The following is a 121,896-nucleotide window of genomic DNA, read 5'->3' as shown; positions in this document are numbered from 1 at the left end:
TCTGTGGGAAATCCTTGTAAAATATGATAAAAGATTTTAAGCAGAATATCATGGCCTGAGCCCATAGCCCAGAGCTAGTACTAATTTCAAAAAGTGTTTTGGGGTAACTGGTTCAAATCCCATAAAAGCTATTGAGGAAAAAACATATTTTCTGTGGAGAAAAAATTATAATATTTTTGGTGTAAAAACATTTGGAAACACAGTAAGCTTTTAAGTATAATTTCAGGGCACGAGCCCCATAGTCCAGAGTTAATACAAAATGTCTTAAATAATAGCATAAAACAGCTTAAAAAAAACAACTATATATATATATATTTTTTTGTTTTTTGTTTTTTAAATAGTAATATTGGCGAAAGTAGTTCGGGATCATTGAAAAAATTGCTTCAACATAAAAAAAAATCATTATTTTATTGTACAAAATTATGAAAAATATCTTTTAAAAAATCATATGAATTGTATTAAAATAATATATTTCTTTGATTTAGTAAATAATTTCGCCACAAGCTATTTTTATCTGCCACTCTTTTCGGTCAAATTAAGTAGAGTCATTTGTTGACGGTCCCTAAATCTGACCGGATAGTTATGAGCGTTTGACTATGAAACCTGAATTACTGTAAAATACTGATCAAAGCCCACATTGAACTTTTTCACGACTGACGGAGGGATTAAAAACATATCAAGATGCTTTCCAAAATAAGTTAAAAGGGTGTTAAATATTTTTTGACTGTTCAGGGAAACGCGAGTTGAGCAAGGGCGTCCCCTAGTGTTGATTTTGATAACTTTGCGTCCAAGGATGTTGCCCTGATGCCATGTTTGGCTAAATACGGCTATGTGCGAATTGCCCTTAAAGCAAAAAAAAAAAGTAATGTATTTGTTGCAACATTGAAACTACTCTGATGAACCCGTCCTGTGCAGTTTACAAGGATGCACCGATATATTGTTTTTAGGGTCATATCCTGAAAGTCACCGTGCTCTGCATAAGGGAGATTTTTATTCTGAAATTTTGCGGTCTATGGTTTATACATCACTGCAAACTTTATGTCAGGTGAGGAATATATTACAGAATCCATGTCCGAGACGATCGCTGAAATGCGAGCAAAAAATAATAATTTCTCTCCCTTGTCCAACAAATCTCCGCAAGACCCCCACAATCAAAACAAATCGACCACGCGTGCCTTTTCCCGCAGCAACTACGTCACGTAAGCCCTCCCCTTCCTACCAAGTAAACAGAGCAGGAATACGTCGATGTCAGCCGCCATATGGGCTCTGGAGAGTGAAAATACGCGTTGTGATCTGCACTGAGAGGTTATTTGAGGGCTTGTGCTGCGTTTTTTTGTGCGTATTCGGGCGACTTGGGGACAACCGTCCAGCTCAGACTCGAGTCATGTAGGGAGAGGCGGAAGTGAAGTCACTTGACAGACCGTCCATGTTATTATTGTTATTTTGGTAGCTCTGCGATGAGAAACGGGCTGCGGGGCTGTGGGACTTCGAGACAACGACGTACCGCAGCCTGCCCCGGTCCAGCGCCACGTCCGAACCGGAGAGAGGAGCCTCGCTGACGGCTGGGGGGAGGGTGCGAGAGGACCCAGCTCCAGCTCGGCTCCTAATATTCTCCGACCTGAGCAAAAAACGCAAACGACAAAAGCGACAAAACAAAATCGGTTCGTCAAACAGAAAGCTCGGCTGGTGCCTCCTCTCGTGCGGTTCGTTGCAGGGACGGTCCGCCGCAGACATGAACGGTATCACCAAGAGCCGCTTCGAGGTATGCTACGGGGAGTGGACCACCAGAACTGTGTGTGTCTGCCTTGTATGTGGTGTTGGTGGTCGTGGTGGACTTGTCAAATGATCTGTGTATGTCTCCAGCTGCATGGTGGCCAAATCGTGTCGTGCTGCTCCCAATTCCACATGCTGTTGTCAGTCGTGTCATTTTGTTGTTCAAGGGTAATCCAAAATCCGGTTATTGTCCTGCCGCACCAGTAGACAGCGACAACATGGAGCACAGGACTGCGGGACAGGAGGGCTGTGGCTGAGGGCTGCTGCCAATGTATTGGAGTTGAGGTTACAAGCTTGCAAGAACTGAGACACTCGTATTGTTACAAGTGGGCTATCTGAAATAAATAGTCATTATGGGGTCAGCAGATGACAACCCAGTCTTTACCACTGAATGACAAGAAACAGGACCAGAGGCAATCATGTCCCAGCTATGAATTCCTTGTTTGTGTTTTAGGAATAGCTGATATAATCTACCTGAATGCTATTATCGAGCTTCCTCCCACACCCTTCCCATCACACCATGACATTCTGGAGATCATTTGCTTGGTAAATAAACACACGCACTGCAATGGTAGTAAGGTGTTTCCTCAAAGCACATTCAGCTTCAGTTGACTTTATTATACAGTCACTATTACAAGGTGGTTGTTCTCAGTTATCTCACGCCCCATCCTGCATGATCTGAGAGAATTCCTCTCAATTAACATCCACACATATTTGACATTCTTTGCCTTGACTTGATGGCTCCTGACTCCAGCCTCAGCCTGAGTGAGTGAGTGAGGGAATGACAACCCAAGGTGATAGAGGTGCTGTTGTGTGTTGCCATATCAATGGATTGCCCAACATTAGTCAAAGCTTCTTAGAAACTAGTGCATAGTTGAAAACATTGGTATGATTATGTATTATTAGACTCAGACAGAAGTGGAGTGAGGAGACTAGGGCAGAGTAATTGAAGAGATGAATTTTAAACTATTCGCTGCAAACCAAAATATTCAAAATATGTAAATTACCCTTTTAAGGAAAAACACTATAGCCGGTTTATTTGCATTTTACTTCATCACAATGTTAAGGAATAGGCCTCTTCAAAGGAACTCCCTACTTGGGAATGCTGCTCTGCTGGCACTGGGTTCAGGCTGATGCAGATCAGATAGATAGTTTACTCTCACAATGCTTAAGTTCATCGAGCATTACTGTGTGTACAGTATAATAATAACGAGATAGTGGCTCAATGCCCCATTGTAATGCTGTTGAAGGATTCATCACCTTTCATCTCATCAGCCATTTGTTCAAGATAGCTTCACATCTTTACCTAATGTAAACTAATCATGGTGATCAACTACTGTCTTCCTGTTTTGGTTCATTCAATTATGATTTATCTGATGAGGTCAAAGGTGGAAGATGTGCTGCTGTGGTGCTATGGTTTAAGTCCAAATTTAGTTCAAAACACTTTTGGCCTGAACAATAACAGCTTTGTGGACACATCATCTGAAGCACATGCACTGTTCAGCTGTTATTGGGGCCAATTTTCATTTAATTCAGTCAATACAAGAAGCTAAATTTACACCAAAAGTCACATGGCAACAGCAGGCATTGTTGCATTGCATACATTCTGTGTGTTAGTTTAGAAGCATTTGTTGAAGTCGAACTAATGGTAAAAGGCTTGTCTAAATGACTGAAGTCAGTGTGGACAATGATACATTTGGCTGGGCCTGTGTGAGAAGACCCCAAAGTACTATTTTAGCATTTAATCAATTTAGGTCATATTTACTGTGGCTCGCTCTTTTCTTGTGTGACTTCAGCTTCTTTTGTAAAAGCCTTGACCCCTATGCAAGTACTCATTTTGTAATTTTACGCATTGCAATTTCGATTTTCCTTTTTTTTGTTGGCCTGGGTCTTCCTTCTGACCACATGTAGCACTTAGTGTTTAAAATGTTTCTGTTTAAAGAGCATCATGACACAGTATATTTTTATATCAACCTTGGTCCTCTGCTGCTTTCCTCTCACTCCAGCGTGTCTTTATATACTAGTGTTTGTGTTTAAAACAGCGGGGAGCTCCCTCATTAGATACAGCTTCTGACTCTTTGAGGATACAAGAGCATCACTGTCGGATGTGTGCAGCGCCAAAGAGCATGTGGGTGTTTTCCGTGATTTAAATTCACGGCTGATCGCGGCCCACCTGATCTGGAATGTTCCCTCTCTGTTCTGATGCGGATCACCTGCCAGCATCAGTGAGTCCTTCTCAGCAGATGGCCAGACGTCCACAGAGTAGACTAATTGAGATAAGCATGCCAGCAAGCTGACCAGGCTGACAGAATTATAATCTCGTAAAGAGGGACCATGCTAGTTTGCATAGCTTAAAGCATGTAATAGCCTTTTTTTTTAGCCTCCACAAGGTTCACTGACACAAGCAAATGGTTGAATATGAAAGACTGTGTTCCTTAAGCTCCTGTAAGCCCAGGGATAAATGGATGTTTCTAATTATAGCCTGTATGTTTAGGTATAATTTGTCTTGTCAATTTATGCTAGCATCATTGTACAGATTGGGTTTCAGTGCACATGTTTTTAAGTATATTACAAAATAGATACTTGTATCACAAGTACAGTAACTAAACGTAACATATTGGTTACATTTCCCCAGGTCCGTCTATGCCCAAACAAAGTGATCAAAGAAAACCATACAGGAGTAATGTGTATGCTGTTTATATAATGTGCAATTCTATAAAGCATGTCTAGGTTTCTTTTTGTTCTGGCGTAGACCTTGTTTGGGACACTCCTCTCATGTTGTTATTGCGATAATAGTTTTTGACTAACTTGACTTTATCTGCTTTATTTCCTCCCCTTTTTTCCTGACAGGTGTTCTCAAACAGCGATGAAGCCCCCATTAACAAGAAGCTCCCCAAAGAGCTTCTTCTTAGGTGAGATTAATCACACTGAACTTGTTTACACACACGCACCAGAGTTTATACAACACTCGACACTGGCTTTGGTCAGGGTTATCCTTTAGCGGAAGCGGCCTTGACTGTTAGTTTCGCCTTATACTTGTCCAGCGTGACAGCTTTGGTATGATGCATGTCTTGGGCCTTGATTAGATGTTTTTGAACGTTTGACCCAGAGACCAACATTATGTCGCAAAGCAGCTATGGATGACCCATAAATCGGACACATGCGGTCATGCGTGGACTGGAGCCATTTCTCACGTCGATACAATTTTGTAATTTCACATTCAGGATGGGCCTACACCTGCAGTGCACCTACCATATCTAGGCGAACTGCTTATTTTTGTCATACATGCATGTTTTTTTGTGAACAACACCCCAGGGCCTTTGCAAAGCGTATGTCTGTGTATGTGCAGGCTATAAATAGCCTAGTCTTAGCTGGTGGGGAATTCTGCAGTGTTGTGCTCATGCCTGCTCCAGCTGTGCTCCATGGAGAGTACCAGTGCGCCCATTTTCACCAGCACAGTCGCACTCCGTGGAAAAACATGTGTTCGAAAGCGATCACGTACTCAAATGTGTGACCTAGTAGCATGTATGTCGCACCACTTACTGTAAAAGAGAACTTGTAAACCGTGGAAAGTGGGTTAACTACATGTTCATAGTACTTACTGAATTAGCTGACTTAGATTATCACTGTGCAGAATTTTCCTGTAGATTTAGGGCTCATATTGATTTTGTATTCAAATGTATTTCTTAACAAACCTCCCCAAAATGTTCCAAACTATTCCAAGCTGTGCCAACGATTGAGATTGACCATAGATTTATTCACGATTCCATTAAAATCCAGTTAATTGCGCAGTCCTAGATAGATATATGCAACCGTTGTTTGCTTGCGTCTCTTAACTGTTTTATTGGGACAGGTCGTGCTTCTTGCATCGCCCACATGTTATTTTTGCTTTACTGTGCAGTTGGGCTACACCGTTGTAAACCTCTGTTACATTTAGGCCAGTGCAGCAAAACACCGTGCAACAATACTACAGAGCGAGCGAGTGGAAGTGAGACATTACAAATCAAATCATTCATCAAGGAATACAATGTTTGATTAATTATGGAATAGAGCTGATTTGAATCTGTCATTAGTTAGTTGTAATTAGTTTTAGTTTTTTGCTAAGGTTTAGATTTTCTCTGCTGATCAGTTTCTAGTATAGTCTTTGCTCAGACCACAGTTTCAGTCTGTATTTTTTTGGATGGCTGTATGTTATACCTCATTATTTACACAATGGTATGACATTAATTTGTGGCGACGGGTAGTTTTTTTCAGAGGAATTTGTACTTGACTTCGAGTACTGAGTGTACTTTTGAGCGTAGGGAAATACTGTTTCTTGAGTACTCGTCCCTCTCGCAGAAACCCGTTTGATTGTCAAGCTTCCCAGTGCAGAAGTGAGGTTCAGAGCCCAAAAGCTCTGACTCAGCACTCGCTCCAAAACAACCAAATTCATGTCTGACTGGAGTTACCATAGCAACCAGTGCTAGACTCCGCAAAGGCCCGACTCCTAATCTGGCCATGCTTCAAGTGCCAGGTTTACATTTAGTTAACAAATAGGACTGTGATCCTGCTGCCGTCTTTGTACCTCGACAAACAAACATAGGTCTGCTTAATAGAGCTCACTTCAGCTGAACCAGAGACATGTGGTTTACATTGTTGGACTCCAACACTTTTTTTTAAATGTTGCTTTGGTTTATAACAAACATCTGGTTTAAGAAAGTAGTGTTTTTGCTCAGGTTGATGAGTGGTTCTCCACCATTTTCACTTGAAGCGGCCAAGGTGCATTTTCCACACAAACCTAAGCCAATAAATAATTCATCCCAAACATTTATCAACAAAAAAGTGGAAAACTGCAGCAGTGTTAAACGTGTTACCGTTTGTTCAAAATGTGCATGATGTGTGAAAAGCTTTGAAGTGCATTATGCCTAAATTATGATATAATGTTCCTCACATCCTCAGAACAGACAATCTGTGCACCCACACACTGTTTTCTTGTACTTCCTGTGGGTAAAGAACCCACCGACTGGAGAGAAAGTTATTCTAGATTTTTTTTGGCCAACTGTTTACTTAAGGTCTTAAGATCTTAAGATCTTTCCGTTAACAAAACAAGTTTACTTGACATTATCATTAGACCACTTTTACATAAAATGGAAATATTACCTTATTTTTGATTACAGCAGATGTTCAATCGATGTATCTATACTCGGGACTCATTGACCAGTTAATAGAACCAGATCAATCACTGTGTTGCATTTCACGCTCTGGGCTTTTCCTGTTTTGTTCAATTGTATTGTCCAGTACACACCAGAACGAGTGGGTTTGTATCGTTTTGCCTCCTTGACACGAGGCACTTGTATCTATACAGTGAGGACATGTCCCGACATGCCCCGACCAGGCCTATAAAAACAGCCTTTGTCTCTTTCTATATGAAGGGAACAATGGCCGGCTCCTGTTTCCTACAGTTAAAAGGACGTTAGACCCCGGTGACACCATCGCACTTCACGGAGTACAATAAATGATCAAGCCGATGCTTCACAACATTATCACGCACAGTGCTCAAATGAACACATTTTACAATTTGTGATAAAGCAGGTATGAAACATTGGCTAAAATCAGGATTATGTTATTACTAATCAAAGTCTGATAGCTGAACATACACCCAGACTAACCCCAAACCAGGACAAACCAGGACTGAACCATGACCGTATCTAGTGGCTAAGTGTAGCTATTGTCTGGATCTATCTGCCTGGCTGACTATCCACTCCTGTTTTTTGTATCTGCTTATAAGCAGGACCCATCTTTGTAAAGAATAGGAAAAGTGTGCCCTTGCACCACTAGAAGACGCTTCTCTATGTAACTGATTGGTTTGCACCCGCACCTGAAAATCATAGTTACAGTGGGAGGAAATGCTGAGTACACTGTTTGTAATTTCTTACATTTCTGCCTAAATTGCTCTAATTTTGATTGAAATTACAACAATGAGTTTCTGCTTAAACTAATACCATCACCACCACCATACAAATACATTTTATCATATATTTATTGCCCATAACATGTAAACATTCACAGGACAGCGTGGAATAAGTGAGTACACCCTTAGATTCAATAGCTGATTGACCCTTCTTTGGCAGCAATAACTTCATCAAGATGTTTCTTGTAGCAATGGCTTCCTCCGTGGCCGTGTTTTACGTATTGTAGTTGTGTCAACAAAGATGTTAGCATGCACCAGTGATTTCTGTAAGTCTTTAACTAACACTCTATGGTTCTTTTTAAACAGTGTCAAACTGTCTCCATTTATAGACAATTTTTCAAGCCATGGATTTCTGAACATCAAGATTTTTAGAGATGGTTTTGTATCCTTATCCAGCTTTATACAAATCAACAATTCTTGATCGTAGGTTTTCAGAGAGCTCTTTTGAGTGAGGCAGGATGAACATCAGACAATGCTTCTCAAAAAGAGACAATTCTTAACTAGTGTGTGTTTTTCAATGGCAAGGGCAGCTTTAAACCACACTTCAGTGATTGAAATTCAGGTTGGCTCACACCTGACTAATTAGCTCTTGGGGCATCCTTAGCCACGAGGTGTACTCACTTATTCCACGCTGTCCTGTGAATGTTTACATATTATGGACAATAAAAATCTGATCAAATGTAAATGTTTGGGTGGTATTAATTTAAGCAGACACTGTTTACTCATTCTTGTGATTTTAATAAATATCAGACCACATTTTATGAGCAATTTAGGCAGAAATATAAGAAATTCCAAACTCACTTTTATCTCCCACTGTATAGTATGGAACTGTTAGTTACTCATGAGGAACAACATTGACCCAAAAGGAATAGCTTTAACTGTTGTGCTTGGGAATTGAGAAGTTATGTTCGAAGGTTAAAGTTATGGTTTGGCATTTTATTGTATATATTATGTGCCAGGCTCTAACTGTCTGTGGCCTTGCTTGTCGGAGTGCCAGAGATTACTCATTGGCAGATTAATGGATTGAGCTGACCCAGTAGCCTGGTGCATGCGGGCTTTTCAAACACTAGCCGTCTGTGGGGCTCTCCCTCTCTTAGCAAACACAGGGAATTGTTCTTCATAGCAACGACAACATCAACGTCTAAAGCTATAACATGACAACTCACTGTATGCTTCTTCTTTAATACAATCAAAACTCATGCAATCCTTTCTCTCCCTACAGAATATTCTCCTATCTTGATGTGGTCACACTATGTAGGTGTGCCCAAGTATCTAAGGTAAGCACTCTGGGCAACCACCAATCTACTTAATTCCTTCTGACTAATAATAATCCAAATAATATTAAGTCAAATGTTTAGAAACCTCCTCAACATACTGCCACATGCTGGTCAACTGCTGTGCTTTAGTGCACTCCAGCTGAAAGCCATTTATGAATGAGCTTTCTGTGACAAAGGCTTGGCACGTGAACTATGGACGCAGAACTGTAGAGGCCAAACTTTTACCGCTACATGGATTCCTGCGCCATAGTTATTTCACTCTAGCCTAATTTATTAGTGTGTGTTTTTGCATTGCATCTAAAGTCTAAAGCGGCGGCCACCTAAAAGTGTGTGCAGGTCATGTGTTTGCAGATAAGGAAGTCTTTGACACGCTCTCACTTTTTATGATAAGCGTTCCTCCATCTCTGCCTGACCTACTTGTGTCTCTCTGTCCACAACCCTCTCAGGCGTGGAACGTGCTGGCCCTGGACGGCAGCAACTGGCAGAAGATCGACCTGTTCAACTTTCAGACTGACATCGAGGTGAGGGGCAGAGGTGTGGAGAGGTGGGAGGCCAGATGAGGGAATGACCACTGGGTGTGTTACAATGTGCAGTGCTTGTTGAGTAGCATTATCTGGCCCGCGGCTTAGTGCTGGGTCAGTAGGCTTTGGTGCCGACTGTGATGTCACAGCTGATCCTCTGTCCTGTGGCCTAAGTCTTGTCTCTTATTCTTCAAGAAACTAAAGGGAATGTAGATGACTGTTGTGTCAAGAAACTGAAATTAATCTACATTTTTGCAATAATGGTTCCTGCCACATGTACAGTAAATGTAGGGATGTAGTTTGCTGAAGTTGGAAAAGTTTGGTTTTGAATCTCGGGTGACATTTAATCAGTGCTGTGCGAAAAAAAGGATATTAAATTGATGTCAATCCTCTCAACGCCTTCTGTATTATCTACTGATGCATCTCTCTCAGGGCCGGGTGGTGGAGAACATTTCGAAAAGATGTGGAGGCTTCCTGAGGCAGCTCAGCCTCAGGGGCTGCCTAAGCGTGGGAGACGCCTCAATGAAGTGAGATTCTCATTGCCTCTCAGCTAATGATTGGGTTTAACTGTGGCTTAATGGTTTCTATTGACATTTTTCTGTTTTTACAGGACATTTGCACAGAACTGTAGAAATATAGAAGTGTTGAATTTGAACGGCTGCACTAAGATCACGGACAGCACCTGCCTCAGCCTCAGCAAGTTCTGCGCCCGACTCAAACAATTAGATCTAACGTCCTGTGTGTCCATCAGTAACCACTCCCTCAAAGCCCTCAGGTAGCACACCCGCACTAACTTCAAGTCTAATGTCATATTGTGTCATCCATATATTTGAAAGGCTAAAGATGTGATATTCCTCCAGTGATGGCTGCAGATTGTTGGAGATGTTGAACTTGTCTTGGTGTGATCAAATCACACGCGACGGCATCGAGGCCCTGGCCAGAGGCTGCAGTGACTTAAAAGCACTGTTCCTCAGGGGCTGCACACAGGTGACACAGTGGCTTCTGTTTCTTCAAATGCTCTCAAAAATAGTTTATATTTTATGGTTGTCGTTTTATTGTTATTCAGAATTTTACTGTGTGTCTTCATTTGTGAAATCATCAGAAAATGAGTTTTCTTCCTCTGTCCTCTCTCAGCTGGATGATGGCGCATTGAAGCACCTTCAGAAACACTGCCCAAAACTCACCACCATTAACTTGCAGTCTTGCACAGTAAGATAAGCCTTGGAATAATAAAGGTTGGATCTGTTTGTATCTGTTTTTAAATGATTGTTTTTTCTTGCAGCAAATCACTGATGACGGCCTGGTCAGTCTTTGCAGGGGTTGCCCCAAACTGCAGATTCTGTGTGTGTCCGGCTGCAGTAACATCACTGACGCCTCTTTAACTGCACTGGGACTAAACTGTCCAAGACTTAAGTAAGAATCGTTTAAGCTTCTCCGTTTGTATTGTTTGAACTTGTGCCTCCGTACATGGCTTAATAAATGATGAGAGCATGTTATTGTGTCGTCAAACTGTATCAAATTTTCAGTTATTCTAATGTTAAAGTACTTAATCACACACACATTTTCAGATGCTGTAGTGAGTCGTGGCTCTGCAGTTAACTGAGTTTTTCCGTGATTCTTTCCTGTTTTCTATTGTTTTGGCTGATGTGTTGCATAATGTTCCACCTGTTTGACACAAATATTGCAGATTTTGCCTGTTACATGATGTGTACTCCTGTCTCTGTTTGTCTTTAGGATACTAGAAGCTGCACGATGCTCCCATGTTACGGATGCTGGGTTTACTGTTCTAGCAAGAGTGAGTTTGCTCTCTCAAATCCTCTAGTTGTTTCATTACAATGTCTGCATATAATAATGTGTTGCTTACAGAACTGTCATGAGCTTGAAAAAATGGACTTGGAGGAATGTATTTTGGTAAGACCTTTTTATTACTAATGCAATAAAAATGAAGGTGAACTTAACCTTTTGAGTCAATGTGCGTAACAAGCCAAAACAAAACAAATTTCAGACCAAAAACTGACTAAAACACTTTTTCAAGGCTGACATCACAGTGATGAAGTGTTATTTTCCACAGGTGACAGATAACACCTTGGTTCAACTGTCTATCCACTGCCCTCGCCTGCAAGCATTGGTATTAAAAGCTAAACCGTGTCATTGTGAGTGCTCGCTGTACTTCCTGTCGACTGATGTGTCCATTGCTGTGTCCAAAACAGTCGCTCTCCCACTGCGAGCTGATCACAGATGACGGGATCAGAGCTCTGAGCAGCAGCACCTGTGGCCAAGAGCGCCTCACTGTGGTGGAGCTCGACAACTGCCCTCTCATCACTGACGTCACGCTGGAGCACCTCAAGAGCTGCCATCGTCTGGAGCGCATCGAGCTGTACGACTGTCAGCAGGTCACACGGGCTGGCATCAAACGCATCCGGGTGAGTCTCAATGTAGCAAGTCATTACTTAAATCCAATCTAAAAGTTAGTATGGTGTTTGTCCATTTAAAATAAAGAGGGATAGGTAAATATGCTGCTGCATCTGAATACACTATTGAAAACACAGTGCTATGACAGTTTCTGATGCTCAATCCTAATGTGGGAAATGTGGTCTTCCATCAGTTAGACCTAATTTTTTTTTTTTTTTTTTTTCATTTCACAGGCCCACCTTCCTGAGATCAAAGTGCACGCCTACTTTGCCCCCGTGACCCCACCTCCCTCTGTGCATGGGGGCGGACAGCGCCTGTGCCGCTGCTGTATCATCCTCTGACAGTGGAGGGCCAGGGGGGGCCACCTCTGTCTGCAGGTCCTGCTGCTCTGAAATCAGGGGAAGGGGCTGGGATTTATGTTTGGGGCTGGGGGAGGGCTGGACCCACTCTCTTCTCCTGATCAGTGGATTGACTGGTTGCTTCTGATTTGCTGATCAGTTGATCCTGCCCCTCCTCTCTCTTTGTCATCAACAATCAGCGCCGCAGCACCCCAAGATTTTTGTTTTGGACAGATCACAGATGGATGGACTTCCTCTGCATTCTCTCATTCTCAAAAACAGACTTCCTCCATTTTTCCATTTTGCTCTTAACACTCCAGAGACACAGTGGACGTGTCTCATCTGACTAACATGAGGGCGACTGGAAATGCATCATGTTCAAATACAAAAATATGAAAACTCTGAGGACTATCATCTCAACTAATCACTCAACACTCTGTGGTTTATCCTGTGAAATATTCTACCTTGATCAGTATACAGCCATCATGTTGGACAAGGACTGCTGCGACATGCATACAACCCCCTTGGATTACTGAAAAAAACTGAAACCTCTGAGAGAGGGATACAGGAAATGCTTAAGTGGACATGCAGCATATGTGCATCTAAAAATACCTATGTTGAGATTTTGTTATGTTTGTACAGAGAATGTTTTGCAATTATAAGAAAAAAATGACACTTTTGGCAACCCACTCGTGAGAAAGAGTGGGGAAAAAGATTTAGTTTTATTTTACAATTTCTTTTCAGTGCTTATTGTACTTGTTGATGCCTGTCTATCCAGATGGAAAGATGTGTGTCTTTCTTTTGGAACTAGAAGAGAAAACTGTTGCTATGGACAAAGTGGACCTATGATTCGGGCTTGATGTCAGAAAGCATTATGTTGAGTTTCTTTGCTACTGGGATAGATTGGGCTCTCTGTACTGCGTGGGTATGTCGGCTTGTCGTAGGCCCTTATCAATCCTGTCAGTAGCCTGTGCACTAGCTCCTACTTGACTACTTAAGCATTTGTTTACAACCTGGGATTAGATCAGCACCACAAAACATGTTTACAAGAGTAGGTCTCCAGTCTCCCTACTTTCTCTGAGGTGATCTTAGTTCAGTGTGATCAATCTGCTGCCTGTATCTGGTTATCTATCAGGGCATATTTGGGATTTTGGTGCAACTTTAAATCAATTTGAATTCGGCTTCAGCTGAGACGTTTGAGGTTGTGTGGAAAGACACCTCTACATCGTGACAATCACCTAACTTGAACTATTTATCTGTGAATTAGATGAAATTAATGTAACATAGATAAATAGATTTACATTGAATATTTTTCCAACTCTCCAGCTTAAAATTTGGAAGTACGATTTGGGGAAATTGAAGTCAGAAATGTTACATGGAGAGGGAAATAGCGTAGATTGCTGCAACAATTCAAAACACACATTTAATGACCTTTATAATTGTGGAGAGTTTTTTTTTACCTGTATGGAGTAGGTCAGGCAGCCTTCAGTATTGGTTCATCAGAGACTGGCGAGTGCTGTGTAGTGTCAGCTTGGAGAGATGCACAGGGCTCTGGAAAGGAATTATAAAACTGTAAACATCAAACTAACACAAAACAGGGCAGAGAAGTAGTTCACCTGCTGTGATACTAATGTCCCCTCTCTGACAGTTGTTTTAACAGTTTTATGATTGAAAAAATAAATAAACAAATACATGGAAAAAAATAAACAAAGAAATAAATTTAAAAAAGAAATGGTGACCTGCATGTTTTGTGACATTGATTTAAAAAAAAAAATGACTGAAAACAATGATTACTTATATTTGCAGTCTTGTTGGATTTTCCAATAAATGAAGATTGCAATACAGCATGTACATATCTATGAGAGACTCTAAAAAGAGATTTGCAGGAAACGCATAAAGTGCAAATTTCAAATTCATCAATCGCTTTAGACTGGTTAAAGCAACCATTTAATCAATCTGTTAAAGGGTTGCTATGTAATTTTACTCTTATTTGCTTCTAATATGAGTTTAAGTGATTATATGGTAATACTAACAGACCCTGTCGCTGCTTACATCATCAGTGACATCAGCTGGAGTCAAGAGAAATGAGATTAAGCTAAAACTAGCGATTATATGTAAAACTACAACTAAAAAAGGTGGTCAGGTTGTGGCTTAAGGTGCAAGAAGAAGAGGAATGACATTTGAAACGATAAAATAAGGTTTATCTGATATTTCCAACAACAGTTAGACATTTGTTTATCGTTACTATGACAACAGCTACAATGGAAAACTAGCCTCCAGCTAAACCCGGAAGCGACTTTTTTTTTTCCTAGGATGGGAAAGGCCACATTTGAGAACAAACCTAGTTTAAACTGATCCAAACTAACCATAGACCTAAACCTGACCCTAACCTTAAAAACACTAAAATCAATGGAAAAAGCTCTTTCCCATCCTAAGAAAAAAAAAAAATTAGCAGCCCGGAATGTTTACAGACAATTAAAGGGTCTATAAATCCATTGTGATTTTTTGACTGTTCAAGGACTCAAGCACAGGGCGATTAGAGCATTTAGCTCCACTGGGTGGCAGTATAGACCTACTAACATGACAGACACACCCAGCAGTTTAATAAATGAAGACTGTTTTTCTCACAATATACTAAAAAAAGACAACAAATATCGATTAATCGAGACATGTTTTGATTATACAGTTTCCAACTACACTAAGGACAAATACATGTTTATTTGAGATTTCCGTCAGGCACCATGTTGGACAGCTGTGCGGCTTCAAGGACCCAGACTTGATCGTTGATCGGCTGCGCCTCTCGGCAAACTGCAGTCCCGGCAGGTTCACTTCACATCACAGGAATTGGCGCTTAAATACGGATTATATAAAATCTTACAATTGTGGCACTGGAGCTCTGTACTTTGCTGGAAGTTTTTTTGCAACTTTACCCTTCGGACACAGTGTCCGCGGACCTCAGCTTGTGGACATGAACAGACCGGTGAAGCGGTGCTGGGCCTGCGGAGCTGAGCGGTAGCGTTAGCTCTGAGCTAGCTCTTGTTTGGGTCGCCGCACTAATGAGCTACGTGCTGCTTTGCTAGCATAACAAATAGATCAGACTGGCACGTCGCTTTGTCGTGGGCTTGTGTGGAAAGTCCTGAACACAACCGTTCTTCTGTGGAAGTTTGTTTCAGTTTTATTTCATTGTCTTCAACGACTTTGGAAAAGCTAAAATCACACTGTTGTGTCTAAAGTTTGATCCACTATGCTGAAGGATGATTTGTGAACAACAAAATTACCCCAGAAGAGATACATGTTGATTATCACACCTAAGATCCTTGTTGCCTCATCCCATAGTCAGTCTGTTTGTTTACGCGACTGCACAGCTCAGTTCAAGCCCTGACCCCAGCTCCGCTATCCTCAGTCTGCGGCCAGGTCCCGGGGCGGGCCTCTCGGCACCGAGTGCCCAATGGAGGAAAATGACAACATGGACTATTTCTACCAGCAGGTCGTACAAAAAGACGTTTCCCGCAGGTTACAGGTCGGCCAGGAGCTTATTGATTACTTGAGCGACCCTCAGCGCTCTCCAGACGTGGAGCAGGACAAACCCCGCTTAGACAAGACAATAGATGAGCTAACGGGATGGATCAACTCCAGCAATTTCAAGGTGAGCCTGTAATTTCAGCATAGACCGTTTGATCTGACTCCAGTGTTCAAAGCAGTGACACATGAATAATGCACTTTAAGTCTGTGACATTGTTTTATTAGAAATTGCTTTCAGGCCATTTATATTGTTGCCATGGTAGATTTGTAGATCTCAGGCTGTGGCTCAATGTGGTTTTTGTGATGTTAACATTGCCAGGACTGGGCATGTGCTGAGGAGACTCTATTGTCAGAACAGTGCCCTGATTGGAGGGGGAGGGGTCTGCAGACTCCTTGTTATGACATGGGCCTTTTCTCCATCCTTCCCCCCATTTTTCCATCTGTCTGCTTTACCAGTCACTTCTCACATTTAACCTGCACATGTGTGGTAAGCATATATTAGGAATACTGGATAAGAAACATTTTCTTCACAATCCAGGCTGAGATAGGCGTATTATCAGTGCAAGCCAGAGGTTTTCAACAGGCTAATCAAATAAGAGTGGCAGCTCTTGTGTCTCAGTTTACCCTGCCAAAGAGGAAGGAGCTGTTAGCTGCAATGTGCTGAGTCAGCTCCCAAAGATGAATAGACGACTGAACCAGGAGAGACGATGATGATGCATTGAGGGATGAAGGGGAATGCAGCAGAAGATTCAACCACAAAGACTTGGAATATCGTTGTATAATGAACAGTGTACAATATATCGCAAAAACATATGTAATATTAGGTCTAGCAAGAAGCCCCACTATATCGCAAAAGGTCTGATTGAAAACGACACATTATTTTTGAAACTCTCGGAAGGCTTGGATCTTATAAATGTGCAACTGTTTAGTTTTGGTGATAAGTTGCTGAAAGTATTTTGGCGTATGCAGGAAACTTGGTGGTGGCACATAGCTTTTGAAGATGGACAAGTCAGATAATTGTTTAAGGCCTGGTATCAAAGAGAGAGTTCACAGTTTGGTTTGACTCATTATTATACTTACAATATCTGCTCAGGCTTTAATTGAAGTCAGGAATACATGACCCAACACAAATGAGCCCGGATTGGGGAATCAAACCGAAGAAGATCTTATGTGTTCAAGTGTAGATGTTAAAGAGACGTGCACACAGCAAATGGTTTTAATTTATTGTTCAGTTTTTTAGCACACTGTTCAAATTATATGGTCACATGTGGGGGGTTTGTGACGACTACTGGGAAGCCTCTCAAGGGACATTTCTGTGCACTGTGCGAAAGAAAAGGAGCGATGTTGCCACCATATGTCACCACTAATTTAGCACCAAAACTAGGCTGAGGCTTTCATTCATTTAAGACCCCAAATATCTTCTATACTATACAGTTCTTAACAAACAAAAGATTTAGACTTTGTTTTCAAAGCTATTGTTGAACAGTTACTGAAATGTCCTACCAGTTGCTTTTTCGAGTTTCCTCTTCAGATGGAAAGTACCGCTCTGAAAAAGGGGATCTGCAAACTCTGTCAATGTTTTGTGAATAATTTCCAGAAGACCCAGATGTTTTCTTTTACAATAGCATTTAACACCTGTGATTAGTGTTTAAGCTGATAATGACACTCATTTCTAGCTCTCACAATCCCTTCCCTTCCCTTCCCTGCATATCCCAATTGTTCAAGCAAGGTTTGTTTACATCATACTCTGTGGAGGCGACGACAAAAAGTCAGGTACCTCAGCTCTAAGTCGATCTTTATAGTAAGATAAGTTCTTTCACCAGTAGTTTTTACAGCTGCGTAAAGCGGTTTCTTGTCATTGATGAATTCATTTAGCATATTTTTGAAACAACACAATATTTTCTTGTAGCTGACAGATATATCGCTCAGTGTGCACCTCCTCTCCACAGAGTCTGAAGGAGCCCGTCCATGACTTGGCAGATTCAATATAGCAAAGCCGTGGCAAAGATGGAGTGAATGTAGCAGCGCTGTATGAAAGATGCTTCTGCTGTGTGGGTTTGTCGTTTACCTCATTGCACTGAACTGCAGGAACATAAAGTTCAAATCATTTAAATGTGGTCGGTCAGACTCGGATCATAAAAGTAAAAATGTTTGAAATGTTGATCTTAATTCTCTTTATGATTCCCAAATGTTATTACATGGAGCTCTAGTGCTGATGTTTTTTTCCATAACATCCTGTTGGCCTGTTTGAAATCCAGTGTAAAGCCTGAACGTGGCCTATTAGTGAACTAAGCCATCTTAAGTTGTAACCTGGGTGCTCACAAAGAGCCATTCATGCTGCTAGATGTTCATATTTTTTCTAGCAACTTGCTCTATAAGCTACCAAACGACCTTTAGACTCTACCTTCTGTATTGTTTTTAATTCAATCCAATGCTGTTACTTTTTAATGAAAGGTATTGCATATTTTGCCCCCCGTCTCTCTCTCTGATGATGACATATGGTTATGGAACATAGCTTGTTGGGGTGCTGGTTGGTACAGGAGGGGGGATGGGAGGCTCGTTTCCTTGGTTTCGTCTTTATCCCGCTGTTTTCCATCTTTACTCCAAAATTAGGTCATGAAAGAGTCATCTCAGTGAACCCAGCTTGTTTTCTCTTCAGGTGATTTTCTAACGATGTCGTTGGCTGCTTCCTATTTCAGCTTTTTGCCTGCATATCGGCCTTTTGTGTTTGATGTCACCTGGCCCGGTTCCCCTTTGTCCAAACAAGGAAAAGAACCGAGTAGTCGTTTATAGATATGGGAAAGTAATTTTTGAATGTGGTTTTGCCTGCTGCTTTGACCACGTCTTTGCCAAGACAAGCATTCCAGTGGCACAGCACAGCGTGGGATGTGATTCTAATCAGGAACAGTGGAAAAGTCGGCTTTACTGTTGAGAGAGAAAAAACATGGCTCGCTTCATAGACTCAGGTCACGAGCCAAATGGTATTTACTACAGCAAATCCCAGTGATGACAGGCTGCCGAGTCTGGAATCACACCAGTGATGCTTACACAAACACAATCAAACAACAATGTGCCAAATGAAATGGCAATTTCAGCATGCCCATTGTTTACACAACGTTCAAATCATTCAAAACCCTTTGATTATTTAATGACACTCCTGACAGTTTTCACATGTCTTACATTAACTGTTTTGTTTTTAGGTGGCGCTGCTGGGGATAGATATCTGTGGTGCGTTCGTGGATCGATTGGGAGAGCGGTTCAAAGGATACTTGGGCACAGGTGAGAAATAACAGCATCTGTTTTGTTGCTCAATGACCGATGTTTGTTAAAATCATCAGCTATGTAAATCTATTTTTGAAAATCTTTATAAAAGCAGGCCCATTTGTAATAATTTGAACGGCTCGCACTTGTGCTGTGCTTTACAAGCTCATCCCACTTCTCAAAGAGCTGTAGCCATCATTCATTCACCCCATACTCAGTGGAGGTAAGCCACTATTCAAGCCACAGCTGGCAACTGCATCTCACTCATTATAAGGCGGGCGAAGTGTCTTGCCTAAGGACACAATGACAGTCTGCTCCAGTGGTAGCCGTCCTTCACAGTACTCTACCATCACAGTACTGTCAGCTACTGCCGACTGCTACTTCTATGGGTAGTAGTAACTCCTTTAAACTCGGCAATGCTTCTCCTGACTCTAACTTCCTCTTCCTTTGTGTCCTTGTCCGTAATTCCTCGTACAGTATTCCATATTTTGGTCTATTTTAGGCTCTTTAAATGTCGGCCATACTTCTGCTCAGTGCATTACACCCAAACCACACCTAGCTCTCTATGATCTCATAAACAGATCCTGTATCACATTGGTCTTTGTGTGCCTTGGTCCCAGCAGCTGTCTTTGTCAGCCAGACTGGCTCCTGTCACCAACAACAAACTTCCTCTTCTCAGGAGCGCAGCTTTCGGAAGTGGCTTATCATGACACACAGTGCAAAGTACAGTCAGTCACCTCACAGATACATTTTTCAGCCTTGGGCCGCCTGCTGTCTGGACCCATGTCTGTCCTTAAGGGCTGCACACTGAAGAGCAATCGAATTGAAATGTGGTCACAATTGGTAAATCACCAGTGTGCTCAGTCTGAAAACAACAGAATATTGTGAGCGTTCCTTGCTGTATGGAGTGTTTCAAGTTGATGGTGAAAACATGTCCGTAATGTGCTGCTGGCATTTTAAATCTCCGTCCTCTCCGCGTCTGACTTTCCCCTCTGTTTTCCTGCGCTCTCCGGTTTCTCCACTCTGCGGCCCTCCTCTACAGCTCTCTGAGGGGATGAAGATGAGGTCATTGAAACTGAGATTTGTATTGATCCACTGCCTCTGCTCTTTCCACTGCACTTTGTGTTGAATTTGTGCTCATGTTGACAATCTGAGCTACGTTACTTCAAGTGATTTGTGTGTCATTCCAGGAAAACTGTATAGTCTTAGCAACTGTTAAATGTGTGTAGGACCGGCTGTATTATTGGGTCTACCTTTGTAAATCATCTTATGTATGCCGACGATCTTGTTGTATTGAGTCCAAGCAGTGCTGGTACGCAGGAACTTTTAAATGTGTTTTTATGGTGTGGCTCATGACGTCAAATATAATGCAGTAAAGACACGCACATCCACCGGTCCTAAGCCAGTGTGCTGGATCAAAAAGTAACAATGTAAAAATAGCAAAAAAGCCGCACAACTGAATGCTCCCCAGCTGTGCGGATTTTTTGCTATTTTTACATCAAAGATAACGCAGGGATGAGTGTCATGATGATTTGCAGAACAAGAGATGATAAGGATTTGAATTTTCTTTCATTTAAATTCAAATAATCTGCACATTTTACCACTGATGATTTGGCAGATGATGATGACGTGCTCCGGCAGTGCTGCTTGATGTATGTGCAGGCGAACATGCTCGTGCGTGAGAAAAGACGCTGTTTTATGCCTATTGTTCACCGTTATATACGGCACACCTGTGGTCAAACTATAGACATCTGAGCATACGGAAACTTAACGTGGCAAACAAAAGACCGTGATGGGAGAGTTCCAGCATCTTATTTGTTTCTGCTGGGATCCGAACTTGTCATGCCGTTTTGAGAAACGTAATGTACAGATTTATTTGTTGGCTCAACAACTGTGAGAATATGATGATTATTATTATCATTATGAGCTTGACCAACATCAAAGTCAGTCAAGAACTGTGGCGTCACAGGTACAGTTGTCTGCTCTAAACCTTTGTGTGTGTTGTTGTTTTGTTTTAAATAAAGGTTGATGATGATGATGAATAATGAAAGGACAGAATGTTTAAACACAGACCCATAGTTTAGATGTGGCCGTTCTCGCTAATCTTCCATTTTTCTCAGAGTTGACATGAACCAGATCACATGATGTTTTTACTTAGGACTCCGTCATTCGCAGGAGTCAATGATTTTTCTTTTACTCTTCTGAAAGTTATCTAATACACGGCTGCACAATTATGGAACAAAAATATCTTGACTGATTTTTCTGACAAGCGATTAGATCTGCTATTTTAAACTAAAATAACAGTTGCTTTTGTACGTGTTAGGTCCTAGAAGGATGTAGAAAAGATTTACTTCCACGTTGGCCTTGTTTTGGATCTTTGACTCATTTTGTTTGTTTACTCAATCTGAGGGAAAATTTTGCATTTCTATTGTTATCTCAATATTAAAGACAGTCATTGAGTTATTTCGGAGATCCATTGTATACTCGTATCTACTTTTACCGTGTTTAAATGTTAAATATCCATATTCACATGCAGTACAGCACATACAGCAGCATGATGCAGCCGTGTGGCACAATGGCCCCCCTGTCATTTCTCTGTTTGAGGGTATTGTCTTTGTTGCCATGGAAACCAGCTGTTTTGCTAGCATCACGCGCGCACACGCACTGTACAGGAAAAGGGCAGATGACATCACCGCGTTACTCCCTCAGTGATGTTGCAGACAGTGTAGGAATTTGGGTTGGAGTTTGTTTGTCCGTGTGTGCCTTCATTTACTACAGTGTTTTCAGTTTGAATACGCTCCATGTGAAATAGTTTAAGCATGAAATAAACTAAACTAACAAGTAAGCGCTACACCAGGACACCAGGGCTGTGCAATAAATGGATTTAAGTTAACTCTCTCTCAACTATGGCAAGGTGATGTAGCCAGAAATTTAAATAAATCTTTCTCTCTAACGATTGCAATTTTAATGGAAATATGAAGTAACAGTGGGGCTGCCTGTCGTCTGTGCCTGCAGGGTTTCCACGGGGCATTAAAAAGCATTAAAAGTCATTAAGTTGGATTCAAAGTGGCATTAAATTTAAACTTATTGGAAAATTATGACATTTTTCAACAACAATAGGCAGATGCCGATATACCAGTTCGATATTTTTGGCCCAAAATCTATTAAAAACATAAATATTTGACCACTCCAGCAGTGGCCGATATTATTGTATTACTTTACGTGATTCAGTCATGGTTTTGTCCCTGCTTTGATGTGTTGCCATTAGCATTAGCATGCTGCTGTTAGCATTAGCATGCTGCTGTTAGCATTAGCATGCTGTTTCTAGCCGCGGCATTTTGCACGGCAAAAAAATATACCATTGTGGAGGTTAAAACTAAGCTCAGCAATTGGGTCCTCCAGGTTCTGTGCTTCAAAATGACACGCAGTCCATATTCCCTGAGGTTTAGTTGGTGAAACTTGTGCTTAAAGGAACAAGCCACCGTTTTTGCATACTGAGATATGTTCTAACCTGAGCTTAGACGAGATCTTTAGGACCCGTCGGGTCTTCACGCGTGCCCTCAGTCATGTAAACACAGCACAGACGCCGTTAGCATTCAGCCTCTCCTCCTCTCCTCTATAGCTCCAAAGGAGGTGAAGATAGAAGCTACCAAGCTCATCTAAATATGGTTACGTGAACTGTTACACTATAAAGTATAATTACACAAAATTAAACAATGTGGATTTTCTAAGCGGAAAAATAGGGGAACTATATTGTAAGGCGTAATAATACCAGGAGTACTTCGACATCCGCGCAGTAAAGATATTGCTGCGCGGATGTCGAACTACCCTCCAATGTTTCTCTGTTCCCACGAGGTCTGGGAAGTTGTGGGAGGACTCGTTTTAAAACCCTGACTTTGCTTTTTCAATGCAAAGGGGAAGTCTCTATCACTTTCGGTCCTGGAGGTATTGTCTTTTATCGGCGCTAGATTATCCTTTATTGTAAAATCCCCAAATATCGGATGATACATCGGTCAACCTCTAATCAAAAATACCTAAAGGATGGTCCAAAACATGTTCGGTTGCAGTTTTGGCTAAAATTGGCCCCGGTTTTGTTATAAAGTTGCCTGTTTTGGTGACATATTAAGAAATAAAATATGCGCTTGTTTATTTCTGACAGTTTTTCATTATGTTTGAGGGAGAAAAAACAGTTAACACACAATTCCTTATGTAATTTATTGCTGAGCCCTAATCCACTAGTCAATGTCAGTTTGCAGTGGGGCCTTGGTCTACAGCCAGACCTGTGGAGGAGTCAAATTTAACTTTTTTTCTGTGTTAAAGAGCACAAGGATAAGGTTTTTAAGCTGAGGTTTATTTAAGAGTTTGTCCTGTCTGTGCTCATACTCGTACGTAAGGTTCATTTATTATGAACAAAAATACAGTGATCCAGCTTTTGTGTTTGGATGACGGAGCAGTTGAGTGTTTAAGTGGACGTGATACGAGAGCGATTCATGATCTTGACATAATTTTAGTTACGGTCCATTTCTCATTTGTCCTCACTTTATCCTCTAGCCTTGGCAAAACACCAATTTCAAGGTCCAATTGCTATTCATGTAAAAAGATAAACTTCCCTAGTCAAACCGTCACTGTATTTGATCACATTTATGTTTGTTATATTTCTCCTCCCTCGATATTGTGTCTGTCCATCACATGACCCGTTCGTTCTGTGGCCTTGTTTTGTAGTGGTGCCAGCTCTCGTGGACCGACTGGGTGATGGGAAGGACCAGGTCAGGGAGAACAGCCAGGCGCTCATCCTCCACAGTATGGAGCAGGCTGCCTCCCCCATGGTAAGGCTCTGATCATAAACTACAGTCACAGCGTCCTGCCCTTGAATACATCTTGTGGATTATGAATCACAGTCTCTCTTGTCTTGAGAGATAAAGCGAGTTAAGAGAAAGTGAACTCAAATGTTAAACGCTGCTGTTTTTACTCAGATAGACACTCTGTATGTGTAAAAGCTAATGTGTTTTGAGCCCCCTCCTCTGGACACTTTTGGAGCTGCCTTAGCTTTTTCTCAATTCTGCTTCAGAGACGGCTTTACCCAGTCTTTCCTCTCCATATATTCAGTCCCTACTTGACCGCAGTACTTTTGTCGTATTATCAAACTGCCCCTTTTCGTGTGTGCTCATTAACCATTGTGTCTTTCTTGTCCACAGTATGTTTGGGAAAGGCTGGTCCCTGGTTTCAAACACAAGAACTTCCGCAGTCGAGAAGGAATCTGCCTTTGTCTCAGTGCCACACTCTCCACGTGAGCAGCTTCCCTTTTTACTCATGTTTACTTCCTGTGTTATATTTTAATTCAGCAAAGTAAATTAATAAATCATTCCCTAACATTATAGCACAAACAAACGTTCATATAGTGCTGTATTATCGTGGCAAGTTGGTGAACGTGTTCTTTGTCGCTGGTTTAAGAATCACAGTCTTCAGGATTAATCCTCTTAAGTGTTAGTCTGACTATAAAGACGTATACGTGCAACAAGTCGGGCCACGGCCAATGCCATGTGATTACACGGCCTTGCTCCTATGTTACTTTCAACAAAGGCTTAACATTTAATCTTGCTCAAGTAATCTTATCCCCTTCAAAATGACACAATGCTGGGTCTTTTAAATAGTTCCATTAAAGTATAGATGTTTTATTTTGTCATAATTCACCACCATTTCAATCAAGGAAGTCATTGTAGTTTGTAGGTCTATGACTATTTATGGCACATTGTTATTCAACATGTTTTTGCTAGTGAAAAGTGACACAGTTCTAGTGAATGTCAAGCTTCCTCATAGCACACCATGTTTAAAGAAGTCAGGTTTCTAAATGGTTGTCCTACTGTATTAACCACTAGCTTTGTTCCTTCTAGACATGGTTCTCATGCGCTGAGCGTCAGTAAACTCGTCCCTCATCTCTGTTCTTTGACTGGAGACCAAAACCCGCAGGTGAGTGTTGTGTATAAGGAGCAGCTGTTTGATATTTAAATGTTTATATCCTGTCCACACTCCCTCCAACCCAAGCTGACAGCAGAGATGCTTCCTGTTGCTTAAAGTTAGACACTGATCTTTACCCTTTACGAGACAGTCCACTAGCACGGCGTACATATTCAGGAAGTAACTGCAACATAACACTGCTACACGGATTCATTCACAAATATCGACATGTTCTGTACCCACATGTACTGCAAAAGACGGCTGAGGTGACGCTGTAATCTGGGTGTGGAAGATTCCTTTCTGGGAGAAATTCGCGGCTAAAGACGACAGAAATATCCACGCGCATTCGCAGACAATACAAAACTTCAGCGCCTGTTTTATCAAAATGGTTTTCATTCCACTCTTATAAATAATATTCACTTTCCAATCTTGGACTTAACAATATTTTAGGGTTTTTTTTTTTTTTTTTTGAGGATTTTTTTGATATTCAATTTATTAATCTAAACTAAACAAGGTCCAAAATCCCCCCCAAACCCATGTGACTAATATAAAACCATACATTTAGACCTGGCCTATCCACTATTGAGATTTCACTGCTGAAAATATAGGAAATTCTTATCTGTTATATGAAAACATAAAATGACAAAACATATTTTATTTTTGTTTATGTGTTTGGGTCTTTTTATGATCAATTCATTGCCTCAATGAATCTTTGGGTAACATTGTGGCCTTAATGTACAATACATTAAGGCCACAGCCATATTCCACTGATGAAATTATGCCCAATGAGCTGATTGCTGATTTAATGCACTGTCATATAATGTTATTGTATGAACTACAGCATGGCAGGTCCAAGATAATTTCCCCATAGGACAATAAAGTTTATCCTTATCCTTATATCAGTCATCTACAGCAAAAGTTTTAAATTGTTTGTTGTAATATTAAAGCTGGGTTCCTGATTTTTTGTTGAAAAGTAAATATATTTTTAGCACCACAGAGTCTGTCGTAATCGCAGCAACAAACAGACCTTGTCTTCACCTAAATGTATATTGAGCGATGGAAGATAAAAGTAGAATCTAAATGAGTGCACTTTATTTTGGTCTCCCCTGCTTCACTTTGCCACCACTAAAAGCTGTACACGGGCATGAAATGTGCATATGATTAATTTGCCTGGACAGGTTTGAACAGGAGAAATCAGGTGCCACAGCTTTAATTTAATTTTTTCTCCTTTTCAGCTGCAGTGTCTCGCCTTCAAACATAAATCAATGAAAATTTCACCCATCTCATCTTAAAATCATTGTTAATCATCTTGCATTTCCAATTTCCTTCAAATATTTCAGTTTTCACTCACACTTTTTCACTCATTCTTTTTCAGCTTGTAATTGTTTATAAAGGGAGTGCGCTAGAAAAGCTATGATGAATAATAACGCCTATAACGACACATTTTTCACAGATTCCCCACTGTTTGGTAGCGCAGGCATCACAGTAGTTTAGGATGCTACCAGCGGATGCAACATTATGTGCCCCATGTGACCCCATCTCATGTAATTCAGTCTTTTTTTCCCTCGTCGATGCTTTTATGTTTAGGCTCTGTTCACTTTGCAGTTCGACATATTGATGGCGTCTGCTCCTGTGCTGTTATTAGCTGGTGATGGGCCCCATAAAGTCCCTCACAAAGCTTTATTGCTGAATCATAGGCACTGCACGCGTCAATCCATTAACCCACACAGCTTTAGTTTCAAATATTCAACTAAAGAGAGGGAGAGCGGTTTGGTTTAACCTCCTGTGGAGTTGCATCCCGAAGCTGAAATCTGCTCCTGCCGTCTACCCAATGATTATCTGCCCACACGACATCTTGGCCAATCAACACAGTCACTAGTCCCACCCACACTCAGCTGCACAAAATCCCCTTAACATCGCCTCACTGTCCAATCACAGCACTCCTCTCCAAAAAAAACAAAAAAACATCCCTTTTGCAATCGTGACTTATGTGAATTTGCATTTCCATTAAAGGCCACTCTTCTTGGAAAATTGGTCTAAACTCTTCAGTGTAAAATGACAGTCGAGTGCTGGGCATTGTTTAAGTAATGATTTGTTTTTGTAGGTTCGTGAGGCCTCCGTAACAGCATTGGTGGATGTCTATCGTCACATCGGGGAAAGGGTCCGAGCCGACCTGGGAAAGAGGGGGCTGCCTGTTGCGCGGTAAGTCCATGTCATGACTTAAACGCTGATACTTCTTCCTGCCTCTCTCTGTGTCCTCATCCAAATCTGGGATGGGTGATGTGCACAGTCCCTTGCCGCTGGCGCTCAGTCTGTCCCAAGCCACACCATGCACCACTCTGCCCTTGACACGCACAGAGGAACTTTTATTCGGAGCACAATGCGGGGGTGAGGGAGGCGCAGAAGGCAGAGAGGGGGTACAATGGCGTGGTCTAGTCCGAAAAAAAAGAAGAAAGTGTGTTTGTCTTTGCTGGTCATGTGACAAAGCCCCTTCGTTTGGTTTGTCCATGTGTTTTGGTTTGGTGCGGGTTAGCACTCTTACCTCACAAACAGAAGGCCTTGGGTTTAGACTCTGGTACCTTTCTGTTAAAGGAATAGGTCACCGTTTTTAGATACAGAGATATGTTCTTACCTTTAGCTTAGACGAGTTGATATGTAGCTGTCTGGTCTTTACGCTTGTCCTCAGTCATGTAAACAGAGCACAGACGGCGTTAGCATTTAGCCTCGCCTCTTCTCATCTATGGATCCAAACGGAGAAAAACGACAAAGAGTTTGATCACTTCTTACTTCACCTCCATTTGGATCCATAGATGAGAAGAGGAGAGGCTAAATGCTAACGCCGTTTGTGCTCTCTTTACGTGACTGAGACCAGACAGCTTTATATCAGCTCGTCTAAGCTCAGGTAAGAACATATCTCAGTATTTAAAAACGGTGGCCTATTCCTTTAAGAGTTTGGAGGTTCTCTCCATGAGCTCTGGTTTCTTTCATCCTAACAACAAACATAACAATCAGATAATCCACCATCAGTGCTCAGTCCTGAAATAATCCATAAACAAAGCTGAAGATCTGAAATTGGGTCCCGTCGTCCACTGCTTGTTACTGGTTGCTCCAGAGGCTGTGGCGAGTCAAGTGCAAAGGTTAAGTCTTCCTTCGAGGACAATGAAAGATACCTCAATCTTAGTCCCTGGTCGTCCTGGTTACTTGCCTGGGTTAGCGGTTATTTTGAGCGCACACTTGCCGCCTTTATTGCTCTGTGTCTGCTGTGAGATCCCAGCCATGAAGTTGCTGAGTGCTCAGTGTCTGTGAATGCTGCTGAGGCTGTCATGTATTGCTCATAGTATGAAGCATCTGTCAGTCTTCTCTGTAAACGCACCGTCAGTGTGTGGAGGATTTATCAAGGCTGTGGGTCTGCATAAAGTTAGAACTTACATTTTTAAAAGGCCTTGCTGGAAAAAGGCAATTGTTCATTTGTTAAGCAAGTAAGAATATGTCAGGTTTTAATTACATTGCCATCATGGGACACGAGGGACAGTACTGGGTTAAGGAATAAATGTTGTTTTTTGGTGGCGTTACAATCCAAATGTTTGACAGCCATGTAGGGCAAACAAAGGTGCACATCAGTATTAAAGATACACATGGTCATATATTCCCCCCCCCCCCACAGTATGACGCACTTGCAATGATCTTAAACACACACATTTTTACTCCTCTAAACCAGTGATACTGGGTTGCCGACAGGACCCACCATAGCCTAGGATAACAAGCCGTAATACAAATAAGAATTGAATTTCTTACACATCAGCAGCAACCTCCCTCTCTTGGTACAGCTGAGTTTTTTGCCTTTTGCTGCCATATTGTTTCACTGCTTTCACTGCTTTTGTACGTGTTTTTGTGGGGTTCAGATGCTTTTTTTTTACTCCAAAGAATGGTCCTGAAGAAAGCAGCTTTTTAAAAGAAACAATTAGCGTTTGACCTAAAGACATTTGAGCCCTTCAAATTTGACCTACAGCCCCCACACCTCCAGCATCAGAAAGAGACAGGAGAGAGGAAACAAAATGACACGGTGGCGCAGCGGTTAGTGCTCGTGCCTCACAGCTCGATGGTCCTGGGTTTGATTCCCACCTGGACGGGGCCTTTCTGTGTGGAGTCTGCATGTTGTCCCCGTGTCTGCGTAGGTTAGTGGTAGGTTATAAAAAACATGTGCAATAGGTTAATCCTCCAGCCAGGTGTTTCTGACCACCAGCCTGGCTCCACATCATGGAGATGGGTCCGAGCGCCGGCCCATGCTGGCAGCTCACTGCTCTTACAGGTCGACCCATGCGACACTGAGGATGGGTCAAATGCAGAGAACTCATTTCTGTACAGAGATTAATACAGTATCAGATTTAGATTTAGATTTAAGACTCACAGCTAAGCCACACATGCCTTCTGTCCCTACTATTGTTCTGGCTAATGGACGTCCACTGGAGAATAAATTAGATTAACTGCTGGTGAAGATGGTGAAAGTTGTTGCGGAGTGGAGGGAGCTGCGCAGGAGGAAGGAGGAGGTGGAGCTGACCAGTGCAGGACACCACCCTCTGAAACACAGACAAACACAGGAGTTGCTGCACCGTTTCATTGGATCAGAAGGAGTGGGGCATGGTTTCAACCTCTCTTAAATGCCCCAGTTGTATGTTGCCCCGCACTGACTGCCTGGTCTGGTAAACTTCAGCCAAATAAACAGACTGTAATTCTGTTCATTAGGATCATACATGTTAGTAGTAGTATGTTAGATGTAAATGTAAAACCATAGAAAGTGTGTTTTGCAGCTCGTTGTGCTGGGTCGATATACAATCTGCTCCTCTGGATCACGTATCACTTCTGGGACCAACATTACATGGACTTGGACAAACGCTTCTTTATGATGTGTTTATTGGAGATGTGTTAATTGGTATCCTGTTGATCCTCATTACCTTTAGTAGTCATTGTCTTTTTTAACACCAAAGAACCCATTGGCCCCCGACAGACTAAAAGGATGTGGGCTAAATCTCTTGGCACTTGTCCAAGAGGTTAGAGGAATCACAGTTAACTTACATACTTGTGTTTACGAACACTGACATGGAGGATTACACACCCAGGACATTTACTCTTTTAGTGGCTCAACTAGGCTTAACCCCATCTCCAAATCCTCACACATTTCTGAATGAAACAAAACAAAACAATACAAAATACAATCAAATATGTGCTTAAAGATTTGAAGAGATCTTATATGCACCGGTCAATGTAGTGCAGTGTCAAGTACATGAACAGGAATGAACATAGGTTCCTATCCAGACAGGTGTGGGGTTAATATGTGAAGGAAATGCTTTGAAAGGAGACCATGCTTTCAGTTGTCTGCCGGGCCCCTCCCCCTCAGTGTCTGTGTATGGAGCGGAGGTTATGTAAAGGGTAACTCAATCTCCCGGCCCGTCATACTAACTGGCCTACTTGTCAGGCTCTCACACACAAACAAAAAAAAAGAGGCTTCCCGAGATTTACCTTGTGGTATCGCCCTGTAGTGTTCTCAGGGTTCTCTGTGTGCTCTGCAAACGCTCCATGTGTGACAGGAGGTGGTGCTTTGTCGCATGCTCTTCTGTTTGGCTTGGCCCCCCCACACCCCTCCCTCGCCCGGTGCTCCCTCCCCTTCAGATCCACTGCACCATGTTGGATACAAAGAGCCGTGGACCGAGCACTGTCACTGCCATGGGAGCTCATGCAACGCTACACGGCAACGCAGCGCCCTATTAATAAGTCCTCTGGGAAATACAGCGGCTAATGAGAGCTGGAGACTGAAGAGGAGCTTATTTCTGGACATATCGCATGACGAAGAAAATGCTGAAGAAACACTGGGAACCATGTGGAAAAGCCGTGCGCCTGAGCAGTCCGCCACAACGCTAATCAACACTTATCTGGAGCTGCTAAGCTGTCTGTTTTTGGGGCTGGCACCGTGACACTTGAGGCTGGCACACACAGACACGGCGGTGTGTATTACTCCTCACGTTTGCACATGGAGAAATATAAGATAAGGCTTTATTGATCTCGCAGTGGAGAGATGTTATGGTGGCGGTGTTTTTGTTATTGCTGTGTTACCTGATTGAAGATTTTACATACAGTATAGTTTTTTATGCTGTTGTGTTTTTCATGGGAGAAGTTGCACAATTTATCATTATTAAACAAAAATGCTGCTATTTTTATGGTCGCAAATGTCAGATCAGCTGCTATTATTCAGTTAGGTCTTGATATAACACCTGCTCTCCCTGTAGTTTGTAGACCTCTGCAAACATGCTCTGAAGTGCATGTCATTCTTGTGTTAAGTTTAGGTCATATTTCAGTCTTTTCCCACATGTTAATGCTCTCGGACCTGTATTAAATGATCATACTTGTCAGAAAGATCATGATTCGATGTTTTTCTGTTTCCCTTATTCATGCGTGTCATATGCGCCGTGCCTCTTTTTTTATTACGTAGCATTTTATCGCTACAACTTGCATGACCTGAATGACCAATGGGGATTTTAGACCGCGCTTGTGTCGTCGTTGGGCAGAGGTGATTTTGGGCAGTGTGATTGTGTTGCTGAGCAGGATGCCAGGACTGAGATCTCATGCCCTCAAAGCCTCCTGACTTTGACTGGCACGACGGACACACCCACTGACCAGAGCGGCGCACACACACACACACACACACTCATACACACACACAGACACATGGACAGCTGAGAGTTACCACTTTCCCTGAGAAGTCACAACAGCTCCTCGACAGAAGCTGATGCTCTGTTTATGCCGCCATGCTGAAGTATTGTCACTCCTAATGTCCTTTGCGCCAGTGAAAGCCTGACATGTTGTAACCTTTGTGTTGTTCTTTGCAGGTTGCAGACAATATTTGCCCGGTTTGATGAAGCCTTGAATTCAGGCAACATGGCTCTCAGCCCCAGTCACGGTCAGTGCTACATCAACTTCTAAATAATTATTTGAATTATATGTGTTTTTTATGTTATTTTTGTGAAGCTTTGGTGACTCAGAGTATATGAAAAAGATGGTAGAACTGCAAACTTATTTCATGCGTTGATGCTACATTGGATAGTGTTTACAGGTTGTGTGTTGTGAGTTTGTTGCTATGAAGTTCTCTCTGAGGCAGCACTGGAATAAAAGGAGTGTCTTTGAACTTGGATCTCCCCCAGGTGTAGTTTCACACTGCTGCATGTATCAGATTTTTTTGGCTTTCATTTGTTGTTGGTTTACTTTGAACTTGTACCTTTTGTACACACGCCTGGGAGTGAAAGTTCAGACACCTTTTACAAATTCAACGCCTTGAGTTTCTTCAGTGATGACTTCATGACCTCTACCAGCTTCTTTATTTACCTGAGGGCAATGTGGCCATATGTCCCTTGGCCTCATACCTGAAGTGAAAGTGACAGCAGATACTCAACGCCCAGTTAACCATGGCTCATTGCCTTTGTTTGGCCTTTGCTCCCTGTAACGTACTTACTCCCAGCTCCTTCACTTTGTCAGGAAATCTAGAAAGCTTTATTAACTGATACTGTACGGTCGCAATTGGCAAATTAAACGTCTGGTTTCACAATATTCTCTGCAGAGAACTAAATATCTCATCGCCAACGGGTCTTATTATGTATAAAACCTGCTAACCCGGTACCTTAGACCTCTACAGACATGTTCTGAAATGCATGTAATTCTTGTGTTGTTAAGACATTTTCTTTTCTAATTGTGCCGAATGTGCGAATGATCTTTGATGACACAATTGCAATTAGTATTTTTTCTTGTTTGCTTCAGGCCTGTGAGCCTTATTTGTCATATCTGAATCCGATGTATTAGCTCAATAAAGCGGCCTTTTACTCAGTCCCCTGTGGCTTATATTTTCTGCAAAGCCACAACCTCTGCAGATCAGTTTAGATATAGATCCTGTCTGTCCTTGGCCCGCATCCTTTTGGTTGGTCCTTGGTGTTTGCAGTGGTGAGGCAGCTGTTGCTGTGACGAGAGGAGGGAGAGGAGTTGGGAATAGCTTGTTGGAGGAAGCAGAGTCACAGCGCTGTGCCTGTCTCTGCCCTGCCCTGATTCACCATGACAGAGACAGACATTGAACAAACAAGAAAAGCAGCGGTGAAGACAAAGGAGCGCCATGAGCACTGACACAGATGAGAGACGGGAAATGTTTGTGCGTAACTACGGTATTAGGGGAGGATGCCCTTGGGAAGTGTAGTTAATCTCATCTGGCTGTGGATGCTGGCACTCAGACAAACGCTTGTCAACATATGGTTCAAAATCAGCTTAAACTTTCACCCCAAATGCCCTGGCTCAGACCCAGGCTGAGTGGCACGTGTAAACTGGGGCAGCATGGCCTGTCCCAATGATGCTTGGACAGTAAGTTGTGGGCAATCTGGCATGATCAGTTTAATTCTACATGTTTATTTAATCATTTCACACTACTTTTCTAATGATGAATGTAATATATATCGTTTTTAAAAACAGATGCACAAGAAGAGATTTTCATAGGAGCGGCTTTAAACCGAATGTTTCTGGGACAGGGAGAGTGAGACACGAGCTTTAGGGCCAGATTCTCAAATTGAAGACGGCTGCTCCAATTTCAGCCCGGCTTAGAGAAAATGTAGCTTCTTAAAAGGGAAACGTGCAGGTATTATTTCAAGTCCTTTCCAGCTGCTGGACTTGTAAGGATAACCCATAATATTACAATTCCTGCTGCGCCAAGGCCACGAGCCTGGCCTGTAAACGGGGTCACGGTTTCCTTAGCAGAGCTGAAGATGCACTCAGGCAGAACGAGCATGTCAGCGGGTCGCTGATGAGTGTGTTTGTGTGTCAACATCGAGCTACAGGAAACAAGGAAACTGTGCCCGATGTGGCAAGTGGCTCAGGGCTTCTCCATCTCATTGTATTTAAATGATCAAAGTCAAGGGTTTGTGTCACTGCTGAAAGTGGTTGCTCGCATCCATTTCTACTGGATACTGTATGTCCATGAGTTCAACCAGTTCATTCTTGTTTGACTTTGTTAGTTTCGTTATTTGTTTTCATTGTAGGTCAGATTGATGTGGGTCAAAGCTTGGACACTTGGCCCAAAAAAAAATGCTGCACCAAATCCCTTAAGACAAGTTATTGACCCTTCAGACTGTGGCTTGCCCTGCTCTTAAACGGTATCAGGGATTTGATCTTTATCCAAGTGATGCAGTGCTGCCATCATGTGGTTACAGTAATGTCCTTCTGTCCCTGGTAAACAAATTTGCTCTAATTGATGTACAAGCGTTCACGGGGTAGACTTTGTACAGATGTTTCTTTTTTGCGCAGAATCCATCATGCACGTTTTAGCATCAATCCCTCCATCTGAAGTATTTTACAAACCATACAGCATCGAGACCAGTTGCGTGTATTTCTCCTTTCTTACATACTGGAATCTAAAGACTGTGTTTCCATAGCAACACCATCTCCACACACACATCGTTGTCCGAGCGTCCCAATTTCTGACAGCGTGTCAGTCCGGTGCCTCTCATTTAGCTTTGCGCCCCATATCATCTTTTCGTCAGCGGCGTTTTCTAAGGCCACTCATTTGCTGCTCGCCTTGTGGTTGCCCGCGGTGATCTGTGTGTTATTGGTCTGCTCCGGTTGCCATGGAAACAACATGTGTGCTCCGCGTGTCTCTCTCTCTTTCTCCCCTGGGGTCTGACTAGACAAAAGCACGAGATGCTAATGATGCTAACAATTATGCTAATCTGTGTTTTGACTGAAAGGTAGTAAGCAATACACCGTTTTATTGTCCAGTCTTTTGTAACAAGGTTAGGCACATTCTTATGAAAGTCAAATGATCCAGGGCACTCTTGTAAAGGAGATTTTTTTTCTGGTTCAATAAAGGTTTGAATGAATAAAATGATGGGACTTTCTCCTTAACAAATGCTGTAGCCTAGTCAGAGCCCTCGTACCTTCAATGAGTCTGAAATTCCTTCAAATTCCCAAAAATGTTTTCAGCGTCAGAATTGTTTTATTGCCATTGTCATGATGAGGTTCACAACAAGGATTTTTTTGCAGTTCAATCGTGCAACATGAAACATAAAACGTATAACACATAACTTAGATAAAGGAGAACTTAAAAAACTGTAAGCTATAAGACTATAGAGACATGCATAAGACGATTACATTTAAACTATTAAGACAACAGCAATTTGACATTGAACAACAGCGTGAGTTTAATCACAGATGTGCAGATGCATTAAAGGACCTATATCATTTTGGCTTTTAGCCATGTTGTAATGCTATTCCCTTATCAAAAACACTCCCACAGTGGTTTTTGGCTTCATTCACACAGTTCTCAGTAATCCTCCTGAATCCTGCTCTCTTTTTTATGTTTTTTATGTCATAGTGTCAGGAAGAGCCCGACGTCTGTAATGTAATGCCCTACGGCCTGATTTTAATTTATAAAACAGCTTTTTCTTTATTTCTGTTGTAAGAAAGAAAGAAAAAAAAAAAAAGCCCGTTGTGTCCGCACTGTCCCTGCGGGAAAACAAACGCACCCCCTGAGCTTCTGAACCGATGTCATGTTTGCCCTGAAAGCTGTAAAGGAGCTCATTCTAACCTACTCTGGACACGCCTGTTCTTTTTTCTTACCTAACGATAATGTCACAGAGAAAAGCATGTTTGGCTGCAAAAGGTATAGGACTTTATTCAACCTTTCTAAAGAAGAGGCCACTCGCCAGAAGTTGGAATTTCTTTCCGGGATTCAGTGACTATCAGCCCCAATATTGTTTGTCCGTGACTGTCTCTTGGTGGATGTTTGGTGATAGTGCTCCATAGTGGTAGAGGTACAATATATCATATAAATGCCTATAGTTGGGATGGATAAAATAGTATGATACAGATGCTTTAAGTGTTTGGATGCATGTTTTATTTGATTTGTGGTGGATCAGTGTTCATTGTTTAAAAACTATATAGTGACATCATCAAAGCCTGTGGAGAAAAGTCTTTCCATTTGCTTTGAAAGCTTGCTTTAAGGATTATAATGCATGAGATGAACATAGCAGCCCTCCATGGTAAACAAATGGACGGCGAGTGAGTGGGAGGGTCAGGGGAGAGAGGTGTGGTTTCCTCCTCCACACGATCATAACAGCCAGTCAATGGGCCTTCCTCTGTTTTCCAATGAGATAAGACGGTGCAGAAGCAGGTTAGAGGCGATGACTACTATACAAAGAATCCCGTTAATATTCCCCGGGTGTCCGTGTTGTGTTCCTTTTCTCTCTCTGCACATTCACATTCATAGTGCTGCTGCTGCCTCCGCACTGGCTGCACTCTATGATGTCACCCGCGCTCTGATTGGCCGTGAGGCGGCTGAGAGCAGGAGCAGAGATGCTGGCCGAGCGAGAGGAGAGGGATGCAGGAGAGAGAGAAAATGCCGGCACTTCTTGTACGGGCGGAGGGGTATTCAGGCCGCGAAGACGGAGCCCCACTGTGAAGATGCAGTGACGTGGTTGTGCGCATCTTGTTTGGGGGTACAGCTTTGGGGGGGAAAAGGGGGATTGCCTCGTTACCACGCCCTCCCAGAAGCATGAGACGCCTTATCTGCCAGCGCATCTGTGACTGTGAGTGCAGGGATGGACGGGTGTGTTGTCGATATCTCTGTTATTCCCCTGAACATGTGTTATCTCTTTTGTTTAGCTTTCCACTTGTTGTCGTCTGTGCATTAGCTGGATGCTGTTTTGCAATAACGGCAGACCCTGTGGTGTTTACGCTGCACATGTTGAATTGTTTTTGCTTTGTGTGTGGAAAAGTAAATTGATGGGAGTCAAGGTGTTGGGTGGTGGCTTTGGCGCATTTCAGCACTGGTTGTCAGAGCGACAGCAGTATATATATATATATATATGCCTTTCTCCGCTTTGCAGAAATGTAGAAATTGTATTGCTACATCTAGCACGGTAATACCTTTTTGTCTCACTTCCACAATGTCTCTTTGAGGTGGCATTACTGCTTCACCAGCATCTTTTTTATGAGTTTGCTTTTAGAAAGGTACACGTTTGCTAGTTCATAGAATAAATGTCCGGCCAGTGTGTCAGTCACCAGTTGTCGGAGTGAACGTAGTGATCATTACGTTGTTTTTTTTTCGCTTTAAAATGTGATGTGGTGTGTGAGTGTGTAATTAGTATTGATTTAACCTTTCCTGACCAAGCTCTTTGAAGGCTACATCCTCCAGGTTGTAACTCTTCTGTTATATGGCCTTCCGCTCATCCCTTTCAGCTGGCTACATGTAAAGATCCGAAGTCGTATTGCTTACTCTGTCACTTTTATAAAGCCTCTCTTGTTTTCTTTCAGATCGTAGTTTTGACGATGATGACAGTGTGGACGGGAGTCGCTCGTCGTCGGCTGCCTTCAAAGTCCCAAAAGTTCCCAAGAAGCCAGCGGAGTCCTCAGCTGCACGCAGACCCAGTGCGACCGGTGGCAAGCTAGGTACATTATTATTTCTGCAACTTGTTTAACAAATAGCAACCATTCTTTGTGTCCTTCCCAAGCCTGGATGATATGCTCTGACAACACCAGATGGGAACATTTCTTAAATTTGTTACTTATGGTATGTTGTGGGTTATAAAAAGACTTCACGGTCAAATAATAGAAACTGTCGGGATTTATATTTGTTGACAATTCAGCTCGGCTTTTGCAAGTGAACTACTGGAGTATTTTACATTTCCTCCTGAGTGTCTTTCCGCAGCAGTGGGCCTCGGTGGTGTTTGCTCTCGTTTTCCTTCGTATTGATCGGCTCTGTTGTCTTCGCGATCGTAAGGCGATGTTTCTATCACAGCTCTGTCCGCCCATTACTGTCTCTCATCTGTCTTTGTCAGCAATAACGGGTAGATTCACTCCCTTGATTCACACTTTACGCACAGTGTACACGCTAGTTTATGTAGCACAACATATGAAACGATCTATAGTGGAAACACAAGATGTTGCTTGGTTTATTGCTGTCTTTATTGATTGTGGAGAAACAGATGTCAAGGGCATTCTGGGTTTTACGATTTAAACAAACCTAAGTTGGCATAAAACAGCTTTGCTGTTTTATTCAAATGATTGTTGTTGAGTTAAGTATGTTGTGAAGTCTAGTTTTGAAGAGTGCAGGGTTTTTTGTGAGCATTTGCATGTACATGACAAGACTCCCACACGTTGGCAACACTAACCAACAGACAGACCAACATTTGAGCTTCTACAGTAGCTGTCAGATCGTAAAATCTGTTGCATCGTCTTCATAATGGCTTTATAATTTGTGAGCTCCTGCATAGTTTTCTAGTTGTACTTCCCAATTTAAAATAGGCTACAGTATGTTCTAGCTGATTTTTTGTCTGCCTATTCTTTTGATTTTTCAGAGGAGCTGCCTTTGTATCTCTACCCCATTATTCTGAGCGCTGCTGTTTTAATATTGCGATTCCCAGAGCGTCAAGTCCTCAGAGAGACTTGATTGACATTCTTGTTACTGTCAGGAAATCCTTTAGAGACACTGTTTGCCCCTGAAGCTTGAGTGCACATGTGGACTTGAATAAAATCAGAGACAGAAGCACTTTTGCTTTATTTCTGCCGTTTTTGGATTTTCTAGTATCCAAAGAGAGCGCTGGTGCTGTGGATGAAGAGGACTTTATTAGAGGTTTTACAGACGTCCCCACTGTGCAGGTAAATTTAACACAGGCACAGTATTACATCCATAAATTAAGCTTCTGTTTCTTTTTTGTGGAAATTCTAATGCTCTAATTTTGTGTTATGTAGATTTATTCAGCAAGGGACCTTGAGGACAACCTTAATAAAATCCGAGAGGTCTGCTCTGATGACAAACACGACTGGGACCAAAGAGCACTTGCTGTCAGTGCTTTTATGCAAATCTGTCGTTTTACTCACAGTTAAGTGTAAAAGTTGAATTTGTTGTTTGTCCTTGGTTGCGTTTTACAGCTGAAGAAAATCCGCTCACTGTTGGTTGCTGGTGCAGCCAACTATGACTGTTTCTACCAGCACTTACGGCTCCTGGATGGAGCCTTCAAACTTTCAGCTAAAGATCTGAGATCTCAAGTTGTCCGAGAGGCCTGTATGACTGTGGCGTAAGTCTCAAACCAGGCATATGGAAAGACAAAAGTGACCAAGAAAATGGGTTATTAAAACATTTATTTTGTTACATCAGTCACCTTTCATTGGTGCTGGGGAACAAATTTGACCATGGAGCAGAAGCCATTGTCCCAGTCCTGTTCAACCTCATCCCAAACTGTGCCAAAGTCATGGCCACCTCTGGAGTGTCGGCCATCCGTATTATTATTCGGGTAAGTTCTCATCAATATATTTTGCTGTTGGAATAAACCCATTTATTCCATATTCTGTTGATTGATGATTTCTTTTCCACCCTTCAGCACACTCACGTCCCCCGACTCATTCCTTTGATAACTAGTAATTGCACGTCAAAGTCTGTGTCCGTCAGACGGTGAGATAAATCTTCCTCAATATATTTCTTTTCAATAGATTAAAAAAAAAAAGCTGTTGAAATGTCCATTTATTTCAGGCGCTGTTATGACTTCTTGGAACACCTTCTACAAGAGTGGCAAACACACTCTCTGGAGCGGTAAGCCTCTTGCTTTACTTTGAAGTGAAGCTTGGTCAGAAACTGCTGTTTTGTGTCCTTGTACGAACGTGTTTACTTGGTTCTATTTCGTCCCTGCGGTGCTGTAAGCACTGAATGTCTCCTTCGCGCCTGCGCCGTTCGAGTAGTAATACCCAAAACGTCACACCTGTGACCCTCGGATGACTAACCAGGAGGCTATATAGCTCCACGTCATCTGAGCCTCTGGTCCTTTTTTTCTTCTCGCGTGCAGTTCGTAATATGGCGTGCTCCGTGATTGCTTTGTATCTCAAAGCACTTTGCACGCTTTGGTTTGCTCATCGCTTGGAGCCCGGTGACTGTTTAGTCGGAGTTGCGGAATCTTTCGCCCTCCTCGGGCTGCGATGGCTTGTTTTCTCTCTTGAAAGGTAAGCTTTTCAGTACTGGTTTACTCACCTGCTGGGTCGTCGGTGTATGTGCCCACCTTACCCTGGCTACGGTGCTGGACATCTTGTGGACACATTAGCTGCTTCATTTGAGCTGTGCTAATCCCGGTCCATTGCTATTGCTGCGCCATGTGCGCTAGCTAGCATCGTGTTGTTCCCTCAGCTCCATGACTGACTGTCATTAGAGATGGTAATGGCATTTGAGTTTCGCCTCTGCTGGTGTAGGGGCGTACGCGTCCTCTTCCCCCAGCGTACGGTGCGGGAGCTATCTTCTCTTTTGCAACTGAAGTTAGCCGGTTTTTAAAGCCTTCTCGGAGAATGGATTCCAGTGTGTAAGTGCGGCATGGCTGACATGGCGTGTACGCTCTTGCCATGGAGGAGCGCACAGGAGTTCTGGTTAAACATAATGTCTTCAACATTTCTTCAGTGACCTCGATTTGTTTTTGAATAACACATAGGTCTATGGATGTTACGCTAACTATTCAACGCCAGTGGCCTGCGGTGTTTCGCGTCTCGTGGTTTATATTGTGGTTCTGTACCCAGCTTGACAGTTGTGTAGCCTATTCAGTCTACATATTTTAGGCGGTTGCGCGCCTTTTCCAACGATTGACAAATTATCTTGTTGTTGCTTTTGTCTTTGTTTATGGTCTGATCGCATACCCGTATTGGTGATGGCAGCGTGTTCGCCCCATCTCCTTGGTGGTGCTTTTGCACGGTTGCCTTGTACTGTTACTGGCTGTTTGGTTATTTGCTCAGTAGGCTACTACTATGATTTGTAGGGGCCCCAAGCGAGACTGTCAGTAGGGGGCCCTCTGGTGGCCGCTCGGTGTATTTGAGCTGGAGCAGGTCACCTCACAACTCCCATAATGCAGTTAAGCATAGGTTTTCCTCAAAACAGAAGGCTGAGGTTCTTTAGGTCATGAAGAGTGTTACAATAAACATAGAAGAATACTCTGGTGGAGCCGTGAGTAAAAAAGTCTGTCCACTGCTCCTTATGAGCTGACATTAGGGGAACATAACTCAATGAAGCATGCAGCAGGATGGGGATAAACAGCGCCATGGAGCATTGGTGGAGAGATGATGTAACTGTATCATCAACATCTTAAGGAAGTCTGTGACATATCACTTGTTTCCTGCTGACTTCTGACTACTGTGTTGGTTCATGGGGCCTTGACTGTTGGGGTTCCCAGGCAGCTGCCTGCCCTGCCTTATGGCAAGCTACGCCTCTGGGCATCTGGATCTGGTGATGGCTGCGTTTGTGGTTCCTCTCCAGGTTGTGTCCTTGGTTTGTTGATGTTGTACTGCTACTATCTGTGTTCGCAGTATCCTGTGTTGGTGAGGCTGCACTGGTGCTTCCTCTCTCTCACATGGTCTTGGCATATTTCCACTGCGCTCATGCTGGTTGTACTAGCATGATCCTCTTGCTTCGTTCTGTCCCATCTTGGGCCATTGCATTGTGTACACTGTGGTTCTGCTAACTGCGTGTTTTTGCTACCGGTGATTCTGGATAATGCTTGCTGACTGCCTGCTAAATTGTCGGTTGAAGCCACTTTATCCGGCAACTTTTCTCTACCCCTCCAGAGGGGGATGGAGAGTTGTGTATGACACATACCTGGCGTCGTCGTATTGTCTTTTTTTTGTCTTTTTTTTTTTTTTGTCTTTTTTTTATTTAATTTTTTTAATACTCTGGCCTCCATTTGGGAGCAAGGGTTCTGTAGTTTGTCACTCCCTTATGCAACATGGAGTGACATCAGTGCTGGTGTATGTCTTTGAGAGTTTTCGCACAGCTCTCAGATGCCGATCAGCCGTTTGTGGTTGAGCCCTATGTAGCTGGGGCCAGGAGCACCTGCCCACTGTTGCATCGACAGGTGTTTATTTTTGGTCTTCTGTATTATGTGCTGTGTCCTGCTGTCCGCAGTCCTGGTGAGTGGTCGCCAGCGTCCATTCTGCAGAAATGCTGCTCTGTGGTTTTGTGACACAAGGGCTTAGTCGGTTGTCAGTCTTTGACCAGTTTAAGGGCAGTGCCTCCTGGAGCAGAATCAGGTGTGTGGTTTTATTTGCGTGGCTGTTTCTCTGTGGAAACGCTTGGCGTGGAGAACCAGCAGATACTGCTGGATACACTAACAGGCCATGGTCGGCAGCAAGTTCCATTGGCAGCTCTGCTTACTGCTGCTGCTCTTTGACTCATGTTTGGTTGCCACTTTGACTCGTGAGTTCGGGTGGCATTTTATGCATTGGACTTCATTGCTGGCTGACAGTGACTGACTTCTGTGATGCCTGAGGCGGATCAGGCCTGCAGTTCTCTGGTATGATTTTCATCATGCTTTGGAGCTGGACATTGTCTGTTAATGTATTGACTGTAGGCTGGCTGGTATGTGCACATTCAGGTTCTATGGTGATCAATGAAGTTTTCTTGTCCCATCACTTCTATGAGATAGAGTCATGGGCTTTTGTGGCCATGAGAGTCTATAGGCCTTCAACAGGGCTGGGGCCACTTCTCTGTGTTCCACTGTTTGCATTTTCTTTATATCCGGGTGTTTTTTCTCTCCTGGTGGGACATTGTTTTACCTCCAGTGCGTTTTCCTGGGGTATGATTGTTCCTCTGCATCTTTTCGTGCGAGGGGTTAGTGCTCCTGCCTTATGAGGGGCTGTTCTGTGGTCCTTTTCATGTTCAGGTTTGCTTTGTTGCCACCCGTTTTGTTTGGACTGTTTGGCATGTCCCATGCAGATTTTCTTTTTAATGCAGGGAAGTCTCCTGTGCCAGGGTGCGTTAGTCGCACTTGGTTCACTGCGACCTCCAAGCAGGCTGGTTCTTGGTGGCTTATGGTCTTTCACTCCTCTAGAGTTTTAGTGAATGATTGGTGTGCCTCCATTCTCATGGCTTGAGACGGTGGCAGAGCCTGTTGGCCGTCATGACGAAGTGTTTTTACTTGGACAGGATACCGTTGCATGTAGTATGGCGTTCCAGCCGCCACCCCTTAGTTTTTCGGGACGTGCACCGTTCCCTTGTAAGGGGAGTCTCCCACTTCTTGGGCATTTCTTAGGGGTTTGTCCCATTTCCTGTGCACTTGTGGACAGTATTTTATTGGAGTCCGTCTGGACTGCTTATGTCTGTGGCAGCCGGTGCATCCACCTGGTTTTCACTGTCTGTCACAGTGTTTTGGTCACTGTGGTTTGTGACTGGAGTCCGCTCAGTGAGTACTGTGCTCAGGATTCCCTGTGACATAGTTGGTATTAGTCATTCAGTGCTTAAAGCATCGCCTCTGGCGGTCAGCAGGGATGAAATAGAACGGAAGTTGCGTATGTAACTACGGTTCTATGAATCCCGAATGACCGCCAGAGCTTCTCTGTCACTCAGAATCCTTGCGTTTTCGCGAGAAGATTCTTCAGGAACAGAGGCTCAGATGACGTGGAGCTATATAGCCTCCTGGTTAGTCATCCGAGGGTCACAGGTGTGACGTTTTTGGTATTACTACTCGAACGGCGCATGCGCGAAGGAGACATTCAGTGCTTACAGCACCGCCTCTGGTGGTCATTCGGGATTCATAGAACCCTAGTTACATACCTAACTTTCGTTTTCCTCACAGACACACTGCAGTTCTGGTTGAAAGCATTAGGAAGGGAATTCGAGATGCTGACTCAGAAGCCAGAGTCGAGGCTCGCAAGTAAGGCTTTCACAAAATTACATCATCTGAAATGAAAGTGGAGTTATCCATCACTCGTTTGATGTTTTTATTTCCATGTGTAATTTGTCTCCTGCCTGCTTTAAGGGCCTACTGGGGTTTGAGGAACCACTTTCCTTCAGAAGCCGATGCCCTGTACAACTCTCTGGAGCCGTCGTACCAAAAGACCCTTCAGTCGTGTCTGAAGAGCTCCGGCAGCGTGGCCTCTCTGCCCCAGAGTGACCGCTCCTCCTCCTCATCCCAGGAGAGCCTCAAGTAACAATACTTCCACAAGTTTATCTTTGACAGCCTTATTAACTGTGTTTAGGGACACAGTACTATATTGTCAAGTTAAACAATATTCACATCTTAATCAGATACATGTGATTTTTGATTCCATTTTCCTCTTGTTTTGATATTTTAGTATTTTTTTTAAGTCTTTTTTTGACACAGATTGAATAGAAATTTTATTAACATACTGTGTTGAAAGTGGTTGACTAATACGATGCTGTAAAATAGCTGTTATAGAATATTGCCATTTCTTTTCCTCATGACGTGCAGCCCTACTGGATTTCCATTACAGATCTTTGTTTTGACCTGCTTTTCTTCCTCTTGTCTCCCCAGTCGGCCTCTATCTTCAAAGTGGTCGGCAGCTCCAGGCCGAGGTGAGTCACACTGGTCAACAGACAAGCAATCCACATTACACATACTCTCTTTTTACAAAACACTGTGAAAGCACACATCAAATATGCACATAAGCCACTCTCCTCATTCCCCTCCTGCCTGTGACCAGTACTGTGCCTCCCCATTGTGCTTTCTGGTCGTAGTATGTGTTCATATACTGTGGTGCCTGCATGTCTTGTGCTGTTACTGTGTATCATCACCTCCCAAACCCCACTCCTCTCCCATCAGTCCCTGCCGGGTCAAAGGGTGGGTTGTCGGCAGCCGCCCTCCAGCGTTCCCGTAGCGATGTGGACGTTAACGCGGCTGCAGTGGCTAAACACCGGCACATGGGCCAGTCCGGAGGGGCGAGCCGTCTGGCCTCTGGCTCCTACTCCTCTCTGGGTAAGGGCCTGGTCAGCAGCAGCTTGTCAGGGATTGCTAGTTTCAGAAACAACAAATGTAGCGAGCCAAAGCCGTAATGGTATCAACAGTTTCAGAGATAGTGTGCCTGGACTGACCTCTTTTCCTCCTTTCTCCTGTTCATCTGAATGTATCCCAGCGTCTGTGCATGTTCTGTGGATAGTACATATTGTCGTGCATGGATCTGTGTAGAAAATATACACATACTAATGGACATGCTCCTATCTTTTCTCTTTTTACCCCCCTTCCTTTCTGTCTTTCCCATCTTTTCCTTCTTTTACCTTTCTTATGCTTCATTTTCCTGTTTTTTTTTTTTTTTCCTTTTCTTTTCTTTGTCAAAATTATGAACCCTTCTTTCTTGCCTTGGTTTGTTTTTTGGTTCTACTTTGCATTTCTCTGCTTCTAAAGATGATGCCTCTGATAAAACGGATGGTAAGATCATCTCGGTCCTCTATACACCAAACCCAGGGGCCTCCAACCTTTTATGCAACAAAAGCGTCGGAGAGCTACTTACTCTTGTGTAACTATCTGATTTAGGAAAGAAGTCCCTATATTTTGCTGTATAGATCCGAATATTTACAGATTGTGTTCAGGATGTTCGGAACCAAAAGAAAATGCCTCTAAAATATGAGTCATTAAGCCTGTGTAGAACTGTCGAATACTACCTGGAAATGACTGGAGAGCTACTGATACCTCCTGTGCTACTGGTTGGAGACCCCTGCCATAAACTCCTTTCCTCCTTTGTCTTTTGCTTTTCCTAGTTCTCCCTCCATCCCAACTATGTGTTAATGAAGTATGTGGCCACAGCGCCCCCTGCTGTCCATAATAATCCATCATAGTTCCGTAAATTAGTAACACATCTACCTAACTTCATCGTGCATGTTACTAAATTCTACTTTTGGTCATTATTGATATAACAATATTATTAACTGATGCATTGAGTCTATGTTGTACATATTTAGGCCTGAAGTTTTGTCTGTAATGCAAGTATATAAAGACAAACAATAAAGGTTTCCTACTTGATGCTTCTTTTGTCCATAGGGACCAGATCAGACAATGGTAAGACTATAGGTGTAAGTGTGTGTGACGTAGGGATGTTTACACTCACGGATCATCAACAAATTGATATAAAAAATATACAGATCTCATATTTTAAGTAATTCCTCATAGATGTGATCCCTGAGTGCCTGGTGTGTGTTGAGGTGGCTTTTCGAACACTGCAGTGAAGGGGCTTTTTAGCTGTAACTCTGGGGTTAATGCAGCTGCAGACTAGCTTTATCTAATAGCTTGGTTAGCGTGGGAATCGTCTTATTTTATTTTAATAATGTATGTACAATTTGATTAATATTTTCATGTGGATATTTTAGGGCGTGTTCGCACCAAGCAGCCCCTGTCCACAGCGAGCAGTATGTCCAGCCACGTGGACTCCCGAGGACGCAGCCGCTCCAAGATGGTGTCCCAGTCCCAACGTAAGTCTGCAAACTCTCCCGGAAATGCGTGATGAATAAGGTGATGGTCAGAGGTGTGGGCGTAGTGGCACATTTGGTGGAGTTTGGTCATTTGTTGCCTCAGAGGCGACATTAAGCCCCATGTAAATATCTTTGTGCCTTCAGGTTCGGACGAGTCCGATTGCACACCAGGTATTCCGTCTGTGTGTATCTGTGTCCACAGTGGGATTGGGGGCCCACCTGCTATCGCTGTCATTTTGATAACAGTGTTTTTATGAAGAGGTGTGGGACTGTGTTGTTGTAGTCTTGCATGCTGTTTCTCATTACTTGATATGGTACAGTGCTTTTTCCACCGCTGCGTAGCCTGGCTCTGACTGGCTTTGAAATTAATCTAAAGTAATCCAAAACTTGGATCCCTCTGAGCCCGCAGCTTGTAAATCGTACCATGATTGGGATAAGTCCGATTTGCTGCTCACTAGAAAAACATCTCAGTGAGTGTGCATTTTACATTAATGCAGAGTCTTTAACTGTGTAGCACTTGGAGCGTTTGATATTTATTATTTATTTAGAGTCAATTCTGGTGAACTGACTTTGCTTTGTACATTTCGTGACCAGTGTCTGGCCATACATGCACTGCTTTTTCATCATCACAGCTGGTGTTTTTTGTTTATGTCTCTTGTAGCAATGAGAATTTAAGTTGCTGAAACTAATTGAACATTTATATGCCTTAATATGTAGTTTAAGGCGGGATGCGCTCATTGTTCTCTGTGCCGTAACTTCATGACGCTTTTTGTGCACATATTGGTCATGATATTATTGGTTTAATCTGCTGTTCCTTCCCCGGGCTCTGCTTCCCTCCTTCATCCCATGGGCTTTATGGCTCAGGATCTCAGTCAGCTAACCCTGTTGGTGGTAAGAGCATAATGCTACAATTTACCCGCTTTTTAGTCTCTACACTCTTTGCCCTGGTGTTCTCCCCTGTTTAAATGTGCACAAAAAGGTCACTTTACTGAACACTCCCCTTGTTTCTGGCTGCAGCACAGTGGGGCTCACAGACTGTGACCGTTTATGTTTCTGCTTTAGAAGTCCTTCATATTTCCTTAAAAAACGGTGTAGATTCAAAACAAAGGATTAGCCATATCAAATTAGACTAGTTTTCTTAGCATTACATATAATGTCTGTGGGGTTTTTTTTCCCGCTGACTGATTACATCAATATAAACAGCTTCTGTGATTTGTGTGGCAATAGATATTTTTTAGTTGAAGCCTCATGAGGCTCAGTCTTTGTAGTTGTTTTTACCCCATAAAACCAACCACAATTTAGCCCCAACCTTGTCATTATAAATGATACATAGCATTGATACATAGGAAATAAATTTAAACAATATTCACTGTTCATTTTTCAATACTTAGTCTATTTCTCAGATTTCACCTTTATTTAACTTCTGGTGCGACTCTTTAAAATCTATTATGGCCTTATTTTGTTTTCACAGCATAAAATCTATTTGTCAGCGTGTTTTCAACTCTCCTTAAGATTTTTTCCAGTAGCTTTAAATGTGCTGTGAGCATCTGCCCATCATTCTCTGATACTTCCTAACACTTGTTGGTCCGTCTCTCTCTCCTGTGGCTCTCCAAAGCTGGCAGTCGCAGCGGCTCGCCCGGGCGTGTCCTGACCACCACCACACTGAGCACCATGAGCTCTGGGGCGCACCGCGTCCTGGGGAGCAGCTCCACAGACGGACGCAGGCGCAGCCGGATTCCTCGCAGTCAGGGCTGCTCCCGGGACTCCTCACCCACACGCCTCTCTGTTGGTAAGAAGCTACTCAACTAAAACACAATTGATCTCCTAGATCAGTGGTTCACAAACTTCTTGTCTCCAACCCTAAAAAAAACTGCTTTCAATTGAAAATAATATTCAACTAGTTTTCAGTTTCAACTTCTTTTTAAATCTGAAGTCATTACAAGTGCCCCTGCTAGGGGAGAAACACTGTTCTGGATCAGGGGTTGATTACATAAAGTTGCCCTTAATCCAAAGACCATTTTTCTTTCCGGTGTAAGGGAGTTTGATCCTTAACATTGGTAATAAATGTAAAAACAAATCCTCGATTGATTGTCATGGCTTAGATATGATAATAGTGAAAAACAAGTATTTGACACTATTCTAAAACCCTTAACTTACATATGTAACCTATCTCTACAAGCTGGAAAGTTCCCCTCTAAAATGAAAATTGCCAAAGTAATACTCTAATACAAAGGAGGATCAAAAAACATCTTCACAAATGTCAGAATATCAAAGTATAGTTTGTGTTGTTCCTCAAAGATCTATATTGGGTCCTAAATTGTTTAATCTCTATTTTAACAATGTATTAACTGTGTCTTAAGTGCTGAGAATTATATTATTTGCTGAAGACACCAATATTTTTTTTTTATTGATGAGGTCCTAACACTTCCCTCGACTGAAGGCCGTAAACTAAACAATGGTTTGTCAGGTGTGCCGGCTGGGGGCCATATGCAGCCCTCAGACTAATTTTTAGTGGTCCTCAGGCTTCCTGCTGGCTCGGCACACATTACCAGAGATGGTCCTTTTCATTTCAAGTTGAATAATTGTACACAATTCTACAACTAACTTCATTAAGCATAAGTTAAGGTGTGGGGCACGGTTTACACCTCTGCTAAATACACCCATTCGAAAGTTTCCTGGCAATGACCACCAATCTGTGGCCCTTCAATATGCAGCCCTCCATGAAAGACGTTTGGACACCCCTGGTCTACATAACACCAGGGAGAACTTTATGTAGTTTGAGAACCCCTGATCAATATGAGTATTTAATTTTGTATGTATGTAGAAGTGTGTCTTGTTTTGTCTCTAGTTAATCCTTTGATATTATAGAAAGATCTCAACTCTCTCCTCCCCTCCTCCTTTTTGTTGTTCTGGTCCATCCTTTCCCCCTGTTCCCCTCCTCTAGCTCCTTCCAGCCTTAGTAGTTCCATCTACAACGGGGCCAGCCGAGGAGGTAAGGCTCCATCCTCAAAACCACTGTCCCAATCCATCTTTAACACCAATCATCTACTTACTTCCTTTGATAATATTCGCTAACATCATGCCATAATCTCACCATCATCAAGTCACCGCCTCATTGAACCAGTCTCTTGTGCATCCGTGGCTGCGGTGATGGATGATCAGCTGCATTGTCCAACCCTTTCGCTGTCTGTTCTAACCTGTAGTCCAAGCCTTTGAATGAAACTGTTAGCAGGAAGGGCTAAGCTTCATCTGGGCTGTGGCGAGGCTTTGTGATTAACCTTGATTGGCTCAGTAGACTTTGGTGCTGACAAATGGAGCTTTGCGCGAGCGTTGATTGCAGTGTCCGTGTAAACAACGCCAAATCCTCAACCCTCGTCCCTCAATGATTCATGATCTCACGATTTCATGAAGTGACTTTCTCCTGTTTTGCCTGGCTCTTATGCAATACGTTAATTGCATGGATTTCTATGTAATGTTTCTTAATATGTTCGTCCAGGACTTTTTGCGTCCTTTTGGGTGCAAATAATTCCAAACAAACAAAACCTGACATTCAAACCTCCTTGATTTTAAAATGTGCCAGTGTCATTGGATGAAATCACTAGTTATTCAAATTTGAGCTAAATGGCTTTAGCCGTTTGTGTACATGATGCTCTTGATGAATTAACCACTGAATTAAGTTCTAACTATAGAAGAATAAACGTTTTTGATAATTGCCTTGACAGCAATAATATATTAACACAGTGTGATGCAATAAATTTAAAGTGATAGTCTGTAAGTTTAAATGTTTTACAAATGTAATAGATGTGTATCATTGACCACCTGGGTTCGAAATTTTTGATCAATGAGATGAGCTGTTCCTGTGAAGCGGCCTGTCAGGACCAATCACAGAAGGGGGGAGGAGATTGATGTTGTTGTTGGTTACTTTTGAAAATTCTGTTCCTACTCTCTTCATTTTGCAAACTAGGAGTGGCTTTCTGGTCCAAGAGGGGAGGAATTTGATTGCTTACTTTCCTATCTCTCCTTACAGACTATCACTTTAAGTATTATGTGTCATGACAAGGCTGAGAATAAAATAAAGCATTGAATATTGCATCTCCTTAAACTGGGGTTAATTTGGCCGTATATTGCGCAGCTGTAGTTATACTTAATTTAACCAGCACAATCTTGCATTGTATTGCGCACCATTCCATCAATACTAAAATATTTCATCCGTTATGCCATTGAACACCCATTGGGACTAATAGCCCTGTACTTCATGGTCCTGCCGTGTCCTCTCATCTTTGTGTCCTGTCCATGTCCACTGTCTCTGCTTCTGTGCACCCACTTTGTCCTGTTCGTTACATATGTGTGTATTTTCTTACTTCCGTTCTCTCCTTTCCTCGCTTCCCTGACTCTCTGTGTGCCCGTCCCTCTTATCCTGTGTGGCGTTAGCTCGGGGAAGCCGTATCCCGCGGCCCAGTATGAGTCAGGGTTGCAGCAGAGATGCCAGCAGGGAGAGCAGCCGGGACACCAGCCCAGTGCGCTCCTTCACGCCTCTGGGTGAGTAGTTGGAGTGGACACATGCCCAGCAGGGATCAAGGTTAAGATCAGGATCAGAAGGAAGTCGTTTTTTCATCAGGCTATAAAGGGAATCAGTGCAGATCTCTCTAAAAACTACCAGCCGTTGAATCATAAACGGACATCTGATAGAAATCACAGAGCAGTAAGTCTCAATCTCCGAGTGTAAATACAGATACATGTCCCTATTTTCATCACCAGTAAGGATGTATCAATATCCAAATCTCACGATGATATCAGGGTGTTAACTTTTCAATACTGCCACATTGTTTGCCTCGATAAGTATTAAGTGCCATCATTATTCGTCTTGCTCCTAAGGATTAAAATTAAATTAGTCTTTGACATTAATTTCTTCATATTCAATTCATATTTACATCCTCTTTACAGGATTTAAGGAACCATCTGGATGACTGAGTATTTGTTTAGGTGCATGAACTACTGCTCTGTGATTGGTTGAAAAGTAGCCACTGATTGAATCTAAAGTCTCTCTTTATTGTTTTTTCTCCTGAGCCTGTGTGCGCGTGTTAAAACTGCGTGTGTGTGTTTTAATCTCGGTTGCAGCCACGCGGAGCTACTCTCGCTCCACCGGGGCGCTCCACACCCCTGACGCTTTCGGGGCAGCAGGTGAAGGCTGAATACCTTCTTTCTCTGTGCTTCACCCGTCCGCCCGTCTTCAATCTTTTATTATTTCTTCTTTTTTTTGTGTGTCAGTTATCAACATGTTTCTCTCCCCATTTGCTTTGTTTATTCATTATTTTTTGCTCTAGGGCACCCTCCAGTGGAAATGCATGGTTCCACATGTTGAGTTTCCACCATTCTGTCAGATTTTTATTATTTAGCTTCGGTCCTTGTCCATGGAGCACCAATGTCCTAATTTTATTCAGTCATTCTTTATCCTTGTTTGCATCTAACAGGTCATCGCATTGACTTACAGCAATCGCTCATGGGAAATGTATTAATTAGTAACTACTTCTCTAAACACTTAAATGTCCGTTTTTCTCGATGTAGGATCAGCATATGGGATCAGCCAGTCCAGTCGCTTGTCGTCTTCTGTCAGTGCCATGCGAGTCCTAAACACTGGCTCCGATGTGGAGGAGGCCTTGGCAGATGCTCTGGTATGAAAACCTGCCACCTACAAAAAATACAATTTGAAGTGACCAGAGTGCGTGTGGAGTAGTGTGTGCGTGTTTGTAAATTAACCCTCAATTCTACCTCTGTTTAACGCTGTCAGCTGTTGGGAGACATGCGATCCAAGGTCAGCTTCTTTTCCCGCCTCAAACCCGCGTGGTCTCTGTTCTTTCTGTCACTGCATGCCTCTGCGAATATTCACTACATTTATTAAAGGTTGTTAAAGATCTCAAACTTGAATTTTATCACCCAACTCCAGAAGAAGCCAGCAAGGCGGCGGTACGAGAACATGTACTCTGATGACGACGCAAACAGCGACGCGTCCAGTGCGTGTTCGGAGCGGTCGTACAGCTCCCGAAATGGAGGAGCCATCCCCACGTACATGAGACAGACGGAGGACGTGGCTGAGGTCAGTCACAGTCAGTCTACATAAACTACATTCACCTTGGCAGTTCAAGGTTAACAAAAATGGCAAAGGCGAGGCACGAAACTGAATCTCTTAACAGAAATGTCTGAATTCAGAACATATCTATGTAATTATTTATATTCAACAGGCAACAATGTCCATCTATGATTATAATCTAACAGACTGTAGACAGTAGCTTTTGAATAGTCCTTTGAAATTAATCATTTCTGGTTTACCTGTCAGGTGCTGAACCGATGTGCCAGTGCCAACTGGTCTGAGAGAAAGGAAGGTCTCCTGGGTTTACAAGCTCTGCTCAAGAACCAGCGCACCCTGAGGTCAGCCGCAGAACAACACTTACTTTGTCCTTAATGTAACATTTATTAATTTAAACTGATCTTTTCCTTGACAGTCGGGTTGAGTTGAAGAGACTGTGTGAAATCTTCACGAGGATGTTCGCTGACCCCCATAGCAAGGTATGTCTGCATGCAACACACAGACACAAAACATTAAACATTTATTATTCCATGATCTCTCTTCCTTGTGGAGTTCACTTCATATATTCATTCACTCCTCTTCACTTTACCGGATTCTGCCTGAACAAAAGTGTCACACCACAGAGAACAACTTGAAGTACATGCTCAGATGTGAACAATAATTCTGGCATGCAGAGCAATGAGTCCTGTTTTCTAACGGCATGTTGCGCTGAGTGATCTCACTGTCTCGCTGCTCTTTGGAGCCGATCTTCCACCGATCGTTCTTCTCTTTACCGACACTCGCTGCAGTTCAAGCAACACACGCTCACGCACGTTTGGGCTGGCTCCTAACTGTAACTAACAGCTGCGGTTCGTCTTTTCTAACCATACTTGAGCACCGTTGCCTCGCACGCGTCGTAAGTTGCGTGAGCCTCGTCTTCTTTGTTCGTCCCTTGATGATTTGATGACTTTCAGCGAGACTCCGGCAGGGTGTACGGAACGGCAGAATCCGGTATAAGCTCAGCGTCCTTTAAGGTATTTCATCTCATGGTGGACCATCTGTGCATTCATCCCTATACCCAGATCAATATGTTTCTGTGATCATTTCAGTTGTTGACATAAAGTGTCTACTTTAAGGCTACATTTTTAGCTTGTGATTCGGACGACAGAGTTCAGTTTAATATTGTCAAAATGCTAACGTTCGTGTCTCTCTTTCCTCCATGCAACTCAACTTTGGAACTCTCTGTAGAGAGTAAGTTTGGCATCTCAATTTATTAATCATTTTTTAATCAAAATACTTTAATCAATAACAAGTTGTCAATCAGCCAAATAACACTCACATACTAACCTGGTTTTGTGCTTGAATTGGTATTTTATAATTAATTCCACTAGTTATTGAACTCACAAACAAGTTAAGCTCTAATTGTGATATTTTTTATTGGTATGAGGGTACTGGTTGTTGTTGAAAATGAGTGAATAACCACTAACCGCTGCCTTCACTTGATCAGCTTCCGAAAGTGCGTGGTGTCAGTGTGTGGTGACTGTTTTTAAACGGTGAGTCTGCTGCCCCTGATGTGTGTGACGCAGTGTGTTTATATATTCAGGTTTTCAGTATGTTCCTCGAGACTCTGGTAGACTTCATCCAGGTGCATAAAGACGACCTCCAGGACTGGCTCTTTGTTCTGCTCACTCAGCTGCTGAAGAAGATGGGCGCTGACCTCCTTGGTTCTGTACAGGCCAAAGTTCAAAGGGCACTGGACGTCACACGGTTCGTATTGATTTCATAGTTTCATAAGTTGGCTATATACGTTCCTCTCTTCCTCCTTTGAAGACCTAAACAATGGTCAAAAACTCCAGTCAAAATAATGCCTTTCTCAACTATTTGTTCCAGAGAGAGTTTTCCCAATGACCTCCAGTTCACGATACTTATGCGATTTACTGTGGACCAGACGCAGACTCCAAATCTCAAGGTAGAGTCTTCTCACTTTGACGTTTACATTAGCAGAGATGGCTACTGGCTGTTACCTTGAAAACTGCTCAAGCTGTCATTGTGCTGTTGCTGCTGAGACCCAAAACCCCACACCCGACTCCTGGGCTGTGTTTGGTTAGCATCTGACATGACCTCCAACAGGCCTCTGCACTGTGTTCTCTCTAACCCTTTAACTTCGCTCCATCTTTGCTCTGGCCACGTTTATACACCAAACCCCTGTCCTCACCTTAGTTTGATTCTAATTGTCCTCACCCTCTCACCCCTGAAGACATTATGTTCACTATTCTTGATAGTTTTCTAATGAGAATTGCTAATGCAGCTCATAAATGTATTGCCATGATGATTTAATTTACATTTGTCTTATTAATTGAACAAACATAAATCCTAAGCCAACATTCCATCCAACCCTGTAACTCCCACTAACCCGGCTGCATCTCTCACCCGACCCCTGGCCTTGTGGTGTCTGTCTTCGCGTTGACTGACACAGTGCTTCTCCTTTTTCTCTCTGAAGCCTGGACAGGGCTCGTGTTGCGGGCGTGGCAGGGGAGGGGACGGGGTAAAATTGTTTCCCCCCAGAGCGCGGCGCCACGCCTGCTCTATAGACGAGCAGGCCGCAGCCTGGAGCCAGTCCTCCCAGGTCAGTGCGCTCCGGGGGGAGCAATGTGTGCTGCGCTGGCACAATGCACCTTAGTGAGTTGGAGAACACACCCTGAGGTGTCTTTGTACTCAGACATAAAGATGTTTATTGGAGGATATGTACAGTTCTGGAGTCATTTGTGGCGTTTTGGAGCCTGCTGTGTCTGCATTCATTTCTTATTTTGTGCCCATTTGTCATCTCTTCTGCTTCTGATAAGCATGAACTGCTGTGTTTTATTGTGTCATCCCATGTATTTTCTAGCTGCCAGATGCACATTCTGCTGTGGACACCGTTCATTTCATGCGAGTTTGTTTTTACAGGTCATTCTTAGGGACAGTGTATGAGTGAGATCATCCTGATGGTTTCATAATGTGCTCAATTGCAGGTGAAGGGGGCTATTCTGAAGTACATCGAGACACTGACATTACAGATGGAAGCTCCAGACTTTGTAAACTCCAGTGAGACCAGGCTCGCTGTGTCCAGGATCATTGCCTGGACCACTGACCCCAAGAGTGCAGAAGTCAGAAAGGTATGTCCAAATAAACTGAGGACACTGTGACTTTAAAAAGAAAGTGTACTCCTAACATGTTTGTCTCTGTGTTCAGGCAGCTCAGGCAGTGCTCATTGCCCTGTTCCAGCTCAACACGCCTGAGTTCACCATGCTGCTGGCTGCTCTGCCCAAAACATTTCAGGACGGAGCCACAAAACTGCTTCAAAACCATCTGAAGAACACCGGCAATGCAGCACAGGTAAATTATTCAAGATGGCTGAGTATTTCTGCCATTGGATTATTGAATTTAAGTTATTTTGTTCTTTCAGGCACAAATCGGCAGCCCTCTGACAAGGCATACACCCAGATCCCCAGCCAGCTGGTCTAGCCCAGTCACCTCACCCACCAACACCTCCCAAAACACCCCCTCACCAAGGTACTTCTCATAATCGTCAAAGGGTTTATAAGCCACAGGATTTAAACAGGATTTGCTTAATGTGGACTTTTCTTTTTTAGTGCATTTGACTATGATACAGAAAATATGAACTCTGAGGACATCTACAGCTCGCTGAAGGGTGTGACGGAAGCAATTCAGAACTTTAGTGTCCGCAGCCAAGAGGACATGAACGACCCAGTGCAGCGCAAAGAAGGGGAGGATGTAAGTAAAGTTTCATTTGTGAGTGTATGTAAATTAAGAAAACTGACCCACGATGTCAAGCACTGTCAACAGACCACAATTGCTTGAAATATGCTTGTTCTGATTCCAATAAATAAGCCAACCAATGGCCTATATATATATATATATATATATATATATATATATATATATATATATATATATATATATATATATATATATATATATATATATATATATATATATATATATATATATATATATATATATATATATATATATATATATTTCTGTCAAAAGGTAATGATTCGTTTTGTAGTAACAGAACAAGACCAGGAGCTGTGTTATTTTCAGCTTTACTCTTTGTTACTCTTTGTTATTTTGTTATTTTCAGGTTTACTCTTTGGCTTTGGCCATATGGAACTATATGGAACCATATGGAACCATAGGTCTAGGGCCTAATACGTGAAATCAGTTTTTAGGGAGAAGTCTAAACTGTTAAACTAACAACACAGTCAGAAATAAACGTTTTGACGAGTACCGTAGAACCAGCAGCTGCTCCTGAGGTTTCACTTTCAGTGTATGAATCTCACCCCATCGCCTTCTAGCTTATGTCGCACGGTCCTCACGGTCCTGAATCATCTCCATCAAATGTCCACGTCCTCGGGCATAACTGTCTGTCCAAGCCAGCGAGGGTTGTCCCAACGTTTTAATAAACGACCAGTCGCTAAAGCAGACGAGCTAGTTGGCAACTAATGCTACCTCCAGTAAAGTCAGTTTAGACATGACTTTTTACTGAAGAAAGTTGTCAAGAGTCCATTGATTGACATATTCCTTTCACCTCCTTACCAGCAATAACACAAAGCTGCTCCTGTCCCTACATGGCATTGATCAATCGATCAATTAATCAAAACACCTAAAACGTATACACAGAAAAGCATGCATCAGCGTGTTGGCCCGAGAGAGAATGGGCCAGACTCCGGCTTTGTTCTGGCTATGAAAACCTAAAGAACACAAAACTTGATTGGGAGGATTTTTGATGGGAGGCGCCTAACAGCCCCGAGCAGCACAACCTCAATGCACAGTCAGCGTGTTTTTTCCCATTTTATAAAGCATATAGCCAACATTTACACAGTAATATTACTGCATTAATAGGTTGGGAACCACCGCCCTAGCCCCTCTTTAAGGACTTGGTGTACTCCAGTACAGTGGTATAACCTTTTGACATTTTCCCCACGAAGCATTTGAAATTCAAGACTCTCACATATCCTCAGCCTGCCAGTCAACAAAGCACTGAGATCCGTGTATTATAAAATCATGCATACTTTCTTAACCCTCATCTTTACAAACTTTGGTTTGTAGCAACCAGGTCTCTTATGCTGTTTTATATATTGCCAATCTGTTACAGCACAAAGGGAAGAAATGCCCTGTTTGTGAACGTGTTTTTTGCCTATCATTAACTATCATTTATTTTTATTAACTACATTCTGTGTGATTTAAGGGCGGTGGTGACTGTAGGGGCTCTGATGCAGTTGAAGGTGGGCGTATGGCTCTGGACAACAAAACATCTCTTCTCAACACACCACTGCTTTCGTCGAGCCCGCGTGGGGGGCGTGAGCTCCTCGCTGACTCTCCATTCAAGCACAGCCGCAAGCTCACCAGCCTGGACGACTCGGAGCTGCTCACAGACGGTGCGCTGCTGATAGTTTAGCTGTTAATGTATAATATTATTCTCTCACATGAGTCTAGACATGTTTAGAATGTGCACAGTGAACTGAATCTAAAATACTTATTTTTCTTATCTTTCTAGAGAGCGGTTTGGATCAATCTGAACTTGTCGCCGAGCTGTTGAAAGAGCTCTCGAACCACAATGAGCGGATAGAGGAGAGAAAGGCTGCACTGTGTGAATTGCTAAAGCTCATTCGAAATGATACACTGCAGGTTTGGGATGAACATTTCAAAACCATCCTGCTGCTCCTGCTTGAGACACTGGGTGACAGAGAGGTAAACCACACGCTTTCTGCAGTGTTTTGACTGTCAAAAGGAATAATTTACCTTTCCCTTACCTCACCTCATTATGTCCTCTTAGCATTTGATACGGACACTGGCTCTCAGAGTCCTCAGTGAGATCCTCAACAAGCAGCCCTGGCGGTTCAAAAATTATGCAGAGCTCACCATTATGAAGACTCTGGAGGCGCACAAAGACCCACACAAGGATGTAGGAATAAATTCATGTGAATAAACGCTAACTTTGTTCAATTAAATGATTGTAACATCTTTGTATATTGTGTGTCTGTAGGTGATAAGAGCAGCAGAGGAGACCGCAGCGATGTTGGCACAGTCCATTAGTCCAGACCAATGTGTCAAGGTGCTCTGTCCCATCATTCAGTCAGCGGACTACCCCATGAATTTAGCTGCCATCAAGATGCAGACCAAAGTTGTTGAAAGAGTTCCCAGAGATGGCCTGATATCGCTGCTGCCAGAGGTGGTGCCGGGACTCATTCAGGTGATTAAACTCAGAAATACTGGGTCAATATGTATATGTATATATGTATATGTATATGTATATGTATAATATTTTATTCCATTTTTTTAAGGGTTATGACAACTCTGAGAGCAGTGTTAGGAAAGCTTGTGTGTTCTGCTTGGTGGCAATTCATGCAGTTATTGGTGAAGATCTCAAGCCTCATCTCGGTCAGCTCTCCAGCAGCAAGGTACATTTCTGTGACATGAAAATATGATCGTCATGAGCAGTTGGATCTAACATGTCTATTCACTGTCCTCAGCTGAAACTGTTGAATCTCTACATCAAGCGGGCCCAGTCCGGCTCCAGCGGCAGTGAACCCACATCTGAAGGTCTATAGGTGACACAGCGCTCTCCGCAGGGCAGCCACAGAACTGCAACTCTGCCCACCGGACATGAATATTATTTTCACACATAACAGCAAAACATCAGGAGCAATCGGCTTCATCCACCTTGCACTATAGGTACATGCAGTCCAAATACATTTCCTATCACACTGACTGGAAGTTGAAGGCCCTGTGGGATTTTGTAGCTCTTAAACACATCTGAGGACCTTTCCGGATTCAAAGACTGAAGGTGTTGGAGTCAAAAAAAAGGCTTGCCCATCCTTCTCAAGGTTGAAAGATTATAATGTCCGTCTCTGCCTTTTCAATTTTAAGTTCACTCTAACAACCCAAGAGCATCTTCTACAAACCATTATAATGTCAACAGGAAGCAGTGCTGTCTATGTTTCTTTATTGAACATTTATTGAACATTGAACCCAAACGAGGCCAGAATGTAAATTTACATTGCTGGATTCATTTTACATACAGCAGCGGTTTTTAAGTCTGACATCTCCTTTGCACATACTCAACAAAACACTTTTTTAAAGGTGCTGATGAGCCTATAAGGTACGACCAACTCTACATGGCACTAATGCACAGTGTGACCATGGTTCGTGCCTGCTCATAGCATTTACAGTACATGGGCGGAGGCAGGTATTATGTGCTTGGCTATGCATGAGTCAAAATCTTTTTATTTGGATTCTATTGAAAAAAATGACCTGGGTTTAAATTATTGTAAGCAATGTCTGCCCATTTTAAAATAATATATGGTGTCCCCCGCTGCTCCCAGCTCATCAAGTCTGTTCACTTTATGGCAAGATTTGAAATGTAATGGGTGTGAACGGCGATTATATGAAGTTTGTCAGGACATGGCTTATTATCACAAAACAGATATGTACCTATATATGATATTAAAATGGAATATCAAATAACTGTGTCATTCATTTAGTCTTTTGGGGGGTGCATGTGCACCTATGCCTATTCTTGTTTCTATTTTTCTTTCTGCTGCGTGTGCTGAAGTCTCTCACGCTTTATTTGTAGAAATGTTTTATTTACAGCTAAGAAACTAACTCATCGTCACCCTCTCTCTCTCCTTTCCTTGTGACATTATAGTTTTCACTGTTGTTTCTTCTGTGCATTTACAAAGCCGTGCTTACAATAAACTTAAGAACTTGTACAGATAATATGTGTGATGATGTTCCATTTTCTTTTACAACTTTTGCATGACCTAGGAGTTCAAAGTAAAAGGGGGAAATACGCTGCATTCGCACCGACGGACCTCCTGGAGTTGGAAGTTGTAGGCCATATTTTTGTTCACGGCTTTGATGGAGCACTTGCTTAATATAGTCTGACCTATGGTGCAAGGCATGGTCACGAGTAAACCTGCCGTGTGGGAAGGACCCGTAGATAGTCCAAACCCGGGACTGTTGTGTGAAAGATGAGGTTTGCACCTTATGCAACAGTTATTTCCAATCCAGGTGCTGAATTTCATGTATGCAGTTGTTGACTGGGCTTTAAATTTAGATGCAGCTAAAGAGAGAAGCAGATACAAGGTTCAGGCTGCAGCCTGTGACCTGCTCTCTATAGTAAGATGTATATATAATTATATAATTATATATATATATATATATATATATAATTATATATATATATATATATATATATATAATTATATATATATATATATATATATATATATATATATATATATATATATATATATATAATTATATATATATATATATATATATATAATTATATATATATATATATATAATTATATATATATATATATATAATTATATATATATATATATATATATATATATATATATATATATATATATATATATATATATATAATCTGTCAAGATATATATATATACACACCCACACATATACACTGCTCACAAAAACTTAGGCACACTCAAAAAACACATCCTAGATGTCAATCAATTTGATTTTTCGGATGAAAATCTTTATTCATAGTGTAGGGCAATGTGTTGAGAACAAAATAACATAAGAATGATAAATGGAAATCAAATTCTCAGCCCCTGGAGGTCTGGATCCAAAATTATAGTCAAAATCAAAGTGACAAATCAGGTCACTGGTTGATCCAAATTCTGTAGAAATTCCTCCAAACGAGTCTGTATCATCCTCAGTCGTGTGTGTGGCCTCCACGTGCCTGAATGCACTCCCTACAACGCCTGGGCATGCCCTTGATGAGACCACGGATGTCCTCCTGAGGGATCTCCTCCCAGACCTGGATTAGAGCATCAGTCAGCTCCTGGACAGTCTGTGGTGCCACGTGGCGGATATACAGAAATCCTACCAATGGCTAGACAGAGCCGGACTAAAGGACAGCACAGAGGCACTCATCATGGCTGCACAGGAGCAGGCCTTGAACACCAGAGCAATAGAGGCCCAGATCTACCACACCAGACAAGACCCCAGGTGTAGACTGTGCAAAGAGGCCAATGAGACAATCCAGCACATAACTGCAGGGTGTAAGATGCTGGCAGGGAAAGCTTACATGGAGCGCCATAACCAAGTGGCTGGTATAGTGTACAGGAACATCTGTGCAGAGTATGGGCTGGAAACCCCAAGGTCAAAGTGGGAAACACCTCCAAAGGTGGTCGAGAATGACCGAGCCAAGATCCTGTGGGACTTCCAGATACAGACGGACAAAATGGTAATGGCGAACCAACCGGACATTGTGGTGGTGGACAAAGAGCAGAGGAAAGCCATTGTGGTCGACATAGCAATACCAAGCGACTTCAACATCAGGAAAAAGGAACACGAGAAACTAGAGAAATACCAGGGGCTCAGAGAAGAGCTGGAGAAAACCTGGAGGGTGAAGGCATCAGTGGTGCCCGTGGTCGTTGGGGCACTCGGGGCAGTGACCCCCAAACTGGAGGAGTGGCTCCAGCAGATCCCAGGAAATACATCAGACATCTCGGTCCAGAAAAGTGCAGTTCTAGGAACAGCAAAGATACTGCGCAGAACCCTCAAGCTCCCAGGCCTCTGGTAGAGGACCCGAGCAGGAGGAAAAAGAGACCGCCTGCGGAGGGTGAGGAAGAGTTTAGTTTTTATATATATATATATATATATATATATATATATATATATATATATATATATATATATATATATATATATATATATATATATATATATATATACCAAAGAATATGAAAGATAACACTTGTTATTCACCAGTTACTGGTTGTGTGAAGCTATTGAGTTTGAAACAAATGAGTTTGCTCTTTTTAATCATAATGAAAAAGAATGACCCTGATCAAAAGTTTACATACCCCAGTTTTAATACTGTGTATTGCCCCTTTAACGTCAATGACAGCTTGCAGTCTTTTGTAGATGTGGAGAAGGTTCTTCTCTACAAAAGGTTTCTGTAAATTCCCTGAATTGCGTGTTTGAGCTCTCCCCACAGTGGCTCAATGATATTTAGGTCAGGAGACTGAGATGACACTAACGGGACCTTCACTTTAATCTGCTGAAGCAAGAGGCATCAGTGAAACACCTCCATATTTCACAGTAGATATGATGCACTTTTTTGTTGTCAAGGCCTACGATGGCCCATGATGAAAAGTGTAATAAACATTCTCTCAATAGACAGTACAGGTATGATAAATGTAACATTGTGAAATTTAATCCAGACTGAATGTATTTAATTAATTAGACCAGCATGAGATATTTTCAGGTTTTGCTCCATGAATTCGAGCGGCAGAGAGCTCCAGATGAATTATATCTCTATAGGACAGGAGCCATTCCCTTGCAGTCAGAAGCTGCACATGGGTCACGCCTGGATGTTCCAACAAGACAATGATCCAAAACACAAGGCCAAGTCGACCTGCCTCTGGCTCCAGCAGAATAAAGGGAAGGTCCCGTTATATAGTGTCATCTCAGTCTCCTAACCTCAATATCATTGAACCACTGGGGAGAACTCCAAGCTGTCATTGATGCTAAAGGGGCAATATCAGGAACTGGGGTGTGAAAACTTTTTTTTATTTTGTAATGAAGATTTGAACTGAGTTCATACATTTCTTTTCTCAATAAATGGTCTCACAACATCACTGACCATGAGTGGAAAAAAAGTTTGTGTTAGTGTTTTCATTCATATTGTTTGAGTAATGGCCAAAAGAAACACACATACACGCACGCCCACACGCACGCACACACACACACACACACACACACACACACGCACGCACACACACACACGCACACACACACACGCACACACACACACACACACGCACACACGCACACACACACACACACACACACACACACACACGCGCACACACACACACATACACACACACACACACACGCACGCACGCACACGCACACGCGCGCGCGCGCACACGCACACACACACGCACAAAGATCTGACTAAAAATGTTTTGGAATGTCCATTGGGACACGGGGGTAATGACGTCGTGAGGCGGGTCTAGTGGGCCAAAATAGCGTGTGTGCAGCGTGTGCACAGGGCTTGGAAAACACGCAGAGAGAAGGGGAGCCGTTCATGGTCCGAGACCTGCAGGATAATCATTGACCAGAGTGCAGTGGACACTTCTTGCACAACATACTGCAGCTGCTGAAGTCAGAATAGCAATAATGATGTTTTTAACGGGTCTGCAGTTCCTCGGTGCATGTTTGGGTCGACTTTACTGGACTGCGGCGTGAGGCACAGCTGTTGCGGGACGCAAGATGTTGTTCTGGCAACCGTACACGGAAACCTTTCGACCATCGGCAGAAAAATATGGAGACAGTTGGTATGAACCCACCACACCCAAATTAACCACGTCCAGTTAATAATGACAAGTTTGTTTAACATTATCTATAAAATGAATTCATAATTACTGGCAACACTAATACATGCTTGTTCTGAGTCAGGGAGGTTCAAAAGTCTTATGTTGTTATTCAGGACTATGGCGATGCATTGGCTTGTAAAGTGGAAGCGCTGATGTTTGTGGAGTTATACCTGTTTATTGGTCTGCAGACAGTTGCACACAATGACGGAAGCCCAGAGGTGCCGATTGGCTGAAAGGGCCGAGCTTGGCACAAGGGGCGCGCTGTGATTGGTCAAGCTCCGCCTGGCACCTTCCTGAAGCTGGTGCTGGCAGCTGCAGGCTTCAGACCGTCCGTCTGAATTACAGGAGGCCATGTTCATGGCTGGTTTTGTGCTCTTCGGGTGGGTGAAGGACTACGTCTCTATAAGTTAAAGACTTAAATGGTGATTGCATCTTCGCGATGAGAAGAGGAGAGCAGCTGGGGATGGTTCACGGACCTACAGAAGGAAGCTGCTCCTAAGCGGACATCACACAGCGGATTCAAAGCAAGTGAAGTTGATGCTAGTTACTTAGCCGCATAGCCACAGCGATAGCAGCAGCTGTGCGGATTCTGGGTGGATGCACTGTGGACTACTGCTTCACCCCTAACCACACCATCTCTCCCTGCAGCATTTTGTTGAGCTAACATCTCATTTCACCGCTCGGATGTGTGTTTGTGGGAAATGCGGGCTGCAGAGTTCGCTAGTACCCAGTGTGTTGTCTTTGTATGCTAGCTAGCAGTTAGATAACATTAGCATCAGCTCATCTTCAGTCACGACTAACAATTGTTGCTTAGTGAACTCTTACTTATCGTTACTTCCAGACTATCTACAACTTGGGGAACAGCGTCGCGAGTGGCAGGAGTCCAAAAGTTCCCATTACTGGAGATATGGCGATAGGCACTGTGCTCAGTTTCGCCTGTCCAGTCTGTGAAGGAGCAGCTAACGGCTTAGCAGCGTAGCTTTCCTCCCACGGCGTCTCTCCGAAGCTGCAGAGCCACTTCCTTCTTTGGCGACATCTCATACCTGAGGCAAGCTGGCGGCCTTACAAGTAGAAGCCGAGGACAAAGAGCTGGGGCCCATGACCTGGGTGCTGAAGATGGAGGACGCCACCATCGAGTCGGGGCTCGTGCACGACTTTGATGCCAGTTTGTCCGGGATCGGACAGGAGCTGGGGGCTGGAGCCTACAGCATGAGGTTAGATGGATACCAATATCGGCTCCTTTTAACTATCCCGAGGAAAAAACACTCACATACCTGGCTTTATAGCTTCAGTGTTTGATTTGGGGCCAGCCATTGTGTGGGGCTGGCTCTGTTTTCTATTCTGTCCTGTTTCAAAAGGTTAATGATGAAAAATGTGATTAGAGATAGACTTGTAAAGCATTCCCAGATAATGGAGATGAGGTGAAGAAGTGAAGAGAAAAGGCCTTTCCTGACTCTTAGGTCTCAGGGAATGAAGACAAAAACAACAATATAATGATGATGTTGCCATAATGTCAATCATAACAGCACCAGTGTTGCTGCTGCTGCTGCAGTTGTTGTTGTTATTAACAGCTGAGTCTATTTAACATTGGACCATAATTAATTTGCCAATTATAATGCATTTATCTTTATACCTGGAGTGTAGTTTCTCTCTGTCTTAAACCAAAAATTGGGAAAGATCCCTCCTTTTGTGGTCAGTCATCCAATAAGCTGTTGCAACACTTGCACATTATTTACGTGGGAGCAGGAGAATGGTTCCGCATGCAACAGTTTTTTAATGCTATAAGCATTTAAGTTGAATGTGAAAGAAACAATATTTTGTGCTCAAAGATGGAAGACGTTCCATTTGCCTTTTAACATGTTTATCTTCCTGTGATGCATGCTATCTAATGTGGGTAAGCAGCTTCTCTAACGCCAGAGTGATGTTTATAAATCAGTGAAAATGGCGTGTGTGGCTTTAGGGTCACCAGTGTCAGTGCCACACTATCTGGGACGAGTGCATGTTTGGATTTGGCAGCTGGTAGGAACAGAATGTCTCAGTTTGACCGCAACAACCTCCTCAGGTTTCAGAAAGCAGATGTAGTTTGCCTCATGCTGTAGGTTGTAGTTAACTGTACCTCTGTTCTGTTAGCATGGTGTGGGTACACTTGACAGGAAGTGAGGGTGAACAAGTCTTTTAACGTTTTGTTTAGCTTTTAACTGAGGGATGATTTTTGCAAAGTGCCGTGGTGTTGCCAAAGTTTGAATGTGACTTGCAGTGCGGTCAATTTAAAAAAAGACATATATTAATTTAGATGGTTCTCTAATGGCTCAGATGTTCTTGTGCCAGGATCACACCCATCTTTCAATGTGTACCCAGTGACACTCCTGCTGCACATGTCAGGGTGAACTCAGGACAGCCAGTTTGTCTAGAGTGTCTGCCAAATGTGAGATAATATGTGATCATTTGTCCGGCTCCGGCCTCATGCATACATAATACAACACCTCATTAGTCAATGGAGAGAATCACTTGTACTAAAATAGACTCCCATCAAGACACTCATTCAAGTTATGTCTGGCTTACAGTTAGCGCGTCACAGGTGTATACTATTGCAACTGGTTAAAAACTACATGGCACTAAATTATGAGGCGTTTAATGGACAGAAAACTGACAAAACCAGACATTCCAGTCATAACTAAACAATGCCGGCTGTTTTCATTTTGTTTACTGCTTTGACTGTTCCCTAGTGATGTGCTGGCGCTGCCCATCTTTAAGCAGGAGGACTCCAGCCTTCCTCCTGAAAGCGAGACCAAAAATCCCCCATTCCAGTATGTGCTATGCGCCGCCACATCTCCGGCTGTCAAGCTGCACGACGAGACACTCACTTACTTGAACCAAGGTGAGAGCTTCTCCAAACTATAAGTACAGTATATTCATGACCTGCCGATAAACACTTTTTTTTTGCAAACAAAGATGCATTTATTACATTTGTTTAAAATAAAACATTAATAATTCTCTGATTAACAGTTACGAATGCAAGAATTTTAAGGTCCTTTTCCTCACAGGCCAGTCTTACGAGGTGCGCATGTTGGATAACAGAAACCCTGGGGAGTTACCAGAGCTGAATAACAAACTGGTGAAGGTGAGTGTCCTGCCTGATACTGTGCCCCTGTCCAGTCGTGCTTAAGGCCTTTGTTTGTAGAGCACTGTCCGAGTGGTGTTCCATGACCGGCGGCTACAGTACACGGAGCACCAGCAGCTCGAGGGTTGGAAGTGGAATCGTCCCGGCGACCGACTCCTTGACATTGGTTAGACGCCTGTTGAGAATTGTTCACTCAAACTGCAATTGATCGATGCCTGAGATGTATGTGTTTGTTGCCACAGACATCCCCATGTCAGTGGGCATCTTGGAGCCAAAGACTCACCCCTCCCAGCTCAACGCGGCTGAGTTCCTCTGGGACCTGAACAAAAGAGCCTCTGTTTTTGTGCAGGTAGAGGCCCATTTTATCTGCTGCTATTGTTGGCCTGTTTTTCATTACAGCTCCTACTGAAACCACGCACTTTTGACTCTGTCCGCAGGTGCACTGTATCAGCACAGAGTTCACTCCCAGAAAACATGGCGGCGAGAAGGGCGTCCCGTTTAGGATTCAGATTGACACGTTCTCACTGGGAGACGGTGGAGAGTACACAGAGCACCTCCACTCCGCCTCCTGCCAAATCAAAGTCTTTAAGGTAATACTGTTATGGGAGGACAGTTCTCATTGTTCTCTGCATGATAATTCAGCTAATTTTTGTTTTTGGGTTTAGCCAAAGGGTGCAGACCGTAAACAAAAGACAGACAGGGAAAAAATGGAGAAGCGAACAGCGCAAGAGAAGGAGAAGTACCAGCCTTCTTATGATACCACTATCCTTTCAGAGGTCAGTCTGCTTGGCATCTGTGTCACAGGCTCTCAAGCTACACGTTCGTCAGTATTGTAAATACAAGATGTGTGTCTTTTGAGCTAAGTGTGTTGTTGGTCTGACGGTTAGTAACCCTCACTGTTTTTGTGTAGACAAGGCTTGAGCCCATCATAGAGGAAGCTGGTGACCATGAGCTGAAAAAGTCAAGCAAGCGGACTCTTCCCGCTGACTGTGGTGACTCCCTGGCCAAGAGAGGCAGCGTAAGCTCCAATCTTCCTTTTCTTACAATAGTTACTCAGTATGAATGCAACTCGATAAATGTTTACTAATTGACTAATTGTTTTGATCTGGTCTGTGGTTAATATCATGACTTGAGGGATGCACCAACGCTAAGCAATAAACATTTCTATGGTAACGTTGCCTCTCAGCACAAGTGCCACACTGTGTCTGCTAATGTTATTTTTGTTGAGGGTTTAATTTCTCTCCAAAAACCTTTTTTGCATTTTATTAGTCCTGAGATTTTGCCGTAATTTAATCGTTGAACACAACTTGAGTAATTTGATCATATGACATGTTTTCTCCTCAGTGCTCTCCATGGCCGGACAACGCCTATGTCAGCACCAATCAGGCAGCTACTCCCTCCTTTGCCTCCACACCACTGTCCACTTACACAACGTCCTCAGTACCAGACAGGTAGCGTGGTGTATCCATTTCCACCGCTGCATTGAGAACTGTACATTCAAATTTCTTCATTTTCCACCAGTGACTCGTCCTCTCCTAATCACCAGGCAGATCCAGGCAGCTATGGCAACTCGGAGGTTTGTATTAACAATGGCATGAGTTATAATCAGTATCTCTACAATATATTTGAGGTATGACTGCTCTCTTTTACTAGCCTTGTGTTTATGTACAGCAGTTAAGCCCCACTGCCTCAATACAGGACGCCCAGAAGTGGCTCCTGAAAAACCGTTTCAACTCCTACACTCGACTCTTTTCTCACTTCTCAGGTACACTTGTGTAACATAGATAACTTAACGGTTTAATTTGATATTTTACTAAAACCTGTATTTACTACAATTTTTTAGGTTCTGACTTGTTGAAACTTACCCGCGATGACCTGGTCCAGATTTGTGGTCCGGCAGATGGGATCAGACTCTTTAATGCACTTAAATCAAGGTGCGTCTTTCATGTTAAACTGTGTTAAAAGACCAAATGTTCACTTCGCCGTATTCTGTGTTCATCTGTGTGGCTTTGTGCAGGTCTGTGCGACCCAGGCTGACAGTGTATGTCTGTCAGGAGTCGCCTCAGGAGAGCCCCCTGCTGGAGAGACACAGCACTCATGAAAATGGGGAACACAGCGTCCCTTCTAGTTTACACGGTAATAATGTGCATTTTTGCCATTGGCGTAAAATTGCATAACATTCTGTATAGAAATTATGCATCTTTCATTCATTAGTATGTGTAATTATTAAGTTTTTCGTACTGTGATTCTTTGCAGTGTATCATGCTTTGTATCTAGAAGAACTGACAGCAGCAGAACTTATCCGCAAGATGGCAGCCGTGTGCAGCCTTCCACTGGAAAGAATTCACCATGTGTATCGACAGGGGCCCACAGGCATCCACATCCTGCTCAGTGACCAGGTCAGAGCATTTTATCCTTAAGCACACAGCTAACTTTAGCAATGTTAAAGTGCTAAAGCAAATTGCAAAGAGAGCAGTTATTTGAGTAGTGGTGTGCTCTGAAAACAAAACAGTATTTGTCCCCGTTTGGTTTTATCATCAGGGTTCTACAGACATGTTATGAAATGCTTGTATAAGTTTAGTAGTTCATATTTCTTGTCTCAATTTTTAATCTAAATCTAATCTAATCTTGAATTGTTCAGCCCTACTGTAGATTGAGGCAGAGTGATCGCTTTTGTACATGTCCTATTATTCATGGCTAAATTACTTGCATATTTTGTATTTTTAGATGGTGTACAACTTGACCGATGAGAGCTGCTTTTTGATCAGCACTATGAAAGGCAAGTTTTTCATTTGTTCATGTCTATAATGTGTTTTCATGAAGTTTGTTTGTGACAATTTTACTCGGCCTTTCTCTCAGATGAAACTGGTGAAGGACTCCATCTCATCCTGAAGTAGTGCTCGGGACAGATGGCATCGCTAATACGCCACCCTTTGTCTTGGAGCAGAAGCCTCTCTTTGTCCCTCTCTGGCCGCCTCTACTCTCCCTTCTTGCCCCTCTCTCCCTTTTTAACTGGGTGCTCGACTGAAAGCAGGGACTAAGCTAAAGCCATGTAAAATGTTAGAATCTGACATGGGAGTGTCCATTGTTTCATATTGAAAACACTATTACCTGAAGGGTTTAGCTAAAAAGGTGAGTATGTAGGGGAGAAGATACTGTTCGATGTATTTTATGTTTTTGTCTTTTATATATTGTCCAATGTGGAGAAGGGAGTTGAGAGGCTTCAGGGGAGGGAGAAGGGAGGTGGTTAAATGATGTAGAAAGAAAGCAGTTTCCTTGTTGCTCGTTGCCCTTCCTGCACAACGCACACGACCAGCACTAGGCCAGTATTTGATCATCTGTACAGCAAAACGGCATGCAAACTGAGCATACTAACTTGCCTTTCCTGGGAGTTACTGTACATCTTAACTCTGCCTGCTAAACATTCTCAAGGGGTCTAAATTAACCAAACAAGTACTGATCGAAATGTTTGGTTTCCCCTGACAAATTGACCCTTCACCAAATTTGTTTTAAAGAGGTGTCATTTGTGTTTTATCCTTAATTTTTCTCTCCTAATCAACTCGTGTCACATAGATGTCACATAAGAAAAGACTATGTGAATTTTAGTACCCCGGCCATACCCCTCGCGCTACTTTGACAACTCGCTTCGCTGTTTTGTCTTTTCAGCTTAAGCTTTTACCATTTTAGTTGAGTATTTATGTGCACGTAGCTGTCGCTTTCATTTCAAGTGTTTCTGGTGCCATACTGGCTTTTCCTTCATGTCAGCGTCATAATTTCTTTGATTTGCACAATCACACCCACGCACATACAGCTTGTTTAAGACTCCTCTGCCTCATGCGCCGATTGCCTTCAGGGGAACTAGGCCACAAGTGTACAAAAAAGAAAAAAAAGAGTTCATACCTATAGAAGAACCTGCTCTTATGTGGACCAAATGGGTTTTAGATGTATAGGTATTTGCCCAAGGAAAAACTATGGCCCCGCTGAATGTCTTAAACCACCAATTGGATGGAGGATGATCTTTTGGGAGAGGAACATAGCACACTCTTCTGGAGCTACACTGGGAAATACACGTGTCACCGAATCACATGAATATTTGTTTTGATTTGTTTCCTATGGATTAAGAAGTCAATCTGCCCTTATCTTTTATGTTGTTTGGACATGTTTTTTTAATCGATATTACCCTTAAAATTGATTTTGGACCTAGAAGTCTTGTTTTTTTTTTATTTTGCCAATCCCCTTCTCTCTTTGGTACAGTGTCTGACAAAGTTGAGTTGCACACGGTGTGTTTGTGCGTAGACTGCACGTCTCTGTCCGAATGTTTGCTTGCATGTGTATCATTTTTGTTTTTGTTTTTAAAAGAAGGCTTTTGTCTGTAGTTGTCATAACATTATATTTCTTGTTGTATGATAATGTGTTAGCCTGTTTAGAAAAGCATGTGGAAAATGCAAGGAAGGGGGGTATTTGGGGTGACACCCTTATGTTCCAAATATTCAGAGACCAAGCCTGCACTGAAAACACAGAAATTGCTCGATGTGTAGTCAGTAGTTTTTACCACCACGCACCTTTGTACCTGCCTCTGGTTCAGAAAACTAAACGAATGTTGAGTTTTGGTATAATTTCACAAGAGCCAGGACTGTAGCTCTGTGTGGCGTTTACAAGGACAATGTAACAAACTCAGTTGTAGTCCCCAATGGCCTGATCATCCATCTGTGTGAGAATGAGCAGGAGAGTTGACCACTGTTCATGTGCAGCCTAATGTCAAAGCTTCTCATGTGCACAGTTATCGTATGCTGGACATGTACACAACCACATGTGCTGGGAATAAATGACTACATAACTTTCCACAGTTGCTCATCTCTTTTGTACTGTTGTGAAGTGTCGAGTTTAAAATGTACATTAAATAGGAAATGGATGTAACTTTTAAAAACGATATAAAAAATGATCTGAGAGTAAAACTGTGAAATTTAAAAAAAAATTAAGAAAAAGAAATGCAGATATACATTTTTTTTTTTTAAAACATAAAGGCCCATACATGATATCTTAACACAATGAAAATAGAATGTTAGTTGTGGTCTAAGATATTTGTAGCATCCCGATTCTCCTCCGGGACGAGTTTATAGGCATATTTCACAGCTTGCAGGATCACTTTCACAGAAATGCTACAAAACTAGCCTGTACAATGTTTTTCCACACAAAAGTCCGAGTTTACAACGTACTAAAGGATGTTAAAGCAATTTAGTTCCATTACTTGGAAAAAAGGTGTAGTGCCTTTACGTCTATCTTAAATATACAGATTGTAGTTTTTGCTTTTTTTACGTAAGGCTATAAGTATAAGAAACTAAGCAAACTGTAAAAAAAAAAAAAGGTGAGTTTCCCAATTATCTTACTATACAGGCAGTATTTATTATTATTATTATTATTATTTTTTATTATATTATATTTTATTGTGTTTTATTTTATTATATTTTATTATTATTATTTTCATTATTTATTATTATTATTATTATTATTATTATTATTATTATTATTATTATTATTATTATTATTATATTTATTGATGAATAAAAAGTTGCTATACCAGTTAACGTCTTAGCGCCACGCAGTTCCCATGACGTCACTTGACGGCTCAGAACGCAGAAACCAGGAAGTGCTGGCGCTGTTGTTGTGTTCCGTGATCTCTGAAATCGACACGCTTTTACGGGTTTGAGCTGTCCTTTTTGCGTGCCGAAATGGCGACCTTTATTTCTGTCCCGTTGAAGAAATCGTCGGAGGTGGATTTAGTGAAACCGCTGTCGAAATTTGTGACAACTACATATCAAGGATCTGATGAGCAGGGGGAGTATCTGCGCGCAGTGGAAGAGCTCAACAAGCTACGCAAAAGCGCTTTGGGAAGGCCGCTGGACAAACACGACAGCTCACTGGAGATTTTACTCAAGTAATTACTATGTGTTTCATGCCTTATTATTACGTAGTTACTATTCTAGTGATTTCCAGTCTCTTCACCACCTGTCGTGCTCATTTTTGTTTCTGCCGCACCCAGATGTGTTAGCTTCGTTGCTAAATGCTAATCCTAGCGAAAAAAGCTTTCATGAGATTATTGACTCGTATTTCAGTCAGGCTCAGTTGTCAAGTCCTGGAAACTTAGCTTTGTGTTTTGGCTGGTTCAGCAGCAACGCTGTGTTTCACGTTGCCCGTTCCACATTTCAGATTTAAGGGTTTACATCTAAAAAGACTTACATCGTTCACTTAAAACGTCAATCCTAGCTCAGTGGACCCGCTTTGTTAATGGAAAACAATAACAAAATGTTTTGCTGTAAGTGACCTGACACTTCCCTATGTTATGTAATGGGTGTAGCAGATTAATGGTACAGAACATATGATACAGATTTATGTTAAGTGTTTAAACATACATTTGTCTTCTCTTTGTAGTGGTCTTTACTTTTCTTGAGCTTAGTTAATTTTATACTTGGCCCACAGTTTCTCCCATTACACATTCATTCAGACTTTGCTCTCTGTGATACAACCGCTTTTGTTCTCAATGAGTCATTGGTGATTTTGCTCAGGGTAAGCCCATGTACCTGCAGAGTATGCAGTCTCTCAGAGGAGGCAAATGCCCTACCTTTTGCCAAACACTTTTACAGTATGATGGCAGCGACTTACTGTGTTGGTGGATGCAGTATTGTTTATTAAGAACTCCATGAGCTACCCAGCTTTAACAGCCGCAAGTCTTCCGAGGGTCCATAAAAGGATTTTACGTACAGCATTTGCAGTATGTGTAACAGTTCAAAAACAGTTGTTAATTTTAGAGAAAGCGTAATGCTCCAAGTACAATTGAATAGAAGATTACGATGTATTTTACCTCAATGCCTAATATTGGTATCAATCTCCATTTCACTTGTACAACCATCTCCAAATGGTCAGTAAATAAATCACCTTTACCATCTTTACCTTTCTGCTTTTGACCTAGTTCTTCCATAGTTGTCAAGATACTGAAAATAAAACAAATAACATCAACCTTTGTTGATTAAAAATGCTGAAGTCAGAAATCCGATACTCGACTGTTGACAGCTGATGAGCTGACACTTTGGCTTCGAGAACTCCAGGTTTTATTGCATTTTTACTTCTTGCTCATTGACCATGTGCCATGTAGCCCTAGCGACCAGCTTTTCTCCACCAATCAGGTGCACTTCTCCAGTGTTGCCATGGCAGTCTTTGTTTTGTCTGGCTGAGTACCAGAGGGCACAAACATCTCGGCTTTCATTGATGTGTCATTAAATCCAAAGCGACAAGTGTCTAAGAAAAACATTTTTTTGTGTGAAGTTTTCTACTTTCAGAGTTCAACTAGGAATTGAGGGAGATTCCCAAACTGCCTGGATGTTTGTCTTTGCTAATAATAGACTTGTGTCACTGCAGTGACATCATGTGTCAGGCTGTCCCGCGTGCGTCTTTTTTTTCCTGAGTCATTGTCACATGTCTTCAATCAGCGTATGCTCAAATTACAAATCATCTTTTCCAAACATTTTGTCCTTGCTTTTATAGAACATATTTGTATTTATAATAAATCTGTTGTTCCAAAGCAAATAGGCTACGTACTTTAATATTATTTATTTTCTTTCCCTTCAGATATTACGACCAGCTATGTTCTGTTGAGCCCAAGTTCCCTTTTTCTGAAAACCAGGTAATTACTTTACCACACACATGATTGTGCTTTCGAACAGAACGGCTCCAACACAAAGCACTTCTCTGTCTCCACAGCTTTGCTTAACCTTCACATGGAAGGATGCCTTTGATAAAGGATCTCTATTCGGTGGCTCAGTCAAGCTTGGTAAGTCCAGCCTTTCACCACAGCTCAATTCACCGTAACTGTGATAATCGTTTGTGAACGCTGTGTTCGGCCACAAAGACATGTACTAATATAGTGCTGTGTACTGTACTGTGTGTACTGTGAGTTTTTGTCATCACTGCTGTATCTCCTGTTTTTGTAAGATGAGTGATCAGAATGAAGGGATGATGTGTATCGTTTACACAGTATCGAGTGTATAATATTAGAACAGTGTCTTCTAATACCAGGAATGTATCAAAAATTTGGAAAAAAAATAGATAATAATGAAAAATGTACATCATGGCTTTTTATAGTTCCTACTTTGTAAATGGCTCCTTCAACCTGAATTAAACTGATCAACTGTTCTTGGCCTAAGTAACACTTATCTTTTCTTTCTAAGAATAATTATCTACATGAAGAAATTAGGCCTCCTCTTCTTGTGTTTATGTTTTCCTCATGTTTCAGTCTAAACTCATAAACAAGAGTTTGTTTTGTTTTTGTTTTTGTTGCAGCATTGGCCAGTGTGGGCTATGAAAAGACGTGCGTGTTGTTCAACTCGGCGGCTCTGGCCAGTCAGATTGCCGCGGAGCAGAACCTGGACAGTGATGAGGGGCTGAAGGCAGCTGCAAAATACTACCAGGTAGCAAGGGCTACATTTGCATCTATTTGCCTGCCACTAACAAAAAATACTGCAGCCTCTGTGTGGAAAGAGGAAACATGAAACCTTAAGCACTGCCCTGACTGTTCCAACACAATAATGGCCATGTTTAATTATTGTTCTGCCATGTTTTTCGTTTGTTTGTAGCTGGCCAGTGGAGCATTTGGCCACATTAAGGACACAGTGCTGTCTGCTCTGAACCGAGAGCCCACTATGGACATTTCTCCTGAGACTGTTGGCACTCTGAGTCTCATCATGTTGGCCCAGGCACAAGAGGTCTTCTTTCTCAAAGCTACTTCAGGTACTGAAAGGTCCTATGTTTTGCACCCTTCAAGCTTTTTTATACCGTTGAACCACAGGAATGAAAGTTATAGGTTTGAGCTTACAGAAAAAATAGTCATAAAAAATAATAAAAACATTAGATTTGAGCAAATTGAGATTGGCTGTAGTGAAGACAATTATGAGATCAAGTCAGGTGAAGTTGTCTTGACTTTGAAAATGCTTCATGACATTGACAAGTGGAAGTCAAGCATCTGAAGGACATGAACTGGACACGTGACTCAAACATGAATGAATTGTTTCAGTCCTTGCATGTTTTTGAGAAGAAAACCACATAACACGAGTAACGGCTCAAAGTTAGTTTAGCAGAATCTGGGCCTGTTTAAAGTTTACACCATTTATCTGGGGATCTAAAGTTTAAAACTAGGAACATGCCACAAATTAGCCATACCCGCACAAAGTATTTCTGCATCTTTAATTGGGCGCCCATGACTACAGCAGCCTCCAGAGTAATTAGTCACGGTGACAAAAGCAGGTTTGATGCATGTTCTGTACAGACGGTGCCCCCAAAATGTCTCAGAGTGCCTACTACACGCACAAGAGTTTTGAAGGTCACCTGTTTGGGGATATACCACTTAGATTTAGACCTATGTTTTCTGCTGAAGACGGGCCTTTCTTGTAAATTAGTCTTTTTATGCTAATGTTGTTTAAGAGATTAATAGTTCTGAAACTGTCTGGCGCCCGTGTTTTATCAGGCTACTTTAATGGTGTGTACTTGTTTCCAAAGTGACCTATCTTTATGTGAAATCTGTAGATAAAATGCGGAGCGCTGTCATTGCTAAACTGGCCAATCAAGCTGCAGACTTCTATGGAGATGCCTTCAAACAGTGCCAGTACAAAGACAACCTCCCAAAGGTATGTGAGAGCTGCACAACGCGCTTAACACATTTAACTGAAGGCAACTAAAAACGGTTTGAGATCGGAGTGTTGTGTGTGGGGTTTGGTGTTGTATATCATTTTGTGTGTGTGGAAAACTTACCTCGACACTGGGGGACTGTAACACTGTAACATCTCTCTGTACTCATTGGGTCACTTTCATCTTACTCTCACTGATTACTAAAGATTTTTTGGGTATTCGCTCTGTTGCTGCATCTTTGACAGAGCTTCAAGAAGGAGGCTCTGATTGGGCATGATATTAAGAAAGGCATAGCATGAGTGGATATGTTTGAAGCAGGAAATATGGAGGAACATAGCCATTTAAAAGAGCATCTCAGTTGTGTGAGGCGCGAAATGAGCGAGTCGATCCGAAATGAGCGAGTCGATCCGAAATGAGCGGTCACCCGTGGTTACCTGCAGTTACAATCCATACAAAAATATTTTTAATGATATTCGGGATGCGGTCGGTTGGGTCATTTGAAATAAAGATGCCAATTAAACCTTTGTAATTTACAAGACAACAATTTTAGTACAATTTTCTATGAAACACACAGGCCAAATGACACTGCGATGAAAATTTACTACTTTTAGAAGATGTGGGTCAGAAAGCAGATCGGGTACAATATTTTTCTTCTTTTTTTTTGCGGTCTGAGTAGTTCAAAATGTCGGTCGGGGGGGGGGTTGTTTATACATTGACCCGCGCATCATTGATTCTCACCAAAAGGAAGCGATGATAAGTTTTACTGATGCTTGATTGGTGAATCGACGCAACAGGATGGTTTAGTTTTACAACTGAAAATGCATTGAAGTTGAACAAATCTGCTTAATAATTGTTCTATTAGTGAAATGTGCCCGTGACATAAGTCTGATTCGTCATGTTTAAAAGGTTGATCTCTGTCTGATAAACGCTTATGTAAATTGAAGACTGCATTTGTAGGTCAACGATGTTGAATTAGTTAAAGGTTAAACTCATGGCCTGTTCTGTTTTCTCTCTTGTCTTCCTATCCTTCTGCATCCCCCTGTGCTGGTGGCCCTGGTTGCTTGCTTCCTTTTTGTTTGCCCTCCTCTGCTCATGCTTGGCTTTTTGTAACATCATTCATGATGAATCTGGCTGGTGTGTGTCTGCCATTTTGTGGTTTGCCCTCCACTGTCCGTATGCTTGGATGTATTTTGTGTGTGTGTGTGTGTGTGTTGCTTTGTGGTTGCCTCTCCCTCGTCAGTATTTTTATTTTCAGGAAGTGCTCCCGGTGCTGGCGGCCAAGCACTGCATCATGCAGGCCAACGCAGAGCTTCACCAGAGCTCTTCGGCCAAGCAGAAGAAACACTTTGGAGAGGAGATCGCTCGTCTCCAGGTAAAGAATGATCTTCTGATGTCTCATTACTCATCATCAACACTGCTGACGTCTGATACTTGTTTTTTCCAGCATGCAGCGGAGCTCGTAAAGACGGTTGCATCTCGTTACGATGAGTATGTGAGCGTCAAAGACTTGAGTGAAAAGATCAATCGAGCCCTCGCTGATGCAAAAAAAGACAATGACTTTATCTACAATGAGCGAGTTCCTGAGGTCAAAGAGCTGGAAAACATTGGCAAAGCTGCACTGGCCAAACCCACAGCTATCACTGCTCCGCTGAGTCAGAAGTTTACAGGTAACTGATACTCCCTCTTACGCCGAACAACTCAATAGCAACATCACTGCCTCTTTCCATTTAGACATTAACAATGGGCTGATGGTGTGGCTCACTTGGTGTAACGTTTAGCTTAAATAATAATGTAAATAATGTGAACTAGTTGTTAATAGAGAGGAGTGGATGAAGTAGCAGAACTTTAGCCTCTTTTGTTAAAGAAGTTGTTTGTGATTGTTGTGTGTAGATTTGTTTGAGAAGATGGTTCCCATGGCAGTGCAGCAGTCCATGAGCATTTACAACCAGAGGAAGGCTGAGACTGTGAACAGACTGGTGGGAACAATGAGGGAGGCCACTAACCTCTGCAATGGGTACGTCACTGCACCTGCTGCATAGACGCCGGTGGTGCATTTCTTATCTTACACATCAATAAAAGACTCAGAATATAGAGGTTTTGGTGTTTAAATGAGCTTGCATGCGTGAAACGTCTATTATACAGCTCTGGATTTCTCCCAGTTCAGTTCAGAGACAAATGCCATAGCTCAGTAGTTCCCAACCTCGGAGCGCCTGGTTTTGCAGAGGGTCAGATCATAAGAGATCATCTTTGAGCTCATTTAACTGTCAAAAATCATTACATATGACCGAGAAAGAAAACACTCACATCTTAGTTTATTTGTTGTACTTTTTTTGGACTGGGGTGGGTATCCTGACTCCCAACATGCATAAGTGGAAACAAAAGTCCGAGAACCACTGCTATAGTTTGTAATTTGAGCATGCAATCAACACATCATCATAGTTACATAGAATCATATAAGATTTCCGTAATGCGGTGCTTAGGAGATGGTCTTATTGGTCGTCTTTCTCTTTAGTGTTCTGGCCTCGCTAAACCTGCCTGCTGCTCTGGAGGACCTGTCTGGAGACTCCATCCCGCAGTCCATTAGTGAGAAGTCTCATGCCATTATTCAGCAGGGAGGCCTTCAGAGCATTGAGCAGCTCATCAAAGACCTGCCTGAACTGCTCACCCGCAATCGGGAAATCCTGGATGAGGTTGGTGGTGCTCTTTATCATTTCAATGTGTTGCTCAAGTTTAGTGAACAGCTTGCTTGTAATTTTGCTTTGCTTATTTCCTGTGGCATTAGAATGACTTGGATATTGGTCCTTTCCTTCACTTGAAAACCACACAAATCCCCCAAACTCCTAATCGTCTCCATTGGCATCGATCCCAGATTAGGATCGTTATTGATATCTAATCCACTGATCTTAGGGCCAAGGACTCTCTGTCCACCGTCCTGCGCCAGCGATTCTTTAGCCATGTTGATGACAAACAAATAAGCAGACGGGTCTCAAAACATAAAACACTGCTTCAGTTCCAAGTTTGTTGGCGGCGTTAAAAAGTCTCAACCAGATTGTCCCAATTATCTCCAAAAACACAGTCCTCCTACAGTAGTGCCACAATGAATGAGTGTAAAAACAGACCTGAAATGCATCCTTTACTTTGCCCAGCTTTTTGAGGCACTTTGAGATTTACTTTCAAATGAAAACTACACATTTTATTTCAATGCCTTATTTTTATAACCATTTGTTTTGATATTATGTTGGTTGCTTGTTTCTGTTGTATATTATATATTGTTTTGTTGTGTATTGTACCTTAAATTTACTTGCGTTTAAGTCATGGTTCGGCGCCCGTTGTCGTAAAGACGGGGTATTATGTTTTTTCAGGTATTTGGTAGTAATGTCAAGCACTATTATAATATATATTGATCTAAAACCGATCAAACCTCCACTAACTCTTATTATTATCTTATCATTACTTAAACATTAAAGTGATTTCTTTGTGTGTTTGTCAGTCTCTGAAGATGTTGGATGATGAAGAGACAACAGACAACGAGCTACGAAGCAAATTCACCCAGCGCTGGAACAGGACCCCTTCAGGAGACCTCTACAAGCCCCTGCGCTCCGGTATGCTCACACACAGAAAAGCATCTGTTAAGATGCATTTAATTCTACCGCTGCTGACCATGCTCCCCGTCTCACCCTGTCTCTCCCCCAGAGGGTGCTAACTACCGCAACGTTTTGGACAAAGCCGTGCAGGCGGACCATGTGGTGCGAGACCGCTTCAACACCCACTGTGAAATGATCGCTCTGCTGTGCAAACCAGAAAATGAGCTGAACGCTGCCATTCCCTCTGCCAACCCCACCAAGACCCTGCAAGGAAGTGAGGTCTGTCTTTATCAGCTTTTGTGACTCATTGTTAGTGTTTTGTACAGCTCATAAACACTGCGACCTGCTGTACTCAAATACCTGGTGGACACTATGTGCTTTATGGCCTTGTCCCTCCTGCTCACTCCAGCTCCATTTTTCATTTTCTTTGCTGACCGAGCAGTGTTTCACTGGGGAACCTAAATAACTATGCAAGCAGAACTGGGAAAAAGGAGTCTGGCTCAGTTGAAACACAAAAAGAGGTTGCTTTACCTTTTCTGGTTGTACAATAGCAGGTTGAGGAGGGATTAATGGACAATAATTAACAGAAACTGTTGGAAAAGGTCAAAGTGTGTGTGCACATCCATCTCCAAAACAAGGCTTTATTGCTCAGCCCTACTTCATTTGTCTTGTGTGTTTGCAGGTTGTGAACGTGCTGCACTCGCTGCTTGCGCAGCTGGAAGAGGTGAAGAGAGAGAGGGAGGGGCTCGAGGGGGAGATCAAGGCCGTCACCTTCGACATGTCTGTCACTTTCCTGACAGCGCTCGCTCAAGATGGTGCCATCAATGAGGAGCAGCTCTCACTGGTTCAGCTCGAGCAGCTGTACGGCTCCTACAACCAGAGAGTTCAGGCCAGCCTCCGCAAGCAGGAGGAGCTGCTGGGACAAGTGCAGGTACAATGGGTAGACCAAACATGCAACACTTTTTCTTTGGTCCTTTGTGGTCTCTTTCAGTTTTTTAATGTAACCAATAGGTCTCAGTTGTAAAACGCAACAACGGAACAGTTATTGTAATTTGAGTTCACAAATGTCAGCTCTTCTCCAATGAGAAAAATTGCCTTAAAAGTAGAAACACATGCTGTACTTTGCTCAAGTGCAATGTCTGTCGCAAAGGTCTGCCTTTTTAAAGGTCAGTGCTCTATAAAGAACAAATTAACTTTCAACTTTTTGTGGAGAATTTTCCAACTAATTATCACTTCATACTCATGACATTTTTTCTCGCACTGTTTTTAATCCTATACTCTTCATGCAGACTTCGCATCAGGAGTTCAGTAACCTGAAGCAGTCAAACTCCGAGGCCAACCAGAGAGAGGAGGTCTTGAAGAAGCTGGCCTCGGCTCACGACAGCTACATCGAAATCAGCAACAACCTGCGCGAAGGCACCAAGGTACTCAGCCCTCGTGAACTGCACCACACCAGCCTTAGCCTGTCACAAACTTTATTCTGAAAGTTGTTACCTTACTGTGTCAAGCCCAGCGCTTTATTTTGGTCGTCTGTTTCTCCCCCACAGTTTTACAACGACTTGACAGAAATTCTACTGAAGTTTCAGAACAAATGCAGTGACATTGTTTTCGCGCGTAAAACGGAGCGTGATGAACTTCTTAAGTATGACCTTTCTCTTTCAGAATGACATTTGAGCCTTTTCACTAGTAGACTACACAGCACATTTTTATGCTTTTATGTGTAGCTAATGGCATTTGTTTTTGTCTCCAGAGAATTGCAGCAAAGCATTGCACGTGAGCCCAGTGCTCCATCCTTTAACGTACCTGCGTATCAGAGCACTCCTGCTGCCCCGGGCGCTGGCCCCACACCTGCTCCCAGGACTGTGTTTGTAAGCACAAATCTCTGTGCATCGTGACGCACATTCACAGCTGTACATTTAATTTGCCTGTGTCCTCGTTTAGCCTCAGCCGGGACAGCAGCCGCCAGCAAAGGCCGGTCCTCCAGCCAGACCCCCTCCACCTGCCGTTACCCCCCAGGCGGCCGCAGGACCTCCCGCCAACCCACTGCCCACAGTCCAACCCACTAACAACCCTCCACCTGTGGCGCCTCCTACCCAGGCCCAGGGACCACCATACCCAACCTACCAGGGTTATCCAGGGTGAGCGGCAGCACTTTTTAAATCTGTGTCAGTCAGTTCAACGCTGATGCTTCCGTGCAGAAGTCAAATGAGCTCATTTAATTTCACATCTTTCTCTGCGCTGACAGGAAACAGAATTTTGGTGTCATTATAAAGGGTGCGCCATAAAGCAGTGAATGTCACATAATAGAACATGACATTTAAAAAGACCCACTATTCGCCACATCTAATTATTTTAAGACCAATTTTGTCATTGCTATGATAAAACATTGGTATTTTACTATGATTGATGTTTATACAACCAACAGCCACATCGATTTAGCAATTAACATTTTTTCCACTGATGAAGCCAAGTCTAAACAAATTACTGCATTTGACTTATGTCTTGTTCATTCTCTTGTTTATGTAGATACTACCAGGTGCCTATGGGTTACAGCCCCTACGCCTATGGACAGTACTACATGCCGTACCAGGGCCCTCCAGGACAAGGATACCCGGCAGCGCCTCCCGCTGGGCAACCATATCCCGGTTACCCCCAGCAGCCCCCTCAGCAGCAGCCCTACTACCCCCAGCAATAGTTTCTCCTTTTCCCCCTCTGTCTGTTCCTCCGCTCAAACGTTAACACCAAATAATACGACGCCCCAGCAATAACAGCTTGACTCTGCTGGCTCCCTCCTCCTCATTGCACTCACCCGTTTTTTTCTTTTTCTTTTGTTAATAGCACCCATAGGAAACCCACATGACAGGCGACCTCCCCAATGCTTTGCACGTCTCCCAAAACCCTTTCATTACTTTGCCACTTGATTATCGTCTCACCTCGGTTTTAATCTTAACGCTCTCGTTTTGGTTTTGATAGCACTCTTCTGTACTACTTATCTCCTGTTGTTTATATGGTTATTTGTACTGCTACTTTTCTAACGGGTTTTATTACTTTAAACCTTTTCCTTGGGCTGGACTGCTGTACCACACTCGTATGTAGAGACGCACAAACCGGGGCACACATCTCCTGCTTTGGAAATGTGTTGAATGGATGGACTTGTCATGCCGCATCCACCCCCACAGTCAGTGCTTCTTCACCAACGATATTCCTATTTTTATATTGAACCCTGATGCCTCGCTGATGTATGAACCTATGAAAAGGAATGGCCTGTAGGTTTTATAATGTGTAGACTTTGAAAGTTTGGCTCTTTTCTGTTTCTCCCCCCGGGAATGTTGGTATTTCTCACCCAGGGAATGTGGGATATTTCTGTCTTACAATCAGAAGCTGTACAACTGTACTCTATTATATAAATATATGTATAAAAAGACTCTGTACGTGGTTAACCAGGACTCTGTGTGATGCACTCATGCTGTTTTGTTTTTTTTCCCCTCAGCTCTAATGTGATTAAAAACAACAACAGCCATTGCGATTTGTTACGTCTTGAATGTTTTAGTGTTCAATTGTGGAGACTTTGGCGTCCAGAAGAGGGCACTAGTCCTGCAGCTCATTCCTGGACCTGCCATTGTCCTGTCGCTCCTCTGTTGTTCCAATTGAAGGCGACGTGAGTCGTCCTGCGCGACTAATCGGGGCCCTCTTGACCTCCCATGCATCGGGGCCAGATCCCATTTAGATGACATGCAAATTGCGTTTCATTGAGGTCGTGAGCTCATCCAATCATATTTTCCCCGCAGGTGATTTTCTCCCAGACAATATTTCGTCCCTAGATATTTATTCATTGTCGGTACGAACGCTAATGATTCACGTATCTTCCCCGTTTCCCTTTGTGCTGTGTCTGTGCGTGTCCGAGGCGTGTGTGCGCGGCTGAGGCTGAAGCAGATGGTTGCGCAGTGTGATGTCTGGAGGATGCATGGAGAAACTGGCAGAATGCTGCTGGTCCCCTGCCTGCATCCATCAGTCTCTCCATCTATGCTTTTTCCCCCCATTATTATCATCCCAGCTCCTTTAAAAAAAAAATATTTCACTCATATTGTATTATATTTGCTTTATTTTCCTTATATCAACACTGTTTGTCTCCACTTGCTCACTCTCTCCTCCACCACACAGATCATTGATTAGTGGTCTGAGATGCTCACATTTTTTTTTCTTCAGGACTTTACATTTATGCCACCAGCCAAACACTTTTACTATGTGAGTTAAAGGCACACTGCGTAATATTTTGTACTATGTTGTTGCCATCAAAACAAAACACGCTCCTAATGACCAGCTCAAAACAGAAAATACTATCACTGCAGCGGGTAATCAAAGAATGGATTTGGATGAAAACCGTGCCTATTTAAATCTCAAATTCTGCTGACTTTAGTGAACATCTCCTTGGAGACGAGCTGGAGACGTACCCACTCCTGGTCAAGTCATGTCATAGGAGCAGGGCCGGATTTAAGTAAAATGGGCCCCGGGGCTCAAGTTTTTTCAGGGCCCCCCGTAATCAATCGATATTTATTTATGTAGCGCCTTTACAACATCTGTACATATACTGTATGTCTGTCAGATTTCTCTCTCTCTACAATGAATGGATAAATTAATTAATTTTTGGTTTAGTCTTTGTTAAGTCCTGGTTTAGTCCTGATTTAGTCCTGGTTTATTCTTGGGTAAAAAAAAAAGCATCTGATAAATGTGAGGGACTATGCAAAGAGAGAGGGAACTAGTTTACAGCCCGCGCTGAGCACGCATTTTTCTCTGTATGCCCATGGGCCCTTCAACCTTCTGGGCCCCTGGGCTTAGCCCGTGTAAGCCTTTGCATAAATCCGGCCTTGCATGTGAGAGGTGAGCCGCTCACAGCAAAGGCTCATGTTTGTACATTTATGAGGTCTTTTTCAATGGTGAAAATATCATATGTCATAAAATAAATGCTTGTATTTCAGTTCTATTTATTGGGTATAATTCTACACAGTGTGGCTTTAAATAAGATTTGATGTTCAGTACAATACCTTAATTATACAGTATTGACCACACTTGGAAGTTGTTTTTATTGTGTGCTTTTTCGCACTAATTTACCATCTATCCTAGGATTTTATTTATGACTAATTAAATTGTGGTTCTGTTTTAAATACTTTTGTGAAAACAAGACGTAGGTGTGGTTATGGCAGTCCTGACTCCTCCCCTCAGGAGTAGGAAGAGTCTTCGATCTTGTATAATCAGGCTTGTATCTGACTAGAAGAGCAAGAAGAAGCTTCAGAAGATGGAAGCAAAACTCATCCAACAGCGACAATTCTATAATATTTGAAAACCTAAAAAGACTTCACAAAGATCAATGAGCAAAAAAAAAGTATTGTCATGACAAAACCTGCTCATACTATACCATGCTTTCAATTTTACATCATGATATTGTTGGAGTGCAATTCCAAAGCGTGCACACTGGTAATCTCATTCAGCAGCGCACAATACAGGAAGTGAAGTGGCATCTACAAGCCTGTGACATTTCCCCCTCTGCCTTATCTCCGATCGCTGCCAAAGCCAATTGTAGCTGCGCGTGGATGTGTTTATCAAAAGGTATCTGCGCGTCTTATGTGCTTAATTTTAACAAGGCACACTCTGCCGGAGGAGTGTCACATTTTAATTGGTCTGAAAGTAATAAAGGCGCAAAAACAGCGACAGGTATTAATTACCTTCTGCCTCAAAGTCAGCACTTAGCCATGGTGCCAACACTGGATCTTCTTACTCTCATAAATCTTTTGGCTATTTGGCAAGAATGAGGATTTAAATGTTTTGAATTGATCAATACTTATTATTTTTTTTCTTTGTTTCGTTTTAAAGCGTGTGGATATGGGCTGTCTTATGCATCTGCTCGGAAAAGTTATAAGCTTTAGTTGATCATTCTTTCTCAATTACCTGGTTCATGCTTTTTGTGTGTGTAAATTATTCCTATTAAAAAAGATGCCTAAAATAGCTTTGATTGACAGGCTTAGACGCAGTTACTATAACAACTAGACTAGCCTCACGTGAGACACCCCACGCGTGCTCCTTTACCTCTCCTCTTTTCATTTTCTTTTACCCTCATCCCGCGCTCTCCCCCAACTCCGCGCGCACATGTGGGCGTCTAGAGGAGGAGATTATGAAAAATTCCACCTCAATATTCCTTCACATCACGGTAATGTTTGTGTTGCAGAGATAAAGGCCTGGCACCAGCTATTGGATCTAACCTGTGTGGGTGGGGGTATAGGCTATGCGAGAGTGGGAAGATGAAACGCACTTATACAACGCAGGAAAATAAGCCTGTGTTATTCTTTTTCGTGTTTCCCTTTTTAGTTGGCCACTTACTCCCTATGGCAGGCTCTGCTTGCATAATCAGGTCCATGCAAGTAGCTATTTGTGCGTGAGAAAAAAAGCGTAGGTGTCTGCTTTGCGCGTGCCAGTGCACAGTACACAGTGGCCACCCGATATGATGAGTGAATTTCAAGCCAGTATCCTGGTTGTAATGACACCTGAGAATGGTGAGTGCGTGAAGGGGAAAGAGCGTATTTGTGTGCGCGCGCGCGCTCTTTGCTGGGAAGGGGATAGACGTCATTGCTGCCACCTGCTTCTCTAGGACAAAGGCCAGACGCATCCGCACAGGCTTGCATATGCAGACAGCCCAAGTAGAGGTCAAAGCAATCTCTTTACATTGCATTAATGATATGATTTACTTAACCTCCTTGTGCGGAGGCTATCTCCAGCCCACTGGCCCCTGTCAGTGGACGCCGCTCTCTGCCCCCATGCCCATGGCACTCCTTTCATCTTCCCGTCTCTGAGTCATCACACCCAGTGAGAGGTCTGAGGAAAACAAGCTGCCAGAGTTGGACATGCCATAACAATGCAGCACCTGTCAGCGTGTGCATATTTGTGTGTGTCCCTATGTGTACACGCGCACCCAGCTGTCTGGGCGCGTCTGTCATTGGGAGAAAGTAAGGAATATTTCCAAGCGACTGTAAGTTCAAAGGCGCAAGGCCTTTTTCTCGTGAAGTAGGCTGTAGTTCTCGCGTTGTTGAGCACCCGCCTCGCTCTGTGGCAGGAAATGAGAAGTTGAGGTCTCTGCACCTGCGTGACCCCAACTCTGAGATCTTCTTTAATGATCGGAGCTGCGGTGCCCCGTTTCTCCTCTTCAACCCGCTGTCCTCAACCTGATCAATAGCACTCCCCTCACCCTCCTGGAGGATCTATCCTCCTGGCGCGCGTTTTAGATCAAGTAATGAGCGCACCTGTGGAGGTCTCTGCGCCCTTCTTCTTGGCACTTTAAAGAAGCGCGTGGCACGCCGGGTTGCGCGTAAGTGCTTCGCTATTGATCTTCTTGACGCTGCAAATTGACCATTGGACCTCGGATGTAAACTTGCGTTGATGTTGTCTGCTCACAGGGAATTTCAAGCCGTTTGAGCATCGTTCACCCAGTGATAATTCTGAATTAATTAGGCTACCATACACAAGGGGGGAAGACGGAACCCATAAAAAGACGTTTAAAGCAGAAAAGGATCTGGTATCCAAGTGCAGGGTATCCATAGAGACCGTTGCTATGGCGTAGAGAAATCTCACCTCATTAGGAACAAATATAAATAGCCCTTCGACTCTGCTTATGGCCATGATACCCGACTGAGCGCACGGGCTCCGCGGCTTCCAGGTCATTGATAGCAGGGTGGGAGTCGGGAAGCGCACAATAAGGCGTGATGAATGGTGGGAATGATTAAGAGAATTAGAAGAGAGGGACTTGTAGGAATGATTGAGTTCTTCGTGGTGGTGGTGATGGTGGAGGAGAATATGGAGATAAAGAGGCCATCTTCATGCAAATTTGGAAAGCACTGCAGAACTCTTATCAGCTTGTAAGGGTTCAAGATGGTGCCTAATGTTTGGAAGTTAAAAGTAAATATATGTAATTGCTGCATTGGGGAAAACAGTGGCTAAAACAGCTTAATGAGGCAGTGTGAAATGACTCCTGGATTTTTTTTTTTTCTGTGTCCCCATCTCCCAAAACCTGCCTTTTCTTTCCACAGTGTTGAACATAATGAGGGAGAAGCGGAGAGGACAGGACCGCAGAGGTGGCAGGATGCTTTTGTGGGAGGAAAGCTGCGAATGGGGGATTGTGAGAACGCTTGACAGGCAAGTGCAGAGAAGACAGATGGGGAGCAAAGAGAAAACTCCACACATCCTCCACTGATTGTATCAACAGGTCTCACCCCTCCAGGTATGCGACAGAGCACCACGGTATACGGACACCGGTGCAAACACTCGGTCCAGCCTTGACCATCTCAGTGCCCTTTACTTTACTGCCAGCTTCTTAAGTCACTTGATACCTCTGCCAAGATTATGTTTTTGTTTTGTTTCCCAAGCTTGTCTCAAAAGTTGGAAGAGTTTTGATGCATTGTATTATTGCTGTCCTATGATATTTTATGGAAATTGAGGCATAGGTAAAATTCCCATTTCTATGTGCTGAATTGTTGTTGCAATTTGTGGGTTTCCCCTTTGAATTTGTTATCCCCCTGTATGTCTTACCTCAACTCTCTGCTTGCCTGCTTCCTTAAAACTCCTCACATTTAGCCTTAAGATAAACAAGTCTGTCAGCCAAATATTTGATTTGCATGAGAGAATGCCTTGTATTAGTGGAAACCACGCAGCCTTCGCTAAGTTTCACACGAACTGATGGGTCAATTTAGGAGCGGGAACAGAGACACCCTCCTCTTGATGCAAATAAACCTTAAAAGCTCGTCGCGCCGCTCTGTTCTTCAAAGCTAAATGGTTTCTTCTGTCTTTTGTTGTTTGCAGCGTGTTTCAACTCGGGAACAAAGGTGTCTGTGACAGAGGAGATGAAACCCCGCGACAGCTGATGAAGATGGTATAGAGTTCAGTCGCGAGCGGGTGTGGGCTGTCTAAATGAGGAGAATGTCTGATTCTTTTCCCGCTGCAGCTCTCCCTCTCTCTCCCTCCCTATGAAGACCTGTCGAACTCGCAATGAGAGGAAAATGTACATAAAATTGTAAGTACTGAGACTTGTGGGAGAATGGAGACGGCAATAGGACACGGTGTGTTCAGCCACATTCTGTAGTAATGATAAATGATCTCAACTTGTATAGCGCTTTCCCACCTACATTAGACACTCAAAGCTCTTTACAGCAAGGAACCAGTCACCCATTCACACTCTCATTCATACACCAGTGTACGCAGACACTGGAGGCAAGGAGGGTGAAGTGTGCACCTTCAGGAAAAGGGATTCGAACTTCCGACCAAAACCTTCACTTCATTGTGTATTACCCGAAACCTCATCTTGTAATAATTTGCCTCCTACTGTTAGAAACTCTCTCGATTTATTTTGTTAAAAGAAAAAATCTACTAGGCAGTTACGCATTAGTAATGTCATTCATCATTTATTAACATATAAATCTAATTCATAAGCATCTAAGTAGACAATACACCCTGTTTCTGGTTAAGGTTAAGCTGGAGAGGTTGAGATGATAGGAAAATGGTTTCTTATAGGACTGAAACATGTTCATGGTCTGAGCAATCATTAATTAAATACTCCACAAATACTTCATAAATAACTAGGTCAGCTTTGTGATGTTTTAGAATTGATAGAATACTTATAAATGGCTAAGAATATTATGGCAAAATGCATTTTCTGTGGATTTGATTATATTTGGAGCTGTTATTACATAATAAGCGGTGCTATGACAAAATGTGGCCCTACAAGATGAGTTTATAGGGGGGGAAAAAAAGGCAGGTAGCTTGAACAAACGCCCACCGCAACACAAGACGACAGGCAGAGGAGGGGAGAGTCTGTCACACATCCGTTATAGACCACGAACCCACACAGCCGTCGCTCCACTCAAATCTTTCACTTCACTGTGCGCCGCCGTGTTTTTTCTCTCAGGCATTTCACTAGTAGCACAGAGCCCGAACCTTTGCTGGGGTTCTGTGAGTGTAGAAGATGATCCATACTCATGCCATTGATCTGAAAATAAATTTTGCAGTGGTCGGATAGATTGCCATGCCAATGCGTTTTCCCTCACGGATTTAGATCATAGCCCATCCCACATTTTAAACCCTGCTATTATGCCTCCCTGCGCTCATAGTTTGGTAATTCTGACTTGCTGACACTCCGCATCTAAATTCATCATCTACGTATGTCTCCCCAGGGGGCTGCGCCATGGTTTTGTACACTCTCAGGTGCCCCTCCAGACATCAGCAGGAGGATATGGATAATAGACTCGGAATCTGCAGCACAAAGGGAATCAATCACTCCCTAACAGCTCTAATTAGGATGGTAATTTTGTGTGAAATCATAGTGTCCCAAAAAACCTCTGTCAGTACATCTAGAAGTGGCTATACTGGATTTGTGAGCGAATTCTCAAACTGCAGCGACTTGCCCGTATCCAGCCAATGGGAATCGCTGGATATGTTTCTAATGTAAACCCTGTTGTGATGCAGACTTGACTGTGCGTAGATTGTTCTCTATTTTGGGGCATCTCCTACACAGTGACCACATAAAACTAGCATTGAAAATAAAGCCTATACCATTCCCTTTGTTAACACACAATGGTAAGCAGCCTTGTGTGTATGGTTATAAAATAAAGGCGTTTTTGATAAAGAAAATGTATGAATTGTGGTGGAGGAAAATGCCTCGCAAAATAGCATTGATGTGTCTGGCCTCTGGCTGCTCAAAGACTCCTGTTTGGGTTCACTGGCATCTTAGTTTAATGTTTTAGTTTGGTGGCTCTTGTGATATAACAAAATATTTTCTGGAATGTTCCGCAGTGTGGCTTTAAATAATATCGCAGCCTACACAATTTTTCACCTTTTACATATTATATGATACATATAAGGCATGTTCCTTGTATGATGGCACAGAGTAGGTTATATTGAACTAGCATGGTTGCTAAAAGTGTAGCAATGACACTGAATAAAGCTGATAATGATGATTACATTTGAACAAGGAAAATGTATTTCAGTGTCAGTGTAGGGGAGAACACTTGGAAATGGTATTTTGTTATAGAATACTGAATACATGACTTAGAATGTATTTTCACAAATGTACTTGGAATACTTTCACATTCATTTGTGTTCAGTTTATGTGTAAATGTGGTTTATGGTCAAAAACACGGTGCACATGTGCATGGATGAAGCTGAAATTTAATGATTGAGTGCCATGACTTTGATTTTAAGAAAGTAACTGTGTTCTAAGTACCCTCAAAAGAAAGAGTTATAGTACAGTACAGTTACTCAATGTGATTATGCTAAATACATGTATTCTGTTCATGGTATTATGACAGAAAATAACCAGGGGCCGAACTACTGGGGTGGCACATTGATTTCAACCAGGCCGGCTGAAAATAGTCCTGTTTGAATATTTAGTCCCAGATTAGACCTAGTGGTGCATTCCATGTTTAGTCCTGCTTTGCAAAATTCTTCCAGGTTTTGTCCTTGTAGTCAATCATCAACCAGGCACTTTGTAAATGCATTGTTTCAAGGACTAGTTGCAGTCCAGGTCTTCAAAGCCTGATTCATTTAAGAGTTTTTTCAACGTGATGTCTCTGCTCTATAAGCTACTTGGGTGCTTACAAAGGCTAAAGTTTACATTTTAACTGAGTTAGAAACCCCCTACTTATATTACGGACAATGCTACTTTTTGTATATAATTTTGGGAGACAGAAAAATTGCCTTGCCATCAAGCAAAACTTGCATACCCCGCTATAAACATTTGACATTTTAAAATGTGTTGCCACCCAGAAATTATTATTAGCCCCACCGTTATTTTTTTTCAAGATCCGCACCTGAAAATAACACATTTTTCAGCCCTTTCCATGGTCCCAAATATAGTTAGTATTGTTATCCCTATAGTTATCATGCTATTTCCATCCTACCATACTCTGCTGTAAAGTAAAGTGCGACTTAGTGGTGGAAATTTATGGGACACTGAGTTCCATACTTTCATTCCTGTGAAAAAACAGCCTTTTTTATCCAGCTTTATAGTGTATCAAGTGTTGTTCTCCTAATTAGGATTTATGTGTCCTCAAAGAAAAAGGGCTGCACTGCTGGTCCCATGAAGAAGCAAAGGATGAGGTCTATTTGTCTGTTTCTTGTCTGTGGCTGTCTAGTCACCAGGCCTCATGCTCCATCATCGTTTTAAATATTCATAGGCGGCTCACTGAATATTCATGACCAGAGCATTAATATTTATAAGCCTCACTTGTTGAGGTGTCATTCGATCTCTTGTACACACTTGCACACGCTGACGCTGCTGCTCACTGATCAAAGGAGATGGCTATGTCTGAGTAATAAGTCGCTTTGGCACGGTGATGTAATGGTAAACAAAAACAGCCAGCCCCATGTTGGTAATGAAATGAAGCACTTAATACGGCACACTTACACTTTGGAGAGATGTAGCTACAATGACCTCAGTGGCAATTATAAAACAACACTCAGGCAGATCTAAGCCATCATGGTAAAAGATGCGGAGAAGACTTTGTGATCTTTTGTGTCAGCGTTAATAAATAGCTGAACCTTGACTGTAATTATTGCACTCAATACTATTCAGGGCCTTATTGAGAAGTGCATTCTTAAACACAGTGAATTGAGTTAACACTGAACCATATGGGGTTAGTCACGAGATTGTCATGTCCATATTTATTTTATGGTGTGTTGCATTGGTATGTAAACTATTGCATTTTATGATTTCCTGAAAAGGTTTTGTGTCCCTCTGCTGCCTTCCTGGGGCCACCGCTTTAATCTGACTTCCAGTAAGGCCTTCAACTGACACCGGTCCGGCTCGGCGAGGAACTGATGTAACAGTATGACACACAAACACTCAGCTGTGCACTTTCTAATGAGCACTGTTCATGTAACAAGCCCCAGCTCCTCTCGGGAGGTATTTGTGTGCATGCGCCTCCCAGTCTCTAACCTCTCTGCCTCACATGCCAACCGTACTGTCTACACACAGCAGGTGTGCTTGTGGCGATGCACTCCTGACATCTCTGCAGTTTATGTTAATATTTGTTCACATCTACAGTAGGTAATGGTGTCGTTAAAACACTGGGAACACGTGAATGATGATTTGTGTATTGTATAGTGAAAGAAAGCAGACACATGCAGAGCTGTGATGGAGGCTTTCGGTGACGCACATCCTGCCCTCACACATTTCTCTGAGTCTACTTGGTGGTTTCAGTTTGCTCATAGGTTGACATTAAGGCGTTTTCACAAATGTTTGTGTTTCTTCAGCAATGTCATTGTGTTTAATACCAAATGTATCTCCTAGTAGAGTGTCAAGATGGTAAAGAACAAAAGGAGAAAGGGTGAAGTGGTGGGATATAGGGCTTTTGTCTCTCCTGGCAACATTTATCAGCAATGGATCTTTTATCTTCTTTAATTCTCTCTTGAAAGAATGGCGTTTCATTAATTTGAGCTGGAAATATGTCTCAGATTAATGAAAATCTGCTCATTGCTTTACTATAATCTCTTTTAAATATGTTCATTTTTTGGCTCGTCGTGATGGTTGTTGTTAAAGGCTTTCTGCAGATATTCTAGGAAGTAAAGAGACCAAATATCATAACTTCAAAATGAAAGAAAGAAACTGCTGCCAAATCTTCTCACCACTTAAAATGGCAGTTGTTTGAACACAGATTGCATTGTTCCTGATTAAAAAAACAACAACGATTCAGGTTGTTCAACTTAACGAAGAGCCAAACAGTTCTATAATTACCAAAGCAGCCAAACAAAGCTCTTGTTCCAAAAAGACAAACAATACATAAATCACAAGAAATCTCTGCAATAAAGATATATTTTTTGTTTTCTAAATATTAGGCCATTTTAGATTGTGGCATACACAGGCTTGTTGTTCTGTGACATGCAAGGCACCAGTGATTTCATTTTGTTAGACCAAACCCAGTCAACAACCATTTTTCATATGAAATCTGAGATCTGATACAGACCACGGTTCTTCTTCTGAATAAATTCACAAAGCTAAGCTAGAAGTGATCTCAGACAATAGGCCCAATACAGAACAACAGCAAATCACACCATCGCCTTCAATACAGTCCCACCTTACAAAATATTTGGAACTCCAAGTACCACTAGAACCTTAAAAGGATCAAAGCAGGCCTAATCCTGGATTACATTTTGACTAAACAGCAACAAAACAAAACAAAAAGACAAAACCCAAAGACAAAATAGTTTGAAAATGAATAAAGGCCATTACAGATATAACCCTGAGTATCAATAGAAGACTAACCAGTGCAGGCCATACAGTCAGAGAAACACTGAGCCACATTAAGCCTTCTTCTTCTATTTCGTCAAGTTTGTGTTGTGTTGTAAATAGTCTATAGGCCTATAATGGAGCTCTGTTTTAGGCCTAGGCCAATTAATCTGACCATCTTGCATTATGTGTATGCTCTTGCTCTGAATGTGCGTCCATTAGGCAGAAGTTGTTTCATTACTGTCAGCAGCAAAGAGAATCCAAACACTCCTTTCCTGTCATTGGCCGTGTGTAGCTGTGTGTCGGTAACACGGTGAGGCTGGGACAGAGCGGCAGTGGGCTGGGCCAGGGGCCGGGTCTGGTGTCAGCGCGTGGCTCTGGGTTCTGAGCGGCTCCTCCTGCTCCGGCGGAGACAGGCAAAAGGCGGAGGAGGAGCACCACCACCGGGGCACACGCACACAGTCAACACAGCGATCAGGAGAGCAGCTCCGCGGTCCAGCCGCCGCACACCTGACCTCACCGACGGAGGGACTCGCTTTTCACGGTAAGGACCGGCCGTCAGTTAACGCCGTGTCTCATCAGCGCGTGACGGCGTAGCTCCGCAAAGTGACATCGGGTCCATTTTCGGACTTTTTTTGGGGGAAAGCTGTCACATTTACACCTACTATCCACTGATATACGCGTCATTTGGCTTATTCTGGAAAAGGTTTGATTTTTTTTAATTAAAATGTCCAACTACTCGAAGGACTGATCTGCTACCGGTCGCCCGTCGAGTTAACGGCTCATCACAAAACTAAAACTTCAGTGATTTATCATTTGGAGACATAATCAATCAGAGCAGCGCAGTTAAAAACACTTAATATCACTTCATTTCATTTCCAGTTTATTTTCCGTCTAATTGTGGCCGCTTAATTGACTTGTTTTAACAGAAGATAATCCTGGAAGATGCTGCGTTCAGTTCAATGGCAGCAGCAGCGCTTGGTTAAAAATAAAGACATAAATTAGGCTATAGCACATCATCATCAATGGCTATGAGCTTCTGCATTTACCACAAGTTCCAGCCATTTAGGAGGAATTAGATGACTTGTCCCACTGGTGTTACGATAAAGCCAATTGTGTTTAATGTTTCGTGGAAATGAAAGACTTGTAGTGCCGCTGGTGCTTCGTGGTTTACTGCCGTGAGTGTTTTTCACGACTTCAATTGGCTTTTATAGTTACCTCTCCCTCTGTGTTTTTGTCTATTTCGCTGTGGTTGCCTGGTTTTCCCCTCTTCCCCCGCTCCTGCACCCACACAAGCAGCTGACAGCGCGGCGAAGTGCCGGAGCCGAGGGCGCAACTGTCCCGCGTAAAAATAGCCGGTGTGCCGGGTCAAAGTAATGCGACACACGCTTCTCCGGCGGGACACTGCGACGAGCCACCCAACACCGGGGCCGTCCCGCCACAAACGCCGTTATGTCTCAATGTGGGTCAAAGTTGTGCAAAGAAGACACCTGTGGGGGTCAGGCCCCGTTGCACTTGACACTGTGGTGGTTTTGTGTTGTGGAGTTGGTGCAGGTTTGTGTGTGGTTTGTTCCCATTTGGGTGCATCTGTTGAGCTCACAGCAGTCCCACCCACAAGTCACTTTGGTAAAGAGGCTCTCTCTGCTCAGGTGCTGAGGACTCAAAGGACAATGTAACCTAAATGTGCACCCTACTTTTACTTTCTTGCTTATCTCCTAAAGAGCTGTGGAATAATGTATGCCCCATTTTCTTCAACCTGTCTGGCAGAGGAAGCGGACCAGATATAGGCTGCCTGCTTGGAAAGAGACGGATGCTTGCACAGGTGGAGTGTGTATGAGCAAGAATCAGTTAAGAAGAAGAAAAACCCCCTATAGAAAGAGAGAAAAGCAGCCAATTACAGGCTTAGGGGCACAGCCTGTGCAGATTATGGATAAACAAAGCACGGCGGCTCTGCTGTGTCTGCCTCAAGACTCAATAATCATTTTAAACCAAAGAGACCTGCTCCCCAGGTTTAAGTCTCACTGAATCATTTCCTAATGAGCTCCAAGCTGAGGAGGAAAAAGTGAAATCTTTTTATCTGATGCAGACGCACAATTACACACTAACCTGTTATGAGCAGCAGTCACATTCGCCCGCTCTCCCCATCTTTTTGAAGGTATTTTCTAAGACGTGGCACAATGTAACACAAGTGCCACGAGAAGGACGCCAAATAACGGTGTATAAAGAGTGATCAAAGAGTGATAGTTGTGCTCAGGCCTTAGTCAAGATTGAACTATGCTTAAGGACCTAACCTAACTTAGTTTAGTGACAATGGTCAATCATCCATGTAGTGTTTGGATATTTTCCCAGTGGCCTGCCTGGTCAGTGTGGATGAGCCAGGCGGCCTTGGCTGGAGAATAAAGGCATCCTGGGGGTGAGTGCTCGAAGGCTGGGGCTCAGAGCAGAGCAGCAGATGGATGGTGATGTAGCGGGTACAGCGCTCCCTGCCTCCCGCCGCCATCCGTCACGCGCTAATGATCGTGTCACACCTTCTCCCCGGGCGGCCAACGCTTCTGCAGCACTCAGCTCAAAAACTGGTAGCTTTACTCAAATCCCCTCTTCACGGCCGTCGGCTGAAAAGCCCAGAGAGCTGCAATCCATTCTATCACTAATTCTTCTATTCTTGCATGGGCTTCCTTCACCTCTGCTCACCTTTAAAGTCCCCACAGATTCTTCTTCATCTTCCCTCATCCTCTCCCTGAGCCTCCCATTCATCTTGTTTCCTCTGTAGTGCATCTGCTCGCTCTCATTCTCTCGCCTCTCAGTCTTATTGTGTCATTTTCTCCTCTGTTATTGCGGAGCAGTCACAGACTATGATGCACTACAAAATCAAGACACTTCCTCTTATTTTCTCTTCAAGTGTGATGTTTCGCTGAAAGCAGACTAGCTGTAGGTGTGGGGACGGGGTCAGCTGTAGCAGGGTGTCGCTCTGTGGTGGAGCTGGGTAAAGTACACCGCAGCAGGGATGGAAATGCCAGCGATGCATGTGGGAAAGTCCTGTGTTATTATGTCCTGTAGAGTGTTTGTGTGCACCGTCTCGGGGCTGCAGTCGACCACCACTCTACGACAGAAGCACAGATCTCCTGCTGTTTCTGCCACACAGCAAATGTCAGCTCAGAGGCAGAGCCAGGGTGCTATTTTTCACTGTGCATTAACAGGCGGCAGTCTTTGTGAGGAGATAGACTTTTAGTAGCGCATATTGCACATATCAATGTAAGGTCAGATGTTATGACCAACATTAAAAATTCAAATCCATTCGCTCCCGGCAGCGTTTGGACATCCTAATTATATGTCCCAGAAAGATGAAGAAGCAATAGTGAGTATTAATGAGTATAATTAATTTCAAGTTAATTTTGATGGTCATTGAAAAGATATCACACTCCCTTTATCTTCATCACACAGAAGCATGTCATTGTGTGACTGTGGAAGGCTGTGGGCCCTCCTGTAATTAACTAAAGAAGCCGTCACTGTATGATTAATTTGCCTTGAAGATTTTCAGTTCACACAGACATCGTTTATTTGCTGTAAAAGCGACACAGTCTTACAATACCCCTGTGGCAGTTACACAAGTTATTACTTTCTAAACAGCCATTAAAGAGCTTAAATACTGTGCAGTTTTTTCCTTGATAGCCACAGCCAGATACTCAAAGTCTGTCTGCCATGCTGAGATGGTTCTGGAAATGGCATCTGTTGTATTTTGTCTTTAAGAAGTCACAGTTATGCCAAGGCATACTGGGATGTTATCTTGGTAAAAGTGCTGTTATCTCCAGTCAGGTGTTAAATAACCGTGTTCCTGAGCATCCACAGAGCTTGTTATCAGTCCCAGGTGTTACGGGAATAAGTGTCCCCCTGAGCTCCGTGGTACAGCGCCCTGTGTCCCCGCTGAGCGCAGTTGGCCCTTTGGAGGAGACAGAGGAATGCCACTTCCTCTCATGTGTGTGCGTCCTTGGTCTCTGCAATACTCTTACCAAAGAGATCAGAGCCTCAGCTTGGCATTCTGGGAATATCTTTGCTGGCGGATCGGATGATTCTCCCCACAGCTGCTGTTTCTAAGAAAAGCTCTTTGACATGCTCGAACACATACACATGTGTTGCATTCATGTAAATAGACAAGTGCAAGCCCTGCCAATAAGCAGAGGCCCCCAGCCTATGCCCAGGCAGCAATACACGCTAAGCACCAATTAAGTGTAAAGCCAGGAAGCGTTTGGGAGGCCTAGACAGAGTTGAACGCACAAGCGCACAAATTAGCCACTTTATGTCATTTTAAGGGACTGCAGCAGCTGGCTCATATATGTTTTTGTTTGCATGTTTTACAGTGACCATTAAAGCATGTCTCTGTTCCTCTGCTCTTTCCCCATCAGCAGAGAGGAGTCAGCAGAGAAAGGGACACCTGAGAGTGGAGAGGATAATTGCGTTTCGAGCTGCCCTGTGGGATCATGGAATATATGACCTCATCAGTCACCTTCAAATCTCTCTATTAAACAGTTCGTAGGTACAGACCACATTCAAACAAAACGGATATTAAAAATATGTTAATTTGATGTTAAGGTGGAAGCTATAAAAACATGTCATTTGGCAAAGCTTCATAATTGATGAACAATTGCAATTCTCTGTGTAACACAACACAAAACATTTCAATCAGTAATATTTTATATGTTTTCATTTTACAGAATGACTGAAGTGCTAAACTGTTCCGTCGCCATGACGTCATGTGGCGCCACGGACCGCTCCACGCCGTCACTGTGTCTCAACAATCAGGACGAGGGGGAGTGTAACAAACCCGAGTCCTTTGTAAGTTAAACTAATTAATCTCTCTCGCATACCCAAATTATGCAACTGCTTCTCTGCACCCCCTGCTCCCTTTATAACAAATGATATCCTCCGCCACAGATACACTGTAACCAGGTGCAACCAAAGAAAAAAGTCAAGGTAAGCTAAAGTAATTCTGCCTCGCATTATTCATTCTTACTGAATATCGATTGTCCATGTTTATGAATTCATAATACTGCTTACTTGTGTGCAAATTTCAGGCCAAAGGAAAGTTGAAGCGGAGTGCAGCTGTTTGTGAGGAGTCGCCCCCAGTCGACGAGGTACTGCTGTAAAAAGATGCAACCGCACTTTCTCCATTTATAATTGTTATTACAAAACTTACTCTTCTTTTTATAGATATTGCCAGAGGCAAATATCTCTTGTAGCAATGACAATGAGATAAGTTTGTGCAAATCAGATGACCAAGATAAGAGTATAGATCCAAAGAAAAGGTCCTTATCCAAAGGTAGGTGTGCACTTTATATCTCATAAAGGAAAGACAAAAAGAGCAAATAAAATGTAATAGAACTTGAATGGCAGTGCCATTATTTAGATTAAGGCCTCTAGGGTGTTTAATATTGCAGTTTTATCTTTATTACCTTGTAAGACATTCTGGTACTTCTTCTTAGAGCCCAGTGTGGAGTATACTGACTCCACCGGCATAGACTTACAACAGTTCATCGTTGATACACTCAACAGTAACCCCAGGGAGCGCATGATGCTACTTAAACTGGAGCAAGACATGATCGACTTCATTACCAGCAATAGGTCTGTGTCTGTGCATGCGACCCATTGATTTTATGCTAATTTAAATGGGTTTTTCACCTCATACATCACAGTTCTGCCCATACAGCTTTTTTAGTGTTGTACTCAACATATCTGACAAGTCATGGAAGTCTGTGCCTATGAACTGGGTCTGAGCCAACATGAGCCACTTGACCGCCCTTTTGCAAAAGCACTGTTTCTGACTGAGAGTAACTTGCTAAACCTTTTCACCAGCTGGACCCTTTGTAACCAGTGCATGAGGGTCTGGGACGCTGAAGTGGTGTTGACATTTAGATTGTATTACTGTTACACTGGGCCAGAGAAAGTGTGAAATGCTCTGCTTATTCACTGTATAATGTTAATATTTCTCTGGATATGTGCAACATGATGCACCTTTATGTGACGTTTGACTTCAGTACAAAAAGCATAAAGTTGCTTGGGTTTTGTCCCAAATATTCCACAGAAGTGGAATACAAATGTTTATTATAATACTAAATATTAGCAATAGCTATTGTTAATTACTGCACACATTATGGTTAGAAAGATGAAGTAAATAAAGACTACAGAGAATACACAGAACATTTTTGATGTGCTTAAAAGTGTGACAATCAAACCTGTTCCTCCTCTTATACAGTCATTAACAATTATTTAGCTTATTCATCTAATGTACTCTGTGTGTTTGTTCTTCTTACTCCTTTTTCTCTTTGGTAGCCCTTTTAAGAAGTTTCCCCACATGTCGTCCTACCACCGCATGCTGGTTCATCGGGTGGCCGCCTATTTTGGCATGGAGCACAATGTGGACCAGACCGGCAAATCTGTCATAATTAACAAGACCAGCAACACACGCATGTAAGAATTTCATGGCTTTCATTCTGTTTATGCTTTTATAGTTATAGTTATATGTAAAGTTATAGTGGGCATTGCGGTGTTTCAGACCAGAGCGACGCTTTTTGGAAGACATTCAAGAAGACAAAAGGGAAGAGATCCACAGATGGAAGGTTATTTTGAAGAGAGACAGCAGCTTAGATGACCAGGTCAGCTTGTCATTTCCCTTCTCAAGCTGTCCGTCTCTGTGAACTGTCCACAATAATTAGCATTGATCGTGCCCTATCAGCATGTTGACCTGTTGGTGCTTCACAGACACAGCCCCGGCTCCACGCGTTACGAGAGAGGCAAAGTAAGTCAATGGAGGAGCGAGAAGAGGAGTACCAAAGAGCTCGAGACCGAATTTTCAACCAATGTCCAACAGTCAACCCAGAGGTAAAGCACAGAACCAGCAGATAAGTATACATGTGCCATTGCGAGGAGAGATTCTAATTTCTCTGCTGCTCTTTTCCACATAGAGCACCCAGGAGACCGCCCATACAGAAACCAGGTAACCTTGCCTGCAGAGTGCTCTTCATGCACTTTTTCAGCTTATTATATTTAGATGAGAGCATTAATATACTGTCTGTGTGCCTGGCGCAGGGCTGTGGAGGAGTGCAATCCATATGCGGAGACCCAGAGGAGAAGGCAGCTCTTCAGGTAGACTAGTCTGCACCTATGCAAAGTCATTTATCATCTTAATCCGGTCAGCTCGACACAGCTTTTCAGAGCAGCTGAATGCAGAAAGGACCTACTTAAGTTTTATTTATATATTTATTTACACTGTGTGTCTCTGTCAATTGCCCAGGCACTAAACCTACATTACTGTATAATAGTCTTGTGAAATATTCTGTGCCATGTTCTTTGTTGCATGAATGTTGGTTGAATAAAAATGATTATGGTAATTTTCCATGTACTCCACAGAGGAAGCCGTGACAATTCGGGCTCCAGCTGGACAGGCAGCAGCAGACAGAGCAGCTTTGACACCGATTGTCGCTATAGCAGCGACCCTCAACCTTGGAGCAGCACTGACTCAGATTCCTCCTTCCAGTGGTCGAGCCCCGCCACCAAAACTTGGCAAACTGCCAACAACAGCTGGGACTCACGTGGTGAGTTTTTGAAAACTTGCGTCAGAATACAATTTCTTTCCTTCTTAACGCCTGCTTGTCTCACCTTTAAGGTGCAAATATAGTCTCTGTTGGCAACACTCTTTGCAACACTCGCGTACCTGCATGAGATCTGTCTTATTTTTACACCCTACTTGGGATTATCACTGTGTAAATCATGTCTGCTCTTGATTCAGTACCATCTAATTGGGGGAAAGCAGTGAAAGTTCTTCTGGTGTGAAAATTCAACTCGATTCATGAAGTTTCACACTATAGCTGTAAATTTTCACACAACACCTCTAGGGCTCATCACGTCATCAGAAAGACAGATATGTTATAGCAAAGACAGATGAAGAATCTGTATAATACACATAATGACTTTTCCAATTTCCTGTGCAGTGTTAATAAAGACCTCTTTTTTCCGTTTTCATTTTTACATTTCTGTCATTTCCTCATCTCCATCCTGTTCTCTCAGGCTCCATCACTCTGTTCAGACTGCCTCCCAATGGCCCCCACTCTTCTCCTCCTCCCATCGTGGAAGAACAGGCTGCTAATACAACCTACATTATGGAGAACGGCATTCCCCCAGGAAGCATCTTGGTCAACCCTCACACTGGTACTAACGACTAATTTCCAAAGTTAGAGTGAATCAAAACTATCTTTATAGTAATACATTATTTTTTTCATTTGACTGACCTGCCCAATGTTACCTTTATTTATGGATAAGCTTTTTCATTTCATATTTTCTTTCCTTTCAACCATTAACGTTCACCCATGACATTTGCACTTTACTAGGCAGGAACTTGGTGTAGTATTTTTTTTATCCATTAAATACTTTCACAGTCACAGTTTATAGATTTTACATTTTGCAGTGCAGTCTACAGCGTTTATAAAAAAAACTGCTTTAGCCTAACTCATGTTTACTTTATTTTCATCAGGGCAACCTTTTCTCAACCCAGATGGGACCCCTGCGGTGTACAACCCTCCTGACAGCCAGCAGCCAATCAGAAGCCAGCCGCCGCTCCAGGGCTCGGCTCCACAACAGCAGGTAACTCAACAGAGAGACATGTTGGATGCAAAACGCAGCCAAATGCGGAGTGGTCTTATCTTCTACCTCTGTGCATTGTGCAGGTGCTTCAGTACTCCACGGTCTCTTACACGGCTCCACAGATGTTGCCTGTCACGCCCGCACAGCCATACGCCGCTGTATGTGTTAAGCTCCTCTCATGTCATTCACACTCTATTGTTATTACATTCAAGCCCAATAGGGGAAATGTTCAAACTATTATAAACACTATTTATTTATTCATATATTTTTACTTCCTGAGAATAACGTGTAGAGGCTGTACCTTTCTGGGATTTACCTAAACTTAAATGTATGTTAAAAACAGAACAACTATAATTAGAGTATGGGTTAGTATGAAATAATTTTAATTTTTGGCCTGCGGGTTTTATTAGACAGGCCAGCCCAGGGTAAAGAGCAGGGAGAGACATTCAGACAGTTTCCAAACCTATAATGCTGAGGTTGAACTGAGTAAAAAATCCTAAAAAAATCACAGTTAATGCTTAATTGTCGCATAATCGGTGTAGAAGTTTAACCAGAACTGATTGCCACAGAACACAATAGAAACAATACAAGAGGTTTAACTTTCCTCCTGTTAGTTTCCTACTGAGAGCTGACCCTTTTTACCCACAGATTGAAGACCTCTCTTCTCAGTTTGCTCATGTGACAGTGAACTGTCAATCAACAAGCGAAGCCCCGCCCATGTACCCTCCCAATCAGGCATATCATGTCTATGGAGCACCGCCCCCTTCTTCACTCCCCAACCCACCCAACTACTGCCAGCCTTCACCTCAGGTACTTACAGTATGTACCTAAACAAAGCATCTTGACAATCTGAAAGAGGGGGTTGTGGTTACTTTGACACCTGACATGCGGAGGACTGTACATGGATAATTAAACCTGATACTTTCAATTGCAATGTAGAAAGCTATTTATTCACTTTTGGAACACACCCTTAAAGTAAATGGTTTGACATGCCAGTCTGAATGAATATTTGTATTTGTTATGGATGGTTTTGTGTGATATGTAATGAATGAGTGAAAACATGTTATTTTGGTTGTTCATCCAAAACCAAAAAAAGGGTTTGTCAAAAGATAACTTGTGTTTATAACATAATTACACCTAAGATCATGTTCACCGAAGATCAGATCGATATTTTTAACCTCGAGCATTTCCTTTTTAGATGCCTGTCTATTACTATGGCCAGCACCCTACCTCAGCCCAGCACAGTTGTCGCCCAGGCTCCCCGGGCCCGCACGTTTTGAGCCAGACAGCACAGCCCACAGGTATTTACTGCCTCTGGTACCGCTATAGTACTGTGTGTGTGCGTGTGCGTGCGTGTGCGTGTGTGTCTGTGTGTGCGTGTGTGTGTGTGTGTGTGTGTGTGTGTGTGTGTGTGTGTGTGAGTGCCTGTGAGCTGCGAGCACAGCAGTAGAGGAGGGGGCCGTTACACTGTCAGAGATGTGGTCTCAAGGTCTCACAGTGAACCGGTCTCTTTTCCTGCTGCTTCTACTCATCTCAGTGAAAAACTCCCCAGACAAACATAGAGGTTGATTAAAAGTAGCTTCTGTTCCAGAGTGTAGGCGCAGTAAAGTGTATTCGGTAGCTCCCTCAGCACATAAACAATCTTACTGGTAAAGCTCGTCTTAGTTTGGCAGGTTTTAGTTTGTTCGCCAAAGATTTTCCAAATATACGTCTCCTCCAAATATATAAGTCTCCTCCAAATATATAAGTCTCCTTCACTGCCCGAGGAGAATGAAAACATAAATTATAAACAGTGGCTGCATCAAGTGGAGTGTTACTATATCAGAATCAGAATAGGTTTTATTGCCATTGTTAGTGAACAGCTTCACAATAATTAACTATAAAAGCTTTTAAAATATAAAAATATAAGGGCATGCATAAAAATAGATTAAGATCAAATGGTAAAATGTTTATGGTTACAGAAGTGGGCAATATCACCAGATCCCCCCAATTAACTTATCATTTAAATAAAACAAAAGAAAAGATATCAGTTAAACTTTTAGTGCCAATAATTTACGGACTTGACTTTGTTTGCAGCTGGCTATGCTCCGGCTTTAGCGGTGCAGCAGACTTCTGCGCCTCAGACTCAGACTGTGATGGGGAGCTACACACCGATGGTGTCTCATCAGTGTGGCCTGGTTCAGGTAAACACTCAACAACACCCAAAGGTGCTATTCCCCTGTTCTGCTCCAACCTCTGTGTGAAAACAGTCGTGAAAGAGCTTGTTAGCGCCAATGTCTCCACAACTCACCCGCTCTGTTTCTCTGCAGGGAGGCGCGCCTTTGTCCTACCCCCAAAGCAAAGTTATGGGTACAGAGGGGGGCTACTGCTGCGTCATGCCTGCACCATCCCAGCACGGCACCTGCCACCCCCCCACATGCACCAACCTCAGCGTCCCGGCCTGGAGCGCGCAGTACTGACGATGCATAGAGTCATGATGCTTTAAGTTCCTGTGAGAATAAACGATACACACGAAGACACCTTTTCTGTCGCCCTCACTTCCTGGTGTTGCTCACAGGGTTTAGTGTTCTCACGTTACGAGCATGTACCAGAAAAGGGAAAACCCGCGCACACTCTGTACCAAAGCTTAGAGTATATTCAAGAGCTGCTGTATTGGATGAATTATTTATATTCACAAATGGAGTTTTATATTGATATTAAATTATATATTGTGTTTTGACAAAATGCACTGTGTGAATAGAATAAAGTTTTGTGGCTGCACTGACAACCACTTTTATATATCACCAAGCCTCCTGGTCATGTCTATAATTATTTTGTCCACGCGTTGAGAATACCATTGTTTATTTATAGAGTTTAAATTAGGTTTGGATATTTGAGAAGAAATTACTGTTGTAACAAATCACAGCACAAATATCAAGTGTACAAATCACATTAGTCTCTGGGGGATTTTTCTTATTCAAACAGGAAATCATTTGATCCGAGTCTTCACTTCATGTGGGTGTGACTTTAGCGCCGCCTTACGCTCAAACGAGGGCAGTGCAGATTATGTTGCAACAAGCCCGGACAAGTCGCTACTACAGTATATTACAATATTGTGTTTTTGGAACGACTCCCCCCCCCCCCCCCCCCCCCCCCCTCAAATCTGTCCCACCAACTTTCTGAATTTGTCCCACTTTTATACAGTTTGAGGTGGTCATCTAAATTAAAGGTTTAATACTGAACTTCATGACCAGATCAAATTGACGCCTAAAATATTACAATTACTACAATGATCACGTCTCTAGTCAGACACAGATGCAGGTGCAGGTTCCATGATCTTTTAATAAAAGGCACATGTACAGCCATAGTGAGATGAGTGAGTCCACTGGCATAGAGACAAAGCATTAAAACACAGAAGTAAAAGAAGAAGAGGTCAGGAGGAGAGAGATCAGTCTGCTTTACAGTATCATCTATTTAAGTAACAACTTCTCATTCTTGTTCAAGTAAATCTAACACTATCTTTACCCACTGTCTCTGCCATGCACACGGACACACACGCACCCAATCTCCTATGAAACTGATTTTCCTGAGGGCCACTGCAATGCCCAACAGATGCCATGATCACAGCTTCTTTGTTAGCTCCCTCTACGCAAAGGGGATTGTACTGTTTCAAAAGGAAATCTCAAGTCAAGATCTTTTTTTTTTTTTTTCTCACAACAAACAGTCCGCAAGCCACACGTTAAAAAATCCAAACTAAAAGGGAGAAAAAAAAATAACAATGTTCACACACAGGTACTTAAATATATAGGGCTTAGTAAAATAAAATAGCATTAGTTAATCAGAGGTTAAATAAAACCACAGCTAATATGAAATAAAAAGCTAGAAAATGTGGAAGCAGTCAGGGCCATCTCTCCTCTGGAAGGTGAAGCTGAGGGTGAGCAGTGCCGGGGCGAGATCTGTTCTGGCAAAGTCTGACTCGGGACACTTTGGCAACAACAGAACAAAAGGTGGTGGTTTGGAAAAAGAAAAGACAAAAAACAAAAAACAAAAAAAATAGAGAAGCGAGTGAAAAAGCAATAAAAGGACGCAGACACACAGTACATTCACATGTCCAAAAAAACAACAACACTCCAGCTTTTTGTTTTTTTTGTTTTTTACCATCGTCTTTGGGACATGTGTCTTTTGTTTCAGTGTCACATATGAGACCGTATGTGCATTAGGCATAAATCCTGCTTTGGTCGGCGTGTGCTACCTTTGGCTGTGGTTTCAAACAGGTGCACTCCAACCATCAACCACCCCTCTTGAATCCCCCTTCTCTTGCCCCAAAGAGCCCCTCACCTGAGTCGTACATTGTTAGATTTTGACCCACCTCGCTCACGTCAATGCCCAGGCATCACTATAGCATATATCACAGCTGCCCCGGAGCATGGGGTCTGACCTCTTTGCCCAAGGAGGTAAGTGTAAATTAGTGGTGTGCATTTGTAGATATGTAAGCATGTGTGCAATGCGTGGATTTATGTAGGTGTTAAGAGGTATTAAGTGGTTCAGTGGCATCCTTCTCTCATTTATAACACTCTCTTCAACATTGCCTTAAACAAATCTTCCTCCTCCTACTTCTTTTCTCTGTTCACACATTTATTTTTGGACTTGGAAGATGAAGAGGCGCAAGTTTATGTTTTTGGCGGCCAGCAGTTTGTTGCACTCCACCGAGTCGGAGATGGGCAGGAGCACGTACTCTGTCTCGTTGGTGTCGTTGCTGAAACAGTGATGGTGGATAACAGGTTTGATCCGTACATCATCGTAGGGACCCTTCAGCAACAAGAAGGAGCACTCCAGGGCAGAGTTCACCTGCGAAAAACACTCGAAGTTCAGTGCCAATAAGAAAAAAACATCACATATGGCCTTGTTTGTGAATATCTTTAATTAGATTCACAGAGAGCCACAGTGATTCATAGCTCAAACTTTTCTCTCCTTCAAAGATAAAGTAAACCAGGACAGTTTGTGAGTTTGAGCGTACCTTGCTCTTGAGGATGAGCTGGAAGGAGAGCGTGCGCTTGCAGGACAGGTTGGGGTTTCGCTCAGAGTCGTTGACGCGGGCCTTCAGTACCCAGGTCTGGTTGAGGACAGTGAAGCGCGGTGTTTCATAATATAGGCGAGTGATGAAGTCATCTGTGCGGTACGGCCTGAACTGTACCTCTGGGGAGACATGTATCAAAGTCCTTTCAGCACAAGGTGGAGTAATAATTATCACAATGACAGGATGTATGTCTCTACCTGTAAACCCAATTTTCTCATAGCATAACAGGCTGAAGATGCCGTTGTATAGCTGCATGTCTCTGCGGTGGCTCTGGTCCATTTCTCCCAGGATTCCCATGAGCTCTGTACCAGTCTTTGTGGGGTGGGAGCACTCGCTCTCATGCGCTGGCAACTCATGAAAAGGACCTTGCCAAGGGCAGCCAATCCTCTTGTACTTGCACTGTGTCACCCTGACAACATAATGGCAAGTTTGCGTCAAAGACAGCCCACAGGAAGGAGAAAACACAGCCTCATCTCAATTAGACCCTTCACAGAAGTGTGTTGTGATGAATGCATGATACGTACTTGCAATAAGTACAAGTTTCTAAGAATATCAAAGGTGCTAATTATTCCAGGTTGTGAAGCAGGGCTAATTAAGACAGTGTGAATAAAGACACTGCAAAGAACTAACTTCCCAGAACAAGAGAAGTGAGTACTAAGAGACAAAGTGTTTCATAATCAATATCTGATATTGTTTTTGCCACAAAAGAAAGTGAGACTACAGGTATTTTAAACACATTTCTATGGTAATAATGGATGGATAATGGATTATTGACATCACAACTAAACACTTTATTAGCAGAGTTTTTAGTTCAAATCTGCGAGACTAAAACATCATGAAACATATCGTGCCTGTCATGGCTGTTCTCATGGCAACCAGCACGGGGTCATCTGTCTCTATGGAAACCAACCTAAAGCCTCCATTTGTATTAAATGCCGTCGCTTTGACCAATATCCTGGACAAACACTTATTGAAACTTCTCCATGACTTGCCATCATCATTTCAGTGCAAAAACCACAAACATCCTAGTTCTTTGAAATGTTTAAAAAAAGGTTAACATTATTTCAACTATATCAGTTTAAGTGACGCATTGCAGCCGATCTCCATGGTAACGCAGGACAGTCAGTGCTATATTGGCAGATAAGACAGCTTTCCATAGTAGGCAGAATCTGATCAATAGCTATCTCTAAAAGTTTAAGATTGCATAATTAAAACTTTCATACACACTGAAAGTTTCAAACATTTACATGGAATCTTTTAGTCGCCAGAAAACGTTTTATATTGCAAGATAAATTGAACTAGGTGCCGTCACTGTGCTCTAAGACCTCAGAGACCTTTGAGTGAGCTGTACAAGGAGAGGGCAGTGACAAAGCTCGAGCTATTTCCTCTGACTCCACTCACCCTCTGAACCCTCAGTTTGAGCTTCTAACCTCTAGGAGGCGATACCGAGTTCCACTGGCTAAAAAGAAATCTTTAAGAAATTAAGAAATCTTTAATCCCTGTGCTGTGGGAATTCTGAAAGAAGCGACCTGAACACAATAACACAGAAATGAACTGAACTGTTCAGTAATATATATATATATATATATTTTCAGTTTTTTTTCTATGTTTCTTTTTCCTAAGTATTTTTCTACTGGGCATGTTTGTATCGTCCTAGTCTTTTGTTTTTCAAAGATGAATTTCTACCTTGGTAGACAATAAAAATCTAATGTAATCTAATCTAATCTAATCCTGAGTTAACATTTTCCGTAATATACAGTATAGCTATTTTCATACTTTACAATGCTGCTACGTTTTGTGCAACACCCCGTAGTTGTTGCCTCTCTGTGTACAAAAGCGAGAAAGCAGTTAGTAGCTTTGTGATTTCAATTCAGGTTCAGGTTTAACATTTTTTGCATTATTAGAAACATGATCAAATATGTCCAGACACTGGAACATTATCAGTAAGTGACTAAAGCAACGAAAAGGTTATAGGATATCTTACTCCCAGAAAATGTACAGGTCAGATCTGAGGAGAGCCCGGTCACAGTGAAGATGCCTGAATTAAATTTATATTTCTCCAATAAAAACTCCTGAAACAAAATAAGTGCACCTGCTTTGTGAAATCTATTGAGTGAAATGTGGTGCAGAACGGCTTTAATAACTCACTTCACTTTCATCGGTCAAAAACTTGGGATTCATGGATGCATTTTGGTGTTGGTGGCACATACCTGTCTTGGCACTCCTCCTTCTGGTGCCTTTCTAAACTGGAGCGGGGAAACTGTTTGAGGCAGAAGGTACATTCTGTCGGCAGCTCACTGACAGCCTTCTCCACAGCCAGGTTCCTGCAGCACAGGTTCTTGCTGATCTCACACCTACACCACACAAACAAAGGCCTTACCTCACAGCTTTGACATGGGCAGAATCTGAGGCATGCACTTTACATCACTTCCAGAACAAAAAGTAACTCCAGGAATCTTACCCCAAAATGTAATCTGTGACTTCTTTTGTTTTAAGTAAAAAATAAAAACCCAAGTCGGAGTAATATCATGTTGAGAGTAGTAGAAGTACAACTTTTAGGTAGTATCTGAGGCCATAATTTAAATAAAAAGGTTCGATCACATCCATTTAAAATCATTGGTGTAGTTCTGTCATAGACCTGGACTACATCTGTTTTTAGTTGTTGGTTAAACATTTGAGAAACTCTAGACTTAAAAGTTTGTGATGCAGTTGTGTACTGTAATAACAATAAGCAAAGGTTAGAGCCAAACAAATTTGTGATGTGAGTATTTGTACCTGCAATTGGGACAGGTGGCCTGCTCTTCCTTGAGACGAGAGTCTGCCAAAAGGTGGATGAAACAGCCAGCACACATGAGGTGCCCGTTTGTACACTGTCGTGGCAAAAAAGTGAATTAGAAAATTCAAGAGTGCAACGAAAGAGAAACGATACCATTGTGCAGGAAATGATGAATTTGAAATTGATACAAAAATATCTTATCTAATCTAAATCAAAGGTGTTGGTCATAGACGAGTAAAAAAAATAAAAATGAGTTGGAGCCTTGAAAATAAAGCTTTTGACAACATGATTTATAAACCACATTGACCACCCACATCAAAGCCAAATGGAGGAAGCTTCTCTGCATTATTGTATGGGCATAAAATCTTTCACCCACATTGAGTCAAGTCACATGTGTGTCGTTTTATTGAGAGGCTTTGGTGACTGAAGTTAATTATTGCTTCACGATCATGAGATCAGTCTGAATGGGCGGCACTTATGGGTGTGAAAATTTGGCCACATGATGTTAAGCTTGTCAAATGGCCCGGAGACACATATGAGGTGGGCTTCTAAATGTTTTTGTACTTGAAGGGCTGCGTTTGCGTGGGTTATTTGGGGATAATTCATAGCTGGCCACTTGGCCTGGGTGTGTCAGATGTCACCCTGTGCCTCTGGCTCAGTGCGGTGAACACTTGGCCCTGTGTGGCTTGGTCAAAACTAAAAATGTCAAACACAGGCCAGTTCATTCAACAGGTTGGCTTTGTGGGTAGAAGGCTGGGCCACATGTATGATATTGCTTGACCTTATTGGGACAGTGTGATATTTGTGATTGACACCACATTTACCTGGTAAACAGATGCCTTGGGCAAATCTAGGCACACGGTGCAGCATAGCACTGAGTACAGTCTCTCCTCCAGCTTCCCTGACTCTCCCCCGGGCACTCTGCCCTTCTTCTTGGGTGGCTCGTCGTCGGGGTCGGGCTCGGGCCCCTCTCTCCGAGATCCGACCTCTTCCTGCATGGCTGCCACCGCGGCCACGGCCTCCACCGCTGCCCCCACGACCCCCAGCCCGGCTGAGGAGGAGCTAGGGGCGGCCACAACACCCCCGTCTCTCTCATCCAGCGACGACATGGTGATAAAGGTCTAAACACTCTGTGATAGACCTGTCGCGACTGGTCCCATGCAACATAAATATTAGCAGGTTAGCTCAACAGTAGCCCACAGTCAGCTGACAGCTAACTGTTAGCAGACTATGCTAACGCTGTCAGAGAGGAATGCAGTTAACTTATTATTAATGACCTCCGCCTACCGACACTCAGTGCAACAAGCTCATTATTACATGACACCGACAACAAACGCAAAATGTTATTACAACTATCCTGCGTAATGAAGCAATTATAACTAGTTTTGATCACTTACAGAGCGGCTAGCAGAATATGTGGCTAGCAACGTTGACAAACAGTCCTCCCCTTTGCAGAACAAAAACAACTCAGCTGTGGATGTGCCCTCGACGCCGTTATTCGCATTGACAGCAGATTACACCGACGCGCATCCGCGGCCCAGCTCCGCTGATTACCTACGTCCCTGCTCCGGTCCGGCTGCCTGGGTCCCCGGGACCAACGAGCACTGCAGTCGGTGATAAACGGAGACACTTGTGTTGGGACCCGTCTCTTTGGCTACACAGCCATCTTTGTTTTTTTCCTATCTGTCTCCCCGACTTCACTCTACAATGTTTAGTCCGGTCAGAGCGTTATTACACAGGCAGGGTCTCGATCGAAGCGAAGTTTGTGGTTAAATGTAGATATTGCAGTTCTATCAGAAAATCCCTGTTACTCTACTACACTCCAGCCGTGGACTGGCAGCTGCTGAATGTTTTGTTGTGCCAGATGACTTGGGGTATTTAAAGAGTTATCAAATGCGCATGCGTGGTAGACAACTTTGGTCAGCATTATGCCTGGACATGAATGGTGCCCAAAACCTGATATGCGACAAATGGTGACCTCACTGTTAAGGTAGTAGGGGGTCACACTCAGCGTAGCATCAGGACAATTAAACTTTACGTTTTCTTATGACAATGGTCCTCTTGTGACATTTCAGGCATGTGTTGCAACCAGTAGGGTCTCAGTGCTTAATGGTGCATACACAATGAACAAGAAAAACAGGCTAACACTGAGAGCCACAGCAACCAGTAGCCAGTTTAGTTTGCCCAAGGCATTTTTGAATTTCTTTTCCTTAAATGTGTCTCAGCCTCAGGACAGGGTGAGGTACCAACAGATTTACTGCATGTGGCAGCAGGGGGGTTGTGTATGTTTGGTAGAGCAGGATGTCAGAGTGTCAGCTGTCTGCGATCAGAAGGGACACGACTAAACCACCCCCAATGGACAGAAAGATACACCCTATATGGTGTGAGGAATTATATGAGTATGACAGAAATTGCACTTACAGAAACATGGCATTAACATGCATAACTATGCTTATTTTACTAGAGCTACAGTGTAACTTTACATGTTGGTACAGGTCCTCTTGGTTTTGAATGTTTCAAGATACATGGGCAACATGACCAGCGATTACATAAAACAAAACATGTAAACAGGCTATGCAAAACACAAACTAAATTAAACTCTTCAAATATAAAAAGTGCATTTAAAGTACACAGAATACTTTGCATTCTCATTAGAAACTCATTTCAGTATTTACAAATCTTGACAAAAATAGAAGTAGGCAGATAGCAAGGTAATTACACATTTCTTGATTAGCTTATGATTAAAGGATGAATAGGTTACATAAACTGTGATTGATCGAGCCTCATCAGACATTATTCAAACTCTCATCACTGGAATACAATTCAGAAATTGAGATGGAGAGAGAAATCAGGCTTATTGTAAAGAATGAGCTTGTTGTCCAGGGTGATCAGTTGTATAGATGATTGGTCGGGGTCCCAGGTCTTGTGTCTAGTTCTGGGTGGTGCTTTATTTCTGTTGAGTGGCACAGTGGCTGAGTGGTTAACACTCTTGCCTCAGAGCATTGGTTTCCTCCTGGTACTCAAGTTTTCCCCATCAACTGAAAACATGTACAATAGGCCAATCCTCCAACAGGTGATTCTGACCATTAGTCTGGCTTGACATCTGGAGATGGATCCCTGGGTGCTGCTCCTGACGGAATGCCCCAGCAGCATTGAAGGATGGGTCAAATGCAGAGGACACATTTCCCCACTGGGACAATACAGTACACCTTAACCTGAGTCAATCTCCTTGTGTCTTGCAGACTAATGAACTTTCCTTCATGACTGAGTTTTGATGAGAGCTTAAAGGTTTTGCTGGAATTTGATTACATTCTGCATTTAGCATGGACAGCTTTTCATGTGCACCTTGAACAACTTTCCCATTGTCCTCCTCGCATAGATTTAAATGCAGATCCAAGCTTTGCTTTGCTTGTGCCTGTATAGTTTCTGTTGATCTCTCTATGCTGCCTGCTTCAGTCTTAGTTTGTCTTTCAGTGCTGAGCTCTGCATTGTAAATGGACGCAACCTCAGAGCTGATCAGTTTATTGTCAGTCATTTTGTCTTCTGCAGGTTTTGGGAGTCTATTTGATATTTTCTCTGCCTGTAATGCTCTGTGTTTGTCATCCATGAGCGCCCCCTGCCGGCAGAATGAAGTCATAGCCTTCACCCATGGATGCATCAGGGTTTGCTCTGCTGTCAGTCTTAGTGAGGGATCTGGCTGAAGAAGAACGCCAACAAGGTGCTTGGCCTCTGCACAGAAATACACACGCACAATGCAAAACAGTACATATTAATTCACATTGTGTATGTACTGTAGTAACCGTTTACGTACAAAATATGTGTCACCTTCTGAAATCGGGTCCCAGTAGGGTGAGAGAAAGTGCAAATGTGCCTGTTTTATTAGCTGGAACAGCTCCTCCTGGTCTCTGTCTCGACTGCGAAATGGAGGAAAACCACAAAGAAGTATATACAGAAGAACTCCAAGGGCCCAGACATCTACAGGAACCCCATAACCTAGACAAGTCAGATGGATGCAGCAGTATGAATTAGACTGATTATGCACAATATTCGAGTTTCAGTTGGGTGCTTGCCTGTCTCCAGCAGAATCTCTGGAGCCACATATGTGGGTGTTCCACAGATAGTGTAGACTGGTTCTGTCACAACCATGGCAAGACCAAAGTCACCTAGTTTCAGTCTGCAGATGTCATTAGTCAGGTGTTCAATCTGAATGATAAAAATATAATTTTATGAAAATGTTATGTTCAAAAAAGATTAATTTGAAGCAGTAAAACATGGACGCACAGTGTTGGAGAATACAGTGAAAAAGTAAAAATCCAAATTTCTTTAATTATTAAATGATGCCCAGAGTATGAAAAAACTCTTGAACTCACCAGCAGATTTTCTGGTTTTAGGTCCCGGTGGACGATGCTCTTACAGTGAATATAATTCAACGCTTCACTCACATCCGACACCATCATCCCTGCCTCGGGCTCTGAGAACTTGCCCTTCTCACTGATGGCCTCGAAAAGATCTCCCCCACTCACAAACTCCATCACGAGGTATGAATGAGTGTCCGTGTGGTGGTGTGCATAAAGACGCACTATTCGTGGGTGACATAAGCTCCCCAAAAGACTCAGCTCGTTCTGCATCATGTGCTCTCGACCAACCAGCTTCGAGCGCTCTATGATCTTCAGCGCAAGCGTCTGCCCATCGTCACGACGGCGACACTCTCGAACCACTGCAAAGTTCCCATCGCCCACCACTCGTCCGATATCATAACGCTGCTCAATATCGGAGAGAGTGACGTTACTCTCACTTAGAGGAGATGCAAAACTCTCCCCTTTTCTGTGTGGCTGCAGTGACTCTGGACTCATGATATGGTGATGTGACTTGACAAATTCTTCATCTCCATTTAGACCTGGCTTTGGCGACAGAGCTGCAAATGGGACATCCAACTTTGCTCCTTCTTCCGGTGTCGTTCGCTCAGTTGATTTCCTCACAACAGGTGGAAGTGGTGCCTTGTTGGTGAGTGCAGTGACCTGTTCTTGGGGATGGCATCTTGCACGCCGGACTAAGCAGTTGTCACACAGGGATGGAGAAAGCACGTCTCTCACAGCGTCTTGGTGTGGAAAAGGCCCAATAACAGAGGGAGGACTTTGTATCAGCCCACCTTTTACTCTGAGCTTCTGGAGATTGTTTGGAAATTGTTTTCTGGTCTTTTTGGGAGTTTTTTGTGGTAACGACATGTTGGTATTTTTCATATTCCTAATCTGCGTTTTGGGGTCTTTTCGTTGATCCTGATTTGTTTGTGCGCCACTGCTTTCTGTGCCCTCGCTGTATCCGCTGTCGGCCTTAGTGGCTTTGTCGGGCGATGGTCGTAGCCTCTTCTCCCATGACTTCAACGCGCTCGCTTGATAATGAGCGTCGTCAGGGAAAAGCTCCTCCAGCGCCTCCTGAACACTGCTCAGGTCTGGACGGGCCTTCCCCAAAGCTAGAAACGCCACTTCACCACCAAAAAAGTCACATACACCTTTTACCTGTGATAAGGGAGAAGAAATGACTTAGTACTTTGTTTTTGTTTTTTGTAATAAATAAGTGGACGACGATGACCCCTAACCTCACGAGCGTGGACAGTGTAAAGGCGTGTGACTCTGGCGCGGTGCCATCGAGGGAACCCCAAAGCTTCAGAGAGATCCAGTAACAGCTGCTCAAAAGACACCACTCCTCTGCGGTTTAGCAACACTGTTACCTAAAACAGCAATAATAAATGTAGCACAATAATGGAACTGGCCACTTAAAAAATATATTATACTGGTCCTTCATTGTCTAACTTTCTAAACTTGATAATATACATAGGTGTACTTTTATGTTTCTTTGATTTATCATAAGCATAAAATAATAACTGTATTACTTTAAAATGTTTAGTATAGAAATAAGACTGTTGTTGATACTCAGTGCATTTATTCTTCCTAACTGGGCAGAGATTGTTTGACCTTGTATTTAGTATTAGTGTAACATCGGACAGTGTTGAGCTGCCAATTTGAGGTCAGATTAGTGAGATCAGTCAAAGAAATGGCCATTGAACCTCTTATCTGGCAACAACTTAAATGTTCCATGTGTCCTTGTACTTCGATGCCTCGTAGCATGCAGTGATTAGCAAACTGAATTGTCAAAACGTTCTACGGCAAACACAAAATCACCTTTCTAATTGTAATTTGATCCCCGGGCCGGATGATGGTGACCAGGTGGGGACGCTCGGCGCTCTCCTCAGCGTGGCGGGTGTGGAAAAGGGGGAACTGAGGGGGCAGGTGGTGGGCTTTCTGTGGATGTAAAGGCCAGGGCTGGGGCATCCCAACTGGACGTTTCATCGCAGGGTCAGGAGGCACTAAAGCAGGGGCAGGTGGAACACAAAAGAAGATGTCATGAACTGTAGCTACATGAAGAAAAGTTATGAGTAACACAACACCAGTTCTTTATGGCGGTAGTGTGTGTGTGTAAACAAATCCGACTGATCAGATTTGAGTGTTTCCATCACACAAAGAGCAGGGGCCATTCGAGATTCTTTTGAGCACCTTGCACCATCAGCTGAATAATTTAGGCTTCCTTGCGTCCCAAGAAGCCCCACGCACACAAGCATGCGCACCTCCACAAAAGACTCTTTGACCTGGATAAGGCTGAGTTGAATTTGCATGATTAATGAGGCTGCAAAGACACACACACACACACACACACACACACACACACCGTGTCCTGACGTTTCACTTTCTGGCACTGAGGAGAAAGATGCTATCTGTGTTAGTCCAGTCTGCGGGGGTTTGTTTGGCGGTTTTATGTGGTTTAGAGATGCATCAGCACAAAAGGCAGAAACACAAGACCCTGCCTTTAACATGACTAACCAAGCCCCCCCCCCCCCCCCCCCCTTGTTTTTTTTTAAAGGATACACCCTGAGAGGCAAAATGAGCATAGTATATGTCACTAAACTATTTAGGGATTTCGGCAAGGGAAAGAAAATAGACAAATTCTTTGGACGACCCAGTGGCAAAAACATTTAGTTATATTTTTAAATGGTGTTCATTATAATTTCGTCATTTGTATCATTCTGTTGCCTAAAAATGTATCTAAAGAAGCCAACACATAATAATAAAATTCCAGCCTCACACCAATCTGTAGGTCAATTCAATTTTCAGTTTTTACTCTAAAATACTCAAAATGTGTCAATGCCTTGATAGCTTTAACCCTCTAACCTGCACTTACAAATCATTCAGACTCACCTGTTGCTTTCCATCTGCGAGCTGCTTCACACCCAAAGCGGCCTTTGTGAGAGGTCGTCATCTTTGACCTGTGAAAAACACGAGAAACTTCTTGTATTCTGTGTACTTGTAATCTAAGTCACCGCCATAGCCTGCTGCTGTGATGCCCTTCCAGGATAAAGATAACGGGATGCACAGCGAGGTACCCGGACCTGGTGTACCGCCGTTACCAAGGAGACACGTCAAGTGAATGAATATACGCGAACCGGAAGTAGGCAAGATAAAATAATATTTAGGACGCAAAACAGAGAAAAACATCTCAATCAGTTGACCGTAGACTTATAGTAGGCTATTTCACATAATAAAACAGGTCATTTTTTATGTTGTTTTTAAATAAATAACTACAAAATAATATATTTTTAAGCGTATTTTGAAATGAGGCGGAAATAAATGCAAACAAACTTTTCCCCCCCTCAATGATCAAAACTTGTCTGAAGAGTACGGAAAAGCCAACCAACACTGTAAGTTATTTATTTTCTTCAAATTACAGTTCACGTATTTTGGAAGTTTTATCTGTATTTTTTTCCCTCTCAGACCGCTGATAAACCCTCACCAAGCGAACGAAACAAGAGGAGGCACAGGTAATGCAATCGTACGTCACATTTTACTTTTAAAATCATTATCTCGTCAAACAGTCATGAAATAGCTAATATATAGGCGTTCAATTATATTAAAAAGCGATGGGGGTCGGAGTTAGAAGTGGGCGCATCCCAACCCGTCTCCATAGTGTCTGATGGCATTCGGAGGCACAGGCACAAACACAGCCCTTGTTCCCTCACAGGCTCCCATCTTTTAATAAATTGCTCCCTTGGGCTAGTTTCCATGGGTACTGTTAATATTGGCTGGGTTCGTAAAGACTCCTGGCCGGCTTCTTGTGCTGGATTCATTGAGAGGCAACCAATTGTGTGTCAGCTTCAAATGAGGATAAAAGTGCTTCACTCTGCTGAGAGCCACTTGACTCCGCTGTCAATTGGTAAATTATCATCATTTCTCAACTTTCTAGACTTCTGAAATTTGTTTAAATTGATATTCGATACACTGTTTGTATTATTTTATTCTCTACAAGCGTTTGACACAATTTAAGGACCTGCATGGTTTACAACTTGTCTTTAGGATTGATGACTGAAAATGTGTGGGCGTTCAGAATATTTCTAAAACAATACCTAAAAAGACCAACAGAGGGAGACAGGACACTTGATTTGTAGCAATCATAAAGCATTAATGACAAATTGTAGTCAAATTAGGTAGTTATCAACCATAGCCTGTTCACCAGCAAACTACTGCATGCCATTATGAGAGGAAATTTCAACCAATCTAGTATAACCGACTACCTGTGTCATTGTGAGACACGTTTTTCTGCTTCTAATGCCCAATGAATTAGAAAATGTTAACTTTTAGTGTAATGTATTAATACCACTGATTGGCAGGTGCCACAGCTATTTATTTTTGACCAATAGGTGGCAACAGGTGAACTCACATCATAAGCACTGCCTCTGAAGACTGTGTGTACTGGACTCACTTATTATAAATCAAGTAATGTTTCAGGATTTCAGTGTGGTTGCTCCATGTTATCAGTGCTGAGTTGATCTCAAGAAAGAAGAGTTAAGATTGACCTGGCTTACACTTGAATTGTGCTTTACAAGATTTGGCAAACTTCTCAAAGCGCTAAACTCTCTGGTGTTGAGCTACTGAGCTGCCGATGGGGTAGACTGTCAGAACTAAGTGAAGCTGCCAGTCTGACATCAGCCAATCCGACCAACAACAACAATAATTTGGGATTTACAATATTTCATGAGAGAGACTAAAAAATTGTGTCAGGGTTAGCTTAAAAAATATACATCATTTTTTATACTTGATTGTTGTGATTGTTTCAGACTGATAAGCACCTCAAGTTTAATGACATTTGCTTCAAACGGTGAGGCCCACACCCAGAAAAGAACACAGCAATATGCTTGAGTAGAGCAGGAGAAACAATGGAGGCGCATAGTCGTTTGATCCTTTGATACACCCTGTTTGGAGGAATTTATTAATAGTGCTCATTAATATCATGCTCCTTTTTCAAAGAAATTGAAATACTTCTTCTCATTGATTTTTAAGAAATGAAATTCTGTCCGGTTATGTCTGGTTATAAAAGGTTGTAAAAGCACAACACTGGTCTGGGCTGTAATATTGACTGGGTTCAACAACCTTTGCCGCTGTCTAGCCTGAATGTTTGATTTTCTACAAGTTGAGACCTATAGTGTCCATATGGTTATGTAATGCATTTAGCTACCATAAAAAACAACGCATTAAACTCATGGTAGCATTTGTGGCACACATGTGACTGTCATTCAGGGTGTGTTCAAGAAAGTAGTTTGGCATCGCATTGCACTAAATCATGGAATTGCGTAACATCAGACGTTCACATTTGCGGCTCTAAGAGAACACTTGCGTTTGACAAGCAGGGAACATGTCCCTGACCAAACAGAATCACCTCGAACTTTCACCTCTATCTCTCTTCTCAAGGGTTTTCCACGTGTCTCTCTCCCGCTCTGCCTCACACCTGTTTGAGGCGAATGCCAGTCAGGCACACATGCTGCAGATTTCTTCCAACATAAAACATATGTAGGCTGACCAGGGCTTGAAGGTTAAAAAAAAAGACAGTGAGTAACTACACAGAATGTACTTTTATCAAATCTAAATTTTGATCATCAAATTCTTTGTCTTCCACGGGAAATTTACCCTCTGAATTTAATTTATTCAGTGCCTCTGGGGCAACATGACAGTTGTGTGAAGCAGTGCAAAATCCGGGACAGATTTTGAGCTATGAGCCCACAGGTGGTGGACTAGCACATTATGCGTTGTGCGAATCAGAGTGCCTGAAGGATTCTCTCTCAGACATGGGGAGAAGATGCAAACTCCACTCAGAAAGGCCCACATGGTCTGGCAATCAAACCTGGGACCTTTGAGTTGTGAAGCAAGAGCATTATCCATTCAGCTATTTATAAACAACATATCCGTCCTTGTGAGCCAACATAGAATCAACCTTACCAAACATATAGTTATAAAGTAACATTTACTATCAAATAATAACATTACACTTAAGAACTGTGAGATTCATAACTACTGTATATGTTTTAAAAGCTGCTTTGGAGTGTTTCATAGACATTTACATAATCAAATATCCAATCCAAATAGAACACCTGACTGTGTATGTCACCTTCCCAATGCCCTTGTTGTTACACTCATGATCAGTCACATGGACATTAGTGTTTTCCACCGTGTATGCACTCACATTTGTCTATGTCATGTCTCTTTTCTTACAGATAGGGGTAACTAAGTGCAAAACCAGACGGATCAGGATCAACTGAAAAGGAGAAGCACTGGATTACGGTACCCATTCAACCCTCAACCCCACCCAAAGAATTCAGCTCCTTCCCCCACTCTGCCTTTTCTCTCTCCCCAACGGGAGCATCCTCCCTCTTTTCTCTCCCCCATTTACACTCTGTGACTTATTTTACAGCCCGTTGATCTTTCTAAACTTTACTTTCATGTTGCTTTGCTCTGTGAAGTAAATTAACATACCGACAAGGAGTGGCTAAAATACCAAAGTATGCTGATGCCTTGGTAAAACCCCCCCAAAAAATGTTTTCCAAGCTACTACTGACTATTTACGACGAGCGATACTGACTACATTCCAAAACAACACATTGCACAAAGCAAATGTTTGGACGTAACTTCCCTTTTCTTTCTTTTGTTAAGGGAATGCAAT

General features: G+C 42.7%; 7 protein-coding genes across 21 annotated transcripts; 5 read left to right on the top strand and 2 right to left on the bottom strand.

Moving 5' to 3' along the window:
- Positions 1-1,105: 1,105 nt before the first annotated feature.
- On the top strand, positions 1,106-13,580 carry fbxl2 (F-box and leucine-rich repeat protein 2). Its single transcript, XM_079570682.1, has 14 exons — positions 1,106-1,762; positions 4,624-4,685; positions 8,946-9,000; positions 9,447-9,521; positions 9,954-10,048; positions 10,132-10,296; positions 10,382-10,508; positions 10,656-10,730; positions 10,804-10,934; positions 11,256-11,316; positions 11,388-11,432; positions 11,593-11,649; positions 11,732-11,944; positions 12,167-13,580. The coding sequence occupies exons 1-14, from the start codon at positions 1,733-1,735 to the stop codon at positions 12,272-12,274; spliced, it is 1,299 nt and encodes a 432-aa protein (XP_079426808.1). The 5' UTR covers positions 1,106-1,732; the 3' UTR covers positions 12,275-13,580.
- Positions 13,581-15,062: 1,482 nt separating this feature from the next.
- On the top strand, positions 15,063-60,102 carry clasp2 (cytoplasmic linker associated protein 2). Of its 14 annotated transcripts, none has more exons than XM_079571469.1 (43): positions 15,064-15,917; positions 18,994-19,072; positions 23,777-23,880; positions 24,250-24,341; positions 24,946-25,021; positions 27,114-27,211; positions 31,891-31,961; positions 37,343-37,477; positions 38,613-38,686; positions 38,780-38,872; positions 38,960-39,105; positions 39,186-39,321; positions 39,409-39,479; positions 39,558-39,617; positions 43,627-43,704; positions 43,810-43,977; positions 44,326-44,366; positions 44,614-44,766; positions 45,193-45,216; positions 46,152-46,253; positions 46,398-46,424; positions 47,118-47,144; positions 47,869-48,042; positions 49,198-49,245; positions 50,685-50,792; positions 51,372-51,434; positions 51,819-51,925; positions 52,042-52,065; positions 52,201-52,347; positions 52,588-52,679; positions 52,754-52,817; positions 53,921-54,084; positions 54,208-54,286; positions 55,329-55,472; positions 55,549-55,692; positions 55,763-55,869; positions 55,950-56,091; positions 57,572-57,761; positions 57,881-58,074; positions 58,160-58,288; positions 58,370-58,576; positions 58,668-58,784; positions 58,857-60,102. In XM_079571469.1, exons 1-43 carry the CDS (start codon positions 15,720-15,722, stop codon positions 58,932-58,934), a joined length of 4,575 nt encoding a protein of 1,524 aa, XP_079427595.1. In that variant the 5' UTR covers positions 15,064-15,719; the 3' UTR covers positions 58,935-60,102. The 14 variants fall into 14 exon arrangements, with proteins under 14 accessions (XP_079427591.1, XP_079427595.1, XP_079427590.1 ...); XM_079571464.1 differs by having other exon boundaries at positions 52,198-52,347; XM_079571471.1 differs by lacking the exon at positions 45,193-45,216 and having other exon boundaries at positions 52,198-52,347.
- A 3,944-nt stretch (positions 60,103-64,046) lies between these two features.
- On the top strand, positions 64,047-69,682 carry ubp1 (upstream binding protein 1; the record flags this gene model as incomplete). Its single annotated transcript, XM_079570326.1, has 16 exons — positions 64,047-64,277; positions 64,595-64,967; positions 66,480-66,631; positions 66,798-66,874; positions 66,935-67,040; positions 67,117-67,223; positions 67,312-67,464; positions 67,540-67,650; positions 67,785-67,892; positions 68,219-68,325; positions 68,396-68,450; positions 68,546-68,639; positions 68,718-68,808; positions 68,892-69,010; positions 69,131-69,273; positions 69,602-69,682. The coding sequence occupies exons 2-16, from the start codon at positions 64,852-64,854 to the stop codon at positions 69,680-69,682; spliced, it is 1,620 nt and encodes a 539-aa protein (XP_079426452.1). The 5' UTR covers positions 64,047-64,277; positions 64,595-64,851.
- A 2,820-nt stretch (positions 69,683-72,502) lies between these two features.
- Positions 72,503-83,653, top strand: pdcd6ip (programmed cell death 6 interacting protein). 2 transcript variants are annotated; one of them, XM_079570771.1, is made up of 18 exons: positions 72,503-72,809; positions 74,498-74,552; positions 74,630-74,699; positions 75,209-75,336; positions 75,502-75,655; positions 76,448-76,548; positions 77,805-77,921; positions 77,994-78,216; positions 78,440-78,563; positions 79,062-79,239; positions 80,040-80,151; positions 80,243-80,412; positions 80,816-81,064; positions 81,423-81,557; positions 81,681-81,775; positions 81,884-82,001; positions 82,075-82,271; positions 82,660-83,653. In XM_079570771.1, exons 1-18 carry the CDS (start codon positions 72,604-72,606, stop codon positions 82,826-82,828), a joined length of 2,601 nt encoding a protein of 866 aa, XP_079426897.1. In that variant the 5' UTR covers positions 72,503-72,603; the 3' UTR covers positions 82,829-83,653. The 2 variants fall into 2 exon arrangements, with proteins under 2 accessions (XP_079426897.1, XP_079426896.1); XM_079570770.1 differs by having other exon boundaries at positions 77,790-77,921.
- A 15,143-nt stretch (positions 83,654-98,796) lies between these two features.
- On the top strand, positions 98,797-105,807 carry arpp21 (cAMP-regulated phosphoprotein, 21). The gene is made up of 19 exons (XM_079570286.1): positions 98,797-98,924; positions 99,103-99,223; positions 99,323-99,361; positions 99,463-99,522; positions 99,599-99,707; positions 99,871-100,009; positions 100,718-100,855; positions 100,941-101,040; positions 101,147-101,266; positions 101,350-101,381; positions 101,474-101,530; positions 101,795-101,979; positions 102,452-102,592; positions 102,915-103,024; positions 103,108-103,182; positions 103,673-103,834; positions 104,223-104,325; positions 105,101-105,207; positions 105,334-105,807. The coding sequence occupies exons 2-19, from the start codon at positions 99,104-99,106 to the stop codon at positions 105,481-105,483; spliced, it is 1,947 nt and encodes a 648-aa protein (XP_079426412.1). The 5' UTR covers positions 98,797-98,924; position 99,103; the 3' UTR covers positions 105,484-105,807.
- A 527-nt stretch (positions 105,808-106,334) lies between these two features.
- zftraf1 (zinc finger TRAF-type containing 1) lies at positions 106,335-112,740 on the bottom strand. Its single transcript, XM_079571593.1, has 7 exons — positions 112,254-112,740; positions 111,681-112,006; positions 110,856-110,950; positions 110,291-110,434; positions 108,278-108,489; positions 108,021-108,199; positions 106,335-107,851 (listed from the first exon to the last, which is right to left on the bottom strand). The coding sequence occupies exons 2-7, from the start codon at positions 111,963-111,965 to the stop codon at positions 107,639-107,641; spliced, it is 1,128 nt and encodes a 375-aa protein (XP_079427719.1). The 5' UTR covers positions 111,966-112,006; positions 112,254-112,740; the 3' UTR covers positions 106,335-107,638.
- A 1,995-nt stretch (positions 112,741-114,735) lies between these two features.
- Positions 114,736-118,269, bottom strand: dclk3 (doublecortin-like kinase 3; the record flags this gene model as incomplete). Its single annotated transcript, XM_079570325.1, has 6 exons — positions 118,107-118,269; positions 117,036-117,220; positions 116,453-116,584; positions 115,227-116,372; positions 114,927-115,059; positions 114,736-114,770 (listed from the first exon to the last, which is right to left on the bottom strand). Exons 1-6 carry the CDS (start codon positions 118,165-118,167, stop codon positions 114,736-114,738), a joined length of 1,692 nt encoding a protein of 563 aa, XP_079426451.1. The 5' UTR covers positions 118,168-118,269.
- Positions 118,270-121,896: the final 3,627 nt, after the last annotated feature.

Source organism: Gobius niger (genome assembly GCF_951799975.1).
Source record: "Gobius niger genome assembly, chromosome: 14".
NCBI lineage: Eukaryota > Metazoa > Chordata > Actinopteri > Gobiiformes > Gobiidae > Gobius > Gobius niger.
This window is presented reverse-complemented; position numbering and strand designations above follow the sequence as displayed.

Bases quoted from the DNA above. Each gene is read 5' to 3' on its own strand.
- fbxl2 (XM_079570682.1), top strand. From the start codon at position 1,733: ATGAACGGTATCACCAAGAGCCGCTTCGAG. The intron at 4,686-8,945 runs GTGAGATTAATC...CTCTCCCTACAG, and splicing joins CCCAAAGAGCTTCTTCTTAG to AATATTCTCCTATCTTGATG. The intron at 11,650-11,731 runs GTATTAAAAGCT...TGTCCAAAACAG, and splicing joins GCCCTCGCCTGCAAGCATTG to TCGCTCTCCCACTGCGAGCT.
- clasp2 (XM_079571464.1), top strand. From the start codon at position 15,720: ATGGAGGAAAATGACAACATGGACTATTTCTACCAGCAGGTCGTACAA. The intron at 50,793-51,371 runs GTGAGTAGTTGG...TCTCGGTTGCAG, and splicing joins GCGCTCCTTCACGCCTCTGG to CCACGCGGAGCTACTCTCGC. The intron at 55,693-55,762 runs GTAAATTATTCA...TTGTTCTTTCAG, and splicing joins ACACCGGCAATGCAGCACAG to GCACAAATCGGCAGCCCTCT.
- pdcd6ip (XM_079570770.1), top strand. From the start codon at position 72,604: ATGGCGACCTTTATTTCTGTCCCGTTGAAGAAATCGTCGGAGGTGGAT. The intron at 76,549-77,789 runs GTATGTGAGAGC...CTCCCTCGTCAG, and splicing joins ACAAAGACAACCTCCCAAAG to TATTTTTATTTTCAGGAAGT. The intron at 81,776-81,883 runs GTATGACCTTTC...TTTTGTCTCCAG, and splicing joins GAGCGTGATGAACTTCTTAA to AGAATTGCAGCAAAGCATTG.
- arpp21 (XM_079570286.1), top strand. From the start codon at position 99,104: ATGACTGAAGTGCTAAACTGTTCCGTCGCCATGACGTCATGTGGCGCC. The intron at 99,523-99,598 runs GTACTGCTGTAA...TTCTTTTTATAG, and splicing joins AGTCGCCCCCAGTCGACGAG to ATATTGCCAGAGGCAAATAT. The intron at 101,382-101,473 runs GTAACCTTGCCT...TGCCTGGCGCAG, and splicing joins ACCGCCCATACAGAAACCAG to GGCTGTGGAGGAGTGCAATC.
- zftraf1 (XM_079571593.1), bottom strand. From the start codon at position 111,965: ATGTCGTCGCTGGATGAGAGAGACGGGGGTGTTGTGGCCGCCCCTAGC. The intron at 108,490-110,290 runs GTATGTGCCACC...TTATGTTGTCAG, and splicing joins AAGGAGGAGTGCCAAGACAG to GGTGACACAGTGCAAGTACA. The intron at 107,852-108,020 runs GTACGCTCAAAC...TGTTTTTCGCAG, and splicing joins AGCTCATCCTCAAGAGCAAG to GTGAACTCTGCCCTGGAGTG.